Genomic DNA, 123,804 nt, shown 5'->3' with positions numbered 1-123,804 from the left:
CACACTCACCATCAATTTAGACCAGTGGTGTCAAAGTCATTTTCACTGAGGGTCACATCAGCATAATGGTTTCCCTCAAAGGTCCAGATGTAACTAACATGTAAACTCACCCTCAGAAAAAGACTTTGAAGCACAGGGTGATTTCTTCAGCCACAATGAAGCTATAGCTTTCACACACATGGTTTTTATGTTATGGCTTTAGCTAAGACAATCTGCTGCGATCACATTTTGTTGTTTTCCTTGAAAGCTAAATGCCGACATTGATTTTACTCTTTGACGACCGCCACCGCCTCATAACACAAAAGACATAATCGCCATGTATTGTGTTACCCAGAAATGTAGTTTATGGTCGACAAACGCCTTAAAGCCGCATTGACCTCGCGGGCCACATAAAATGATGTGGCGGGCCACATCTGGCCCCCGGGCCTTGAGTTTGACACGTGATTAAGGGTGAATTCCAATTCCTTGCTTAACCCTCAATCTCAAAAATATTGCTCCCTCTAGTGCAAGTGCTGTCCCGATTCTCAGAAAAATTTAAGGGCTGTATCGCCCTCAATATTGAGATTTTCCGAGACCACCCTTGGGAGCAAGGGCTACCCAGAATGCATTGCGTGTTTTCACATAACAAACCGGAGAACCCAAAGAAAACCCACGCACACAGAGGTAGAACATGAAAACTCGGATCTTCTTGCTGCAAAAGCAAGAACTACTACACCAGCCATGTGGCCTTTGGCTGATTTTTATATTAATAAATATAAACAAAAAAATGTAATCATAACTTTGGCTCAACAACACATAAGAAGAATGAAGATGAAGATGTATAAACTATTAACTATAATCTCACATCCCCAGGACGACCATTTCAGTAGTTGTGTTCTATTCCCACAGCAGTTTTCCCACAGTTCACCTGTGGCACAGATCTGTTAAAGGTTAAGAAGAAAATATGTGTAATTTGGCAAATTTTTTGTCACATTTTATGGAAACTTTTGGTTCATTTGTGTCAGATAACGATGATTATAATGTTATACCATAAGAATTTCCCACACCGTCCCATAACTGCTTCTCCTCATATGTAACGTGGCTCTTATCAACCTATTGAAGAGGTTATTTTTAGCCACCTCTTCTTCTTTGTGGGCTGCAGACATGCGCCCTGACCTCAAAGCCACCAAACATCTTCACCAGCAGCCTCATCCACTCCAGATTTATGAGAGCGGAGAAAACGCCTGCATGCTGCTTTGTGAAGATGTCATGAAATCACCGTCACTGACCAAACTGATAGACTCAACAACGCCTGTGGTGAACTCTCTCTTCTGAGACATCTGTATCCTCTCTGTTCTTTCCACATCACTGCTCTCTCAATTGCCACTGATCGTTTCTTCACTGGTTTTTTTTTCTCTCTGACATTTTGCTGTCAAGTTGCTGGGCCCTGATAACTTATTAATGGCTGAGTAACATATTGTATAAAACACCACGACTGGTCAACATTAACAGCACAGAAGAAGCTGCACTTATGATAAAATGTAGGTGAAGAAAACCTATATAAATAACGGTCTGTACAGCTGTCATGATATGTTATTATAGTGATTTCAGCATTTTGGACACAGTAGGGTCCTCACCAATGTGCTTTGGTGAAGAAGTTTGGCAACAGGGAAATATTTAAGTGAGTAAATAAGTTTGTTTTTACAAAATGTATTCAGTGTTTTACTTAGATGTAGTAGTATTAGCATAAGTTAACCCTTAGTGCTCACGCGGCACAGATCTGTGCTGCAGGTGTACCCAAGGTATTGCCATGCAAATATGCAAGATGCACAACTCCTTATATGGACATCCTGGGGGTGCGTGTTTATAGGTCACATATTCAGGCTTTTAAAAACTGCACGTTTTTTTCTGTCTTCTCGTGTTGTTGAGTCAAAGTTATGTTTATTTTTATATCGCATTTTTAGTTGTGATATAAAGTAGCAATAATTGTGCAGAAATCACAATATAGACGTGTTTTTCTTTTCTTTTTTGTTCATAAAAACGAGCCAAGTGAACTTTGGACTGTGACATATTTCCAAATTTCACAAATTCAATCCGATTTGAAATGTTTTTAATATTTTTTGCTCAGGTGTGTTTATGTAGTTGGTGAAAATGCAGATTCTTATGTCGTCGTTTTTTCAGTATTGGAAAAAAAACAAAAACAAAATCCTCTGTGGGATTAAACCTAACTAAAATTTCACTAACAACAATGATTTTTTCAAACACTAGCACCCAAAATTCATTATCATCCAGCTCCAAAAATGGGGAAACTGACTTATATTAAATCATATATGGAGCTCCGGTATCTGACTTTGTGCAATCCCATCATGCAACACTCGTAAGTAAAGTTTGGCACGAAGCCGCTCAACTCTGTTTGAATCCATCACCACCTGAAAACGCTCTTAAAGTGAACACAGAAGACTGAGGTTTGAGAATCCACAGCGAAAGATGACGTGTGTGTCGTACACAATCACTGCTCAAGTTTAGGATCCTGATTATTTTACATGCGTTTATTGCACTGTGCTCTGGAGAAGGACGAGGGGAATCAGGAAGTTGAAGATGTCAGGTTACTGCAGGCGTAGAATCATTTTCCGTTCCGCCTGTTTCCATATTCATGAACAGCACCGTGGGGGCATCACAAGGGTCACTTATATTCTGCCATCGATCGCTGAGTCACTGAGTATTTAAAATCGGCAGAAGCTTCTCCTGCTAACATGACGATGTAAACAAACCGAGTCGCGTGATGTCCGGAGCTCTATAGTATGTTATATACTGATATCTTTGGGTGTTTGAACGGCCAGAAACGATCTCACATTGAATGGAACAGATGCTTATTAATAATTAAAGGCGCCATATGAAAGAATGTGGCCAAAAACAGTTACTACATTCAAATTCAAAATACCGAGGTCTTTAAGGTTTTGTTTTCAGACTTAACTGGCAACCAGTGGTTGCTCAGCAGCTGAGACTCTACTGACTGCAATGATTGGTAGACGGCGGTAGGTGGCGCCACATGTCAAAACATGATTTCAAAACATAAACATGATTTGCAGTCTGCAAAAAAAATGTTTTTAATGCAAATATTTTGTCTGTACTGTTGTTGTTGGTGAGTTCAGTTTGTTATATGAACATTATTCCTGAGTCTCTGTGACATATTAGGAGGATTTTATCATTTATTACATAATGCACCTTTAAGCATCAAATTCAGTATTTTCACGCCCGTGTGAGTAATCTATCCGTTAAATGTAATCGCATCCATGCGATTAAAGAGTGTTGACACTGGATGAGCATGGGATTCCATGCACATTTTGTGCTCCATGATGGTGTATTCCAGTTTTCTTTGTTTGGCTGTCGCAGTCATGCTTTTTTTTATAGAAAATATTTGTGGCAATATGCCTTTGGTAGAACCAGCAGCTGATGACAAAGACAGCCAGGAAACATTGTGAGGTGAGAGGGAGGACATGCAGCAAACATCTCCAGCTGGAGTCAAAACAGGGATGATTTAGATACAAAGCACACGCCCCAAAATCATTGGCCAACCTCCATTGGTACATTCTATCCATAATTCATAAAGGCATCAGTGTGAGGAACTCATCGCTGTAGATGAATATCACTCAATTATGTGTCAGCTTTAATCCTGGGCTGACAAAGTTTTTTTTCTCCACTGACTGAAGTTGGAGAAAAAAACACGATGAAAGCTTTATTATAACGTGATCAACTCAGTTTAGTTTGTCAAAAACAGACAAACAAAAGAGGATCACTCACCAAAACACAGACTCAACACTCACCACTGCATCAACAGAGTCACCAAAAGGTAAACATCGTCATATTATATGTTATATACAAAAGATTATCATTGTGGCATAATGATGACCAAGTGGTTTAGTTTCAAACATTTTCACAATAACGTAGTCACAAATCAGTTGATTTCAGGAGTAAAGATACGTTTTATGAAGAAATAAATACAGTTAGAGATAAATATTACAGGCTAAACAGTTATGTATGTATGTAATACATTATATCAATATATGTTGATTTTATTGCCCTAGTTGAGAAGATGTTTTGTTTGCACTTGTTTGTGCTCAAAAACAGCACGTTTGTCATTGAATGTGTCTGAATATTGAATATAACGCAAAACATACACTTAACTGCGAATTGCAAATTTTAAGACATGATCCAGATAAACCTTTAACCCTTAGGTTCACCCAGGGTTATTTAACACAGGTATAAATACACAACTCCTTATATGGACATCCTGGGGATGTGTGTTTATAGGTCACATATTCAGGCTTTAAAAAAAAGAGTCAAAGTTATGATTCATTTTATATCGCAATGTTTAGTAGTGATACACTCTTAGAAATAAAAGTGCTAAGTAGAACCATATAGGTTCTACCTGGAACCCTTTTAAAACCCTTTATTCAGGAAAGGGGTTTTAAAGGGTTCTCTGGATCAAAATGGTTCTTAATGGAACAATTAGTGTTACCAAGAACCCTTGAGGAAAGGGTTTTTCAGAAGCAAATGGTTCCAGGTAGAACCTCAGCCCTTGTAGAAGGACCCTTTTGGAACCCTTATTTCTAAGAGTGTGTAGTGTAGCAATAACTGTGCAGAAGTCACAATATAGACATGTTTTACTTGGGGTTTGTTTATGTAGTTGGTGAAAATTGAAGATTGTTTACGTTGTGCTGAAAACAAGGAGATACGACTTGTTATTATTATTATTATTATTATTATTATTATTATCATAGCCTCTGTATATACTGTATGTTTAAACATAGTAAAGGAAAAAGCAGTAAAATTGCTCCGTGTTCTAAGTTTTAAACTGACAGAAATGTCAGGCAGCAGCCATTCACCTGTAGACAAGTGTTTCCTCTCAGTGAGTGAAGCAACACACACACACACACACACACACACACACACACACACACACACACACACACACACACACCGTGCCATGACCTGTCACTCAAAACCAGCTACAATATTTTACAAGTAGTCAAAACAACCTAGACGTGTAAGAACTAAGAGGAGCTTAAAAAAAAAATCCTCCAGTCGTCCGAGTCACAGCGTCTTCACTTGTCTTCACTTGTCCACGCCTCGTCGTCATTTCTTTACCCTTTTGGAAACTTTTGTTTCACCATGACAACTGAGTCTGAGCAAGAGTCACAAGAGGAACATAATTGTGTGCCCATAGTCTATTGTGATAGAGTCTATTTTTCATCCTCACACATGGTGAATATTCTTCTTCTTCTTCTCCAGAGAGTCTAGTGACTTAAACACTCTCAGTGTCTTTGTCTGAAATATCTGTTGTTAAACATCTTTCTCGTAAAAAATAAATATACTGGTATACACTGTGTGCTGTTATTACCTGCTCAATAAATATAGAATGTAATATAGTGATGGCAGGAAATGGCAGAGCCTTTATTACCCCATTAAAAATTAAGACGTCCATATCCTTTCCTTCTTGTCAACCAGATGTATCTGCTGCCCTGTTTTAAATTTTACATTTAGATCACAGATAAAGAAGAGGATTAGCTTTGAGTCCCAGAGTTTACACGTTAGTAATTATTATATTTAGCGAGTCACCTTTATTAATCTGCACAGAATACAACATTTCTGTGACATTTTATATCTGAAGCATAATATCACGAGTGAACTGTGTAACAAGATGCAAGTCGCCTGTTTTAATCTGTAAGTTATACTGTATTTATGAGACAATAGGATGAAGCAGAGGATTCATTTACGTCAAATTTAACGTGTGTTAACTGTCATGGCTGAGTTTTATTGATTTGAGTTACAGATATTATGTGTATAATATGTCGATCGTATTGCTTGGCTAAATCATATGCCTGATTATTTTAAAGGCGCCATATGTAAGAATGTGGCCAAAAACAGTTACTACATTCAAATTCAAAATACCGAGGTCTTTTAGATTTCGTTTTCTGACGTAACTGGCAACCCGTGGTTGCTCGGCAGATGAGACTCTACTGACTGCGATGATTGGTAGACGGCGGTAGGTGGCGCCACATGCCAAAACATGATTTCAAAACATAAACATGATTTGCAGTCTGCAAAATATTTTTTTTAATGCAAATATTTTGTCTGTACTGTTGTTGTTGGTGAGTTCAGTTTGTTATATGAACATTATTCCTGAGTCTCTGTGACATATTAGGAGGATTTTATCATTTATTACATAATGCACCTTTAACACTACACTCATTGCTTGTTTTAAAAATAATAACTTCTGATAAAAAAAAAGACAGTTATGTGAACAGTACATGTTCAGGCCATGAATGTTGTTATTTACTCCTGTATCAAGTGGTCGGCCATTATTGATCAGATGTGTGTTTTAATTAGTCCATCATTTAGTTGATGTATCCAGCAACGTAAACAAAAAAAATACTGTCTTTGCTGGATTTAAGATAAATGTCGGCCAGTTGTAAATCTGGTGATGCAGGGAATTCACGTGGGCTGATTGGAGCCGTGCAACACTTTGCTGCTCCTGTTGATTAAAATAGTTTTAAAGCGAACAGCACTGTTTGTGTTACAAGCTTAATTTCTAACTCTAATTTCTAGATTAACCCATGGGAATAATACACAACTCCTTATATGGACATCCTGAGGGGGTGTGTTTAGTCAAAAATATGATTGATTTTATGTCACATGTTTAGTCATGCTATAAAGCGTTTTTTCTTTTCTTTTTGTTCATAAAAATGAGCCAAATTTCCCTATTTCAAACATTTTGAATAGGTTGTACTGAAAAAAAAGGATATAAGACTCTCTTTATTGCACATTTATTCTTATAACCTCTGTATATACTGGATGTTTTGAAGTTCCAGAGGGGGGCGCTGCGCTTCTGAGAGCGGGTGTGCTCCTGATTATGTCACTTCCGGGTATTGGCCAATCACAAGACAGTTGGGATGGCTCTACGCTGGCTGGCCAATCACAACACACTCTGTCTTCTGGGGGTGAGATTTATGTCTGAAATATAGCGGCTGAGAACAGCGTCAGAAAAGAGAGATTTCTATCGGCTCGTTTACATCAACTAGGAGGTTTTTTTGAGCATAAAAACAAGTTAATGTATGTAAGTAGACCTCCATAACTAACATATATGTGCAACAGGACCACTCTATGGGAGCTTTAACATAGAAATGGAAAAAATCAGCCGAAATGCAGTGTTAATGTTAATGCTAAGTGTGAAGCCTAACATGTGCTTCTTTTCTGTCTCCTCAGATCTTGACGTTCTCCGCCCATTAAGGAATGAATTTCACGCGTAGTTCAGAGATCATTCTCATTTCAGCGTGCCTCTGTTAAGGACCCTCTGGTGGCTACTTGCCGATCCGCGGGACATGTACGGCAGTGCCAGAGCTGTAGGCCATATAGAGAGCAGCCCCGCACGGTCCCCGCGCCTGCCAAGGTCCCCCAGATTGGGCCACCGGAGGGCCAACAGCGGGGGCGGGGGTGGTGCGGGCGGCAAGACGCTCTCCATGGAGAACATCCAGTCTCTCAACGCTGCCTACGCCACGTCTGGGCCCATGTACCTGAGCGACCACGAGGCCGTGGGCTCTACTGCCACCTACCCCAGAGGCACTATGACTCTGGGCCGCGCCACCAGCAGGGCCATGTACGGAGGCCGCGTCACAGCCATGGGCAGCAGTCCCAACATTGCTTCGGTGGGACTGCCCCACGCTGACCTTCTGTCTTACAGTGACCTGGGTTCCCTCTCCATGCTGCACCACCACCACCACCAGGGCGTGCCCTCCGCCCTGCTGAGGCAGGCGGTGCGTGGCAGTGGCGGGGAGCTGCTGGAGATGCAGGCCCAGTTCAGGGATATGCAGAGGGAGAATGAGCTGCTGCGCAGGGAGCTTGACCTCAAGGACAGTAAGTTGGGCTCTTCCACCAACAGTATTAAGAGCTTCTGGAGTCCTGAGCTGAAGAAGGAGAGGATAATGAGGAAGGAGGAGGCAGCTCGCACATCCATCCTGAAAGAGCAGATGAGAGTCACTCATGAGGAGAACCAGGTGAGCTGATCCACTCACTGCAGCACATTTCACTTAATATCACTCTGATGTTGTTTTTCTTCAGCTACTGTCTGTCTCTGCTTTCACCATTTCCTTATCTGTAATAGACTTCTGACATTTTCAGTCCCAGACTTACTGCAGACAGTCATATGTTTCAGTGGTTGTGGAAGCCTTTCTGGAAAGAGTTAAACACACACACACACACACACACACACACACACACACACACACACACACACACACACACACACACACACACACACACTCACTCTCTCTCTCTTCGCCTGCTTGAGTACATAATCAATGTTGGTGACCACAGGAAATAACCTCATCTTTTCTCTTTTTACATAATGCAGAGGTAGAAACCCACTCTTAGTAGTAATTATTGTTTTTAAAGAATGCCAACATGTGAATTTATGACAAGAATGTGTCATTATAGTCTTTTTCAGATTGTAGATTGTAAAGTGAGAGTGAGATGTCACACCACTGACTCTTTTGTCGACTCTTTCTAACTTTGAACAGCGCCCTCTGTCCACTTCTGTCTTTGCTGCTTTTAAATAAATGTACATAGTTTGTAGATATGTGTCATCGTTGTAGAATATCCAGCCATCCATTTTCTACTGCTTTATCCTCCACATGAGGATCCAGGATCGCTGGAGTCATTCCCAGCTGACATAAGGTGATACATACGGGTCACACTCTGGACAGATGGCCCGGTCCATCACAGGACAGGGCCACATAGAGACAAACCTTCTACCCACATCTACATGTCTCATGGACTGTGGTCATCGTCATTGTCATCTTCTGTAGTAATCTGTAATCTGCGTCTTGCTTGATGGACTTAATCCAAGACGTCTCTTCAGTTCATTTCTACTGCTAACTCCAGATTGCTACAGAATGTCATAATCTAGACCAGGGCTATTCAACTAAAATGTCCAGGGGGGGGGGCCAGCTTTTCGGAAGGCTGTCCAGCCAGTGGGCCGGTCAACCCCTGTACTACTATTTTGTGTTGCATGGACAGTAAACGGATACAAATAGATACAAAATGTTTTCCATTATTTAGCACTTATTTATTGAAATATTTGCTAGTTTTGCACTAAAAAGGTAAGTAACAAAACCACCAACATTCAGGTACAAGACAATTTGCGTATAGTGCAAAAAGGTCACAGTTACAGTACCAACAACATTTGGGAAGAACAGTCACAATTGGCTCTTACAAAATTAGAGGTAACAATATAAACAACATTAAGGTGCAATGGCCACAAAAGGCTATTTTTTGCAGAAATATAAGTAACAGTACCAATAATATTCAGGTACAACTGCTACAGTTGGCTCGTAGTGCAAAATATTCTGGTACAAACATGGGCTGTGTACAATTACAGCTGTACTAGGGTTAGGGTTAGGGTTAGGGTTAGGGTTCCTAAATTGGCCTCAGGTATCAAAACTTTGAGAACCCCTGATCTAGAGTATAAGGTACAAAACAAATAATCAGCTAGCTGAGTTTCATCATTCTTCTGCAGGCAAAAGTGCACAGTACACTGAGGCAGATGGTACAATATTAGTTCTCCATATTTCCCGACTGGCTGCTTGAAACTCTCTGCGACAGGAACGATGTGGTTATGATGCAGCAAATCGCACAAGTAACTCAAAAGGCTGCTGGGTTTTTACCAGCTGGTTGTGACATTAGTGTCAGTCTGTCTGTCTTTCCGTCCGCCCAGCTGAGTGATGTTGTCAGACAAAGAACACAGCAGCCGCTATAGGCCGCCCATTACTCCGAGTGGCAAACACCGTTCAAGGTCACAGCAGGAGGACACGCCATTAGTGTGACAGTGTGACCCTGCTGTCTGAGCACACGTCTGCATGGATCTGTGTATGTGGACGTTCCCTTCTGAAACTAAACTATTTTTAGCTTTGTAATTGTAATAAAAAGCTGCAGTTTTCCATTCTGCGAAAGAGACGAAGGATGTTCAGTCGTGTGACTAACAATTGGATTATTTTACCTGTTGGTGGATCCCAAGAGAAGGAGTCAAAAGGTACAATGATTCTGTTACAATCCATGAAAATATTAAGGGAGTGGCACCGTGGAAAAGACATTAAGCGTTCAAGCTAAAACCAGCACTGCCAGTGACAGAGAGACCATTCATCAGCTCTTTGTGTTCACTGTGATCAAACACTCAGAGTCAATCTTTGTGTGCAGTGTATTTTTAGCCTGGCTTCATAGACCGTAGGAGCTGAATGTGTCCAGCACAACATGAAGCTGTACAGTGAGGGCTTTCATGCTTTTATCCTCTCGAGATGAAGAGAGAAGTCTTTATTTTTTTCTACCCTCGTTCATCACTGTTTTGGATCATGATACTTGAGTTCTTCGAATCGTTTGTGTGATGTGAGCCTTCAAATTCACATGATTCAAATGAAATCACAGAAAACACTGATAAAGAGAAATTCCAAACCCTTTTGGCTAAATTGGAAAATGCTACTTTTAGCTGTTTCTAATATATATAAGGCATTGGTTCTCAAAGTGCGGCCCGGGGGATAATGGCGGCCCACAGAAACATTTCTGGCCCCGCAATGAATTACAGTTGATAGTTTTAATCCAGGAGCGACTAAGCTTGTTAAATGTTTATTGGACATTACTGGATACAGACCAATAAGTGTAAACAAAAATACTGGGTATTTACCTGGTTTCTATATGGTGAATTTTAGTGTATTATTGTGTTATAAGCTGGTAATAAGCAGGTAGCTACAGCCCCCAATTACTAGCTATTTACCCAGTAAATATATGGTAACAGAAATGTGTTACTTGGTATTAACCTGTAATTAGAAGGTAAGAACAATGGCCAAAATACTGGGTAATTACACAGTAAATTATAAAGCATTATTATATTAACGCTTATATTACTTAACGCTAAACTGTAGAACTGCAATCTGGTCATTAAAGTTATTACAAATGGGATTTCTTTCTGTTTATTTTCCTTTGGCGACCCTCAGTCCAATGTTGGGTTCCTAAATTGTCCCTCAGGTATCAACACTTTGAGAACCCCTGAAATAAGGTATGTCAACTAATAAGGTCTTTTCCATCTTGATTTCTGCTTCTATGAGGCGTCCGGATCCTTTCATAAGTGAATATAATGGTACGGCCTGGTCACGCCCATCGAGCTGAAGTTGAGGAGCAAATTGCTTCATTAATAATGGAGTCATTTTCAGGCCAATCATTACGTCTCTCTTGCAGCCCCCTTTACAACTGCACCAGGTGCCTCAGGCCTCTATTTGCTCGAGCAAATGTCATACATTATTTATCCCGTAAGATCCGAGGATATATATACGGCGTCCTTTATTTTCAACCACATCTTTGGAAACGATTAAAAACCGTTCGAGCACCGAGACTCCACGCTGAAATCTCAGATATTACCTGCAGAACCTGTATGGAGACAGAAAGTCTAGTGTTTGGCCACAAACGTGTTCAAAATTCAGTTCAGTTGGTGTTTTTTTTTTTGTCACACTGAAGCTGGACGACGAGCTGCTGGAGGCAGAAGTGTGTGAGCAGCTAGAGCGCCCCCTGCTGAGTCATCACCGACGCTGCTCCGCCCGTTCAGTCATCCTCCGTCCACACAGACTCCAACATGGAGGCCAAAACATCACGTATCACACGCTAATTTCACAGATGTGGTTTTTATCTTTATCATTTACTGTGAGCTACATATTTTGCAACTTAAAGGGACACTGCGTAGTATTTATGGGTTTATATGACCCAAAATCCACTTTTTTTTATACATATTATTTGCTCCTGCAAGCAGTTTGTTGTTGTACATTTCAGCCCCTCCTCTAGATGTCACTAAAACTACTTACTTCACCTTTAAGTGCAAACATGTAAACGCAGTGGGACGTGTTGTGTCTCGCCAAAGTGTTGGGGTTAGGGCGTGCAGCATATGGAGGACATGGTGAATATGCATGTGTGCTCGTTTCTATGTTATAGGACATTGCTGATGATAGCTTCCTTCCTTTTTTGTTATCGCCAGCTAATAACACTAAGAAAGACATATTTGAACCCCCCCCACCGATCACAATGAAAAGCAGAACTACTCCTACTTCCTTTTTGCCCTTCATTGCCTTCATTCGTGTGGCAATTTTTTAAATTGTTCATCCCGACTAGGAAGGTGAGAAAATGAGGAGTTTCTCTCTCTCTCCTGATGGAATGCAGAGAATCAGTGAGTCATTTACAGAACACAAGGATGGAAAGATTAAATGGGAGTTAAGGATTGAAGAACAAAGCACAAAAGAGGATAATAAGGCTTGTTGGAGTCGCTGATGTCTTTTTCTCCAGAGCAGCATAGATGTAGAATACATTACAGCAGCAGAAATGTCCGTCTTTCTCGAATCGCTGGTAAGAGTTTAGTGAAACAACACAGAGTAATGTTTATGACTCCACTGACACCTTTTAATCTAAGATTAATGTGATTTTGAAATGAAAGATTGCGTTACTTGTTGCTCCCGTACAGGGAAAGACCTTATTCGACAATATTATCCTGGAAAAAATATTATAATTTTATAATAAAATATATATATATTTTATTTTTTTACTGTCCAGGGTGTACCCCGCCTATCGCCCAATGTCTGCTGAGATAGACACAGCACCCCCACGACCCTCTGCTGGAGGATAAAGCAGTAGATAATGTATGGATGAAGTCTTGTTTGAGCTGTGTGTGTGTTTGTGTGTCTGTGTGTGTCTTGGCTGATTCTTAGCTGATGACATTTACACCAACAACAAACACGTTAAACTTAATTGAACAACTCTTTACAGATCATCGCCCCCTGTTGTCAGCTTCAGGAAGCAGTGATTGAAATTATTACTTGGACCAAGTGGAGTTAACCATGAACACAGTTTTGAAAACAGTGCATTTAATCATGCTGCTGGTGAAGAGCGGGGGCTGGTCAGGGTCAAAGGAATGGGTTTGGGAACCAAAAGATTAGTATTTCTAGATTTGTGTAATGGCAGAAAGAAGCGTGTTCAGCTCTGGTTGTGTGTGTGTTTTAATGGGTATTGGGTTTTAAAAGGTAGAAGTCTAATTATCTATATATGTGTGGGTGTGAACATACTTGGACACTGTTATTAGTGATAATAACATGGTATTAATACAGAAGGGCTGAGACAAAATGAATCACCAAAACTGGATAATATTCAGTTAGTACAGTACTTAATGAGAGCAGCTCCTTAAAATCGTTCCCATACTCTGTGTGTGATAAATACTAACATATCAGTAAATTAGATTAGATTTAACGTTATTGTCATTGCACATGTAAGCAGCGACAGAATAAATGTGATATACACAGAAAGTGCAGGTGTATGATGACGCCTATTGCTCACTATAGGGTATGTATAAATATAAAGTATGTGCAGTGGTGCAGGTTGGGAGTATTGCTGTGGGAATAGACAGGATGTACAATAGTGTGGTGGGGATGATTTACTATATATATATTTATATATACAGAATGTGCATTGGTGCAAGTAGAATATAAGGAAAAGAAGACTATAAACTCTAAAAGTGCTAAGTAGAACCATATAAGGTTCTTTTGGCTTCTCCTCATAGGAGAACCCTTGTTATGATTCCCTTTAAAGAAAATCAAGATGTTTAAAGAGAATGACCCGGATGCAGACACAGGACAATGGCTTCACCGTGTGCGGCTAATGCCTGGCTAACGATGTCACGGTCTGCCGGGTCCATATTTGGTCAGTTCCTTCTGTTATGATTCCCTTTAAAGAACCCTACCAGAAGTAAATGGTTCCAGGTAGAACCTCAGCCCTTGTAGAAGGAACCTTTTGGAACCCTTATTTCTAAGAGTGTACAGCAGTGTAAGTAGTATAACATTAAATTGACCCTTTAGAGTTTTGTTTTATTCAATTAAAAACAAGGTCACTGTAATTTCAGGCTCTAAAATGGACTCTTCCATGTATAAATATGTGACCGTTTAATGACATCACCCTTTTGAGGTTTGGTGAGATACTGATTTATATTTTTTTGATGATTTTACGGAACAAATAACCAATGGATTGATCGAGGAAAATCATATTTGACATTGAAAGTAATCGTTACTTGCAGCTTACAGTGTTCACCATGTCATTACCTGACTCCTGTGCACGGTCGTGACTCAGGTTTCTGCATTCACGCCGTTCTCCAACTTCCTTTTAGCTGAGTGGAGAAGAATAAATGCCACGTTTGTTGGCAGTGCTGTGGGAGTAATTGTAGACTCTCAACCGTCCCGACATTCAACACAGAGATTAGGAATATAGTCAGCAGAAGGCTGCTCTCACTCAGTGGTTTAGATCTGTCCATCTGGCACATACCAGCGCCCACGCTTTCTAACACTCATGCACATGGACAGTATGTCGTATGCAGTGTATCAGGCCTCTGCCATATCCTGGTAGACGTTTTAGTATCAGTGTGTGGATTAACTTTCCGAGTTTCCATGACGGAGAGCATCGTGGTCCATTACGTTCAAACCATTGTCGAATGAGTTCACACAGTCCTGATCAAATCTTTAAGCTCCAAATAAAACCTCTCTCTGCGCTGCACACAGGAAGTGATTTTTTTAAAGGAAGATGTAAGCAACTGCAAGTGCAATTACCATGTATAAAAAAGGCTGTAGTCCTCTGGGCCCCGTCTAGGTGTAGCTTTGTAGCCTTTTGTTGCTCATTTTTGTCCTTTGGATAAAGTCTACCATGGACACTTTGATATAATAATAGGCATTGGGAGATATGTACTGAGAATATCTAGCAGGTTAGGGCTTTTGTGTCCGTTTTAGCTGTACTACGTTAGGTGGATTAAGGTTTTCTGGATTACGTTCTTACTGTTTGAACCTATTGATCATCATTCACAACCTGGAACGTCTGGAACCGTACCTGCGAGTCAAGCCCATTGGAACCTTACTACAGCTAAAGACTTTCAGTGGCTTTGAAATTAAGTGTTTGTTCGCCACTACACCAAGGGCCAATTCCAATTCCTATCTTAACCCTCAAGCTCAACCCTTAATCTTAACTGGCCTCAAAACCAAGTGTTGAGGGTTATTTTGTCACTTAGAAATGGGACACCCCTTAAATGCAGATACGTCTTCAGACTGTAGGGGGCAGAATAACACGGAAGCTGCGTCCAGTCTGTCAACTCCAAAAAAGAAGAAGAAGAAGAAGACATTTACGTCAGGATTATTTATTCTGATCCGTTTGTCAGTCAAGTTATTAGGTTGTCAGTTAGTTATAAGATGATACTCATACAAATATTCAGCTGACAGTTACCACACACCACGACTTATTGAAAAGTAAACCACACCGGCCGACTATTGACAAAAGATGGTCAAATAAAAATAAATGTTACGCAACAATGACGTCAGTAATCCATAATATGGGCCTAAACTAAGATCATTTTTATATCTCTATTAACAAAGAAAATACTTCATTTGTATCGTACTCATTTCGCTGCTTTTGGCGCCATCTTTGTTATGTGAAAACACGCAATGCATTCTGGGTAGCCCTTGCTCCCAAGGGTGGTCTCTGAAAATCTCAATATTGAGGGCGATGAAGCCCTTAAACTTGACCCTCAACTTAATTTTTCTGAGAATCAGGACAGAACTTGCACTAGAGGGAGAACATTTTTGAGATTGAGGGTTAAGATTGAGGGTTAAGCAAGGAATTGGAATTCACCCCAAGTTTGGAAATTGTTCCAATTTGGGGGAAAATAGAAGTATAAATGTGGCACATGAATGGACATCAGTGTGATTGATTGCAGGTTACACGTCTGAAATTGCGGCGATCAAATCACGATTCTAGAGGCTTCAAAATCACGATTAGAAGTACATAGTTCTGATTCTTATGGTTAACGTAACAACTGGATGCCACTTGGTGATCCGAGACGACTGCAAACAGGTTGGAGTGTGAGTACACAGAGTACACGAAGAAGTGCATGAAAAGTTTCGCAAGTTTATTCTTCTGCTCTTCCGTCCGCCCCTGCGTTGCCAGCGTATACTCACAAATGCTCCCTCAGTCAGTTGTCATAGTATTGCTTGACAGAGCTCTTTTCCAAATGAAGGACAGCATATAAATAATGCAGAATGAAGGGCAAACAGAGGCAAAAAATAACAACATCGACAATGACAAAAATCAACAAATCACTGCAGCTTTAAGTAGCTCTTGACGCGTTGGTCAGTGAAAGTGAAAATGTCTCAGCAACTGTTGGACGGACGCTGATGACAATTTGTCGTCCTCTGTCACAATTATAGCCTCCAGAAAATGAGTCACGATGATGACTTTTGCGAGGCTCACGTCAGGCGTCCTGATTTCTGTCTGGACTGTCTTCCTGTGCTCCAGAAGGCTTTGACAGGTTTGGCTGTAATGTTCTGTACCTGCAGAAGAGAAACCTTTCTTTTTTTCAGGAAATGACTCACAGGAACTAAGTTTGATTTGCAAGGGGATGACAGAACATGCCAGGAAAGGCCACACAGAGTCACCACTTTAACCCACGCTGCAATTATGCAAATTAAATCATGGAAGTGCCTCCTGCAGTTTAGTTCCAAGATGGCAGCGATTGATCAGGTCTGAGGGACAAAGCACTGATGAGAAAGGGAGGGAGCAGTGTTAAGGAATACGTCAGGTAAGTGTGCGAAATACCTATTAATAATCGGGCAATACTGTTTCACCAGCCCAGTATTGGCTATTTTCCCTGTCAGATGTGGGCTTGTGTCGGCCTTTTCCACAGCGCCATTTGGAAAACAATTCATTAAAACATTAAAAATACAAAATTACAAAAATACAAAATTACAAATAAAATTTTACATTTTAAAATTTAAATTTTTTCTGGTTATAAAGGATAAGAAAGCATGCAAAGTGTATAATGTATGTAGATCATATGTAAAACTGAAATTAAAAAGATCTTTAAGAAAAAAACATGTTTTGCAATGAGACTGTATAACATGTAACATGAAATCATGATTAATAGACACGATATTCATTGATTTCAAAACTTGAGTATAAATTTTTTTTTAATCTAGAGTTTCAAAGTCGAGATCTCGACTTTCCCAAAAAAATATGAAAAAAAAATGCATAATTTTTTGAAAACGTAACACGGGTTGCATTCAAGGTGTTTTTCGAGCGTAGGAATTTACATACACGCCGCACCATGTGGCGCATTAATCGTTTTTCTTCGATTATAATGTTTTTATGATCGTGAGAAGCCAAAATCAAAATCATGAATAAAATTAAATTAATCGTCCAGCCCTAGTTTAGACCCCCCTCAAATTTTGCCTTTGAGGCTTTCAGGGGGTCTCAAGTGTTAATCAGGGGTGTCTGACCCCCCCAGACCCCCCTGTATTTCGCACAGTGGGTAAGCGTGATGTAAAATAACTACTTTCCTTTGCTGTAACAGTTGCAGGTACTATGTGTAAAATGATCAGCTAAATATCCATCACCTCATCTTTCCCTTCCAAATGTGCTGCAGCCTTCAGTTACAGCATCACAACTCTAAAGGTGTAAGACAGAGGTGTTAAACGTACGCTGGATGAATTTGTTAACATTTCACACTACGATTAGAATCTAATCGTAGTGTGAAATGCTATATTTTTCACTTCCAGATACCTGTGACTACATGTTGGTGCGTTTTATAGATCCACTGTGATCTGTAGGTTGTAACGCACATGTGTAAAATGGTAAATTTAGGCATAATATTGTTAAAATTTGACTTATTTTTTCTCAAGAAATGTCATGTTTTGTGAAAAGATGCTTCATTAAATGTAAAACAAAGGCAACACAAATACAGACGTTCTTGGTGTTTATAGGATATGATGCTATTATTGTGCTGGTCCTGGTTACGCCACTGACTCATGTGACGAGGCAGAGCGACACAAACTGATGCCCTGCAGTCAGCTGAAAGTTCCCCCCCGACACAAACGCTGCCCTCTCATGGTCAGGAAAAAAAAAAAACATGCTCCTCATGACAGTTTAGACAGAGGGATGAAAATCTCATGTTTGTCATTTCAGGATTAAAACAACAATCCAAACATATTCACCTGAAACAATGATTTAAATGATAAACATAGTTATAGTTGGTTAATTACTGACTGATATTAGATTATTTCATTTACAACGTTATTGCGTTAAGTAAATATAGGTTATTGATCAGAATGACTGAAGTCTAGAGCTGTAACTAATAATGATTTCTCTAATCAAATCTGTTGATCATTTTCCTTCATTAATCGATTTGCATAATCGTGTCTGGTCCACGAACCAAGATGATTCATTTTTAAATGAAGAAATCAGAAAATGAAGGAGCCGAAAAAACAGAGAACTTGTTGTAATTATTAACAACGACACACGGTTACTTGTTACGGCCCTGCTGAAGTCATTTTAAAGTCAATTATCTTCAGCATCTCTCTCCAGAAAGGTTATCCTGTTCAACTGAGTTTTTACGGAGTATTTTCATGCCCAACATTTTGACTCGTCACAGCAGATGAAAACACAGTGGTTCATATGTGATTGTACTATAGTATTAAGGCTTAATACAAGTATTATCACATAAGCTTGCATGCTAGTGCTAGCATGCTAGTAAACTAGCGTGCAAACTCACCTGCACTCATAATTTACCCTTTTTTTTCTTAAAGTGAAACATACGGATGAAAATAAAACATTAAATTACTGATATAAATATATAGAAAATATCATTCACCTGCATTCATTATTAAAGGTGCATTATGTAATAAATGATAAAATCCTCCTAATATGTCACAGAGACTCAGGAATAATGTTCATATAACAAACGGAACTCACCAACAACAACAGTACAGACTAAATATTTGGGGTTAGGGTTAACCCTAACCCTTCTCTGTCGTCTAAACTCTGGCCGGTTGGTGCTGCTCATCCATCTCTGTCACCATACGCTGATGACGCACTGTCTTCACAATGCATTTGTGTTTTTGTTTTTGTTTCCTGTTCATTCTGCCAATGCTCTGCAGCTGCTGGACGCCCGGAGAACCAAGGTTTGTCCCTATGTTTGCATCACGGCCTGTGATCACAACATAGAGTCACCTCCACAGTGTGGCGTGTGGTTTATTTTTCCCCTCCAGAAACATGGCCGTTCCCTTTTGCATCTCTAACCTTCTCTCCTGTGAATCTGAAAAAACCTCCAAAGACAAAGTCTACCTGTTGTCCTGTGAACTCCCTCCTTTACATGTTTCCCCCAAATGAGAGAGGAAAACATTTTTCTTTCATTATTTTTTGACATAAAACATGTCTGGAATATACTATATGTAATCCCAGACTTCCTGTTAAATTTGATTTCAGTGAAAGAAACTTGTTCCTACGCCTTCAAGTCATGACTCGGCCATTTTCTGGACCTGGATTGATCCGTTTTTGCTCTGGCGAAATCTGCCGGAAGAAAATTCCAGTGGCCAAATTGAGTTTTAAGTTTTAAAATGAAGTCTTTGACAGAAACTGAAGCTCTCTTTGGTTCCTAATTGTGTTCCTGTAAACACAGACTAACACACGTCACAGACATGCAAACGTCTTTTGTCTATTGTACAGTGTGCGTACACTTAAAGTGATAGTTTGGAATTTTGAACATTAGACCTATTTTCCAACTCAGCCGGTGTGATGGAGACGTCTGGAGATGTTTTCAAGAAATTTCATTCAGTTCTTCTAGTTGCTGAGTTCGCTGATGCTATGGCTAGCGCAAGTCAATGGTAAAAGTTAGCATGGCATTAAAAACACTCATACTGACTCCACAGTGAACCTGAGGCAAATCAATTGTAGCAGCGGAATCAGTCCGCCGCTGCTGGAAGTATGGCACGTTGTGACGTCTCCATCACACCGGCTGAGTTGGAAAAAAGAGTCTGATGTCCAAAATTCTGAACTATCCCTTTAATCTTCCTTTTTGCTTAACTAAAATCATCAATATAATGGCTAATTTTTGTATATCTAATACAGTATTTGTATTCACTTTTGAAAAATACTGAATACAAGTCATTATTTTTCAAGTGTCAGACAGGAAGTGACCTCTTCTTCAGCTTTGAGGGCGATTCTTCTGCTTTGATTAGCGAGTTAACAACCTCCATTAATTCTGCTTCACAGTCAACTAATACATTGATGTATCTGACAGCTGTGATTCATTTAAACTCTTAGTAATAAGTGGTTATTGTGACTCAAAAACCCAAAGGACAAACATTTCCCTCCAGAATAAAGGTAATATTTCACCCACTGTAGCGTTTTCTTTCCACAGAACTGCAGAAACAGTGCGATTTACTACCCTCAAGTGTGGTGTCATGAACAAAAATGATCCTGTCTATGTGTGTGTGTGTGTGTGTGTGTGTATATGTTTGTCCACCAGCATCTCCAGATGACCATCCAGGCTCTCCAGGACGAGCTGCGCACACAGCGGGACCTGAACCACCTGCTGCAGCAGGAGAGCGGCAACCGCTCCGGTTCCGACCACTTCACCACCATCGAGCTGACCGAGGAGAACTTCCGCCGGCTGCAGGCCGAACACGACCGACAGGCCAAGGAGCTCTTCCTGCTGAGGAAGACGCTGGAGGAGATGGAGCTGCGGATCGAGACCCAGAAGCAAACGCTGGGCGCCCGAGACGAGTCCATCAAGAAGCTGCTGGAGATGCTGCAGAGCAAAGGTCTGCCGTCAGGACCCGGCCGAGCGTCTGAGGAGGAGGAGCAGGAGAGAAACAGGAGGATCGCTGAGGCCGAGGCTCAGCTGGGACACCTGGAGGTCATCCTGGACCAAAAGGAGAAAGAGAACATCCATCTTCGAGAGGTATTGCACGGCCTCGTGGATTAATATGCGCCGTTTAAGAGCTGAAACTGATCGTTTTACCTGTTGTCACCACTTGAGGGCAGTACACAGTCTCACATCATCTAAATAATCTGCTCTTATGATTAAACTGTAGCATTGTGATGAGACAAAAGGTCGTATTAGCAGCTGTGCGTGCACTTTTGTTGTGTTTCTAAGTCCAGAGGCGATTCTAGAGTCTGTAGGGGCCCTAAGCAAAACTTCCCAGGGGGCCCTTCCTTCCAACCAGTGTTCATCACCAGTGTTATTTGTAACCATGTTACAAATAATCTGACAGAGTTAAAAAAAAAATGTTTTTCAAAATGAATGAAATAACAGAAAAACCTTGTTACACTGTAAAGAACCCACATTATAAAACAATATAAATATATAGAACAATAAAATACTGTAAATAACAGAAAAAAACATATATAAACTGAGTAATAAAGATATGCATTACACTGTAAATAATCCTCTTCATTTTCCAACTTGCAGAACGATAACTTCACACAGGTTAAAGTGAGGTGGGGCCTCTTTAGGGAGGTTTACTACTGAGATGTCATTGCAAAATCGGCCATTGTTGTTTAAGGGGGACGGGGAGACGGCTGCTCACTGCACATTTCAGTAAAAACAGCCCTCAAGCTCCAAATGTCGGGGGGGCCCCCTATCGGCTCGGGGCCCCAAGCAGTTGCCTGCCTTGCTTGTTCACAAGCTGCACCTCTGTCTAAGTCAAGTGGGCCTTTCTTTCATCGGAGCTCACTATAATTCTGTTGTAATGTTATATAATATAAAGTTATTTCTTCTTTGTCAGGAGCTGCACAGAAGAAATCAGCTTCACCAAGATCCAAGCAAAACCAAGGCCCTGCAGACCATCATAGAAATGAAAGTAAGTATCTGACTCTTTAATAGTATCATCATGAATTCACCATTTTTTATCATATTATAACATGTAAAACTAGTTAATAATTCATAATGAATCTGCCGTGATATTTCTATATGTGGTGGATGGATTGTTTGTCTTTTATTCAAAATCTCTAAACTGAGGCCAGTGTTTGCTCTATTGTTTTCACTGTGATCCTCAGCAGCTGAGTCAATAGTACACACACACTCACATCTCTCTCTCTTACACACACACACACAAATGTGCAGACACTTTGCCAATATTATTGTTCTGTGGTTCAGCTGTCGTTAACGCTCGTATGTCGCTTCACGCTAACGGTGAGCGATAATAACACGTTTGATTTTCACAAGACAACATCACAGATGTCTACAAACGTCACACACATTTTGTACAGGTTCACCGTGAAGTGGACACCACGCGGTGGTGTGGTGGTTAGCACCGTTGCCTCACAACACACACACAGGTTTTTAATCTCTGTGTGGAGTTTGAGTGTTTTTACCCACTGTGAGCACATGGGCTTTCTACAGGTTATACTCCAGCTTTCCTGCTACACTGTAGAGATTAGATTAGAGGTTATATTAGAGGTTATATTAGAGGTTAGTTTAGGGAGACACTCAATACAAAAATCATGATTGTGAGTGTGAATGTCAACCCTGTGATGGACGAGGGAACTTAAGTTACCCTGAATTAGCTTCAGCTCCTCCTGAAAATTCTTATCTGGGATAATTATATATAAACATATATATACACACATAAATATATATATACATACATACATATATATATACATACATATATACATGCATACATATACATACATACATCCATATATATATTTATACATACATACATACATATATATATATATACATGCATATATACATACATACATATATATATATATTTATACATACATGCATACATATACATACATACATACATATAAATACATACACATACATACATATATATACACATACATACATACATACATATATACATAAATATACACATACATATATACATAAATATACACATACATATATATACATATATATACATACATATATACACACATTACGCATTAACGCACTTTCATCGCGCTACGGGTAGACGTGCAGTTTATGAACAGGCAAGGCGGAGGGCAACTGTTTGGGGTCCTGAGTCGATAGAGGGGGCTCCTGACACTCTGAGCCTAAATGCATCAGTGAGCAGCTGCATCACCGTCTCCATTAAACAACAATAACATCTCAGTAGTAAACCTCCCTAAAGAGGCCCCACGTCTGTTAACCTGTGTGAAGATGAAGGAAAATGAAGAGGAATTATCAATCAGGAAGTTAGAAGAGGAAGAAAAAAGAGAGGATGAAGAAAAAAGAAAGAAAGACACACAGTTGTAAGTGACGCTACTGGCGCAGATAATGATATAATCATAACATTAACAGTCACTGTCTAACTAACGGGGACACAGACAGCAGCTAACATTAGCGTCAGAATGCTAGCTAACGCTAACGCTAACTAGTAGAAGCAGTGCTTCAAAGTGCTGATGAGGAATTTACTGCTGTGAGTTTAGTAAGAAAACTATTTAACTTCTATACTTTATATTTTGTTTATAATGTGAGTTATTTACAGTGCAATGTATAGGTTTTTTTTTTAATTTATTTACAGCATTTTATTTTTTCTATTTATTTCTATTGTCTTATAATGTGGGTTCTTTACAATGTAATGTTTATTTTTTAATAAGTTTGTATAGGTTTTTACAAGTTATTTACAGTATTTTATTGTTCTTTACATTTATATTTTCACATACTTTATTTATCTCTCCGTTCCTACAACAATATAAAGAGAAAATTTTAATTTTTTGGGCATATTTACGAATGGTAATTAATCGTGATTAATCCACAGCTACCCTGTGATTAATCTGATTAAAAATTTTAATCTTTTGACAGCCCTAATATATACACATACATATACACACACACACGTCTGAATTACAGCCTAATAAAGTGGAAGACACAGTATCACAATATCACAGTATCCTCTTTGATGTAATCTGATCATGCTGGTCTGAAAGTAAGCTTTGTGCATTTGAATAATTAATTTAAAGATAAAGTAATGCGGGCTTGTGAATGAGTGTTTTTTTTTTTTCGTTCGAGGCTTTAAAACCCTTCATGGAAAATTTTAAGTGTATTTAAATATTGAGACAAACATCCTTATTCAACCCAGAGCGATATGGATCGCTTTGGATCGAAACCTCAGACCGCTGTTATGTCAGATATCACATTTCACGTCTCCTTCCTGTAAGTAGCCGTTACGCTGTATAGCATATTAATAATACGCCCGTATTCGTTTTAATAATCTTCAAAGTAAACTGTTTGGTATCAGCCATTGTTTTTGCAGCAGCAGCTGGATGTGGATGTGGAGGCAGGAGAAATCAGGAGAATGTAGCCGTGAAGCCGCTGTAGACCCAGCCTCACTGCAGAGGCCTGACATCACTTCCTCAAAATAAATCATGACATCATCGCCGAGCTGACACAGCCCCTCTCGCTCGGCTTTTGGCCTCCTCCAGCGTGGGTCATGTGACATCTGTGTTATTGGGACTCTTGTTGATTAGCATACAGAGCGATGGGAAGACCCCGCCTCCTCTTCCTCCTTCTTCCTCCTCCTCCTCCTCCTCCTAGGAAGACCCTGCATGTGTCCCCCCTCTCTCTCCTCTTTCCCCTTCTGCTGTGTTTTGACGCTGATGGAAGCAGGAATAACCCTCCCACTCTCTCCCACTCTCTCCCACTCTCTCCCACTCTCTCCCTCTCTCTCGCCTCTCCTCCTCACTCACCAGAGACAGTGCACAGCATATAGCGCCGTCTGCCGCTACCATGGAAACAGGTGTGGTTGTTTATGACAGCGAGAGGCCAGTGCGCAGGGAGACACACAGAGGCAGGGAAAGAGATCAAATAAAGAGCAAGATTTTACTGAACCAGGTCGTTGTGCCAGTGATTACATGAGGATGGAATAAACCCCCCCACACCCTCACCCTCACCCACCCTCTCTGTCTCTCTATTTGAAGGTACGCTGTCTCTTGTGTGTTGCAGTAATGTTACTTCACTGTTCGTCTTAGATGAGATGCGGCGCGTCGTGTACACGTACAGTTCCCATGCATTGGCTCTCTCGGGTTAGTCCATCACTCGGGGGGGGGGGGGGGGCTGCGACTGACCCTGATAATGACCACAAGTTCACAAGTTCAAAGCCACTCTGTGCAGAGAGAGAGAGGGAGAGACACAAAAAGAAAGAGCGAGAAAGACAGGAAGGTTCCTCTTTGCTCCACTGGAGAGGGAGATGGACCATGGCTAATCTTAAAGACGTTGTATTATTTATTTAAAAAAAAAAAAAGCTTGCACTTTGCAGTCGCAGTCCAGAGACCGGATTCCACACTGATCTGAGAGCAACTACAAGAGAAAGAGCCACCTCTTGTTACTTTTTTTTTTCTTTCTTTTTTTGCATCATCCGTTGCCTCGATCCGCTCGTCTCTCTCTGTGGCTCAGGACGTGGATGTGTTCGCTCAGTGTTTCCCAATGGTGATTAATCCTCTGAGCTGCTGCTGCTGCTGCTGCTGCACGGAGCTGGGTAGAAAGATTCTGATTTCACCGACAGATGCTGCAGTTTCAGCTTCTTCCAGTTTCTCTCTGTGTCACCGTACACACACACGCACACACACTCTCTCTCTCTCTCTTCTGTCTTTCAGTTGCCTCTTAATCTCGTCCGACTCTTTCCTGTAGTTCACGTTCAAGCATGCAAGTTGTGCACATGCCAGCCAGGGCTCTGAGGCGTGTCTCCTTGTGTGCAGGACACCAAAATTGCCTCTCTGGAGCGCAACATCCGAGACCTGGAGGATGAGATCCAGATGCTGAAAGCGAACGGCTTATTGAACTCGGAAGACAGAGAGGAGGAGATCAAGCAGATGGAGGTCTACAAGAACCACTCCAAGTTCATGAAAACTAAGGTAAAAAACATACAGGAAAGAAATGACTGTGTGCAGAGAGAATACCAAATGAAGCTGGCGTGTTACTTAAATGAGCTGCTTTTTTTTGCATTTAGTGTCATCAGCAGAGTGTCCTGCTGGCAACGGTCAGAGAGATGCTCCTCTTTGCTCCTCTTGAACAAAAGCTCAGTGTCGAGAATGCTAAAGTAGGCAAAGTCAGCGAGATTAGCCACAGTTTTCACCATCTAAATAAAGCGGATTCTCCTTCTTGGTGGTTTTTTAGAGAGGAAAGTGTATAAGGAAGCTGCTTATTTCAGTGTTTCAGTGACCTGCGAGTGTTTCCATCAGCATAATGGCTTCACGACAGCATCATAACTTAGTGTGTGGCATAACTTAAGAGCCAAACACACTGTGTGTGTGTGTGTGTGTGTGTGTGTTGAATACAGTATGTTTTCACACAGCCACAGTTTAGTTTGTTCTATTTTTAGACCTCCTTTCATCAATCATGAATAGGGACAATGTATAATACATGACGATTGCAGCGAAGTCACTCGCAAATGTATTTTTAATGTTGATTAAAACAGCGTAAAAGTTGTACTGGACTAGAAAGACTAGGTTTCTCCCTCTCATTGCTAACGGAATCCACATGTTTTTGCAGATCGATCAGCTGAAGCAGGAGCTGTCGAAGAAGGAGTCGGAGCTGCTGGCTCTGCAGACCAAACTGGAAACCCTCAACAACCAGAACTCGGACTGCAAACAGCACATCGAGGTGCTCAAAGAGTCGCTCACTGCCAAAGAGCAACGTGCTGCCATCCTGCAAACAGAGGTGATTAAACCATCTACACCACCGGCCAAATACTGAGTTTATCATATCTGCACATTATTTCCTTTGGGGACCGGATGAACTGAACGGTGACTCAAAAAGAAAGCAGTGATGCGTCATAAAAGTGTGCTAAAAATAATGATCGGATCATTTTAGTCACTGTAAAGGACTAAGGGCCAATTCCAATTCTTATTTTAACCCTCAAGCTCAACACTTAATCTTAACTGGCCTCAAAACCAAGTGTTGAGGGTTATATTGTCACTTAGAAATGGGACACCTCTTAAATGCAGATACGTCTTCAGACTGTAGGGGGCAGAATAACGCCAAAGTTGCGTCCAGTCTGTCAACTCCAAAAAAGAAGAAGAAGAAGAACACATTTATGTCAGGATTATTTATTCTGATCCGTTTGTCAGTCAAGTTATTAGGTTGTCAGTTAGTTATAAGATGATACTCATACAAATATTCAGCTGACAGTTACCACACACCACGACTTATTGAAAAGTAAACCACACCGGCCGACTATTGACAAAAGATGGTAAAATAAAAATAAATGTTACGCAACAATGACGTCAGTAATCCATAATATGGGCCTAAACTAAGATCATTTTTATATCTCTATTAACAAAGAAAATACTTCATTTGTATCGCACTCGTTTCGCTGCTTTCGGCGCCATCTTTGTTATGTGAAAACATGCAATGCATTCTGGGTAGCCCTTGCTCCCAAAGGTGGTCTCGGAAAATCTCAATATTGAGGGTGATACAGCCCTTAAACTTGCCCCTCAACTTAATTTTTCTGAGAATCGGGACAGAACTTGCACTAGAGGGAGAGCATTTTTGAGATTGAGGATTAAGATTGAGGGTTAAGATAGGAATTGGAATTCACCCAAACACTCCTTACTCACTTAATTGAAGATAAATAAATGCTTCTTTTATCTTAAGTTGCCTCCCTTTAAGGTGTTAAATGACCTGTGTCTCGTCTCAGGTGGATGCTCTACGTCTGCGGCTGGAGGAGAAAGAGTCCTTCCTGAACAAGAAGACCAAGCAGCTGCAGGACCTGACGGAGGAGAAGGGCACTCTCGCTGGAGAAATCAGGGACATGAAGGACATGCTGGAGGTCAAAGAAAGGAAGATCAATGTCCTGCAGAAGAAGGTGAGGGGGGTCAGAGGTGACGAGAGCCATCGTCGTTCATGTCATGTCGTCGATGGTCAGAGACGGACGTCCGTGTGCAGCAGGTGTTCTGCTGCTGTGGTTCTTACGTTAGAAATCACAGATTCCCCTGGTTTTCACTCTGTGTTTGTGAGTGAGGAAGTATCTGTTGTGTCCACAGAAAGAAAAGGCAGGAGATATTCTTGCCTCAATCACTCTAGTGTGTGTGTGTGTGTGTGTGTGTGTGTGTGTGTGTGTGTGTGTGTGTGTGTGTGTGTGTGTGTGTGTGTGTGTGTGTGTGTGCTATAAATACTCAGTGTTACTCTGAGCTCCTTTGTTTTTGTTTCTCTCTTGTTCTGTTACAACCTCTCCCTTATTTATCCACTTTGATTTAACTGTCTGTCACTTTCTGCCTTTTTTTTGGTTGTCATTCATATAATAGAGTAAATGATTTCAGTGCATGTATGACAGATTTTTTACTGCTGCTTTAAAGTCACTTTGTGTGGATTTAAAGTCGAGTTACAGAGGCCAGCGAGAGGCTTTAAGGCAGGGGTCTCAAACTGGCGGCCCCCGAGCCGCCAATCGATTACATGCGGCCCTCCACTTAAGTGGCCCTGCCCCACTTACTTTCAAGTTGTAATGAAAACTCACGACCTCACCGTCTTTTAAACACAGTGTGTAGCGAGGCGATAGAATATAATATATGTTTTCTAGCAATGTTTATTATAACAGTAATAATAAGACATTTAGTCATAATTATCCTATTATTAAATGTATCATATACAACATTCAATTACATATATAAATACACTTATTATGGCCCGAGCCACGAATGGCAGCGGCCGAAACAGCTCCTGGTACGAATTTTAATTACAGTTGTCCACACTATTATTTAAGTAATTTAAAATAAATATCTGTTTTTGATATTAATGCATTCATTTTGCATCACAAATAGTATTATTAAGTATACGTGTGATATCATGATGTTCTCTAGGCCGGCCCCCTCTTGACCACGATAGATGCACATTGGCCCCCAGGTCATTTGAGTTTGAGACCCCTGCTTTAAGGAGAGAGTTCACCCAAAAGTTTGAGATTGCTCCATTATTATGAAATAATTATGCTATTTGAAATAGAACAGAGACAAAAAAAATCACGTCTTCTGTGGTGTTTACATGTGATCAGGACACTTCGTGATGTTTCCAACACATGTTCTATTTTGGTTGAGTGACCAGTTAGAGCAGAGTACACTCTGTTCCAAAAGGGTACTTTTACACAGGCTGAGGTTCTATCTGGAACCATTTGCTTCTGGAAAACCCTTTCCCGAAAGAGGGTTTTTGAAGGGTTCCAGGTGGAACCCTATAAAAAGGTTCTACCTGTACCCAAAAAGGGTTCTCCTATGAGGACAAGCCACAGAACCTGATATGGTTCTACTTAGCAGAGTGAAGGCACTGTATGAAACAAACAGGGCTAGGTTTCGCTATCAATATCTGAACTTCAACACTGATTCCTTTAGAATGCTTTTATCAAACCAATTTTATTCATTCTGTTTCAACAACAATCAACAAACGTCCCGTCTTCCTCTTCTCCTTTGAAGATAGAGCTCCATCTCTGGACGTTATAACTTCCTGCACAGCCCAAGACGGCACACAAATCAGCGCTGTTATGGCTGGGTCATACTTCCTTACTGTAATCTGAGTCCCACTTTACATTTCTCTGTACGAGTCCATGTGTTGTGTTTACACTTTAATGAGGGTCTGGGTCAGTCTGGAGTTCTAATACAGTGAGGGAAGCTCAGCTTCCTCTAAAATGTCGTCAAATGATGTGCTGTGTTGTATTTACATCAATACTAAGCCTCCACATTAAAACCATTTGAAACTCAGCTTCCACTGTTCTCTAACGGACGACACTGAATAGGTTGTTTTCACCTCTGTGAGCTCGACAGTCATTGAACAAAATGTGTCACTTCCAGGGAAGCTGGGCTTCCATGATAGTGTATGGGGATGGGATGGTGCTAACACTAGGCTTCTGCATGATGATTGGAGGAACCAGTTTGAAATCAATAATTATTCAACCAACTTAAAGCTCACATAGAGTGGTCCTGTTGCACATATATGTTAGTTATGGAGGTCTACTTACATACATTAACTTGTTTTTAATGGTCAAAAACCTCCTAGTTGCTGTAAACGATCCGTTAGAAATCTCTCCTCACTGAAGCTCTCATCAGCCGCGCTGTTTCAGACTGAAATCTCACACCCAGAAGACAGAACTGTGTTGTGATTGGTCAGCCAACGAGCGCTTTCCCAACTGTCATGTGATTGGCCAATACCCAGAAGTGACGTAATTAGCACACCAGCTCTCAGAAGTGCAGCTCCCCCCTCTGGAGCGGTGGATGCACTGCTACTCATTATCAAAACATTGTTTTAACAACGTTTAAAAATAGCTTTGTTACGACCGCAGTCCCTTTTATGACCCAGAGTCAGAAGACACTGTCGCTCGTGAAACACCTCCACGGCGGACGTTATTCTTCTTCTGTGGTTCAATGTACGTAACCGGATGTGCCCGGACTAGTACCCGGAGCAGGAGGATCTTCTGTTCAGGAGAACCGCCGTTTACGTAACCAGAACGGGTTTTTTCAGGGATCTCGCTGAGCCCCGAGATTACAATAAAACACAGCGTTCTCAGCAATGGCTGAAATGTTTGTTTAGAACCTTCACGGCTTCATAAACAAGGTAATTGCGCAGATACACACAGAAAAAAACAGCGTTAATCGGTACTTCAGTTCTATGGGAGCTTTAAAATACTTTTTCTGGTTTTGTGGTTTTCATTTTTGATCAGTCTTTTCCCCCATTCTCTTTTCTCTCTCTCTCTCTCAGATTGAGAACCTGCAGGAGCAGCTGCGGGACAAAGACAAACAGCTGAGTAACCTGAAGGACAGAGTCAAGTCTCTGCAGACCGACTCCAGCAACACAGACACTGCCCTGGCCACCCTGGAGGAGGCGCTGTCAGAGAAGGTTCACTGAATCAAACGCATTTCAGGCATTTTTTTTTTTATGATCATAAACATATATTTGATTTGTTGTGTGTTGTTGTGTGTTAGGAGAGGATCATCGAGCGTTTAAAGGACCAAAGGGAGAGAGAAGACAGAGAGCGTCTGGAGGAAGTGGACTCTTACAAGAAGGAGAACAAAGACCTGAAGGAGAAAGTCAACAGTCTCCAGATAGAGTTGACAGAGAAAGAGGTCAGTGCATGTGGAGTCCAGGGTTTTTCTTCTGATGTTAGGACAGATAATGCTGTTTTTGCATGACTTTCACCTGCCGACACAGAGCCGATCGGCCTGGTTTTAACTGGCGCTGCCTGTTCTGCGCGTGCTCTTTATCCTTCTGCAGGCCAGCCTCATAGATCTGAAGGACCACGCTTCGTCGCTCGCGTCTTCCGCCCTCAAGAAGGAGTCGAAGCTCAAAACGCTGGAGATCGCCATTGAGCAGAAAAAAGAGGAGTGTAGTAAGTTGGAGACGCAGTTGCAGAAGGTAGGTTTGTGATTTAGGGCGCTTTCACACCACTAGTTGGATTATTTGATCCGCACCAGGCAATAGAATTGTTATTATGTAACATATGACTCCAGTGTGGTCCGCTTTCACACCAGCAAACCGATTGACGTTTCATCAATGTGTTTATATCTTCCGGTAGAAAAGCGCCAATTTTGACTCACTATGGAGCAACACGTTCGCACATTGCTACTTGCTCTGATCTTCGTTTATTACATTCTCTGTATTGGCCATTTTTGGCAAAATATCCAATTTGAGAATGAGTCGTGGCTGCGTCAACAATCTGCTGATGCGCTGGAGTCGGCCAAGACGTATAGCGCGTCATTTCAGACGGAGGAGACGCGCGATTTTCATGAATGTGGTCGTGCTAACTATGAGACGAAGATTGCTCCAAAGACCCTACGTTATTACCATGGCATTTACTGCAGAATATGGTTTGGACCCGAGTTGGTGTTCATACCAGAGGGACCGCACCAGAGTCTGACATTTGGTGCGGAATCAAGCGGACCGAGACCACCTCTTTTTAGCGGCCTCGGTCCGCTTGATTTGGTGCGGACCAACTGCTGTTGGTGTGAAAGCGCCCTTACACTCCAGAGTCACCACATCATCTTATGTCGAGTGAATTTCGATCTAAAAGTCTAGTTTTTAAGATATAAAACAAAACTCTTTATGTAGCAGCTCTTTCCAAAGCATTTGACCGTATCACACCAATCTACATGTGACGTGATGACTCCATCTGCTGAGAAGGGAATTATCTACTGAGTGAACCTGGTTCTTCATTTGAATTTCCTGTGCTTAAAGCTCCAGCGATGGCTGAGCTGTGCAGAGTGACGGCCGCAGAGATGTGTCTTGTTAATTGCGCTGAGCTGTAGATAAAAGTCCAGAGCGGCGTGAGTCCAGGGACCACTTACACTGAGACTAATGAAGCACTAAACGTAAATGAATGAGTTTTCTTTCACATTGGTTTGGCAGGTTTTGCTAAACTAAAACAAGCCAGCAGACAAATATTAATTCTTCATTAAACTAACTTCTAGGTTAAAATGTCTTCCTGCCTAATATTAAGATACTGACTACAATAATGCTTTTTTTCTCCCATAACCATGGACTCTATATTAAAGTTGACGTGGTCTTTCGGTTGCAAAACACTCACTTGCAACCAGGTCTGTTTTCCTCTCACTGGGAACATCATTTACAAACTGATATTTTGACCCATAGACTCCATTCCTTCCTTCCTTCTTTCTTTCTTTCTGTTTATTTTGTTCCTTTCCTGCAAGTGTATCGTACAATACAGTACAAATGTACACAAATCCATAATTACTTTTGAGACAACACTTTTCATGATTGAAACTTTCTTTTATTCAGGAAAGGGCTTTTAAAGGGTTCTTTGGATGAAAATGGTTCTTACTGGAACCAGTAGTGTAGAGTGTTTTTTCAGAAGCAAATGGTTCCAGGTAGAACCTCAGCCCTTGTAGAAGAACACTTTTGGAGTGTAGCTACAGCCCTTGATTCCATCAACAACTAAAATCAACCAATCAGAACAAACCATAAGGGTTCATTTTCAAGACCAAAACAACTTTTACAAAGTTAAACATCTGTAAAAGATCCTGTCAAATTTCCAATGCACATCATTTGTTTCTCTTGTACAACCCTTCAAATCGTAGTTTGCTTTGAGGTTTAAATTCCCATAGACTTCCATTCAAACGGAGCTATTTTTAGGAGTCGCCCCCTGGTGGTTAACTGCTAAGACCTGATGGGCTTCATTTTTTAAAACCAGGAAACTACGTCCACTTTCATATTCAGTCCATGTCTATAGCAGACTCCACTGTCTACAGGAAGCAGACAGTCAATGATAAACTCCCTCCTCCTCCTCCTCCTCCTCCTCCTCCTCCTCCTCCTCCTCCATAACCCGCAGATTCTCCAAGTGTCTGCCTTTCTGTTGGTTCACGTCTGTGTCGCACCCTCGACCTCTAACAACACGTGCTGTAGCTGATGTTACTCTATTATTCAAAAGCTGTATTTGTACCATGTCTGATCCTGTTGTTTTCTCCTGTGGCTCAAATTCCGTTCTAACATTTTACTCTCCCCCCCCACCCCTCCACCCCTCCCCGGGCCCCCCTCCTGCCCACCTTCCTTCCTCCTTCCCCTCAACCCGTCTGTTCGCAACGTAGCAAGCTGAGCAGCTATTCAGTCACATGAACAATCCTGTAAGTCCTTCTCCTGAGCTCCGTGAGGCACATACAAGCGAAACGCATGAGGACACACTGAAACACGTCTTTGAAACACACGTTTGCTAGTAGATGGTGATGGTGATGGTGATGGTGATGGTGATGGTGATGGTGATGGTGCCAGACCCCAGCACAGGTTCTGCTTTCACGCACCACCCACCCCCCCAAACCCAAACCCCCGCTCAGATGCATGTTGACCATTGCACTGTACTGGTATAATGAGCTTTATACTGCACTCAGAGTCACCGTGCAACGTTTTTTTTCATTCCGCAACTGTGACTGTTTGTGTTTGTGGTGAAACTGGTGTTAAGTTTACATTTCTTTGACTACTCAGAATTTTCAAGAATACGTAGTGTGTTTATTTATTTTTAACCCGTGGCCCCTGCAGCTGGAGGTCCAGTGCATTGTGAAGCAGCCATTTTTTTATGAACTCAAACTTAAAGACTAAAGACGGCACACATAAGCTTTGTAACACAAGTGCACAAATGCATTTTAGAGTTGAGGTTTCCTGAGGCAAACAAACAGATTATCAAGAATCGACCCCTTTTCAAAGGCTCCTCTGACTATGAATGGAAGGGAAGTGTAAAGGAGTAAATGGCCTGGAGTAAACTTGCAGGTTTTGTTTTGATTTCCTCAGAGTCATTGACCTTAAGATTGTTGAACTGCAAAAAAACTTACATTTACTTTTAAGAATCAGCTCCTTTTAAGTACTTTGTATTTACACTACCGTTCAAAAGTTTGGGCTCACTTAGAAATGTCCTCTTTTTTTGAAGGAAAATCACTTTTTTTTTATGAATATAACATTAAATGAATCATAAATACACTCTATACATTGTTAATGTGGTAAACGACTTTTCTAGCTGCAAACGTCTGGTTTTTAATAGAATATGTACATAGGTGTATAGAGGCACATTTACACTGTTCTAATGGTACATTGTGTTTGCTAATGGTGTTAGAAGACTATTGGATGATTAGAAAACCATTGAAAACCCTTGTGCAATGATGTTAGCAGCTGAAAACAGCATAGTTTGAAGGGCAAAATGATTATTTGGAATAAAAATAATTATTTCTAATCTTGTCAATGTCTTGACTATATTGTCTATTCATTTTGCAACTCTTTGGATGAATAAAAGTGTGACTTTTAATGGAAAACACAAAAAAAAATGGTATAGGCGAGCCTCAACTTTTGAACGGTAGTGTACTTTCCCACAGTTTTATGGTTAAACCCAACATTAAACCCTGAGCCCTGTTTCTCCCGTCTAATGATCGACTCTTGCAGAGACTGTGGCAGCTTTGTTGGGCTTGCATGACTTTGGTCGAACCGTGTTTTTCTGCATGTCGTCACTGTCAGTGTTGCCACGCTTCTTTTCTGTCTCAGTGTGGTTTGCGGTGGTTTTAGATGCGGTGTGTGTGCGCTGTGGTCGGAGGTCGCCGCCGCGGCCGGTGTTTCCTCTCTCCGGTGGATGGCTAACTGTGTTGAACTCCTTTGTGTTGACGTGCATTGGGCTGCATTTGTGTCTCTGGGGTGATGTACACCACTGTTGATGTCATTCATGGAGAGTCACAAAGTGTTGCAATAATGGCCAGATTAGTCCAAATTCTTCTTTTTTTGTTGTTGTTGTTGACCAAAACAGCGACGCTACGATTAGTTTGTGACAGACGAGTCTGAAAGCATTTTACTGCCTGCTAATTATAAAGTGCAGTCGTGTATAAACATACACAGTCATGTACTTTGTATACTCACCAAGTGTGTGTAGTGATTGGGGAGTCTCAAAGGGCTGCTAAATGGAGCTAAATAATAGCTCTGTTAAAGCTAATGAACCAGCACCAGTAATGATGCCTTTGTCTACAACATTTGACTCTGCTTTATTCATTCAGAGAGAGTGAGAAAGAGCGAAAGGGGAGTAGTTTATATAAGACACTGATGGACAACAATGTGCTGTCTGTATCTACGTCACGGCAGTTAAACACTGCACTGTATGGTTCTGTTGACATTGTAACGTGAGCTGAGCGCATCTCTGCATGTCTGCTTATCCTTCCTCGCCCGGGGTGCATGGATACAGAAAGCCCACGAGGTGGAGCAGCAGTCGGGCTCGAGAGGGAACCCCGAGTACGTGGACCGAGTCAAGCTGCTGGAGAAGGAGGTGAGCTACTACAAGGACGAGGTCAACAAGGCCCAGTCGGAGGTGGAGAGGCTCTTGGACATCCTGCGCGAGGTGGAGACGGAGAAGAACGACAAGGACAAGAAGATCGCCGAGTTGGAGAGGTAAGCTCACCGCTACCACGTCGCCACAACATTTCACTTATGTGATTGACATCTTAAACCTTGTTTATACACTCTTAGAAGTAAAAATGCAAAGTAGAACCATTGAAGGTTCTTCGGCTTGTCCTCATAGGAGAACCCTTTTTGGCTCCAGGTAGAACCTTTTTACACCTGGAACCCTTATAAAAAGGTTCTACCTAAGAACCACCAAGAACCTCACTGAAACCATTAGTGTTACCAAGAACCCTTGAAAAACCGTTTCTTCAAATGGTTCCATGTAGAACTTCAGCCCTTGTAGAAGGACTCTTTTGGAACCCTTATTTCTAAGACTTTACTCCCGTCTGGCACTCGGCAAAACCATTTTATCGGAGTCATGTTTGGGCTGTTTGGGAGAACAACATTTGTAACAGAGTTGGAGAATGATGTCTTTGAAATGACTCAGCACAAAATGTGTCGTTAATAGCTTCATATGTTTCTAAATTGGTCTAAAATGACTGTATCAGAATAGTATCGTTACCAGTAGATACTGGAGTTTTTGATATCGGTATCGGACACAAAAAAGTGGTTTCGGGACATCCTTACTCCGTACCACAAGGTGGCGCACAGGGGAGTTGTCTAGATAAACAGAACGTCAGTGAGTACTGTCTGTGGATGCATATAAGGGTTATCAAAATGACCAAACATCCACAGCTCATGCAGAAAGTCTTTTTAACACTCCAAACTACACTCTTAGAAATAAGAGTGCTAAGTAGAACCATATAAGGTTTTTTGGCTTGTCCTCATTTGGCCCTTTTGGAGGGTTCCACTCGGAACCCTTTAAACCCCTTTTTCAGGGGTTTTAAAGGGTTCTCTGGATCTGGTTCTGGTTCTTACTGGAACCATTAGTGTTACCAAGAACCGTTGAGAAACCCTTTCTTCAGGAAAGGGTTTTTCAGAAGCAAATCAGCCTTTGTAGAAGGACCCTTTTAGAAGAACTTGTGTGTGTAGTTGCTACATTGTGTTTTGAGATAATAAGCAGTACGTCCATTTTAGAGTCTCCACACTCATCAGATTGTGTCCTGTGTGTTTTTGTGTCCATGTAAGTTGTCGTTTGTGTGTGTTGTCACGTTGGTACGTACACTGCCTCGTACTCGCTCCACTCATCTGATTATACAAGTTGTGACTTTATGTTTAAAACCAAGCCCAAAATGCCCTCCAGTGACCCCATTTAATGGAAGAGATTTCAGTTAATAAAACTCATGGCCCCCTCAGCTCCTGGATCACCCCCCCCCCTCACCCCTCACCCCCCTCCCCACCCACCAAGTCTTCACAGTCCAAACTGCCTTTGGCTTCAGTTCAGCTCATGTCTTTCTGGAGAAGACTTTCCCCTGGGATGGATTTGGACTGCATTCCACTGATAAATTAGAGCTGTTAGCCAATGACAGTGCCCCCCCACCCCCTCCTCCCCCGCCAGAGTTATATTTTTCCAGAAAGTTTTTTTTTTTGTGTTTCATGGTCATGCTAAAGTGTTTGATTAATGACGTGTTCTTTTTGCCATCTTTACCCACCTTTTTCTCCCCTGTTTCACTTGAACCCCTTTTTCGTTGAACCCTCTGCTGCTGATCACTTTCACTGTTCTCCTCTTTTTGTTTTTCCACTTTCTGATTTTCCAATGTCTTCTCCATCACCCTTACAACCCCTCCTCTGTTGACACCAGCCCCCCTCCCTCTGCCCCACGCCCCACCCCTCGTCCCAGTGGCAGAGCGCCCCCTCCTGACCCGCTCCCTTCTGTCTCTGCTGCTCCCCAGCAGATAGGGGGCATGGTGTGGGATTTCCTGGGAAAGTGAGTGCTCTGCACTGGCACTTCAGCTCGCCTGTGGGGGTTAAAGTCTCCGTCTGTGACTGCGGCAACTGCATCTGGTTTCACCCGTGTGTCTGATGAGTCTGAAGGAATCACAGATCTTTGCATCTTTGAATTATTTTTCCTCCCTCTGTTGTGTTATTGCTTTACCCCATGATGCATACGATACAAAGATCCCTGGATTCATGTTTGCTGTGATCTCTTTAGCATGTGCTCAAATGTCATTTTTGTGATCGATGAAGGAATGTGTGGTTTGTCTGGATGAGCATGTGAGTCTTGTGTGAGAGAAAGAAAAAATGGAGTGGAGTTTGTTCTGCATGTGTTTTGATTCAAGCTGCATGTATTTATTTATTCACTGACGACAGAATTAGGTATTAAGTCAAACTTTAGTCAACAACAACAACACCACATATAGTGTGATTAACTGTACAGCTATGACTTTTTCGACGATTCATACACGTGTGTTGATGATCAGCTCCACGCAACTCTATGTCTGTGTTTGATGTTTATATCTCATGTCATCTGATAACATCACATCTGCACACAAACACAAAGTCAGTCATTTTATGTCAAGGCAGATGGAGGCAACAGCAAATGTTGCGCTAGTAAAGCGAGACGGCTGCAAACCTGTTTGAGTATGACTGAAAGAAGTGCCCACAAAAAAGTTTGAGAAGTGAATGCTTTGACTCAAAAACCAAGTCAATCAACAGTTGTGATGGGATAAATGCTTCTTGTCTATATGTGTACACAAAAATGCTTCCTCAGTCAGGTCTGGTAGTTTTGCTTGACGGAGCCCTTTTTCAGATGAAGGAAACATACAATTAATGTTACATCATTTCTATTCACAAAGACAAAGACCTGACTTCAGCCATCTTTGTCCATACATTTAAAAAATATATATTGGAGTATACATTTTTTATATTATTTAAAGGTGCATTATGTAATAAATCATAAAATCCTCCTAATATGTCACAGAGACTCAGGAATAATGTTCATATAACAAACTGAACTCACCAACAACAACAGTACAGACAAAATATTTGCATTAAAAAAAGATATTTTGCAGACTGCAAATCATGTTTATGTTTTGACATGTGGCGCCACCTACCGCCATCTACCAATCACTGCAGTCAGTAGAGTCTCAGCTGCTGAGCAACCATGGGTTGCCAGTTATGTCAGAAAACAAAACCTAAAAGACCTCGGTATTTAGTAACCGTTTTTGGACACATTCTTACATATGACACCTTTAAAACTGTAAATACTGCACTATATACTGTATTAATAACAGCTGTTTCCCTTTCCCTTGGTGTCATCTTGTTGATAACTTGTAAATCATTTTTTTAATCCAGCAGCCTAGCATTCGTTAGCCTGGAGTTGTCCACAATAGAGAGAGAGAAAAGAGCATCATTGGAACCGACTGTAAACTTGATAATAACCCAGGATTGCACTGGTGGCAGAAGGTTGATGGTTTGATGAATTTTGTTGGGGTTTATTTGTTGAGGTTATGTTGAGAGGTTCTGTGGGTGTAGGACAAAACAGGGGAGAAAACCTTCTTTGTAGACTTTGTAGTTCCCAATCCATCCTACAGAACAAATAACCAGATTCAAGTGTACGTTAACAATATCCATGAGCCTGAATTGACCAACAAAACAAATCCACAAAATAAATCTCCATGAGTTTGCTGTAGTGTATTTACTGCACATTTAAAATGTCTCGCACATTACTACACATACAAACACACACTCACCCCCTGCGTCTGTGTTTGTGGTGTTTGTGGTGTAAGTGTTTCTGGTAACTTCCTCCTCCTGCCATCACCATGCTTCTTCTCCCTTCTGTTTCCAGCCAAACATCTCTTTCCTCCCTAATCTGTAACTCTCCGTCATCCTGGCGCCTTCACATCAGCACAGTAACAGACCTTTCTGCTCCAACCTGATTAGTTTGCTGTACCCGTCTACATGTGCAGTAGTATGTCGGGTATGGACTGAACCTTCGTTCTTGGAGTGTTTCAGTCTCTTCTCTCTGAACAACCGTGCGTCCATCACTGATTTCACTCCTCCTCCTCCTCCTCCTCCTCCTCCTCCTCCGAACCACTCTCGTCTTACCCTCCTGTCCTCCTCACCTCTTCTCTTTACCCGGCTCATTCTTTATGCCTGACTGACTGCATGCCTTTCCCTCCCAGGCAGCAGATGCACATGGTCCCATGTTGTCAGAGAAGGTGCATCCTTGCATTAGCTGCTGTGTCGAGCTGCAGCTGCCACACACACACACACACACACACACACACACACACACACACACACACACACACACACACACACACACACACACACACACACACACACACACACACACACACACACACACACACACACACACACACACACACACACACACACACACACACACACACACACACACACACACACACACACACACACACACACACACACGTGCCTTTGGAATCAGCGAACACACTGATTTCCTCTGGGTCCGCTCTGTATTGTTTTTCTTGTGATTTGTTTCTTTATGTTCTGGTTCTAATGTCTCTTTCTTTATTTTTGTTTCTGTGTTCTTTGTCTCAATGTCCATCTTTCTTTCTCTTCTACCTTGTCCTCTTCCCATCTACAGTCTAGCTCCCAGGTAAGAATTGTTCCTTCCCTCCCGTTCTACCTGTGTTACCTCTGGTGCTTAAACTTCATTTTTACTGCTCATGTCTTGTTGCCCATCCAATCTAATGACTGATTTTTCAGATTGGGATTCTAAAAAGGTGATTTGAATCACAATTTTTTTTAATTCTTGTGGTTTTACAGACAAGGAGGAAAAGAGCAAGTTAAGAAGGGCGTAAACATGAAATTGGGACCACAAGGGGACAAGAAAGGCTTAGGACCGGACCTTCGTAAGGACGGCTCCATGGATGGTGGCCACCACTCAAAGGTGAAGACGTTACTCGTGTGAAATAATCTAGATTTCCATTAATCCCACATTTTAACCAAGGCAAATTGATGATATAAGGAGGATCTGAAATGCTGGAGGGATGTTTCTGTCATGTCATTCATAAACACCGGCGATATTTTCCTTTTACTGATGCACATTCTCCCTTAAAGGTGCATTATGTAATAAATGATAAAATCCTCCTAATATGTCACAGAGACTCAGGAATAATGTTCATATAACAAACTGAACTCACCAACAACAACAGTACAGACAAAATATTTGCATTAAATAAATATTTTGCAGACTGCAAATCATGTTTATGTTTTGAAATCATGTTTTGGCATGTGGCGCCACCTACCGCCGTCTACCAATCATTGCAGTCAGTAGAGTCTCAGATGCAGAGCAACCACGGGTTGCCAGTTTACGTCAGAAAAAGAAACCTAAAAGACCTCAGTATTTTGAATTTGAATGTAGCAACTGTTTTTGGCCACATTCTTACATATGACACCTTTAAAACACTAATTTAACATGCAATAAATCACATAAGCCAGATATTGGAAGTTCGCACTTTAGTGAAACGAGCATAAAGCATAAAAATGTGCATGCAATATTTCAAAGCACTTTTGAATTTTCTGTATTTCCATTTACTCTTACGCTCTTAAATGTCTTTTTTGTTTTGTTTCCCCCCCATATTTGTAAATCCGTCAGCTGGAGGATTTGATGAGCACACTCGAGAGGACGAGGCAGGAGCTGGACGCCACCAAGCAGCGTCTTTCCTCCACACAGCAGTCTCTGCAGGAGAGGGACACCCACCTCACCAACATGAGACAAGATCGCAGGAAACAGCTGGAGGAGATCCTGGAGATGAAGTTAGGGCCTATTCTAATTATTATCTTAACCCTCAAGCTCAACCCTTAATCTTAACTGGTCCTCAAAACCAAGTGTTGAGGGTTATTTTGTCACTTAGAAATGGGACACCCCTTAAATGCAGATACGTCTTCAGACTGTAGGGGGCAGAATAACGCCAAAGCTGCGTCCAGTCTGTCAACTCCAAAAAAGAAGAAGAAGAAGAAGAAGACATTTACGTCAGGATTATTTATTCTGATCCGTTTGTCAGTCAAGTTATTAGGTTGTCAGTTAGTTATAAGATGATACTCATACAAATATTCAGCTGACAGTTACCACACACCACGACTTATTGAAAAGTAAACCACACCGGCCGACTATTGACAAAAGATGGTCAAATAAAAATAAATGTTACGCAACAATGACGTCAGTAATCCATAATATGGGCCTAAACTAAGATCATTTTTATATCTCTATTAACAAAGAAAATACTTCATTTGTATCGTACTCGTTTCGCTGCTTTCGACGCCATCTTTGTTATGTCAAAACATGCAATGCATTCTGGGTAGCCCTTGCTCCCAAGGGTGGTCTCGGAAAATCTCAATATTGAGGGCGATACAGCCCTTAAACTTGGCCTCAACTTAATTTTTCTGAGAATCAGGACAGAACTTGCACTAGAGGGAGCATTTTTGAGATTGAGGATTAAGATTGAGGGTTAAGCAAGGAATTGGAATTCACCCTTAGTGTCAAAGTTGATTTCTCATCCCTTAGTTTGATGGAATATAAAAACCATGAGTCCATAATTTGTTTTTTCCCCGTCTTCAGACAACAGGCTCTGTTAGCAGCCATCAGTGAGAAAGATGCTACGATTGCACTGCTGGAACTATCTGCCTCTAATAAAAAGAAGACCCAGGAGGAAGTGCTGCCCCTGAAGAGGGAGCGGGACAAACTGATGCACCAGCTCAAACAACATGTGAGTACCACAGTACAATGTCAAACAAAAAAAAACTCTCTCTCTTTCTCTGCACTGTAGCTCGTTGCCAAGGCAACATTTAATCATGACTGAAAAAATATAGCTGCACAAGGCAGCAAGCCATGTTTTCAATTTCACCTATAGGGGGCAGTATGAACACTGAGTTGTGGTCGTTCACTCTGAGCCACACAGACACTGTTTCTAAGCTCTCAGTCCAAGGCTAAGTTGCAATGATTCACTTGTCAACAGACAAAAAAAGCTCACAAAAGCTTTTCTTGACATTTTAAGACAGGGGTTTTCAAAGTTTTGATACCTGAGGCCAATTTAGGAACCCAACATTAGACTGAGGGACGCCAAAGGAAAAAAAAACAGAAAGAAATTCCATTTGTAATAATTTTAATGACCAGATTGCAGTTCTACAGTTTACACTTATTGGTCTGTATCCAGTAATGTCCAATAAACATTTAACAAGCTTAGTAGCTCCTGGATTAAAACTATCAACTGTAATTCATTGCGGGGCCAGAAATGTTTCTGCAGGCCACCATTGGCTCGCGGGCCGCACTTTGAGAACCTATGTTTTAATACAATGGTGTGGCTAGTAGTCGCCCAAAATCATTTTTGAAAAACAGGTTTTCTAGTGCATTAGACAAAGCCTTTATGTGAACTTTAGCCTCGCTTTAATGGAGGCCACCATCGATTTGAAGCCAAAGATTACGACGCCAATAAACGAGATGCGTAAAACTAATGAAGGAGCTGGAGGAAATGGCAAAGAGAGAAAGAGAATTTCACAGTCGCCATCTTAGGTCGTTTTCACACCTCATCGTCCGCCAGACTCGGTTCACCTGGGTTTTTCAACATTTAGTTTGCTTTCACACTTTTGCAATTTAGTGAAACGAACCAAAACCTTTTTGAATAACGTATTCCTCGCCAGAGGCGGCGCTGCATCAAGAATTACTGAAGGAGAAGACGAGACAAACAATGAACAAGAAAACTCGCTCCTCTATTAGTTAACTTCTGTTTTTGTTTATGTGAACATACGATACACATATACGCTGCAACAATGGCCATTTCCCCCGGCTATCGATTTACGCGCGTACGTTTCCGTTGCGTTGTACCCACAATGCCCTGGGTTGTAGTCCACTTCCTGCGTTACTACCGTTCAAAAGTGAGGTGTCGTCTATACAATTTTTGTTGTGTTTTCCATTAAAAGTCACACTTTTAGCAACTAACACCATTAGCAAACACAATGTACCATTAGAACAGTGTAAATGTGCCTCTATACACCTATGTACATATTCCATTAAAAACCAGACGTTTGCAGCTAGAATAGTCGTTTACCACATTAACAATGTATAGAGTGTATTTATGATTCATTTAATGTTATATTCATTGGGAAAAAGTGCTTTTCCTTCAAAAATAAGGACATTTCTTAGTGAGCCCAAACTTTTGAACGGTAGTGTACGTTTTAGGCGGAACCAGACTTGGAACCAGGACTTTCCGAGCAAACAAACCAAGGTTCGATTAAGAAGGAGCTGGTGTGAATGCTTAGAGGAATAAATCAGACATACAATGATCTTTTAATGACAATAAATGTTGTTCTTCTCAGCCACAGATCCTCACACACTAACCAGATTACTCTCCCCGCAGACACAAAGCAGAATGAAGCTGATCGCCGACAACTATGAAGATGAACAATATCACCCACACGGTCCTCACCATCCCCAGCCTCAGCCCCCACACTCCCAGCAGCAGCAGCCTCAGCCCCAGTACCCCCACCCTCCCCACCCTCCCCACGCCCAACAGACTCCATATCCACACGCCCCGCACACGCCGCACGCGCCACACGCGACCCACGCGACACACGCGCCACACGCACCACATCCACAGCACATGCAGCATCCACCGGCCTCCCAACTGCACCCTCACGGCCAGCAGGCACAACCGCAGTATCCTCACCCTCCGCACCCCCAGCAACACCCGCAACAACCCGCCCAGCACCAACAGCACCAACAGCACCCGCGAGCCCCACAGCCCCAACACCCCCACCAACAGCACCCGCAACACCCAGCTCAACACCCACACGGACACGCCCCTCAGCAGCATCCTCACCCGCACGGTCCTCCCCAACAAGGGCCGCACCCGCAGCATCCGCACCCTCAGCACACACATCCTCAGCACCCGCAGCACCAACAGCATCCGCAGCACCCGCACCACGCCCAGCACCCGCGCCACCCGTCACCCCATCACCGCGGAGGGCCGACCCGAGGACCCCAACATGCTGGTCACCGTCCTGCTCCAGACCAGGTCAGAGTCACATGAACATGGATGATATTATCAATGATTTTACAACATGACAGGGAGGTGTTGCTCTTGGTAAACTGACCACAACAATGAGGCAAATCTGTTGACTTTGCTACGTTACAATGAGACATTCCTGGAATTGTTGTCTCTCAGAGCTCAGCTTTGTCCCTAAAAAACACGAGAGTGCAGACAAGGGCAATAGTATCCGGAAGAGCGGAAGTTGGCAAAGTGTTCTATTCTTGGCAGCACAGAGTTCTACACAAACTTCCAGCCTCAGAGGATTTACGTGTCCAGTGGATACATTTTATATATGACGGCATATATAAAGGTCGCTTTTCCAAATGCTAACTGCTGTTAGCTGCCGTTAGCCTCAGTGACGCTGGCGTAGTTTCCTGTGTCTCATTTGCATATTTAAAGAGACAGGCACTCAAAAGCGAGCGTTCTGAACAGGACTGTTTTGTTCAGAGTGATTGAACTGATGTGGTGCTTCATCCTTAAGGTGTTTTGACCAAAGTCACAGACATGTTCATTAGGACACCAGGGAACTATGTTCACTTGGACAAATAGGGTATAATATGTCTACTTCAATTCTTTTGCTGAGTGCTGGTCAAGTTCTCTCACATGCACAGATAGTTTGCAAGTTTGCCAACTTTATTGAGGACTAACTATCTGATGTATCAGGTCCCCTCACTAACCCTCTCAAAAACATCTCAACCAGAGGAGAAGAAAAGCAAAGGTCTGCAGTGGAGATGCATTAAAATATAGACGGCTGAACGCGAAGATGTAATTGAAGAAAGATGTCAGTCATGGTATCCGTCTCATACATGTTGTCGATATTGGATATTAGACTTATCAGGTTTTTACAGGCTGTTATCGTCGCTTGCTTTTGCTGATGCTGTTTGCAACAGGCACACTTTCAGTCTGCTAACACACAATGGACCACATTTACAGGATCAGTTATGTATGTGTATGAACACACACACGTATAGCTAAAAGGTAAAGGCTGCTGTTACACATATTGATAGAACACCAAATCTATTATGTGTTTTGTATGACGTTTTCTGTTGTTGTTGTTATTGTTTTATTGTCTTTTAACTCCCTGCCCAGGGACCACAGATGCAAATTAGCTATTTAGCTAACTCTGGTATAGACCCTGTTCTGTACATGGTCCCTGTCAACTAAACTAATATTTTACGTATATCCCCTGCAAAATAGTTGCTTATATCATCATTTCATCTTCCCAAGAAAAGGTAGAAAACATCAGATATTTGTTTATATATGTGTACAGTAAATGGAAATGAGCAGTTCATGCAGCATCACTGTGACCATCCTCCAGATACCTCAGGGTGTCATGGCAACACTGGAAATGTCTTACTTAGGTTTTTTTTTGCCAATTAATGCTTATTCCGATGCTCAAATGTGCTGTTTTTCCTCTCTCACTGTCTGATGTGCCACTGATTTATACCTACACTCTTGTCTTCATGCACATCGCTCCTGTTCACCCGTGTCACCGCCAACAAAAGGATGATGAAGAGGGCATATGGGCATAATCTAATCCTTGCTGTGACAACCAAAGCTCTAGTGTTTTTTTTTTAGGGGTGAGGTATATTTTCTACTTCATGATGATGCTCTGTCCTGTCGAGAATGTGTTTCACTTACAACTTCTCGTCATCTTGTAGATGATTCAGTCACTTCTGGAGGAGCACAGCCACGATGTTCAAACACAACCCAATCATTCATTATCTCCACTAAATGGGATCTTAGTTTATTTTTCTTTTGAGAAAGAGGAGGACGCAATCATGTGTGTGAGCCACGTGGGAGACTGACGGCTGGGTAGGTTTTCATTTCACAGTATTTTCAGAGTTTAAAAACCAAATTGGAGCTTTAACTGTGCTCTGCTTCTGCCTCTGCTTAAGGTGACCTGAGGCCTGGGAGCAAATATCATCTTCCTCCAAGCAAGATCTGGAACTGAATGAGGCTGATACTGAGATACTTAGGCGAACGGTCAGCATGAGATCACATCTCACAAAAGGTCAGCTCACCTGTCCGTCACCTGGACGAAAACGCCCTCCGGCAGAGATCTCATACAGTCCCAGTATTTTTCTTTCGTCATCCTTTAAAGACCTCGATTGTCTTGCACTCATCTGCCTGACTAACTCCTCTGGCTCTGGTTGGCTCCCCTTGGTTTTTCCCAATCCTCACTGCCCTGTGCAACCCACTCTGGTGACATTCACAAGCCTCGGTGTGCAGCCTCTTGGGTGTTTTTTGGCACTCCGTAACCTCTTTTCAGTGATTTTCTACACATCCCACACCGTCCATTGTCCAAATCACATCATATTCAGCACGTCTGATAATGACCCCTCACTTGGTTTTGCCCGCCCAAAACCACTAGACAGCACGTTTCATTTCCTGTTGGCAAAAGGACGAGCTCAGAGCTGACTGGACGGGGTTTCCTTGGCCGCATGAGCAGGACCCTTCGGTTCTTGGGCTTTTTTTTAAGCCTTAAGGTTGCGGTAGACATTGACATTTCTCTTCATGTTACCTCATCAGAAGTAAGAAAAAAAAAAGAATCAATCTATGCAGATGTCAACATAGAGTGAGTGCATTTTTATCTCCCACCCCCTCCATCCATACTCAAAGTGTAATTAATCATCCAATGAGCGTGCGGCCAAGAGTATATCGAGTCTTTGAGGCTATGCACCTCCTCCTCCTCCTCCTCCTCCTCCTCCTCCTCCTCCTCCTCCGTGTCGCAGATTTTTTTACTACTGGTGCTTTTGCTGGTGCTCAAACTAAACATGGTGTCAGAAAACCCTAAATCATGAGCGTCCTTTCACAGGAGAAGGACTCTGACCCTGCGACGGACAAAAACAACTGTAAAAGGTCTTTGTACATAATTTGACATGGGGGGGGGGGTTGTGGGGGTAAAAAAACATCGTAAAAAAACATCGTAAAAAAACATCGGAGACGCCGATGAAGTGGAGACGTCGCCCCCGTAGATGTCGACGTCCTCTTTCACCAGTGATCTGTGTGACCTTCAGAAACAATGATAATAATAATAATAATAATAATAATAATAGTGACTTGTTTACTCCCTTCTCAACAAAGTGGCCTGTGCCTCATGAAAACTGTACACATATACGATAGATATATGCATTATATTATACACATAGAGAAAAATCTATAGATTGTGTCTATACGTGGTGAGAAAAAAATTGTTGCAAATTGACAAATAACTGTTTTATTTCCTTATGGTTATTTTTCTAACTGGGTGGAGGTCGTCAGAGAGATTAGATTATTTAGTGTCGAGTGGTGTGATTTTTTTTTTTCTTCCCCCCTTTTAATTTGTACATTGTGAGAAAAAAAACCTCCCCAAATAACATTCCCTGTCTGAAAATAGGACAGCCCAAGAAAACGAGCTTTAGTGGTGAATTTGTGAAATAAATAGAAATGTTTATCCAAATATATTTAAGTCTTGAAAAGATGACATTTATTACATTCCTTTTTCTCAATGTGAACTTGAAAAACAAATTTTTTTTGCAGCTCACAGAAGTAGCAGATACTTGCACTTGTGAGTGAAGACTATCATCACGACTGACGTCCGATTCTTTTCCTGCGCGTGTTTGTCGTCGTCGTCGTCTCGTGAGCAGAAGTGGTGACATAATGATGTGAGTGACAGCTGGATCAATTAGAAAAAAAAAGACAAAAAAAAAAACGATATTGTGAAAATTTGAATTAGACTGTTACTCTCCCCCCACTTCCTCTCTCTCTGTCTTCTCATGGTGCCTGTGTGTGTCGCCCTTATATGGACAAAGTGTTGGCTGTTGTATATAAGTGTCTCTCCATCCATCCATCTCCCCATCTTCCACAAAAACAAAGGGGATCCATGCACGCCATCTTTTTTACAGCTCCCGTCACTGACCAAGAATCATGGGAAATGTGGCGTTTGTGTTCCAGAACGTTAGGAGATTATTTATCTGTTTATTTATTTATAAAAGAAAAAAAACAAAGAAGGGACGACAATGCAAACAAAGACAGAGGAGCGAAAAAATCCTCTTACTTCTTCTCACCATCGGGGGGCGGAGTATAAATCCTCCATTTTCAGGTCCATATCTACTGAATACTTGAAGTAGGGGGGGGTTCTCCTACCACCAAATAGCATAAGATATTCTATGATTTCCACGGTAGACGACTTGGGAACGTGCGTCAGTTGCGCTCGCGCATGCTGATTTTTACATAACGTGCCAACTGAAAGTGAGGATTTTAAAAGGATAATCTCTTGTTCTCTATGCAGAGTGATTTCTTTACTGTTGTGTCAAAACAAAAATATATACGGTCGAGGAGAAACGAGAACTTAGACTTAATCCCGGTGAGTCTACGTAGAGAGAGAGAGAGAGAGTTTGGCGTTTTTAAAGGCCTGTAGATTCACCAGTGATTTTCATCGTAAGGCCTTGAAGGAAAAGTATGGGAAGCCGAACATACATTTTCACGTTATTGTTGTGTACGGGTGTGTTTGTTTTCTTTTACGACGTGTCGCGAGAAACTTTGGATTAAACAAATCACTGTGACCAATGCCACAAACGTTTTCGTTTTCCACGGAACAAATATTGTTTACTTTTTTATTATTATAATTTTTGTTTTTAAGTTGAGCTTTATTATTTCTCGAATATGCCAGTTTGAGACTGTACTATTTGTATAAGTAAATGTTTGATCTGTACAGTAAAAAAAAAAAAGACCTAGGAACAAGTTAAATGTGAGTGTCCAGCATGCCGAATGACTACATGTGTGAACGTGAGCTAATCTCCCATGATGCATCGGGCCCCTCATACATTCAAAATTTGCATCTGCATCGTGCATCGTGACGGTGTGATGTCGTGTTTGAGAGTGACGTGCGTCTGTCTCACTTACTGTGTCTTTAGTGACAGCCTGTGCAGTTTCTGTGAGAGTGCAGCATGTTTTCCAGATCGCGGGTGTAAATGTAAACAGAGATACACACATGTATGGGTGTGCGTGGCCATGTGTGTGTGTGTGTGTGTGTGTGGGCTTTGTGTTCCGGGTTGCGACTGTGTTGTGAATGCACAAGAAAGAGAGAGAGAATCTACTTAAAAAGACGTTTATCAGAGGCAGTCCCTAGATGAAAAAAAAATTAAATATAAAAAAAAAAGTGAGACTGAGTCAAAGATTGGTTTGAAGCATGGATACTCTGTGATGTTTTCTGTTTTTTTAAAAACATAGGAGGCTGTCCTCAGTGCCAGTTTGCTATTGTATGTGCTGTATCAGAATATTACTATTGAGTGTTGGCCAGCTTGTTTATATCCAAATAAAGGTGACTTTCTTTCTGTCTCTCTTTGTCCAATCAAAGTGTAAGTTTGTCATTTTTGAATATAAACAACTGTCTTAATGTTACAGCTGAGTTCACGCAATGCTGATTAGCCCTTAGTGCTCGAGGTGCACCCATGGTAAGTTAATACACAACTCCTTATATGGACATCCTAGGTGTGTTTGTTTATAGGTCAAATATTCAGTCTTAAAAAAATGTGTCTTATGTGTTGTTGAGTCAAAGTCCTCCAAGTCCATGATTCATTTTATATCACATTTTAGCAGTGATATAAAGTAGCAATAACTGCAGAACTCTTTTTGTTCATAAAAGTGAACTTTGGACTGTGACATATTTCCAAATTTCACATATTCAATCCAATTTTAAATATTTTGAGTACGTTTTGCTCAGGTGTTTTTACATAGTTGTAAAATTGCCTAGGTTGTGCTAAGAAAAGGATATAAGTACATATATATAACTATATATATATATATATAGTTATATATAGTGTCACCACTGAGCAGGTGCGAGACAATGGATCATTTTGTCAATTTCAAAAATTCATTTAGAGTATACCTTAAGAGATGCGATAAAATTTTCATTGGATTCTTGTTCAGAGTGATGCTGACTATTATTAAAGCAATTATCAAGTCATTTTAGTGTATGGTTTTTGAATGAAGTCACCTCAAATTCCCTCCCACTTTCAAAGTGCATTCTGGCAATTGATCATTTCCTCAATTTCAAAAATTCATAATAATTATTCCTTAAGAGATGCGTTAAGGGCGTACACAACCAAAGTAAAGCGAGACAGTTTCAAACAAACAAACAAACATATCACACCAAATATGAAGAAGACGTCCATGACACAACTGTAAGATTCACCTCCTTCAACAGCTGCATTTGTGCACATGCCGTACAAAATAATGTTAGTGGAGAGTCCTTTTAATGTCCTTTAAAGAAACCGTTTAACAAACGGTCTGACCGGTCAGAAAACCAGTAGCCTGCCATGGCTGCCATCCCTCCCATGAAAACAGACGTGTAGACCAGGTCTCCGTTAGCAGCCAGTGTGGCCAGAGCGCAGAGAACGACCCCGAAGAACATCTGCTGCAGCACCTCCATCTCCTCGTCAGGGATGTCCTCAAACAGACCTTTGTCCTGGACGCCTGCTGGAGAAGAGAACTAGGTTTATAGTCAAGACCACAGCAAAGACCAAGACTTTTGTTTTTAAATGTAATTTCTTTAGATGTTTTGGAAATAAACTATTTGTGATTTAGGAGAACAAACAGCCTCTCACTTACGACATGTAAAGCAGGCGGGAAAAGCTGTAATTGATGGCAAAACGTATGTAACAGCTTGTATAATTGGTTGTAATTTCAAAATTAAAGCTTTAAACCCAATCACAACAGTGTTTTTGAGTCTTGATGAGTCAAATCCTAGTAAAAAAAATGTGTCCTACTCCGTCAAATCCGATCTGTATTGAATCAGAATTGAATAGTGTGACGGGTCGTGTGATAAAGACTCACTGAGAAGTCGCTTCTTCACACAAACGCCGTCCTTGCGATGTAACCCGTGAGCACAGTCGCAGCTGAACGAGCCGTCCGTGTTGACGCAGATCTCATCCAGACCGTGACAGGCCAGCACACGGTCACTGCATTCATCAATATCTTGGCAAAAGAATACATACACAACAACGTTTTTAGAGACGAGTAAATAACTGCTGCAGAGATAATACTCCTTTATTTAAATTACCCAAACACTTGGAGCCTGTCAGTCTGTATCCAGACGCACATCTTCTACAGCGTGCTGGTCCACTGCCCATACAGCTCACACAGGCTGAATCACAGTCTGAGGAAAGCAAATGATCATGTAATATGTTTATTATTATAAAATCATATACAGTAAGTAGTTCTTAACCACTGACCTCTGCACTCAAATGACCCCTCTGTGTTGAAGCAGTAGCTGTTGTGAGAACACTTCCCCAGCTCAGTTCCACACTCGTCAACATCTATGAAAACGGATCAAAAACATCATGTTTTTAATGATTCTTCTGTTATTTCCCAGACTGATGCACATGCTCTGTGTACATTACCTACACAGGTGTGAGTGTGGAGGATCCATCCTGATCTGCACTCCTCACACCGGTTGCTTTCTGGGCCTGAACATTGACTGCAGCTGCTGGGACAACAGTGAACCTGAGCGACCACCAGACAACACAGCCACGCAGCCTGCAGAACGCTCATGTGAGGCATCTGTACGCTCGTCTGGTCTAGGAAAATACTCTTTCACAATATAGTCTCTGGTATCATTTTAAAGTGGACCATGTCATCTTTCATCCAAGCTCAGATGTGAATCTTTTTGGACCAATATAGTTGTAACTGGAGCTCTTTAGACAACACATTTTTACACAATTTTTGCCTAAACGACATAGTTTTTTTAGCTCCGTCTCAGATAATGTATAATATACTCATACATATACATATATCATTGTTAATGCACTATAATTGCACAATAAAAGCAAAACATTAAAATGTATTTTCAATCACATAAATGCAACTAAATATATAAAGAACACGTTTGCATAAGTGTAGAATCTCTTGGTTATTGTAGACTTTGAATAACACTTTTATACATAAATACATAGATTTTTTTAATTACTCTACTTCTTACATACTGGACCTTTAAAAAATAAATCTCAGTTGTCTTCAGGAGGCTTTGTTTATGTTATTCTCCACCAGGGGGCCACGTATCCCTTTATTTTGAACGTACAGTGCGTAAATAATGTTTAGTTTGTCCAAAGGTGACATTATTATTTTGACAATTGAGTTTTCTGGTGTAATGGAGAAAAAAAAGGTGATTGTACACTAAAAAGTATGTATAATTATTTATTTTACACACTAGATCATTATTGTGAATTTTAAATACACAACCATGATGTTACTTATGTTTTGTGACCCAGTTTAACACTTTAATGCGTTTAATATTTAATTCAAATGTATTTTCTAACCAAACAGTACAATATATACTATTTACTATTCTTCATTCAAACTTCTAGAACATTAAGTCAAGATTAGAACTCAGTTTTCCATAATATAATTTCAGGGTTTGCTTATTTTTATCATTTAATTAATTCCAGGTGTTGAATTTAAATCATTATTAATCACAAACTGTTCTCACTGAGTGTTTTTACACCAGTTTGTTCCACTTGAACGTTGACTTTACTCTGTTTACACTTACACGGTGTCACATTCTGACAAAAATCGACTCTAGGAAACGAGAACAGTCAACATTTAAACCCGAGTTTAACTCGACTGTTAATAAATGACTCGTGGCTTTTATTTACCTGTTTTAACTGACCCGGGTTAGAACTGTAGAACTGTAGCGATGTTTCTTTAGCACTTTAACAAACACTTTAACAAACACTTTAACAAACACTGTTCCACGAACGTCCCGAGCGAGCGGAGCACGCGTCAGCCGCAGAGCACCGCCCGCTTCAGACTGCACGGCAGGAAGTAACGAGCGCTTCCTGGTGAGATGAAACTGACACACGAGTAGCCTCTTTGCTAGTAGGTCGCGTGCTACTAACACTGACCAATCACAGAGAAGCAACTTTATTTATAGATGGACTTATTTATAGACCAGAGTTTAAGAGACTTACACTTAAAATACTGTAACATGTTCTGTGTTGATAAATTAACAGGATGTGTGTTTGGTTGTATATTCACAACTAGAGCTGATACAATTACTCCATTACTAAAATCGTCAACTATTTTGTTAATTAATTAATCGGTTTGAAGGTTTTTTTTATGATTAAAACAAGTTTTTTTTGCTCCTTATAACAAATAATTCATTAAAAACTGAATCATTTTGGTTTGTGGACAAGAACGTCATCATGTCCAGGTTTGACAAACACTGACGGACATTTTTTCAGACGTTTTATGGACCAAACAGTTCTGTGATTAATCTGTCAGATTAATCGATTATGAAAATAATCCTAAACACAACATATTCAATGTAAATAAAATAGAACATTAATCAATACTAATAACTGCATCGTCCTCAACACTATATAGAGATGAATAGTTGTCAAATAATAACAGACCCATGATCCTTTGTCAGTTTATTGATTCTGTTTTTACAACAATGATTTTGCAGGTTTAGATTAAAGATGCCATATGTAAGAATGTGGCCAAAAACAGTTACTACATTCAAATTCAAAATACCAAGGTCTTTTAGGTTTCTTTTTCTGACGTAAACTGGCAACCTGTGGTTGCTCTGCAGCTGAGACTCTACTGACTGCAATGATTGGTAGACGGCGGTAGGTGGCGCCACATGCCAAAACAAGATTTCAAAACATAAACATGATTTGCAGTCTGCAAAATGTTATATGGACATTACTCCTGAGTCTGTGTGACATATTAGGAGGATTTTAAGGCCAGTTGCTTTAGATTTATTACATAATGCAGCTTTAACATCGTCAATGTACAACAATAAATTGTGCTTTCATTTCTGTGACATCACAACACAACCGTCACCACCTGTGTGTGTTAACTTCAAATAGAATACAATTGTCGTCGTCTCGTCTTGGTGTAAGTTTGACCTCTTCAATAAAACCCTTTACAGCTGTATATTATAATATTTTAATCTTTAACAACAGTGTAGAAAAGGCCTTTGACGTCACTGTCGGTTACTGCTGTCAAAACACGAAGCACCTTTGGTCCAAAGAGAGGAAAACAACAGCACATTCATACTGTATTTGACTCTGTCCTGCTCTGGTTTCCATCCGGAGTAGTTAGCTTATGTACAGATTTGCGCTAACTACGGTCTGAACGCTCCCAATCCGTACTGAATGCGTCCTTTATTCTCTCCTACACTCGTGCAGATACACACATACGTCACCGTCACCTACACGAGGTGAAGGTGAACGAGGCCTGTGACCTTGTATCACACAGGAAATCTGTTTTTCGGTTGCCGGCAACCGAGCTCTCTGAGCTTCATTCATGTTTTTCCAGGTAAGTGATTCAACGGCTTAGTCTCTGAGTTTTTAGTCTTCGCTCTCCATCCGTCGGAGCCGCACCATTTCCATCGCGTCCATGACTTCCCGCGCGATGAAGCCCGTTCTTTCAGACTGAGCTCGGTGAGGAGAGCTTGGGTCTGAGCGGGGAGTCGGAACAGAGTCAGTCCCTGGAGAAGCTCGGGCAGCTTCCCGTCGTCGTCGATCGGACTGGAAGCAAACTTCACCAGGAGGAAACGCTCTGCGGCTCGACCCTGCTGCTTGTGAGCGTGGATGAGGCACAGGGAGGCGGCGAAGACGTCCGAGTAAGGAGACGAGGCTCGACGAGGACCCTCGTCTTCCTTCTCGGGCGCGACCGAAGTCCATTCCTCGGCTCTCTGCAAGGCACCGTGGGTCAAAACGACCACGAATCGATGGCGATTCAGTTTCAGGAGCTGGGAATGAAGCCACGGCAGAGGCCCCAGAGAACTCTGCTCCGTCCTGCTCCACTGGTCCACGGACACGTCGAAGCCTCGGTGACGGAGCAGAGAGCCGAGGCGACAGACCGACTCTGTGACGCCGTTGTCCAGATCCGGGGGTGACAGCAGCACCACCTGATCTTTCCTGCCAACTTTAATCAGGGAAAAACAAGGGAAGGGTTTCAGAAATTTGGTTTGTTCTTTGTTGACATCCATTATAATTAGGGCCGTCAAAATTAACGCGTTAACGCAGGAAGATTAATTTGTGGAATCAACGCCTACATTTTTTTAACGCATTAACGCACTTTCTCACTTTCATTTTTGGCATATTTATGAATGGTAATTAATCGTGATTAATCCACAACTACCCTGTGATTAATCTGATTAAAAATGTTAATCTTTTGACAGCCCTAATTATAATGAAATAGAAAAAAAATGCATGAATAAAAACTCACTTTTTACAAGTCCCCCATGATGCCAGCTCCATACCCATTCTGTAAAAGTTTGAAAATGAACAATAAATACACATATTCCCAAAATTAAAAAGGAGAAATTAACCCTTAGAACACTGCTATTTTCCATTACTATGTTAAAACATACAGTTTATATAGACAGGCTATAAGAATGTGAAATAGAGTGTCTTATATCATTTTTTTCCCAGCACAACCGAAATCAGATTTAATTTGGAAAATTTGGAAAATGCGTCACAGTTCAAAATTCACTTTTACTCATTTTTATTAACAAAAAGGAAAACGTATCTATTTTGTGATTTCTCCACAATGACTTTATATCGATACTAAAAATGTGATTAAAAAAGGATAAAAGGAATCATAACTTTGACTCAACAAAAACACACTTTTATAGCCTGAATATGTGACCTATAAACACACACCCCCAGGATGTCCATATAAGGAGTTGTGTATTATTCCCACGGCAAATTACCATGGGTGCACTAAGCGTAAAATAAATGCCTTACTCTCTTAGAAATAAGGGTTCCAAAAGGGTTCTTCTACAAGGGCTAAGGTTCTACCTGGAACCATTTTGCTTGCTTTTTTTAAGAGTTCTTGACAACATTAATAGTTCCAGTAAGAACCATTTTGATCCAGAGAACCCTTTAAAACCCCTTTCTTGGATAAAGGGTTTTAAAAGGGTTCTTGGTGGAACCTTTATAAAAAGGTTCTACCTGGAGCCAAAAAAGGGTTCTCCTATGAGAACCTTATATAGTTCGACTCAGCACATTTCTTTCTCAGAGTGTAATCCCAGAGCAGAGAAATTAAACATGGATTAAAACTCACTCTTGACAAAGTCACGCTTGATATAAAACACGAGCAGCGTCAAGAAAACGGCCAACAAGGCACCGACGGCCAGCAGAGTCCAGCGCCTCCTGTCGGCTGCAACAAGAACACATTTGATTTGTTCCCAGTCTCATATACGTCATTTGGTTTTCTCACATGAGTTTGTGTCAAACTTACTCTGATTAAAACAGAACGGACCAAACTCATGTCTCATTCCCTCTATTTTCACCTGGACAAATCAAAGTCAACATAAGACTCAGACGTTTCATGTTGTTTGACTTAAGGTTCGTTAATTATGGGAAAAACACAGTGTTATTTTTGAGGTGCTGATGAATGAGAAACATGATTAAACACAAGTTTCACATTCTCTTGCTCTCATTTGTACACATTTTACTGAAAGTGACGACACTGAGCTTCAGACACATTGAAGAGCAGGAACACAGTGACACTGACTCTCATTTATAACCTTGGTCACTCATGTGCAGCTGATCACAGTAATGAGCCTCCACCTGTTTGGAGGCAGCAATCAATGAAGAGGGAGTTCACAGTTTAACATACAGGGAAACTGGCTTTCTAAAAGTATTTCTAATAGCTGTACAGGCATAAATATAAAACTTTAAAAAGCAAAAACAGTGACACACAACATAGGATTGAATAAATAGGAAAAGGCTGTAGAGTCAATTGGTTAAAAACCTTGTTTTAACTGTAAAATAAACTGACAAATTCAAATAAAACACTAGACTAGAGTAAAAAGATAAGTTTTATGTCTTCTTTTGTACTTTCTTTTTAAAGTATCTAGGGAGCTGCTTCCTGTTAGTAAAAAAAGGAGTCTGTGGTTAACGTGTGGACAACAAACTGAACTCTTTCACTTTTTTTATTTTATCTGTTGGTTAAATGGGCTTTTTTGTGAGTTCAGTCTGGAGAAAAAAAGTATAATGAGTCAACCTGATCACGTTATTTCCAGTGAATTTGATATGACTCAAACTCTGTCATTCCCTCTGTGATCAGACTGTTATTAAACGCTCAGTGTCAAAGGTATATTTTCTTGTCTTTCTGTGACCGTCACTCAGCTGCTTCACTCATAGTGTCGTAATGACGATGTTGTTCATTTACTGATGTATTTTGATTTTTTGGCCGGGAAACTGTTAAACTGAATTGCCCATAGTAAAATATAATGCATTATTATTATTATTATTATTATTATTATAGTGAGATAAATCAAGTTTTTCTGAAACTGAAACAGAGTAGAAACGTCCTTCAGACTCCAAAATGTTCCTCAAAGAAAATGTTTATTCAAATTAAAACACAGCAGTTTTCTACTATACTTACTGATATCCATCCATCCATCTTCCCCAAAGTCCCAACTTTTAAAACCGCTAATTGTTAGCAGCTTTGCTAATTCTTCACAAAACCTATATCTTTTCTTATCTTTGGTCGAGCCTTGTGTCACAATGAGATCATCTGAGCAATAATTATGAACCACGGTCTTCATCTACAATTAGTTTGGAAGGTTTTTAATGATGAGGTGAAATCACGATAGCAAAGGTGCCACAGGCGGCTAATTCAAATCAGCAGATTAGACTTCACACAGGTAAAGTCTCAGTCACACCAGAATGAATGCATTCAGATTTTGGATATAATATTTCCTACTTTCAGTCCCTCATTTAGCACTAACTTTCAACTTTGTTATCAACATTCATTCACTTTTCATTCACAGTTGAATTCATTGTTTTAACTTCTCATTCTTAGCAGCAAACCCACTGCAATTTCTTCAAAAAACTGCCTTCTCAAGTGATTATTATTGTTGTTATTGATGGTTATCAGACAGAATAAATACATATACACAGATGTGTGTATAGGTAGTTAAACTAACCCTAACTCTAAACCCTAAAAACAAAGGCAAAAAACACATTGCTAAGACTGGATTCAGAATCAACCCTTAAAAATGTTTCTTTAGATTAAAATGGATTATTATCATTTTCAGGTAATGGGTTTTTAAAAAGGGGCAGAAATCTGAGATTAACTGACCCTCAAACTGCTGCTGTGGTTGTTTTGTTGTAACTTTATTACACTTGCTGTTAAACGTCCTCATACAGGCAAAGAAATACCTATAAAATGGACTAAACCTAATAAAATCTCATTACTTTCCCTGGTGTTAAGTCACATGTTGGTAAAATAAGCAGAGCATTAAAAACACAGGACAATTTGATGCAAAAACAACTTTTGTTGATTTTACCATCTGATTTCCTCTCTCTGGTGTTTAAGTATCTCTCCTTCTCCTCTTTTGATAAATAGTTGTACAGTTTAAAGATATTTATGACATGTGTTCTGATGTCTTTAAATATAATAGATGACTCTGTTTCTCTGTATGTTAAACTGTGAACTTCCTCTTCATTGATTGCTTCCTCCAAACAGGTGGAGTCTCATTACTGTGATCAGCTGCACATGAGTGACCCACGTTATAAATGAGAGTCAGTGTCACAGTGTTCCTGCTCTTCAATGTGTCTGAAGGGAAAAATGTCATCATGTTATGCAGCAAAAATAAATCAATAAATAGTGTTAGCTGAGAATACTTTACCATGACACATGGTGAGAACTGAAGGTCAATGTCTTCAAAAGCTCCTCTTCTCTCCTGGACACGGAGTGAATCCTCTTTAAATCACACATTCTTATGTCGGTGTGAACAGAAGTGTTGATGCAGTAACTCTTACTTACCCAGAGTCCTTTGCTGTTCTGTCTCCACGCACCATCTGCCAGCTTTTGTCTAAAGTCCTTCATCTCTCTGCAGCTGCTCTCCCTGAGACATGGCCACACTTCACCCTGCAGCCTGCAGGGGGCAGACAGGTTCCACAGCAGCATTGGGCCATAGTTGTGTGTTGGGTGCACAGACACTGACATGTTCCGCCACACGGTCTTACGAGAGAAATCTGGACACACACACACACACACACACACAGGAAACAGAACACATAGCAAATGCTAAAGTGCAACTGCTCTTTTTCCACAGTGAACTTGACCAAAGAGAGAGAACTTTAGTGTTTTCTCACCCATGTTAGTGAAAGGACACCATTGAGAACGCACATACTTCTCATCGTACCAGGCCTTTAAAATAAAAGCCAGAAACAGAGAGTCAGAGTCATGTGAAGACATGGTGATGTTTATATGTTAGTAAATGTAAGAAAGATTTACCATGAGACACAAGCATTGGGTCACAGAGGAGAGAGGGATGATTGTGCTGTTCCACCACTGTAACATAACATGGAGAGGAAACACATAAGAGACTTTTGACTTTTTGTTTTTAAAATGAGTTGGTTTTAATTCGTTTTTTAGAGCAAGTTTTTTGGAAATGCTTAGACTAATGTTTAGTTTTTATTGTTTTATGGAGTATCTGCAGAAAGGTCATAATACGTATTGTATGTCATTAAAAACCCAGCAAAAAAGCAGAGGACACATGAACAACCTGAGTCAAACTCAAAGTTAGTGTGTCAGGTAGAAGTCAAATAGCCAAGAGACTAAAGACACACATGAACATGGCAACATAAATAATAATAATAATACATAACCATCAGGAGACACGTTCTACTAACACTATAACAAATGTCAGCGGAGAAAAACATTATGACCAAGTTTAGTTTGAGTCGGTTTTAATTAGTTAAAAACTAAGTGTTTTTTTTAATGTAAATGCTTAGTTTTAGTTTAGTTTTTTGTTATATCACAATTATTTTCCAGGTGCAAGATTCAAAAAAGTCATAAGTGTCATAAATACCCAGCAAAAGATGCTGTTTTTAAAAATAACAAAAGCTATGTTTAACTTGCACAGCCTTGTGTCCAACATTTGTAAATTAAAAACAAACTGAAAACATTTTATCATGAATGAAAATAAAAAACTTGGACAGACTCGGCACAAACACACTAAATTAAATTTTAGTTACTTTTTTTAAGTTTTTGTTAACTGTGATCTTTGTTTGGACATTTGCATGAATTACAGTACGACTCTCACAGAAGCCTCAACAATAGGAAGGAGGCAGAAAACTAGTATCTAGTTCTGTATATAAGTGGAAGTGGAAAAGCTGTTTGAAGTCTCCAGATTTGTCATTTGATAATGTACTGACAAACTAACTCCATTCCAAAGTCTAAGGGTGAATTCCAATTCTTTGCTTAACCCTCAATCTCAAAAATGTTCTCCCTCTAGTAGAAGTTCTGTCCTGATTCTCAGAAAAATTAAGTTGAGGGTCAAGTTTAAGGGCTATATCGCCCTCAATATTGAGATTTTCCGACACCACCCTTTGGAGCAACGGCTACCCAGAATTCATTGCGTGTTTTTTCCACATAAGAAAGATGGCGTCGAAAGCAGCGAAATGAGTGCGCTACAAATGAAGTATTTTCTTTGTTAATAGAGATATAAAAATGATGAAAACCATTGTATTATCTTAGTTTAGACCCATATTATGGATTATGCAGCTTTCGCGTTATTCTGCCCCCTACAGTCTGAAGACGTATCTGCATTTAAGGGGTGTCCCATTTCTAAGTGACAAAATAACCCTCAACACTTGGTTTTGAGGGTCAGTTAAGATTAAGGGTTGAGCTTGAGGGTTAAGACAGGAATTGGAATTGGCCCTAAGTCTATAGTCTATAGATCTAGATCTCGATCCACGTTCACTTTCCTTGCAGGAATATTTACTTAAAGGTTTAAGGCCAATTACTTTAAGTGATCACAAATAACACTGTAACAAGTAATCCTGCATTAATCATTGAACCTCGTAACTAAATGAACTCAATACTGGCTCTGACAGATGGCGTTTGTTTACATTTTGATTGTTATTACAGTACTGCGCCCTCATGAGGCAGGTTGTGATTTCTGTATATGGGCTATAGAAACTAGTCAATATTGATTGAGTAACATCTGTCTCACAAAGACTCTAAACCTGTGTCAAGAGCAAGCCTGACTCTGGTTTATGTTATAGGAGACAATATTATGCAAAATCAACTTTATAATCATCATGTTAATACTTATATTTGGGACTCTGGTTGTCCTATGAGTCGGCAAAGTGTGAAAAAAGATGACTGTCATGTTTTTGTGCCTCAGTCTAAGTACAGGAGATAAAACATGTGATGTTGACTTACACACACAATCTGACATCAGACGGATAAATTCCTGAAATTGTTGTCTCGTGGAGCTCCGCCTTGCCCCTAAAAGTGCGGAAGTCTGCAAAGTGTTGTATTCTTGTCTGCACAGTGCAGCACAGAGTTCTACACAAACTTCCAGCCTCAGAGGATTTATGTGTCCAGTGGATACATTTTATATATGACGGCAATAGTGATGGCTTTTCCAAATGCTAACTGCTGTTAGCTGCCGTTAGCCTCAGTGACGCTGACGTAGTTTCCTGTGTCTCATTTGCATATTTAAAGAGACAGGCACTCATAAGTGAGAGTTCTGAACAGGGCTGTTTTGTTCAGAGTGATTGAACTGATGTGGTGCTTCATCCTTAAGGTGTTTTGACCAAAGTCACAGACATGTTCATTAAGACACCAGGGAACTATGTTCACTTGGAGAAATAGCGTATAATATGTCTCCTTTAAAACAGACCTGTTGGGAACCTTTTTTGCCACCAAAGTGTAGACAAAGATGTCGCTGACCTGACACATTCCGTTGGCCTCGTACTTGATGCACAGAGATGGGAGGTCGTCACGTCTGCCGTCAAACTGCAGCTCCACAGAATCCATTTCTTTCGGAATTACAATCCTGAGTTCAGGCACTGAAAATAAGAAAGGGTAAAAGAATGGTTTAATACCAAAAGGGAAAAAGGAATAATCATAATAAGAAATGTTTCATGCGTTGTTGTTGTTGTTGTTGTTGTTGTTGTTGTTGTTTTGTTTTTTCCCCTACCACGACATTCTTCGGCACATTTATTCAGCTTCTGTGAACAAACTGAGGGGAAACGTGGTGACGTTAAACACTTTTGTCATTTGTGAGCTCAACAATGATTACCGTTACTACCGACGTTACCTTTCTTCAGAGAGGGAACATGAATTTCTTGAGTCAGATGGAGTAATTTATGAGGATAAACTAAAACTGTGCTGCCGAAGGAAACCCCAGACGGCTGAGTAATCACCATGGATATCTAATAAAAGACAGATGTACTTTAGAGAGCATTTATACAACATGGTGGTTTGAAGTAAGAACTGTGGTTGTGGACAGACCGGTTCAGTACCTGTGCTCGGTTTAGCTGTGTAATAGCTGTGTGATTGACTGTAAACTTCACTTTCTTGCATGTTGGCACGGTCGATGGTGTTTGGTAACACAGTGTCACTGATGCTGCAGCAGAGGAAATGCAACGTTAAATTGATTTGAAACCATTGTTCAATGTCATTTATACACAATTTCCATGTTTAGTGATGATTTCCCAACATTCCACAGCTCAGTGTCACATCTTTGATTCTTTGTTTCAACATGTTATTATTACACTTCCATGAGTAATTATTCATATTTTTCATATTATTTAAATTGTATGCACAAGATAAAAAAAAAAGGTGGAAAATCAGCATGTAAAGACCAAGAACATATGAGAACACTGATCATATTGTCTTCTCGTTTTGAGTTAACAGATCAGTGACAAACGGAAAAAGTAGGTTAAAAAAATGATATTGCTTAATAGTTTCTGGAACTAATAAACTCCAGGAAATTATTTTGAAAATGGGTCCCAAAAATGAATAACTTTTCCCCCTGAATTAACATTAAATGATTCCACATCCCCATAAGGTAAGATAGTCATGTTCCTAAAAAAGTGAATGTTAGGGTTTTTTTGGGGCCAAATTATAACCCCAATCCAAAAAGGATTTGGATGAACGAGTATTTAAATTGTCTGCAAAGCACTTGGAACATTTCTCCCCAAAAATGATAAAAGTGCAAGATCAAATCCAAAAGTGAGGAGTGAGGGAGGGAGACGGATTCACTGGGTGATTTTGACAAAGACAAAGAAATTGTTGATTTCCATGCATTATTTACAGCCAAACACCCAATAATCCACAGATAAAATCAATAAATAAATGTGTCTTACCTTTAGATTTTCTCGGTCCCTCGTGGTCAAACTCCTCATCAACTTCAGAGCTGCCTTCAAACTCTGTGTTGGTGTCATGGACGTGAAGCTGGGCGTCGATCACCAGACACAAAATGCACCCGTCGCTCTTTGAGCAGAGTTTGGAATCTGCCGTCAGGTTTTGAACGTCCACGCTGTCGTCGTTCTCTGCCAAGAGGAACATCTCGTCCTTCATGGTGCATTTAGAGAGACCCTTTAATGGAGGAAGATGTTGTTACAAGTGATCTCCATTCAGTTCAACATGTGTGGTCTACTGCTCTCCATAGACCACACTACAACAGGTTACTCAATATACTGTCATTTTTCACATTATATACACATGGAATATCCCATGTTCAAACTGTTTATACTTTAAATAACCAAGCCCATACTGTATATATTTGCATAAACTGTCTACACTCTTAGAAATAAGGGTTCCAAAAGGGTTCTTCTACAAGGGCTGAGGTTCTACCTGGAACCATTTGCTTATGAAAAACAATTTCCCAAAGAAAGGGTTCTTGGTAACACTAATGGTTCCAATAAGAACCATTTTGATCCAGAGAACCCTTTAAAACCACTTTCCTGAATAAAGGGTTTTAAAAGGGTTCTTGGTGGAACCTTTATAAAAAGGTTCTACCTGGAGCCAAAAAGGGTTCTCCTCGACAACCTGAAGAACCTTACATGGTTCTACTTAGCACTTTTATTTCTAAGAGTGTACTGCTCTCAGTAGACCACATTACAACAGGTTACTCATCCTATGTGCAATATACTGTCATTACACGTGGAATATACACATAGAATATCCTACCGTTTATACTGCAAATATCAAGCCCATACTGTATATATTTGGATAAACTGTCTATAATGTACATTCTTTATTTAGTTGTTTTACTTTTTACAGTCTTATTGTTAAATGTTTATTATTTATTATCTTTATCTTTGCTCGCTGTGACAATGTAGTCGTGTAATCGTAACATTATGTGCAAACAACATCAGTGTAATGTGAGAGATGGTTGTAACGCTTTGGAGAATAAAACATTTGGTCCATGTACGAAGAGAAAATGAAGAGCGTAATCCTGTCATCTTCACTGCATCTGTGTGTGTGTGTGTGTGTGTGTGTGTGTGTGTGTGTGTGTGTGTGTGTGTGTGTGTGTGTGTACCTGTGAGCAAATGACCGTATCACCGTCGTATCGTGAACGCTCCAAACCACAGGCCGACATGTGTAGAATCAGTAAAACCCGCCAAACAAAACGTCCAGGCAGAAACATTTTTGCCTCAGGTTACGGGAAAAAATAAAAGATTTAAACTCCAAGAGCAACGTGTTAAACAAGTCCAAGTCCAACAAAAATAAGTCCTTTTGTGTAGTTTTAGTTTGAAGATTTGTTTGTTGACATCCTCTTGGAGACGACGTGTTACAACACAGCAACTGGATGTTACGTCGATGTTACACCTCGTTTTAAGCCTAAGGGAGAGAAACGTGGATTTATTCATTTATTTTTAGCTTCCAACACTTGTCTCTATGTACAGTTAATAATAACATTGTGTGTGAAATCTCATAGTTTGATACTCACCATGTTCAGCGTCGCAGCCTCTGTAAGCGACTGTGAGGAGTGTGTTTCTACATCTGCTCAATGAATCATGTGAAAATTGCACCACACAATGCGTCAGTGTTTCAGTTTGTGATGAGTTATTCAGTCTGAGCACAGTCGCCCTAATCATTAAACTTCCTCATCGCTGTGTAACCGGCCCAACCTTGACAGGGATTAAAGTCCACGATCTATTAATGAGGCAAAACAAAGTTGCAACTTGACACTTCAGTGTTCAGTGTTTTGTTGGCAGCAGTGTGTGTGTGTGTGTGTGTGTGTGTGTGTGTGTGTGTGTGTGTGTTATGTCTTTGTTTTGCTATGTGGCTCGGTCAGATTCCTGTGTCGCTGTGTTGTTCCGAGAAAGCCGTGCCTCGACAAACCAGTTTATCACCTCCAAACGAAACACAAATCACAAAAAACATCGTCGACCTTTGACCCGCACTAAAAAAACGAATAGAAGAAGAAGAAGCAGTTCAGAGAAGGACGATGGAACGCAAACGTTAGCTAAGATCGCAGCAGCAGCTCGACTGGTTTGACGACACAATGAACCTGATACAAAAGTGCTGTTTTGCTGTGACTCACGAGACTGAATCAACAGAACCACGTCTTGTACACTCTGTAAACTGTCTTTTGTTTGGTTTGTATGTAGTGTATATATAAATGTGATCTATTGTGTTTTGCTATACTTTTATATGCAAAAGTATATAACCATTAGAGTATATATACATATGTATATATATACATATAAGTATATTACTATAAATATATTCATCTGTAATGTTCTATTTTGACAGAAGAAACTTGAATTCAGTACAGAGATCATTGCAGTCAGTAGAGTCTCAGCTGCAGAGCAACCACGAGTTGCCAGTTAGGTCAGAAAACCAAACCTAAAAGACCTCGGTATTTTGAATTTGAATGTAGAAACTGTTTTTAGCCACATTCTTACATATGGCACCTTTAACACATTGCTAGGTTCTTAAAGTTAGCTCGGTCCAGTGTGTACATTTGGCAACATTCAATCGTCAAAATGAGAACTACGGTGGCCTTTGCATATCAGAAAGGATGTCGTCCTTCTTCTTCTTTTGTTTTTAAGAACACCTTAGAACACAGATTGCGGCTGCTATTTTTTCCATAACTATGTTTAAACGTACAGTATATACAGAGGCTATAAGAATGTGCAACATGGAGTGTTGCAGGGCATTGTGGGTAAACACTACCAAAACATAAGCGCGTGCAGAACGATAGCCTGAAGAAATGTCTGAGTCCATTGTTGCAGCAAATTATGTGTCGTAAGTTCATGTAAAACAAAATAAACAACCCAAGACAAAATGACACTAAATGAGCAAAAATAAAACCTCAACCTCAGCTCAACACTATTTAGAGAACTAAATATATCTATATGTTAAAGTATTTGTTTTCTCCACACACGACTACATTGCTCAGTTAGCTTATGCCTTAGGTCGGCACTGGTTTTATAAAGGCTATAACGAGCAAACATACCGTAATTCTTAATCACTCTATCAGAACATACACACCCAGAAAATGCAGGTTATCTAACACTTGAACAATAACACGACTGTGACTCTCTGGAATGTTACTGGTCCCAATCTGTGCATGTTGTACTTTTTCCATGTCAACAAATGAAGTGCTGTGGAAAGGGTGTGTCACACCGAGTTGATTCAAGACATGCTTGAACATTACGTGCACATGTTTTATGAGTTATAAACTCATGGACAGTTTGCCAATACACACTACCGTTCAAAGGTTTGTGGTCACTCATACAATTGTTTTGTGTTTTCCAAAAAGTCACACTTTTATTTATCACATAAAGACATGCAACGATTCAGTCTCACACCTACAGTCAAGTCAGTGTCCAATTTGCCTAATCTGCAAATCTGCATGTTTTGGGGCTGTGGGAGTAAACTCTATGCAGAAAAGTCCTTGTTCTGACCGGGTCGTGAACCCAGATCTTCTTGCTGCAAAGGCAAGAGTGATATGTTGCATTACTGCCTTTCTGATTAGGCACCTCGTACCTCTCACACCTCCCTCATTCGTTTCTTGCTACACCAATGCTGCCTCACACAGTCACCACAGCCTCCACCATTCTAGATGAGGCTCAAAAGCATTAATAATTTATTAAGTGCCCGGGACAATAACCATAAGCTTGGTACAAGTATTCATCCGCACAAAAAAAAACCACTGCGAAAAAGGCTCTAAGGCTGTTGAGGCCTTATTAGCACAAGCTAATGCTAACGAGCGATATTATAACCGCCTCATAATCACTTTTTGCGTTTAAGAATACACCTTGAGATAGAGTAAGCACACTCAACAGTATCCCATCACGAAACGCCAAGACCCCAAAAACCTCACAACTTCATAAAACAAAACTTTTATCGACTTTCTACTCCATATCGCTCCGTGTTTGAGATAGCATGCATGCTAACTGGAATCTACCATTCAAAGTTTTGGGGTCACCTATACATTTTTTTGTGTTTTCCATTGACAAGAGTAGAAATAATGATGTTTATTCAAAATAATAATTTTGCCCTTTAATCTTTGCTTCCGTCAAAGAACCAGCAAAACTGTTTTCAGCTGTTATTTGCGCGCTCTCACTTGTTCTTTGCACCGTGTTTTTTTTTTTTTTTGCGGGGGGGCCTTAGGAAGCCGTCTGCTGATTGGCTACTGAGTTTGAGTGACAGCTCAATGGACAGGGAGTCGTCATGGGCTCAGAGTCGCAGATTTACGAGATTAAAAGTGGCAAATATACGAGAAAATAAAGTCGCAGATTTATGATTAAAGACCGTCTCTCTCTCTCTCTCCAAGCCAAAACAAATACATGAAATAAATACTAATAATTACCCGGAAACTAATATGTGAAGAAATCAACAGTGTTGTTTTTTGTTGTTGAAGTTATTCTTAACAATTTAAATGAATGATACCAGTGGACAAAACCCTTCAAACTGCATATTATTGAATGACACAATCGTTTTATGGACTTATTTATTGAAGTCAGTAACAGGCGGAATTCACCACATCACCATAGTGAACTTTAACATGTTTTCAACTCTTTTTTTCCTCCATTAAAGCTGCATAACAATGAAATCATCCATCGGTCTCTGCAGAGCGATCGCAGCAGCCACGAGCCAGCAGTCCAGTGTTGGAGAAGAGGGGATGCTATAGTCAACGGCACTGGATCTACACACACACACAAAATCCACAAATGGTCACATACATTTGTATATTAGCATATATTAATATTATTATCATTATTATTATTATTATCATAGCGTATCAATAAAGCCAATAATACACATCAGATTTACCTGGTAGCGTCAAACTCTTGGTTATTAATCGCCACTTTTGTTTGGGGATTGCCTGGAGTTGGCGGCACGTCGTGAACTGTTGCGTTCAGACCTGGACGCACAGAGGACAAACGGGCAAATGAGAGGCTGCTACTTAGAGCTGTTTAAAGATAAACAAATACATTACAGTTCAATTTAAAACCACAGTCAAATGAGTTCACATCATCGTGCTGATGAAGACCAATCGGCTTCACACGGCTACGATCGTTTGTAATCCTCGCGTAGCCTCGTGTCGCTGCACACAGGGAGAGATTTGACGGACAGATGCAACAGCGACATTGTGCTAGTAAGTCAGTATGTAAATGTTATTTATACAGCACCTTTCACAGATATTGAATCACAGAGTGCTCCACAGAGCGATGCAAGTAAAAAGCATTGAATACTGATAGTTTAAACATAAATAAAGGTTTTTAACTGCATTTTTTTACCTCGTGTCTTAATTAAAATGGGTTTTTGGGAAAACAGGTAACATCTGACCTGAGCTGTAGCAGGTTAGAGAAATATGGAGGAGTTTGACCAAACAATGCTCTAATAGTTAGGGTCAAGGGCCCAATTCCAATTCTTATCTTAACCCTCAAACTCAACACTTAATCTTAACTGGCCTCAAAACCAAGTGTTGAGGGTTATTTTGTCACTTAGAAATGGGACACCCCTTAAATGCAGATACGTCTTCAGACTGTAGGGGGCAGAATAACGCAAAAGCTGCGTCCAGTCTGTCAACTCCAAAAAAGAAGAAGAAGAAGAAGAAGACATTTACGTCAGGATTATTTATTCTGATCCGTTTGTCAGTCAAGTTATTAGGTTGTCAGTTAGTTATAAGATGATACTCATACAAATATTCAGCTGACAGTTACCACACACCACGACTTATTGAAAAGTAAACCACACCGGCCGACTATTGACAAAAGATGGTCAAATAAAAATAAATGTTAGGCAACAATGACGTCAGTAATCCATAATATGGGCCTAAACTAAGATCATTTTTATATCTCTATTAACAAAGAAAATACTTCATTTGTATCGCACTCATTTCACTGCTTTCGACGCCATCTTTGTTATGTGAAAACACGCAATGCATTCTGGGTAGCCCTTGCTCCCAAGGGTGGTCTTGAAAAATCTCAATATTGAGGGCGATACAGCCCTTAAACTTGACCCTCAACTTAATTTTTCTGAGAATCAGGACAGAACTTGCACTAGAGGGAGAACATTTTTGAGATTGAGGATTAAGATTGAGGGTTAAGCAAGGAATTGGAATTCACCCAAGATTTTAAAATGGCTAAGCGGTTAATTTGCACAGTCAAAAATTGTAAATTGAATTTGTTTACAAAGACCAAACGATTAAAAAAGTTTTTAAAAAATCACCAAACGTTACTTACTGCAGCTTTAAAGACATTGCAAAATAGCTGCATCTGAAACTAAAATCCCTGACCTTAACACATAAAAACACATGTGCAGATATAAACATATAAACATACGAACACGACTTTTTCACTCACCTAAAATTCCGTCAGCGTTGTCAGTTGGCTGCTGTCTTATCGCCGGCCACAGGAATTTGCTGCCATGTTTCTCATGAAGTAAGATGACGAGGCGAACGTCTCCGGCTGCAACGTCCACTTCCTTGTTCCGCTTGATTACTGTCAAGCTAATAAAAAAAAACAAAAAAAACATGCAACGGTCATTTCAATGAAACTTGTCCATGAAGCACAATCCACCTTCAGCAAAACATCATCAAGATAAAGATTGTATTCATCTATTTTGTCTCCATTACCAGGAAATAATCCTCGTAAATGAGTGTTATCTCAAATATGCTGTTTTTATGGGGACACAGACTAGAACAGCAGCTAACATTAGCTTCAGAGTGCTAGCTGACGCTAACGCTAACTAGTAGAAGCAGTGCTTTGTTTACTAAGTTTATTTATACTAAGTTTATAGTTTATTTACAGTTTTTTAAGTTATTTAAAGTATTTTATTGTTCTTCACATTTATATTTTCACATACTTTTTTTTCTCCATGTTATTTCATTCATTTGGACTTCATACATTTTACATTGGTGTCAGATTATTTACATCATAATGGTGATGAACCCTGGTCAGAAGGGGCCCCCCGGGAACTTTTGCTTTGAGCCCGAACAGACTCTAGAATCGCCTCTGGGTATGGGTTGTATACACAAGAATCTGCTGTACCACATTTCAAACGGGGTCGTACCTATGTTCCCTGTTTTTTCCAAAAAAAGGTCCACTTTGTATCTGACAGGGGAACATAGGACCCTTTTTTTGAAAAAGGTTAGGGTTAGGGTTAGGGTTCCCCGGTCACATACAAAGTGGGGAACATAGGACCTGGGGAACAAAAGATACGTTCCCATTTCAAACATCTTCTAGTAACTTGAAGTTTCCTTTAATCACTGAATTTGTGTCACGACGAACTGTAACAGGATCTTGACTGATCGGTGCTTACCTGTCTTACCTGTTTCCCTGTTTTCAAGTCATTCGGCATATTTCCCAAGATTTTTATTTTTTTACTTTTTAAAGAGTTGCTCTGATGTGATGTAAGTCCACACACCTGTTCACTACTGTATCTTCACCCTGACCTTTTACAAACGTAAGGTTTTACCTCCCTGCTGTGATGGGGTCGTCCCCAGTGTGGTGTGACGTCTGATTTCCGTCTCGCACGATGATTTCACTGGTGTTAATCTCCACGTGTTGGTCACCGCTGATGTGGACGACGATCTTTGTGAAGCCTCCAGAAGAGTTCAGCTCACCATTGACGGACAGCTCTGGTTAAAAAAAAAAAGATAACGAATTCAACTCAGGATTTATTGACACAGAGATTCTGAGGCGAATAAAACATATGTTATCTGCTTTCTATGAAGATGGACGACAAAAGGCAAGAATGAAGTATTACTGTAGAGCAGAGGTGTCAAACTGACGACCCGTGGGCAGATTACATGCAGCCCACCATTTAATATCATTATTAAAGGTGCATTATGTAATAAATGATAAAATCCTCCTAATATGTCACAGAGACTCAGGAATAATGTTCATATAACAAACTGAACTCACCAACAACAACAGTACAGACTAAATATTTGCATTCAAAAAAAAAAAAAATTGCAGACTGCAAATCATGTTTATGTTTTGAAATCATGGTTGTCATGTGGCGCCACCTACCACCGTCTACCAATCATAGCAGTCAGTAGAGTCTCATCTGCCGAGCAACCACGGGTTGCCAGTTACGTCAGAAATCGAAACCTCAAAGACCTCGGTATTTTGAATTTGAATGTAGTAACTGTTTTTGGCCACATTCTTACATATGGCACCTTTAAAGCTCCCATAGAACAGTATTTCCAATTAACGCCATTTTGGTATATATTGGTGTGTATCTGCGCCATTAACTCATTTATGAAGCCCTAAAGTTTGGAAACAAACTTCATCCACTGCTGAGAACGTTGGGTTTTATTGTATTCTCGGGCTCTGGAAGTGTTCTGAAAAAGCCTGGAATCGTGACGTAAGGATCCCGTCTCTTGAACAGCAGATCCTCCTGCTCCGGGCTCTAGTCCGGGAACATTCGGTTGTGTACATTGAACCACAGAAGAAGAATAACGTCCTTTGTGGAGGTGTTTTTATTTAACATTGTTAAAACAATGTTTTAATAATGAGTAGCAGTGCATCCACCGTTCCAGAGGGGGGAGCTGCGCAATTACGTCACTTCCAGGTATTGGCCAATCACAAGACAGTTGAGAAAGCTCTCGTTGGCTGACCAATCACAACACAGTCTGTCTTCTGGGTGTGAGATTTCAGTCTGAAACAGCGCGGCTGACGAGAGCTTCAGTGAGGAGAGATTTCTATCGGCTCGTTTACAGCAACTAGGAGGTTTTTGACCATAAAAACAAGTTAATGTATGTAAGTAGACCTCCATAACTCACATATATGTGCAACAGGACCACTCTATGGGAGCTTTAAATAAAAACAAACCATAACCCATTACCTCCTCGTCATGTTCTGCCATCAAGGTGATAGTGTGTTCAACATTAAAGGACATATAAGCTTGTTTGGTGTTTTAGTTGCGGTTGTCCACGTTATTATTATTTACTTAATTTTTGATGTTAATAGACTAATTTCCCATCGTGAATGTGTTCATTCCTCTGACGCATCATTCCATATCACACAAGCACATGAGTTCTGTGACTGACCCGCAGGTCATTTGAGTTTGATGCCACTGCTGTAGAGAAAATGACATTCACATAAACAGGAACTTTACTGACCCCTGCTGGAATAGTGAAGCAGTTTGAGGCGAGCGTCTCCGGTGACGTCAAAGCAGAGAGGAAGAGACTGAAGGTTTTTTAGCAAAAACCTGTGGGAAGAAGGAACTGGAGACAACAGAGTCACTCAGTGGGATAGAAATACATGTTTTAAAAAATATGTTTCATTTTCTCATTATCAGTTTAACTCATGGTAAATGCACAACTCCTTATATGGACACCCTGGGGGAGTGTGTGTTTATACTCTATTAGAAATAAGGGTTCCAAGAGTGTTCTTCTACAAGGGCTGAGGTTCTACCTGGAACCATTTGTTTTTCAAGGGTTCTTGGTAACACTCATGGTTCCAGTAAGAACCATTTTGATCCAGAGAACCCTTTAAAACCCCTTTCCTGAATAAAGGGTTTTAAAAGGGTTCTTGGTAACACTAGGGTTCCAGGGAGATCCAGAACCTTTATAAAAGGTTCTACCTGGAGCCAAAAAGGGTTCTCCAATGAGGACAAGCCGAAGAACCTTATATGGTTCCATTTAGCACTTTTATTTCTAAGAGTGTAGGTCACAGATTCAGGCTTTTAATTTTTTTTTTTCGTCTTATGTGTCGAGTCAACGTTACATCGCATTTTTAGTCGTGCTATCAAGTAGCAACAATTGTGCAGAAATGGTCTTTTTGGTCATAAAAACGAGCCGAATGAACACTGAACTGTGACGCATTTCCAAATTTCACAAGTTCAATACGATTTTTTGACATCAATATTTTGTGATATTTCCCAAATTCCATTTTGATCCAAGCTTTACAATGACTTGCATTCATGAAGTACTGTACCAGCAGTTGTATGTGGCACAGTTGATGTAATGCTGGGCATCATCATCCCATAATCCATGTCATTTTCTATAATATGATCTACATCATCTGTGAACACATTAATACAAAGGTAGTTATATACACATGATATTAATCACACAAAGAGCAAAAACAATTATTTATAGACCGTATTTATATTATTGTTTGTCTTCAATCTTTGTTCAGTGATATTTTCCATGTGAACTATACAGTGACTTGAACGTGTGTCGTATACTCTACCGTATGCAACCCTTGGAGGAGGAGGATGAAGATCTGTGAAAACATTTAAACAACGATGGTTATATATGCACACATGGTGTGTATTGTAAGGAAAAAAAATACTGCAAAATACAAAAAAGCATTATTTTTTTAGTGATTCTTAGATTTTTTACAAGGGCAGAAAAATGAGATGGTAGAATAGGGTTGAAATATGAAAACAATTTGCTATTTGATTTCATCAAGTATAGAATTGGACAGATTCCATGTGAACGATACTATGACTTGAACTCATGTAGTACTTTACCCATACTCGGCCGTTTGCGGGAAAGATCATATAAGACTATATCATAAGAAGTGTCTGTGAAAACATTTAGACAAAGGTAAAGATGTTATATACACACACACACGTATGTTAAAGAGAAAATGCTGCAAAAGGTAAATGTGTATTTAATGTAGAATTTTTAGTGATTCTTAGATTTTTTTTTTCTAGTGTGTGTGTGTGTGTGTGATCGTGTGTGTGTGTGTGTGTGTGTGTACACAGGAACGAGTCTGACAGATACAAGGAAAATAAGAAATACTCTACATTGTTGATGGAGTAATTCATGAACCCTTAAATGACCACATTTCACATTTCATGGTGCAAAAGCACCACAGTCTCATTACAGTGAATGTGTTTAATGTAGTAACTCTGTATTCATGTGATGCTTTTACACTATCTGACACAAATAGTGTGCAGTTGTTCAGTTACAGTGACAACAGAAACAAGCTCAAGGCCACTGATTTGATGTGTTTTTCATAGGGTTAGAGGTTAAGTTGCTCACCAGGAGAAACACTCTGTAGTCCTGGTAGTCCTGGTTCTCCTGGTAGTCCTGGTTGTCCTGGTTGTCCTAATAGTACTGGTTGACTTCGTGCTTGTGACTTTCTTCTTGGTTGTGGGTTACTTGTTTTCGCAAAAGTGTTTCTTGTTGGATGATGATGATGATGCTTTTGTAGCAATTTCCCTTGTCTTGCAATGAAAGCATCAACATGTATTGGTGGTGGTGCTTTACCCTCTTTGGGTTTATGGAGCACGTCTGTTCTCTCCCCTGGAGGCTTAGTGACCACCATGGATGTAAGTGGTGTCACAAAACCGTACTTCAACGATAGCTCCAAGGCTTCTTTCTCTGCTTTCTCCTTCTCTGGTCCAGACAACTGCAGCCTGTTATGAGTTATATGCAAATATAATATAATATACATATGTATATGTGTGTATATGTGTGTGTGTCTATATATATATATATATATATATATATATATATATATATATATATATATATATGTATGTGTGTGTATATACACGTATATATGTGTATATACATGTATAGAAGTGTATATATGCATGTGTATGTATGTGTATATATGTATATATGTATATGTGTGTATGTGTATATATATATGTATAAACATATGCATACATACATACCTACTGTACATACAATCATGGTGCATATTCAACTGATGAATTCGCTAAAGTACTTCACTATTAACCGGCTAGGAATCTGAATAGGAAGCTCCAGTTTAAGAAGTTTATATCTGGCTAAAGAGCGACAGGGCTTATAATCAACATATTGCCTGAAAAATGTATCATGCAGAAATAGGAGTGTTGCAGTCTTTCTCTAAATGGATAATGAGATGGTTCAAGGTCATCACACTCACTGTTTCTCCAGAAGCTGTTTGACAGTGAGGTAGGCCCAAACTCTCTGGATACGGACATCGGACACTGTTCCAGTGGACTCCAACGTGGTGTTCGTGTCAGAAAACGTCAATCGTTTAGTTCCCTACCACAGCGCACATTACAATTCAAATATGCACATATTTCAGCAGGTTAAAGCAAATAAATATACAGCGTGGACTGATGCTCACCGAAATGGCCACGACTTGTGGGACAAAGGCGTCAACGTTGTTGTCGGTGATCAGACCGGCCACCACGATCTCAGAGCCTTTATAGTACTGGCTGAAGTTTGTCTGGGTCAAATTGGTGCCACCCATATAGATCATCGTCACGTCTGTCAACAGAGGAGTGGCCACCTCTTCGTAGAAACCCTGTTACAACACGCCATGTGAGCACGACATCAACGTTTGTCGCCAATCGCGCTCAAGGTTTATCACATGGTGAAGAATGAAGGAACCGAGTGAGAATACCTTCAGCTGCAAATCGGCGTCGGAGTCCTCGTAAATCCGCCGTGCCGCGCCGTTGTTCTGCAGCGACATCTTCTCCAGAAACTCGAAATTTACATCAAAACCAAAGCCAAGACAGTAGAGGGGGAATTTGTCCGCAATGGCACGTCTGACATTTGACTGTATTTCTTCAATGTTAGTCACACCTGCACAGGCAAGATAAGAAGCAATGATAAGAATTTTAAATTTCTCGAAATTGCATCAGTGGGCTTTAGCAGGCTGAGGAAAAATGGCTATTGTCAATCTATCTATAAAGCAAGTTGCGTCTGTCTGTCTGTGACAGGCATATCTCGCTGACCGTCAGATTGCCCTAAGACTTTTTAGATATTGGTTGAGCATGGCCCGATGGTGTGCTTCCTTGATTTTCAATTTCTTTGGAGGAATTTTAATTTTCGCTGATTTATCATGCTGCACTTTGGCTGATTTATCACGCTGCACCAGCCAAGCAGCGGCTCATCAGCAGCAGCTGTGCTGTCTGGAGCAGGGAGGTGGGAGTGAAGAGGCTGTCCTCACTCTGGGTGAGACATTTTCGCACGGTTCACCGCAGAACATGGTGTTACACTGAAACAACGAAGTCGGTGTCCATTCACCAATACGCGAGCACATATTTATTTTGCATTAGCATGCTACTACTTTGCGGCTAACTTGGCGAACCTGTTTCCAAAGGTAAGCAAGCGAGCCTACGATTAGCATTAGCGTAGGGCTAACGTAATACAAACACTGTGCAACCTCATGAGGCACAACTCAAATGTTTTCATTTTCGATTAGCATTAGCGTAGCTTGCCGTTGTGACTGCCAGCCACGCCAGTGAGGTTGCACAGTGTTTGTATTATCTTAGCATTTACGTTCTTTATCATGCATTACCATAACTGGGACATCTTCTTCACCTCCCACTATAAGAATACATACTCTCTACGGGCACTAGTGTGATAGATGCAAGTGTTATTATCACCTGATGTTGGGTCTCCATCAGTGAGCAGTATAAGGATAGATGCTGCACCTTCCCTGGAATTGGCATTCAGCATGCGCGCTCCTTCCAACACTGCTTTGTTGATGTCTGTGGCTAAAATGAGATAAAAGAAAACTAGTTATGTCTCTGTTATCAAATACCAATGTCCCAAAATGCATATATTCACTGAAAAAAAACTCACATCCTCTGGAGTTAATATTGTCGACAAACTTTTTGGCATTGTGCAGGTTCGTCTGCGTGGCCTGGACAAGTTCACGTTTCCAGTGAAAAAGCATGCTATCAAAAGTGACGAGACCAAAGAAATCATCTTCTGGCAGGTCAGACAATATGTGACGTAGAGCTATTCTTGTCTGGGGAAGCAAAAGCAAAAGGGTTATTTATACATTTGAAGCTTTAAAATGATACCATGTTATGATGTTGGCTTACTATGACTCATTTTAGGTCCAGTGTGTAACATTGAGAAATAATAGGTAAATACATATGTTTGTGTTAGTGTATAGTAACTTTAAAACTAGAGGCAGGAGAAGAGTTTGTTTGAGATTTTTGATTATTTTCATGGTCCTCAGCTGAGTGTGCCACTCCATCCACGCAATACACACTCATTATAAAGCCTGAAAACGTCCAAAAAAAAGTATAAAACTTAAACTGTGATTGTTTAAAAACCGTAATATGCATCAAACCTTAGATTTAGGTGTAAAAAGTCTCAAGTCTTGTGACCCGTTTAAAGTCAAAGTGTGACGACACCGTGAGGCTCCAAAATGGTCTGGGTTTAAATCGTTTTTTCTGACTGTTTCCCATTCATGTGTATGTGGAAATTCTTTGCAGTTTTTTGTGATTTTTGTCTCCATGGTTACTCAAAGCGCTTAGAAAAGTCTTGAGTCTAAAAAGTATTTTTTTTTCCCTCAAAACTGTGATGAGTTACACGACGGAATTTGGTGGAAGAGGAAAAATAATACGGAGAAATTCCGAACAATAGCAATAGATGCTTGCTGTGCAAAGCAAATGAATGGAGATGATTAGCATTGCACAGCAGGCACTCACCATAGTTCCATGACGCACTTGGATAAGATAGGGCTGAGCAGAGTTGTTGTAATCTGCAGTCGCACACGTTTACCCTCTGGAACTTTTCAATAAAGTTGAACACGACCAATCGAGTGGTTATCGTAACAACGTACCTGCTGTATTTTTCTGCCATGCATGGAGCCACTTTGGTCGATAACAAAGACGACGTTCTTTGGTATGCGAGAAAGTTGAGACGGAGCAAAGTGATGAACAAAGTAACCGTCTGACGTCTGGTGTTGGGTAAGAAGAAGAAAAGTTGGTGAGAAAAGGCAGGTGAAATATGCATTTACAGCTAAATAAATCCAGGCTGTACCTTAATGTCTCCCAGTTCAATGGCTCTATTGACGTCGTAAACGACAATCAGATCTCCCCTCATACCCTGCTCTCCACAGCGTTCACATGTTTTCTGTTGGTCCTCTGTGGGGTAGAAATACACCCACGCCTGCAAACAGGAGCATTCAATGAAGTTACATGGTTACACTATTAAAAACACGTTCTCTGGACTAGTGTGTGTGTATATATATAAGTAATTATGCATGATATGGCAAAAATAATGAGGCACAAAGTGCTGACAGTATAATACTGTGTCTGTATGCACTACCGTTCAAAAGTTTGGGGTCACCTATACAATTTTTGGGGCTTTTCCGTTAAAAGTCACACTTTTATTCATCAAAAGAATTGCAAATTATAGAAAATATAGTCAAGACATTGACAAGATTAGAAATAATGAAAAACTGTTTAGCAAAACTGTGTGCTAACATCATTGCACAAGGGTTTTCAAGGGTTTTCTAATCATCAATAGTCTTCTAACACCATTAGCAAACACAATGTACCATTAGAACAGTGTAAATGTGCCTCTATACACCTATGTACATATTACATTAAAAAACAGACGTTTGCAGCTAGAATAGTCGTTTTTCTGATTCATTTAATGTTATATTCAATGAAAAAAAAGTGATTTTCCTTCAAAAATAAGGACATCTACACAGAGTAGATGTGTTTTGTTTTCCAGTATATGGCAAAATAAACAAGTTGATGAAATATCATGTTGGAAAATTATTTGTAAAAGGATTAAAATATCTATATTGCATCAGCCCCAAAGAATCCATATTCACTGGGCTGTAATATACACATAATAAGCCGTTAGGATAACAACCACTGTAGAGAAGCATCACTGTACCTCTTTGCCTGCATGCTGCTTGGTGATGGCATTAGTCATTTTGCCTAGTTTTCCTGTAATGTTGACAAAATTGATGCCAGATTCCTCATGAATGTACACGTCCACCTGCGGCAGTGAGAATAAAAATGACCCGTGAAAAACATTCTCACCCTTGTGACGATTCCCTAAATGACCACTGAGACGATAACAACGGGAGACACACACACACACACACACACACACACACACACACACCTTGAAGTCTTTGACAGGTTGCATGGGGCGAGCGTGGATCTGCAGCTCGTATTTGCCAAGTGTGCGTTTCAGCAGCTCCTCGTACGTGAGTTCAAAGGTCACCTTTTTGTGAGCGGCCACGTTCACGGACGTCTTGAACTCCTCCATAGTTCTACCAACAGAACTGCAACAGGGACAACGTGTCATCGGAACTCTCTTCGTCATCGTTTATTGCAACAAATAAAGTTTGGGCTCACTTAAAAATGTCCTTATTTTTTAAGGAAAATCACCTTTTTTCAATGAATATAACATTAAATGAATCATAAATACACTCTATACATTGTTAATGTGGTAAACGACTATTCTAGCTGCAAACGTCTGTTTTTTAATGGAATATGTACATAGGTGTATAGAGGCACATTTACACTGTTCTAATGGTACATTGTGTTTGATAATGGTGTTAGAAGACTATTGATGATTAGAAAACCCTTGAAAACCCTTGTGCAATGAACGGTAGTGTACAGTTAGACTTGATGCTTATGACTCTGCTCTTAATGCTACATTAATGGTTGCCAACTGTCATAAAACACCTAAAACAAACACAAAGACATCTGGGACATTTGAATTAGTGCTTTGTGAGCCTTCATCTTATGCTGCGTTCAAGAGCTCATCCAAACCAGTTGGACGTGAGACTTATCCTCCCTCAAATTAGAAAAAGTGCACTTGAATACCTGTCGAGGTCGGACCTCCTACTCGTGAAGTCGGGGCTGATCGACCTAACTCCACGTCACCAAAATGTAGTCGGAGAATAATGGCGGCTCCCATGGAGTCACATGAATAGGCTATAAACTGTACTTTTCTGCGTGTAGAGTTGTTTTAGACATCACAACTTGTTTTTCATGTTATGGCGTGAAATTATGTCGTCTTTGTTATCTGTTAGCATGTAGATATGTAGGGCTACGGTAAAAGTATACTCATGACGTTACATATCGATATGTATCGCTTTTACATATATACTGCTCACTTGTGTATGTAAGTAGACTGAATTGCTGACAGTCAAAATGCCTCTTCAAACATGAAGCGAAAGCACCGCGATTGTCCATGTTTTCTAACATTCGACTTCAATTGCTGGAACGCTTTAAAGTAGGAGCTAGTACAATTCAGGTAGGATAAGTCCAACATCCCATGTGTTTGGATGGACTCTGGAACATCAGCATTAGGTCATGACCCCAGTGTTTGTATGAATTGCGAGTAAAAGAGTCATCTTTTAGGGCTAAACCAATCCACTCCATCGTGTACCTGACAATCCCAGCACTTTCTCCGCGGGACACAGCTCCAGTGTACTGCTGCTGAGCTTTCTCCTTAGCGTTCACTGTGCCGTTGTACTCCTGCCCGTCTATAAACCTGAGGAGGACACATACTAACATTAATGTCATTTATTGTTGTAGTTGAGTTCATGTGTACAGTAACTCTTTAACCCTGTCAATAGTCACAGGTCATTTTATTTCAATCCTCACATACATCCTGAATTTACTGATGAAGGCATTCTTGGGAATCTGGACATGGAATTCGATTTCCTTGGGCGCGTCCATGCGGTTGGCCACGCGGCTGGTGATGACCGTGGTGGCATAACGGCTGGTCACGGTGGAGTTGATGTGAAAGCTGTAGATGTCCCAGTCGCTCTGAACAAAACAAATATGGCAGGAACATTTCACAACTTCAAATAAATAAATAAATATATAAATAAATAGATAAAAACAAGAGGCTTCATTGATCGCTGGCTGGTAACAAACTGACCAAAGATCAGATGGTGAAAAACAAAGAATTAGTGGGAGGCGACAGTGAAATCTCATTGGTTTAACTGCTGAAACACCCAACTTTTCTCTTTTTTTTGGAATCATTTCACAAAGCAAAGTACACAATATTGAGTTGTGTGTGTGTGTGTGTGTGTGTGTGTGTGTGTGTGTGTGTGTGTGTGTGTGTGTGTGTGTGTGTGTGTGTGTGTGTGTGTGTGTGTGTGTGTGTGTGTGTGTGTGTGTGTGTGTGTGTGTGTGTGTGTGTGTGTGTGTGTGTGTGTGTGTGTGTGTGTGTGTGTGTGTGTGTGTGTGTGTGTGTGTGTGTGTGTGTGTGTGTGTGTGTGTGTGTGTGTGTGTGTGTGTGTGTGTGTGTGTGTGTGTGTGTGTGTGTGTGTGTGTGTGTGTTAGCAGATTCTGCAGAGTTAAGAGAGTGAATTCTTGGTTTTAGAGTTAGAATAATGGCCTTTATTTGAGATGGTTGTAAGTTTAGAGTCAGGGGCATGAAAATGTTTTATTCATACAAGTCTCTCTTTCCTTCTGTGTGTATAATACGCTTGTTTTTGTCAAATTTGGGACATAAACATTGAGCTTTTCATGAAAAATACTGATTTTGTCTCTTCCTGCCTCCACATTTTACTGCCTATGTTAAAAATAAAGGTAAAATGCCCAATAAAAGAGGGGAAAAAACTACAGGAAACATGTTTAAATGGTTAAGTTTTGGTTTGTCTGTTTAAATGCATGTGATTCAAAGAAAATATATTTTATGGTTCATTAGGACCTTGGATTTAAAAAAAAAAAGCAAACATAGAATATATTAAAATTAGCAGTTTTTGTGTTTTATAATTTGCTTGTTTATTTTATGTACTATGTAAATTGGATAAAGAGGCAGAGTTAATAAGATTATTCTTCTTTCTGCTCCTTTTCATTCAAGACTTGGACAATTGAGTGTTTCTATTTAATTGCTTTTTGTTTTTTTATTTGTGAATGCAAAAAACTAAACTATTATAATAGCTTTGGGGCAAAATAATATTTTTTAATAAGTTCTCCTTTTTTGCCTTAAACACCTAAACAAAATTTTTTTTGTTTGTTTCCCAATCATCCATGGTTCATTTATTTTTCTTATCCGTGGGCCAAACACACTGAAGTGTTCTAGAATTGCTGCACAAACCTGTGTTTTTGCATAAGCATACGTTGAATTTGTGTCAGTATTTAAAGCTCTATCACTAAAGACGCAGTGCATTGAGACATAACAGTGTTCACAGATCCATGTCCGCACAACACAAGTAACGCGGGTTCACAAACACAAATACAAAGGAACGATGTGAAAAAACACTGGAGGTAAAGAGCAAACAGGTCTTTCACCTGCACTTTCTCATGTTTACCAGTGTCAGGGTTCAGTGTGTTGCAACACGTACAGAAATACAACAAAAATATACACTACCCTTCAAAAGTTTGGGCTCACCTGTGTTTTACATTAAAAGTCACACTTTTATTCATCAAAGAGTTGCAAAATGAATAGAAAATATTGACATTGACAAGATTAGAAATAATGATTTGTATTCAAAATAATAATTTTGCCCTTTGGTCAAAGAACCAGCAAAACTGTTTTCAGCTGTGCTAACATCATTGCACAAGGGTTTTCAAGGGTTTTCTAATCATCAATAGCCTTGTAACGCAATTAACACAATGTACCATTAGAACAGTGTAAATGTGCCTCTATACACCTATGTACATATTACATTAAAAAACAGACGTTTGCAGCTAGAATAGTCGTTTACCACGTCAGGTGGTGCAACCAATATTTGTCAAGTGGTGCAACCAATTTAAACAAACAAATGATACGTCAAAGTGACCAAATGTTTATAAATGTAATGTGTGTAGTTATTATACTGAATATATGAATTTGTGTATAAGTGTGATTATTTTCCTGTTTTTAAATGTAAAATTGGATGTTAAGGATGCTTAAAACCTGACATACAGAGAGAAAAATCTTAAATTATTGTAAAAAAAAACAACAAAAAAAAAAAAACACAATGATAAAAATAATGTTTATCTAGTGTAGACACCTTAGGGTATAGTTGCCAAATAATTAATTTTAAAATAAATAGTAGGAATGTATATATGTTTTTATAAATAGTTGGTTGTGCCACCTGACATTTTTTTTGTTGTGAAGTTTAAAATACTGTTAAAAAATGAGTTAAAACAGTTGATATATGAGAAATGTTCAAACACATTCAACACACTCTAAAATATGCATTACATCTATTTTGAAAACACTTTTTAAAAATACCTTTTCAGAAGCTTTATTTGTCATTGACCCAAACATTAGTGATAATCTTCTGCACTTTCATGTACATAGAGGTAACATCAGTGTCTCTGTCTTAGTAACCTTACCTTGATTGTCAGAGCACTAACCACAGACAGCATCAGCCCACAGAGGGTGATGTGAACCACAGCTCTCTCCATGACGCCTCCTGTCTCAGTGCAATCCAGACGAGTCAAAATGTCAAATACACAAAAGACATGAACATTATCATTTTTTTAAAGGGCAAACTCTTCCTCCTGTTCCTCCCACACACACAAACGGACTCAGAATCACTCACACACACACACACACACACACACACAGCTCGGACTTTAACACACTTTCACACTCGATTACAGGACAGAGACTGAGTTGTGTCGAGCAAAAATTGATTTATTATTAGTCTACAAGCATGTACAGCTTTTTTTTCTTCTTTTTTTAAGAATATTGATCTGACGAGGTCAGCAGAGGTGATAGAACAGGCAAAAGCAAACATACAAAGATCTTTCATGGTGAGTGTTCAATAGATTTGAGGATTACTGTGTAAAGCACAACGTAAATAGCTGCATGGGGAAAAAAACAACTGTCATCTTGAATTAAGATTGTGCCGTTGAGACAAAAAAATAAAAACTGTCATATTGTGCAATTTTGTAGGGTCACTATACTATTGCTTATTCTACACAAGAGGCACAACTTTTTGTACGATGTAAAAGATGTGAAATACGCTTCTTGTCCTGAGGCGTGAGATAAAACCTCCATTTTTCACTTTTTCACTGAAAAAAGTGAGTTACAATTGTGAGTTGGGGGGAAAGACACAATAATACGTCAAGTTTAGCCTACACTCTTAGAAATAAAAGTGCTAAGTAGAACCATATAAGGTTCTTCGGCTTGACCTCAGAGGAGAATTCATTTCGGTTCCAGGTAGAACCTTCTTTATGGAACCATTAGTGTTACCAAGAACCCTTGAAAAACCCTTTCTTTGGGAAAGCAAATGGTAGAATCCAGGTAGAACCTCAGCCCTTGTAGAAGAACCCTTTTGGAACCGTTATTTCTAAGAGAGTACCAACTGTAATCATCAAATCACTGATGTATTCAACAAAGGGTTAATCTTAGGGAATTAAAGAGGTCGTGCAAGAGAAACAAAGATTGAGAGAAAGTGTCTGGGTTTTTTTTTTGGAGACGATTAACGAAACAGTGATTGTCTAATATTTGTTCATAATAATAATGTCACCTAATTATTACAAAAACTCTTTGTGGTACAAATGTCCTGTTGTTGCTTCTAAATACCGTTCAAAAGTTTGGGGTCACTTTCCTTTTTTGAACAGTAGCGTCATTCACATTCCTCACGACTGCCCGTGTCGTCCTCGTCGTATCATTTGCACAAAGTAATCTCTTAAAAACCCACAAAGGCAACAATATATAAAGCTACAGACATTAGTAGAGAGAGAGAGAGCGAGAGAGAGAAAGGGAGGATTTTCAGCTTGTTGTGTGTGTGTGTGTGTGTGTGTGTGTGTGTGTGTGTGTGGTTTCAAAGCCAGTTCCTCTGAACAACACAATCAGAATATCAGTGTGTTCATGCAGTTGCCAAAGTAATCCTACAAAAGAAACCCTTTCAGGTTAGATATTAAATAACCTAACTAGTTTATTCTTACAATCTATTATTATGAGCTGCGACGTGACTGGATTATGTGATGTAGGTTTTTCGTCCACATTCATGATTCAAATCACATCGTTTCCCTTGGAAGGTGAAAGCGTAATAACTGGTTAGATTCACCGTCTGCTTCTACGCTTCTCTTCAGAAACTGCAATTCAAGGCACTCTCACAGGTGGTTTTTTTCTCTTCGCACCTGAAGATAAAGTTCAAGTTCACTCAAATCTCTCAAGGACATTTCAAGCGCTTGTGCTGGAAGCATTTTTCATCGATGTGGAAAATGAAACCCAGTCCTTGGACTTTTGAGAACAGAGAATAAAAGCAAAAAAACAAACAAAAAAAACAACAACAAAAAAAGTCCTAGTGACCAGAAAATGTCAAGTCTTCACAGTGACGGCATGATGTTGCTTTAAGACACAGACTGTAGCTGCAGCACCGACCTACATACACATGACTTCATGTTAATTGTACAAAGACAGGAGCTATGTACACAATGAGACTTCCTATATACACACAACTGCTATATGTGTAGGAATGATATGAGTTAACACAACTTCATATGAACAAAGCATGGATGAACAGTGCATTTATGTACATTTACCAAGTGAAAATCTACACTTTTGAAGCCTAACTATACATCTTTTAAATGTACTTCTACCATCACACTGCACATCGGGGTTATGCACTGTATGGACGTGAGGTATGTCGACGCAAATGAAACACAAACAACTCAAGAATAGACGTGAGTATGTACATATGGTTACAGACATGCTGGTTAAATATATACTGTATATGCACATAAGACTTACTAGAAGTATAATGAGTTTGTTTTTGGTACTAGAGTTGGAAGACACAATGCTACTCAGATTAAAGAGTCCTGGCTCTGGATTGAGGAGGCTGATATGTGGGAGAGGGTGAAGGGCTGAGGGCGTCCTGGGCTGAGGGAACAGCAGGAAAGGCAAAAACTCCTGAGGGGAGAGGGACGGTGGACAAGGCCCTTAACGGGGCGGGAGAGTGGAGTTGATAGCTGGGGAGGGGTCCGGTGGACGGGCTCATCATTCCTGACCTGGGACTGTCGGACCATGACATGGGCAGAGTGTAGGCCTCTGGACCAGGGACCGTCCATGATGATGAGACCTTCAGGTTTAATGGAAAAAAGGATAGATGTTCATTTTAGATGAGATGAGCATTTTGTATGTAACCCATAATTACTTTTTTACCTCACACATACAAAATTTTGTCTCTCCCATTCACTATTTTTGCCTCTCACATACACCATTTTGCCTCTCACATTAACTATTTTTGCCTCTCACATACACCCTTTTGCCTCTCACATTCACTATTTTTGCCTCTCACATACACCATTTTGCCTCTCACATTAACTATTTTTGCCTCTCACATACACAATTTTGCCTCTCACATTAACTATTTTTGCCTCACATACACCATTTTGCTTCTCACATTCACTATTTTTGCCTCTCACATACACAATTTTACCTCTCATACAATTTTTTAACCTCTCACATACACTCTGTCTTTGCACATACACAGTTTTACCTCTCACATACTCTCTTTGTGTATGTGCAAAGTAAAAGTGTTAATGTTTAAATGTGCAGTTTATACAGAGGCTATAAGAATGTGTAATAAAGAGTGTCTTATATCCTTTATTTCAGCACAATGAATAATCTCTCTGACAAAAAACACCTTAGATGTACATTTAAAAATGTACAACCTAGTCTAAAATAGTTTGAGAAGGAAAGATGTGAACTAAATGTCTCTGTGACTACTCTGTGTTCACAGATTAAAAACATGTAAAATGTAACTAACATGTAATATGTAACAAAGTTATTTCTTGGATCCCTTATAAGGAAAAAATACATTTACACAAACTAAAGCACAAACACTGGGTTAAAACTTGGAAATGATCAATAGTTTTTTTTTTTGGTTATAGACCAAGGTCCAGAGAGGACGGCATCAGGGTTCATGTTGGGACAGTGTGTGTACGTGTGTGTGTACGTGTGTGTGTGTGTGTGTGTGTGTGTGAGTTCCAGGTTTTACTCCCATGTTTACATAAACACATTCTGTGGACTTACGGGAATATAAATCTCAAAGGCCACATAATACACTCTTGGAAATAAAAATGTTAAGTAGAACCACATAAGGTTCTTTGGCTTGTCCTCAAAGGAGAACCCTTTTTGGCTCCAGGTAGAACCTTTTTATAAAGGTTCCACCTGGAACCCTTTTGGAAGGTTCCACCAAGAACCCTTTTAAAACCCTTTATTCAGGAATGGTTCTTACTGGAACCATTAGTGTTACCAAGAACCCTTGAAAAACCCTTTCTTCGGGAACGGGTTTTTCAGAAGCAAATGGTTTCAGGTAGAACCTCAGCACCTGTAGAAGGACCCTTTGGAACCCTTATTTCTACGAGTGTATTTAAACTACAATTGTTCCTAATTTTGGACAAATCCATTGATTGAAGAGTCGCCTCTGAATCCAAACACAGCGTGATTCCCAGTTCACTTTGAACACAAACAGATCACTAGAGAGAAACTTACATCTGAGAGACTGATCAGAGGTCTGTGATTGACCTGATCCCACGGCCGCTGCCCACTGATGCTCAGAGAGTTGGTTTGCGGCGTGTGGGTGACGATGAGAACGTCTTGGGCCCAGTCGTCCATGAGCCGCTGCAGGTCTTCAGGCAGATCTCGGTCCTTGGCGCTCGCAGACGCTGCTCCGGTGTACGTCTTGTTGTTGCTGTTGTTTGCTTGAGCTTGAGCCAGGCCCATCACTGACTGCTGAGGAGGAGGTGGAGGTGTGGACCCAGTGGACGACTGCTGTGGGTGATTGAAAGTGGCTGATCCTGCTGCAGACCCTGACAGGACACACACAAGCACACACACATATCATAGTTTATTATTATTATTGAGCTGATTGGACTATTATGACCACGACGTTGAAGTAAATGATCATGTACATACGACTGCCACGTTCTTTGCCAATACACAGTCGCTTCAGTGTTGACCCTAAAGGACAAAAAAAAAAAAAAAAAAAACTTATATCGTACGCAAATTAACAATTAGCAGAGGATTTATGACCAATTACAGAATGCAGTGCAAAACAACAAGGCTGAATACTGCTGCAAAACAAAGGGACAGACTAAAACAAAATTAGCAAACAAATAAACAAAGCAGTACGACGGAGTGTTACAGCCATACTGAGAAAACACATTTTTCACACACTTCGAGAAAAAAGTTGTAAATTTACAACTTCAATCTCCTAAATTTAGGAGAATAAAGTCGTAATATTCTAACCTGTTCCTATTCCAGCGAGCATGGTGTCTCTGATGCTGGCAGTAAACCTGCAGACGCCTTTATTATTCACGAGAATTAGAAGTTGGAAATTTACGACTATTCTCGTAAAAGTATGACTTTATTTTTTGAATTTACGACTTTATTCATGTAAATTTACTACTTTATTTTTGTAAATTAAGACTATATTCTCAAAAATTAAGACTTTATTCATGTAAATGTATGACTATATTCTTATAAAAGTACATTATTTTTTTTAAATTAATGACTTTATTCTTGTAAAAGTACAACTTTATTTTTTTCAATTTAAGACTATTCTTGTAAATTTACAACTTTATTCTTGTAAATTAAGACTTTATTTTTGTAACTTAACGACCTTATTCTTTTAAATTTACAACTATATTTGTGTAAGTTATGACTTTATTCTTGTAAATTTACAACTTTATTTGTGTAAATTTTCAACTTTATTGTTGTAAATCAAGACTTTATTTTTGTAACTTTACGACTTTATTTTTTTAAATTTACAACTTTATTCTTGTAAATTTTCAACTATGTTCTCGTAAATTTACATGAATAAAGTATTAATTCATAACTTTATTCTTGTAAATTAAGACTTTATTCATGTCAATATACGACTTTAATCTCGTAAATATACGACTTTATTCCCAAAGTCTGTGAAAACATTTTGTTCTCTAATGTGACTCTGATACTCCGTCGTAAAGCAGTCAGTCTCCTGATAGTGAAACTCGTGCAGGTGGATCCGAATGATCCAAAGCGTTGGATTGTCCGATAAATCCACTGCTTAACGCATAGTAATGAAGGGTGGATTAGTCACAAACATGTGGATGTTGCAAGGCGGATAATTAGCATAAGCTTTGATCAAATGTAAAAAATAATGCCCTTCACTGTGATGAGGAACCTTGATTTTTCCAATGAATGGGCCGTGATGAGTAAATATTCATATTAAAAAATGTATTCGTGAAATGTGAAAAATATTCCAAACTAACGTTAATCTTGGTAACTTCTTTCTGTGCACAAATACAAGATAAATTCTAGTAAAAGTCCAGCAGAGTTCTGGACTCGTTTGGCAGCGACAGAAAGAAGAGAATCAATGAGCTAAAGGAAGAGAAACGGAAAAGGAAACACGGGGAACAAACACATGAAGCTATGCGGGAAGAGAAGAGATACAAACAGATAGACAAAGACACAGGCCCACTGAGAAATCTAGTGCGTGGCTTGCTACTGGATTTAATGGTCACTCTCTCAGGTGGTTGAGGATAATTAGACCAGCCTGCAGGGGGAGTATAATCAAAGAGGGAGAGAGAGAGAGAGAGACAGCAGGGTCAGAAGAGCACAGACTGAAATACCCGACATTTACGATCAATAACTGTGGAAAGACTGTGTCACTGCATCGTTACCTTGTACAGGTGGAGCTTGGTTGGTGCAGGTGGCGCCTCCCTGTGGTCCAGTGTAAATATTATCTGAAGACAAAGAGCCCTTGAGGGAACAGGGCTGCTGAGTCTGCACCGGCTCTAAAGTCGATTTGGGAATGTGGCTCGTGCACGATTGAGCGGGAAGAAGCCCTTTGGCCGGAGAGCCATTTAAACTGAGTGTAGGCTCAACTGTACCTGCAGCAGCAGCACCTGAACACACACAAACACAAGCATCAGATATGGAAATATTCAACCTAATGAATGAGATCAGGATTCTGGACAAAAAAAAACCGTCACTCACTGGATCTGCTGGAGTCGCTGGCTTTGGCTGTGACATTTCGGAACTGTTGAACCAGAGGGCTGAGGAGTTTGCCCGGCTTCAGCTTGTGCCGGCTGGACCTCTTTCTGCGGCCGTTATTATGCGGAGGAACGTGAGCGACGCCCAGGCCAGGGGGAGGGGCTTTGCCAAGCCGGTGATACAGCAGTTCCACTTCTCCACGCTGATTGGCCTGAAGCTCAGAGATTTCCCTCAGATGTCTGAAGGGAGGCAGAGACGTTATGGTCACTTATATCATGCTGTAATACGTCAGTTCACGTACTCACCACTGCATTTTAAGACCTGGCGTCCACATGCGTGGGTTAATCTATACTATAAAACTTAAAGGTGCATTATGTAATAAATCATAAAATCCTCCTAATATGTCACAGAGACTCAGGAATAATGTTCATATAACAAACTGAACTCACCAACAACAACAGTACAGATTTTGTTTTGAAATCATGTTTTGGCATGTGGCGCCACCTACTGCCGTTTACCAATCATTGCAGTCAGTAGAGTTGCCAGTTACGTCAGAAAGCGAAACCTAAAAGACCTCGGTATTTTGAATTTGAATGTAGTAACCGTTTGTGGCCACATTCTTACATATGGCACCTTTAGTTCATCATAAAATGGGCCCGATGTCCATGTACGTGGACACTTAGACTGCCATCTAGTGGTGTCAGAAGAGTATAACACTCTTTTATAGTGTAGACAACTCAAAATGTGATGTCCTCACATGTGGACGCCAGGTCTATGTAAACTTCTAGCCTCTTATCGTACTACAGCACCAGTTCTACCACTCAACTCATAATTGGGTAAAACATAATTTCACTACCGACACAGCCTTCTTTAAATGCATTCAAAGGCATTTTATGGACCGTCATGAAAGAAACATGTTGTTGTTTTACACCAGTGGTGTCAAACTATACGTCCCCCAGTCGTTTACATGCAGCCCTCCACTTAATATCATATGTTTAAATTAGTGCTGGGCACGTTATCGCGCTAACGGCGTCAAAGTTTTGAGGGGTTCAGATTAAGGATCATGTTGGTATGGCCTGTATGTCTATCTTTTTTTTTACTCTCTTTTAATGAACTTTTATATTCTGTTGTGACATTTATATGTGAAATTGTCCCCGTTTCTGTAACTATTTGTACTATCTCTGCTGTTACCTTGACCAGGCCTCGCTGGAAGAAGAGATCTTGTATCTCAATGGGACCTTCCTGGCTAAATAAAGCTAATAAACTAAAAAAAGAATATAATGTTATGACATAAAACAACCATGTGTCCCTGTGATGAACTGGCGATCTGACTCCGCCTTTCACCGTATGTCAGCTGAGATTGGCACAGCGCCCCCCTGTGACCCTCACGCGGAGGATAAAGCGGTAGAAGTTCACAGTAGATAAATGAGAGTGATAGTAAACTGCTTACTTTTCCCTCAGTCTCTGAAGTTCCCTCTTCATGTCCGTGTCCTCCATCTCCGAGTCGTTGTCGCTGCTGCCGTAGGCCGAGCCGTGCACGCCGCCGTGCCTGCTCGGCGAGTCGGAGCTCTGCACGCTGCTGCTCCGCCCCGAGCGACGGAGGAAGGCCACGGCCCGCTTCATGAGGTCGCTTCCCCTGCGCTCGGAGCGAGGCCGGTGAGACGGCGTGGCGGCGGCCAGCTTCGCGGGGCTGCTCTCCGCCCCCGAGTCCGACGAGAGGAATCGGGCGTGGACGGTGACGTCCACGGGGACGGAGGTGGAGGTCACGGCGCGAGGCAGCGAGCCGCGCTTGGCCACGGAGGGAGGCGTGTCCAGGTAGAAGTCCGGCGGGGCAGAGTAGCGGCTGCAGCGCGTTCGTTGCGTGATGTCGTCCTCGGTGCTCACCACAGAGAAACGGCCGATTGTCGTAGAGGTCACCATGGCCTCAGCCTGAACGTGCTCTTGACTGTATGTTGCAGGGTGCAGTGGTGAGGCCGCGGTGCCCCAACTCCTCTGATTTACACCTCGTCTGCTGGTCACTTCAGGAGGAACAGAGATGATCTGCCAGAAGCAAACAAAAGGCTTCTAAGATAGCGAGAATAGGAAATTAAAGGAATCTTATTATACTCACTGTCAAAGTGCATCAGGGCAAATGGATCATTTCCTGAATTTCAAAAATTCATAAAAATGATTCCTTAAGAGGTTTGCAAATATTTTTCGATGGATCCTTGTTCAGGGCGATGCCGACTATTATGATGGTAAATTTCAAGTCATTCCGAGATACTATTTGTTTTTTACTATAACACTCATACTTCACACTACAATAAAGCTGGTTCTGTTTTCCCTTTCAAATCCCTTTCATACCTTGAATCGACCTCTTGTACCAGAGCAGGACACGGAATGAGGGACTTGTCTTCTGGACATGGACGCTGCAAAAAACCAAACACTGATGAGTTAATGCAGCTGACGGTGCCCTACATTGATAAGCGTAGTCTGTACGTACCACACACGGCCGAGTCGCTCTGTGTGCTCAAACTGTCCATTCGCTCAGGGATTTGAGGCTAAAAGAAGATGAGGTATTAATATTCTGCCTCTTAATGAAGACCAAACAAAGTAGTTACACACTGCAGCTTTAACTAGCTTACCAGCTGTTCTCCTGTCCTGTATCGTCCTTCCCCGATAGGCCCTGGCGTACTGTTTCCTGACCCCCCCGTGGCGCTGTCTGGACCAGGCGGAGACTGGATGTACTCGGTGCATGAGCCCGGCGTCTCTGCCGAGCTGCCCGACGGATACATGGGAGCGTATTCTTGGTAGAGCAGGTTCCTCAGCTTCTCATCCAGCGTCTTTATGGTGCTGTCCACAAAGCCCCCGCGTCCAAGCCGCCCTTCGCCGTCCGACTCCCCCGGCCCTGCGCCGTGCTGCGAGGGCGCAGGGCTCTGGGGCAGCGAGGACACTTTGGTTCCTCCCATGCTGGAGAAGGGCTGGTGGAGCACCACAGGCTGCGGTGGGAGATCCCCTCGTGCTGCAGAGGCGTAGGCAACGGACAGCGGCTCTTTGGCCGAGTCCGGCTCCTGGAGTGGAAGTGGGGTGAGAGGAGACCCGGCCCGTGAGCCGCTCACGTCCAGAGAGAGTTGCATGACCAGCGGGCAACAGGGAACCTCCTCAGCTATGGACACGGGGCTTATCATGTCAGCTATCGGCTGAGCAGAACGGACCGGGGAGTTGGCGCCAAGTGGCGATCCCTGCGACTCGTTCAGCGGGAGACATCTGAGTGGGGATGAAGGGGGCAGCGTTGGAGCTCGGCCTGGCTGGGCCTGATGCACACTGGGCTGCACAGAGCTGCCAGCCGCCTCCACTGAAGATACAGATTGAAGGGTTGGAGGAGCAGAAACAGGAGGTGACAGCATGGCCAAAAGTAATGGGTCTGTGTTGGACATAATTGGAGGGCTGCAGAATCCATAGACCTCATACGAGAAGCCTCCACTCCCACCAGACATTGTAGAGGACGAGCCCTCTTCTGCAGAGGGGGGGGGGGAAAAGATAATATTACAAGATGCAGAGCTGTAGTTCCCTCAGCTGCCACAGTGTGCTGCTATATTTCCATGACGGTGTTGGACACAAAAGTCACCTCTGGATGCAGACGGCCTTGCAGTGCCGCTGTCAGCGGCCTGGGTTGTGGTTGAACTCCCGGGTGACTGCGCAGTCGTGGCGTCAGACGGCGTCTCCTGGCTGGACGTAGGTGTTTCCTCCACAGGGCAGATGATGAACCATCTTTTCCCCGTGTGAAGAACTACAAGCAAATGTTTTTGGGCCATTACCAATCTCGCGTTCTCACACGTACAGCAAATATGACATCATTCACATAGAGATTTACCGTTCTGCTGATAGACCGGCTGCTGTGTCCCGAGCTGCTGACTCTGCAGAGTGTCAGAGAGATAGAACCAAGTTACTGTTTACTCTGTGTTTGTGCCGACAGTATTTTCATGTCACTGAATACGTCTCACTCCACATCTCATTATGTATAGGTTTGTGTAATGGATCGCGACAGACTGATGTTTATGTTGTTGATGTTTATGTCTGCCTTCCTCTTACCTCGCCCACCAGGCCCTCAGACAGACTGCCTTGTTGAGGACTGCAACTCAAGGTGGAGGCCTTTTCACCCTCTATGTCCTCATGCAGCATGTCCTCGGCTTTATCCACAATGTCCTTGAGCTGGTCAATGAAGATTTCCTTCTCTAACAGTAGAATGAACCCATTCTCCACCTACAGACGTACAGAAGCAAAGATGTTAAATCAGAAATACGCAACAGTTCAAAAGTTTGGGGTCACTTAGAAATGTCCTTATTTTTCAAGGAAAAGCTCTTTTTTCAATGAACTAGTGCAGCTGCCGTAGGAAGTATGTATTCCTATAGTGGGAGCTGAAGAAGATTTTTCAGTTATGTTATGTAGGCTAAAATAATACAAACACTGTGCAACCTCATTAGGCACAATGCAAATTTGCCTAATGTTTATTTGAAGAAAGTCAGCTCACTGTCAAAGTGCATCAGGGCAAATGCATCATTTCCTGAATTTCAAAAATTAATTAAAATTATTCCTTAAGAGGTTTGCAAATATTTTTGATGGATCCTTGTTCAGGGCGATGCCGACTATTATGATGGTAAATTTCAAGTCATTCCGAAATACTTTAATTTTTTTTGCTGATGAGCCGCTGCGTGCTAAATCAGACAGCATGCTTAATCAGTGAAAATTAAAATTCCTTCAAAAAATCAGTGCGATATGCCTGTCACAGACAGACACACAGACGCAACTTGCTTTATAGATAGATATAACATTAAATGAATCATTAATACACTCTATACATTGTTAATGTGGTAAACGACTATTCTAGCTGCAAACGTCTGCTTTTTAATAGAATATGTACATAGGTGTATAGAGGCACATTTACACTGTTCTAATGGTACATTGTGTTTGATAATGGTGTTAGAAGACTATTGATGATTAGAAAACCCTTGAAAACCCTTGTGCAATGATGTTAGCACAGCTGAAAACAGTTTTGCTGGTTATTTGATGAAAGGGGCCAAATGAATATTTGGAATAAAAATCATTATTTCTAATCTTGTCAATGTCTTGACTATATTTTCTATTAATTTTGCAACTCTTTTGATGAATAAAAGTGTGACTTTTAATTGGAAACACAAACAAATCGTATAGGTGACCCCAAACTTTTGAACGGTAGTATATAACCAAAGGAGAATGCATGAACTGTAAAAGGACAAACTAACCATGTAAGTGGCGATCTCCTCTGGAGCGTCTCCATCCAGATCAAACTTAAATGTCACCATTTTGTGATTGTGAGTCTCCAGCTGACATTCGACCATTTTATCGCCAGTGTTGCAAACCTTTGGCGGTAGAGAGATGAAGCTTCACAATAAGGAACATAGATTAAAAAATGATAACTTCATTTGAAAAAAAAGACTCACATTGAGCATGCTCAGTTTGGGTTTGCTGGTCTTCTCTTGCCGTGAGCGTGTACGGGCAGACTTGCGGTGGTGTTTCCTGGGTTTTCCGTCGCCCTTCCCTCCGCCGACCAAGCTCTCGCAGCCGTCGCTTGTTTCCTTACCAGACGTCACGTCAGAGTTGACGCTACGGAAAAGGATAAACTTCTTAACACTTAAAGGAGACATATTATACCCTATTTCTCCAAGTTGAACCTAGTTCCCTGGTGTCCTCATGAACATGAACTTTGGTCAAAATACCTTAAGGATGAAGCACCACTAACAGCAGTTAGCATTTAGAAAAGCCGTCATTATTGCCGTCATTTATAAAATATATCCACTGGACACATAAATCCTCTGAGGCTGGAAGTTTGTGTAGAACTCTATGCTGCACTGAGCAGACAAGAATAGAACACTTCGCAGATTTCCACTCTTCCGGATACAATTTTTAGGGACAAATCTGAGCTCCGCGAGACAACAATTCCAGGAATGTGTTTTTTAGGGATAGAGCGGAGTCCCTTCAACAATTCCAGGAATGTATCAGTCTGACGTCAGATTGCGTGCAGAAGTCAACATTACGTGTTTTATCTCCTGTTAAAAACACGAGTGAGTCATCTTTTTTCACACTTTACCTACTCATTGAGGCCTCCAGAATCCCAAATATAAGCAATAACATGATTAAGAAGTTGATTTTGCATAATATGTCCCCTTTAAGTGGTAAAGAGGTCAGAATCTTTGATGACACATACCTGTCATACGCATAGTTGGGTAAAGACACTGATGTTTCTTGAAGTACTTCCTGAAGACAGACAAACAGATGAGTGCAAGACGAGAAAATACGAACACTAATGTCAAAATTGATGCATGTGATTAGTAAAAGCTTTTCTTTGTCTCTCGCAGAGAGGCTGCTTTCAGCCAAGAAGTAAAAATAGTTTGAATGAAATGAGAAAAAACGACTATACACTGATTTATCCGACACTCAGAATGTGTAGACTTTGGCTTCATCCCTACCTCGGCACTAATGTCTTGTTGAAAAGTGCTGGACGCGAACGTCAGCTCTGTGTTTTGCTGAGTTATGGCCAGGCCGACACCCTCAGGCGATGAGATTGCTGTTTGGGTTGCTGCAGGCTGCAGAGCTGGAGCTCGGACCGAAGCCACGACAGGAGACGGAGCAGAGGCTGCAGATTTCACTGAGACTGGCAAGGTGACAGGGACCGGGGCGAAGACCAAACCTGGTGCTGAGTGCTGGGGTTTGCTGATCACAGACGACGAGTCTGAGCTTGTACAAGGGACTTTTGGTGGCTCAAAAGTGGCACCAGATGCAATGACTGGTGCCTTCATTGGGGCCGAGGCTGGTGATGTTACTGGAATCTGAACTGATGCAGTTGTAGATGTAGATACGGGGTCTGTCGGTTGGATTTGTGCTGGGACAAGAGGTGGCGTTTGGGCCAGTACTCGGGATTCAACTTGTACCGTAGCTGGGACTGAGACTGAGGCTGGAGCTTGAACTGGAAGAGGAGCTGCAGGAGCTGCAGTGAATTCTAGGTTAGCTGCAGTGTTTCCAGCATCTCCCCAGAGAGGACTTTGAACAGCGTGCAAGACGGGCTGAACTGGAGTCAGCAGCTGAACATCTCCCAAATTCCCCTGTGGAACGGTCGTCTGAACCTGGAGAACAAAAAAAGCACATTGAGGGGAACGGTTCATCCGTCGATAAAAGCCCCCCACACACACATGTTCTGCATGCATTACACACACTTATGACAGATTACCACCGCAGTATTATTTAGATTTCCCATCACCATTGAGAACTGAGTCAAATATTCACCTGCTCTGCCAGTTCCTGCTCAGGGTGAGGGGCGGGGAATGGGGTGGTTCGTACCTGGGAGAAAGGTAAGTGATGTGGGGGATGGAAGCTGCAAATGTTTGGCTGAGATGTAGCGAGGCCGCCGTGCTGCTGGGGCACTGGTTGAGGTGTGCGCATGGTTAGAATTGGGAATGCCACTATGGGCATGTGTTTAGGCGTGGACAGCGGAGACTGAGGGCTGCCGAGAGGAGGTGTGGAACGAGGCAAGGTGGCGTGAGGGTTCAGAGGGAGGGAGGGATGTGGAGGTGGAGGTGGAGGAGGTGAGTAGTAGGTGCTAGTTATAAAACGGCCACTGCCACTGTAGGCAGATGGCAAAGGGGCTGAGAAGAAGGGAGGGGGGTTGTAGCCCCCTGTTTGGACAACAGGGTATGAGGGAAACTGGGAAAGAAAGAGGGGAAAATGGATAAACAATGAACAAAGACAAATGGTCGGTAGAAATAACACTCACACAGACCCTTTATGAATTACTCCACCCTGTAACGTAAACTTTGTAAGTTGTTATTTATTGTACTTATTTTAAAGGAGACATATTATACCTTATTTGTCCAAGTGAACCTAGTTCCCTGGTGTCCTAATGAACATGTCTGTGACATGCTTTGGTCAAAATACCTTAAGGATGAAGCACCACATCAGTTCAATCACTCTGTCAAAACAGCCCTGTTCAGAACGCTCGCTTTTGAGTGCCTGTCTCTTTAAATATGCAAATGAGACACAGGAAACTACGCCAGCGTCACTGAGGCTAACGGCAGCTAACAGCAGTTAGCATTTGGAAAAGCCATTATTATTATTATAAGTCATTATTGCCGTCATATATAAAATGTCATGTAAATGACACGTAAATCCTCTGAGGCGGGAAGTTTGTGTAGAACTCTGTGCTGCACTGAGCAGACAAGAATAGAACATGTTTTATCTCCTGTACTTAGACTGAGGCACAAAAACATGACCAAGTCATCTTTTTTCACACTTTGCCGACTCATAGAGCCTCCAGAGTCCCAAATATAAGTATTAACATGATAAAAAAAAGTTGATTTTGCATAATATGTCCCCTTTAAATCTCGATTCTACTACACAACACACCTGTGTGTTGACCTGAAGGGGCAGCAGAGGGGGAGGAGCACTGGAGTGTGGGAAACTGGCAGATATGTCAGGATGGCTGAGATGAGATGTAGACGTGTCAGCAGATAAGCGCTAAGGAGGGAAATTAAACATGGGTTGTTGTTTTTCTTTTGCATTTTGAATGGAGAGTATGACATTTGTGAGGAAACAAACTCATTCGCTGTTAACATGACAAGATAATCTGAACTGAAAGCTCAGTCCTGGAGGACAAAAAAGACAAATCTATAAATGAATTAATAAATGAATAAATAAAACAATGTTTTTAATGATTAATTTCCACATTATTTATTTCTGTATTGTTTGTATTATGCTAATGAGGTGGGAGGGTCTGGGGCTCAGGTTTCTTACGATATCAACATCTGTTTTTTTTGAGATAATACGCCAAGAACACTGTATCTGTACGAGTACAGGTTTAAAAGCCTTTGAAGATCCTCACAGCTCTGAGTTTCTACTGTAATATAATGTCTAAGGACTTTGAGCAACTGTACAAAGAGAATTTCTTCAGCACATTTAATAGTTTACAAGAAAATCATTTTTACTGTACAGTTTCAGAGAAGTTTCAAGTTAAAAGTCCCATATTTGCACTTTTTAATGGAAAACATTTATTTAAATGAACAAATAAATAGTTCTTTTATTTATTTCTGGATTTATTTATTTTCTTATTTATTTATTAATAACTTCAGAATTTTTTTTTTGTCCTCCATACATGCACTGTCGCCTATATAAGATTCATAAACAGTGATGCTCTACCTGGGGCAGGACAGCAGCTGGCTGAAGATGGCGCTACAGAGAAGAAAGACAAATGGGAATGAAACACACACACACACACACACACACGTGTGCATAAAGACATCAGGCAAACAATGCAACATTTAAAAGAAGGTGTATCTACAAATGGCTCGTGTCACTCCTGTATTTCTTGTTTGTTTGCATCTTAACTTTAACAGAAACAACACTTGGTATCGACTTAGATATAATAAAGAAAAACGCACTAATTCCACGGTTCTTTTAGTGTGATGTTTGAATTCGTTGACGCCCAACAGCCATCAGGGATCAAGATTCATAAATAAATAAGGATTTGAATGATTTCATCAGGCCGCTTCTGCGTGACTTAAACAACTTTGCACCTAACTCCATAGTTCTTTTGTGTCTTATCACAGCTTATCAAAGCTCTGATGTTTGTCGTACCTGCTCCTGGATCAGTTGCAGAGTAACCTGCGTCTGTAGAGCGACGGCTGCGGCTGCGGCTGCGGCTGTGAAGCTCTGTGTTGTCTGTCTACTCTGGAGCACAGAAGGAGCTGGTGTCGGATCAGAAACCGTCTGTCAGGAACACATTTATCAGATTCAATTGATTGGAACCTGATTATTTTTTGACATAACATGATATGACTCGCTATGCAACCGAAGCTCATAAGCACATGGTTGGTCATACGCAACTGGAGGGATTAGAGGGATGACTGCAGGAGAGGAGGAGTAATAATAACCATTAATCTACCTTCATGTAACCACTGTGTTCACTGCCAAACACTCTACTGCCCAAGTGTTTGCACGCAGCCACTGTCCTGCTATGATCTGACCTCACCAGACCAGATCAGATATTAATCTCATTGTGGATTAAGCAGGAGCAGAAAATACTTTTGTATGTCGCTATTATTGTGCAAAGTCCAAAGGAGCAAAGCAGCAGCAGCAGGCGTTTGTTTTAATGATATTCAGAGGAGATGCTGCTACAGCAGGAGTCTAATTCAAGTCTCCTCTCTGACTTACCAGTCTGCCTTTGCTGTTATGCGGCAACAATAGCGGGTTCATGACAAGTGGAACCTCCAGGCTTTGACTTTTGTCCGTTTGTTCACACACGGATGAGGCAGTTCCCCTAACTTCCCCTTGGCCGTGCACCGGGTGGCGCACTCTCTCCAGGACGGTGGGAGTGCTCGTCCTTCGGCTGACAATGTGATGGAGACAGTGGTCGAGAAGAGTCAGATCCGCGGCCTCGTTCAAACTGCGCGAGGGTGGATTCGATGGCGAGGGCGATGAATGGAAAGGAAGTAGCGTGACTGGGAGGGAGGAGGATGACGCGTGAGGAGATGTGGACTTGGTGAATGCTGAGAAAGAGCGTTTGTGTCTGTGACCCAGAGATGTTCCTCCCTCCGTCCTGTCCCTCAGGATCAGAGACATACATGCTTTGCAGTGGTGGTGGTGGTGGAGCTGTTGGCTGACACTCTGACGCAGCTCTGAAGGAGGTTGTAAATTCAGGGGAAGGTGAGGTGAATTAAAATGACTTGCTGAGTCATGATGAGAGTGACGATGGGGAGACAGGAGGGGAGATAACGCTGGTGGATACTGAGCAGAGTTAGAACAGAGGTCGTCTGTGTCGTGCACTGAGCAGCTTCCTGTGCCGTCCAACGAAGGACGCGACAAACGGCCCGGACTCATTATCGTCCCGGTGTGAGGACGCGAGCTACATGGCCACGTGTCGACCAAGGAGGTGCTTCCACGCCTGAAACACGCTGCGCTCTGACCGACGAGCAGGTCGTTACGGCTTACAAACGGTTCGCTGTTGCGATGCTGATCGGGGTATCGCAGCAAAAAAAAAAAAAAAATGTAATAAATCAAAATGTTATTTTACGGGGGGGGGGGGGGGACAAAAGGACAGTTTGAGAAATAAGGAAAAGCGTCCACTCACTGTTTGAGACTGATAAGCCTCCTGGTGCTGTTGTGCTGCAGTGTGTTGATAAGCCCCAAGGTGCAGTTGACCCGTGGGTTGCTGGTAGAGCCCCTGGTGCAGCTGAGGGTCGGACTGTGCAGGAGGACTGCAAATGATCTGAACGGTGGAAATGGGCTCCGGAAGAGATTGGTAGGTCCCATTCTGCTGATTGTTAAGAACATCTAAAGGCATGGTAGAACTCCCTCCACTGTCCACTGTAAGCACACATTCAACAGAGCTGTAACACTCACTCTGGAGAAGGACAGAGACGGAGGATCAGGCATCGCGTTAAAATTCACACGGTGATTGATGAAGTCATTAATAGTGTAGGTGTTACTCACACACTGCAGCCACCTTTCCTGTTATTCTCTCACATTCAGAAATAGAACCAATTTAGTTTTTAAATTCATAATCAGTGTCAATACACCAAGGTTTTTACATCATGTTATACACTACCATTCAAAAGTTTGGGGTCACTTTGAAATGTCCTTATTTTTGAAGGAAAATCACTTTTTTTCAATGAATATAACAGTATCGTTTTTCTTCGATTTTTTTATGATCGCGAGAAGCCAAAATTGTGGTCACTCTATGCATTACGGTGAAACGCAGTAACAACGGACATTACTATGGGGTATATGGAGCGGGGGTTGTGACGACGCTGCATGACAATAGGTGATAAGTGGTGACAGTTAGATCAACACTCCCCTGGAAGCAGTGATGTGTGTTTACCTGAGTCTCATTCACATGTAAATGATCAGGCACAAAACCGAGCGTTCTGAAAAAGGCTGTTTTGGCAGATTATTGAACTGTTATTGTGCTTCATCCTTATGATATTTTGACTAAAGCATGACACAGACATGTTCATTAGGGCACCAGGACCTAGTTTAACTTGGGTTGATAGGGTATAATATGGGACCTTTAATGGAATATGTACATAGGTGTATAGAGGCCAATTTGCAGTGTTATAATGGTACATTGTGTTTGCTAATGGCATTAAAGGTTATTGGATGATTAGAAAACCCTTGAAACCCTTGAAAACCCTTGTGCAATGATGTTCTTTGACGAAAGGCCAAAATCATTATTTCTAATCTTGTCAATGTCTTGACTATATTTTCTATTCATTTTGCAACTCTTTTGATGAATAAAAGTGTGACTTTTAATGGAAAACACAACAAAAATAGGTAGGTGTGTTTCTGCTCACATGTTGTTGATGTGGTGACAGGCACGCTGCAGCTCAGAGTTTGCTGCTCCATCTCTTGCTCTTCGTAATCGGTGGCAGCGAGCGTGGCTTCCTGCGGCGCACCAGCGCTGGGCACCTGCAGAAGGTTCGGCTGCGTCTCACCGTTTCCCGACGAGAAAGTGCGCTCTCGTCTCCATTTGATGAGAGCCACGCGGTCTCGTATGGACTTGGCCACTATCTTGACGTCGCAGTCCAGGAAAAAACCCAACTCCACCTACGGGACGCAGTAAAATGTAAAGACCGAGCGTAAAGGGCATTACCTGTCCACAGAAGAACTCACCCTTCGATCAATACAGCACATGTCTCAGGCCTATCATTACAGACAGTTACATTACACTGCATCAACAGATTCTGAGATTGTATTCTCAAGTTGGTCCAAAATTTGAAAAAAAAACGACATATACTATGTTGTCGAAATTTTTTTGAAAAAACCTTTTCACAAAAACGCCATATAATACGATGACGTTCAAAATTTGACAAAAAAACGACATACTATACTAAAAAAATTTGGTATAAAATGTTTTTGGTTTTTTTCACATACATACACATGAACTATAGTATTCTACAATACTATATGTAATAATACCACAACAACGTCCCACGCACTCCTAATTTGTCATAAGAACTAAAAACAGCCAGTGTTGGCTTTAAAACCTGGACTTTGTAACGTTCAAATATTTAAATCACTGCCAAATTAAAGAGTAATAAGCTTAAATATGTCACACAAAGCTTATAGTGTTGTTTTTTTAAACTTTCGTGATACGGAAGCAGCACACGAGTCCGCGAGTAAAGCCCATATAGTATTAGCACTAAGACTGAAAACACAAAGTAGCAGCAACAGAAAAGTTTCAGAAGGGGACGCTACAGCTACAAGTCAACCTGTACGTTCAAAGGGACATCATGATCAAAATGATCATCCGATATTGAAAATGTCAGTTTTCCAAAGACTGGGGAGGTGCAAGGGAGTATGGCAAATTGTGGTTATTAGTCACAAGGAGTCATAGAGGTTCCGCAACAGAGCTTAAAATCAGATTAACATGCACCCTATACACATTCATCTGTTCTTAACATAACTAAAAATGCCATTTACCATTTCTTGGGCGACAACCTCCGGCACCTCTTTCACCAAGTCGAAGGTAAACTCGATGGCACCGGAATCCTTGTATTTTCCTTTCAGCTTCTTAGGATCCTCGACCCACAGCTTGAGCGCGATGGACGATTTGTTCCCGTCGTCCTCTTCGTTGAGCTCCACTCTCACGCCGGTGTCCTCTGCAAAGAAGGCATGGTTCAGGAGGTCCTTGATGGAGTACCTGCACAAAATACACAAACACTAAAGATCACAGTGACGGCAAAAGCAGAAAACAAAACAAACAAAAAAAAAGTCACACAAGCACCAGAGAAACACATCGACTGTGTCAAAGTCAAATAGTGGCGTTTGTGTCATCGGGCAGAACGAGAAACAAAACAACACAGTGTTACAATCAGGACAATACAATCCAACAAGCCGTGACACAAACTCCTGGTTTACTCACCTTTCCTCCCATCTGTGACAGATACACTCCCCGATTATTTCCTTGATTTCAGGGTCACTGACTTTGCTGAAGCTCGCGGGTTTCACCCCCTGTAAAAAAAAAAAAAAACGTTATTATTCTCAAAAATCTATTCCATGGGGATTGAGGAGACTTTGTGTCCTCTTCCATCCATACATGTAGTCTTAGAAAATAAGGTTTAAGAGGAAATGTTTACAACGCCAAAACCTGAATGACAGTCACGTAAGAGTCAGACAACACTGAACGTGAACTCACGCTGGTGACTTTGCGGTAGATCTGTGCAGCGTTCTGACACTCAGAGTAAGGATATTCTGAAGTGGCCATCTCCAACATACACATGCCAAAGGCGTAGACGTCCACAGCCTCATCGTAGTGCTCCTCGTACATCTCTGGGGCCATGAACTCTGGTGTGCCTGGACAAAGAATTCAAGAGACAAAAATCAATTATGCACATGCTATTTCGTGAGAAATAATAATATATAGCTTTTGAGAGACCAAGTGCCATTTTTTTTACCATATTTTTTGTTATTGATGTTACGAATAAACCTTCAGCTTTTTGTGAATTAAAAAAAATGGTTGTCAGTGGACATTAGATAATAAGTCCACTAGATAAAGTGTTTATCGCAATATATGATTTTGCAAAAACTCATAATACGGAGTATTTTACAACATCGTGACTTAAATATTGAGATAATATCGTACTGTGACCTAAATATTACGATAATATCGTGTATAGACTTCAATATCACAATAACATTGTATCATGACTTAAATATCATAATATCGTATCATGACGTAAATATCGTGATAATATCGTATCATGACATAAATATTGTAATAATATCGTATTGTGACAGTAATATCGTGATAATATCGTATTGTGACTTAAATATCATAATATCGTATCATGACAAATATCGTGATAATACTGTATCTTGACTTTAGTATTTTGCGATAATATCGTGACTTTAATATCGTGACTTAAATATTGTGATAATATCGTATTGTGGTGTCTCTGGTGATTCACACCTCTACTTAAAAGCAGTGTGTAATGACAAATTGTGATCCAAGTCATTTTCAAATTTCTCAAATGGCAGATAAAACAGTATACAAATGACAAATCTTTGACCAAACTAATACAGACTAAAAGCTAATATTAAGCTGTGCTGTGTCTGTAATAATGCAATAATATAATAATGTATAAGGGCTGGATTACCTAAAACTAATAACACTAATATAACTTCAGGCTGTCCCAGGAACTGAAAAGCAGTGATAGAGATCAACATGTGAAAAATGAATACACATACAGTATCGTTATGTCCATCAGCCATGAGCCATTGTCCATCTACTCACCTCTCTATAATGCAGCATACATGTTAATCTCAGATGTTCACAAAGTGAAGCTGTTTCTCTCTGAACTATCACATACACATACTTACAATAGAAATGTGCTGAGGCACAAAAACCTTTTATAAATTTAGAAAATGAGAGTAGAATTAAGAGCAGGAGGTTCTAATTCTGGAACCAACATCACGTCGTACACCGATGCATCGTCTGCAAAATAACAAGTTGATTTGGACACGACCTGAATACGATGTGCTTCAATCGTTATCGTCCGACTGTGTCACTCTTCAGTTTGACAAACTTAATTAGTGAGCTTTGCATTTTAACGACTTCTTTGTTTTGGTAACGTCGCCTCTCGTCAGCGTTGTTTTTTTGTTTTTTTGCTGCCGCAGACACCAACTGTTCACTACTATTCCAGCACTAATCTGTGCGTGTGCTGGCAGAGACAGATAGTGAGTCGGTGAGATTTAACTGTACAGTGTGTAACGAGTAGTGACACTTAACGGTGAGGCTGCATTATTGTAAAAGGGAGACGCTGCTCTTTCTCTAGTTAGCAAAAGCAGAATGGACGTTGCCTGTATCGTGATAATATCGTATCATGACTTAAATATTGTAATAATATCATATTGTGACTTAAATATCGCGATAATATTGTATTGTGGCTGAAAAACCGTGACAATATCATATACTGACTTCAATATCTTGACTTAAATATCGTGATAATATTGTATTGTGACTTAAATATCGTGATAATATGGTATCATGACAGTAATATCTTGATAATATCGTATTGTGACTAAAATATCACAATAATATTGTATCATGACTTAAATATCATAATATCGTATAATGACGTAAATATCGTGATAACATTGTATTGTGACTTAAATATCGTGATAATATCGTATCTTGACTTAAATATCGTGATAATATCGTATTGTGACTTAAATATCGTGATAATATGGTATCATGACAGTAATATCTTGATAATATCGTATTGTGACTAGCGTCACTAGTTAGCAAAAACAGAATGGACGTTGCCTGTCTTTATTTGCATCATCAGCTTCCACTTCACACATAGTCAAAGTGGTCTGGTCCAAACGAAATAGCTTATTTTGCTCTGTATTAGCTGTCTATGTAAATTAGCAGCAACACACTTTGCGTTATCAACTTAAAGTTGTCGATGACGTGTTTACAGCTTGCTTTCACTGTTGTAAATTAGAATATTCTCCTCGTCAAAAAGTAATAAAATAGTCAAGCGCAAACTTCGCTGACGACTAACCGATAACACTTTTAGCGAAAGACGCCCTCTTCAGCGTCGCCAAGCCCAGGTCTCCTATTTTGACAGAGCCCGTTGGGCCAGTGATGAAGATGTTGTCGCACTTGAGGTCTCGGTGGATGATGGGAGGAGTCCTCGTGTGGAGGAAGTGGAGGCCTTTGAGAATCTGTCTGCACCAGCTCCTAAGAACCTTGGGTTTCATCACCTTGAAGCGTTTCAGATACCTGTGGTGAAACAGAGATATTCCAGTAGATAATCAGCTACAGGACATTTTCTATCGCATAACTAACCTCTTCATATTGTCTCGTGTGTTGCATACACTGTGAGTCATTCTGTGTGGTTAATTATTTACGTTTGCGTGAGAAAAACCATGAAACACATCCTGTTGTTTCAGTCTCTGCTCGCTCTTACATTACAGTTACTGCACTGGTGTCGTTCATCTGCCATGAAACGTGATACACACGATGTAGACCATGTAATGGTCATTACTGTAAGGTTGTTTTAAAGTGACTAAGAGAAGCAGTGGTAAGAGACTCACATTTGATTTACAGTCATGCATACGGCTGCAAACAAGAGGTACAACAAGGAACTAACCCTAACCCTAATCCTAACCCCAACCCTTATCCTAACTCTAACCCAAACCAAGATTTCTCAACCACATCAATGCTAATGTGTTGGTCCCTCCTTGTCTATTTCAATATTGACTCTTACGTTTTTAGTGTCCCTGAGGTCATTAGCTCCGTCACCAGCACGATACACTTCCTTCCCTTCACCGGTGATTCCCAGAAGTCATAAAATCGAACAATGTTGGGATGCTGAAGAGCCTTCAACATCTCCGCCTCCTCTTTGAACCGCTGTCTCTCGACTTTGGACAGTTTCCGCTCCTGCAGGAACGTGGACAAAGAAAAAAAATATTTCAATATAAAACGACAAATGCTGAGTTTTATTGTCCATTTTGTCCGGGGGTTGAGAGGAGGACGGGAGGAGGGGTTGTCTTTTTCAGTGTTTTTGTTAAATAAAAAAAATGGTAACTAAAGACACGTAATTCCTTTTCAGTCGGCGTCATTTAAATAACCCAGTGTTGCTGCCTCAAGAGAGGGGGACTGGTCTGTGTGAGATGTTTAGAGTGAATACAACCTTGCTATTTTGAATGGGCGATCATGGGGGTCTGAGCCACTTACTCTTGTATCACCACTGTGTATAAAACACTGCACTCGAACGCATCACGCTTAAAATCCTCAGTATAATTCCAGAGGATTCATGACTAAAGCTTAATTTAATCTGGTCTTCATGCAAAAACACCTGTCATGACAGATAAACATGAAATCCAATCCTTTTTGGTAAATCATATGGTAATTAAAAAAACAACCTAGAATTCATAAAATCCAAAGCTTAACAGGAAGGAAACCTGGATTATAGTGTCCAGTTATTTGAAGTTTAAATCTCACACCTCTGGGTGTCGATGCTTGAGTGAATCTGTGTAAACTGGATCAATATTTTGGCCCCTGTCGTCACTGAACTGTTGTATAAATAGTCAAAAACAGCTGACATCTACATTTTTGTTTCTCTCCAGTCAGCATGACAGATACTATCCAATGGTTTATTTCAGGGTAAATGACCTCTAGATGTTTCCTCTCCTGCTGTCGTCCATTGACTCGTTCTACTTGGAGGAAAAAAAACGAGAGTGTATTTAATATTTCAAATGTGTTACACGCACAATAATCTATCGCTCGTGGTGTTGGATCATCAGATTTAGTCCACAGCTCACGCACACGGTGACCGACGCAGTGTTTATGTTAAGTGTGATGAATTAATATGCACACGTATTTAAAAACAACTCAAAACATGAGGAGGATAAAGATGCTTCTGCAGAGATGAGATCCAAACAGGGTGTGGCACAGAATTACAGATACTTCATTTACACGCAATAATAAATAATAAAAAATGGGTAAGAAATACTTTAGCAGCATGATATTGATATTGGAGTGTCAAGTGGTGAGGACACTGTGACGTGTCCAATACTATACGTCTTAAACACTATCCTTAGCTGAACCTTCCCTGTGTATATATGTGTGTGTGTGTGTGTGTAAATATATATATATATATATATATATATTCAGTATACACACATATATCCCCTCTGTGTCTTGGTGCAAAGATCTGTATCAGCAAGATTCACTCTGCAGACACATTACCCTGGGGTAATAATATCACGGGTGTAAATCCGTGTTCAGGATCCATGTAGAGCTGCAACTAACCATTATTTTCATAATCGATTAATCTGTCGATTATTTTCACGATTGGTCCAAAAAACGTCGATCAGTGTTCGTCAAACCTGGAGCTGACGATGTTCTCAAACGTCTTTTTTTCATCCACAAACAAAATGATTCAGTTTTTAATGATTTCTTTGTTTATGTGGAGCAAAGAAACGAAGAAAATGTTCACATTTAAGAAGCTAAAACGGATCAGAAATCTGGTTTTAATCGTGAAAAAAGCTTCAAACTGATTAATCCATCATCAAAATAGTTGACGATTAATTTAGTCATCGATTAATTGTTTCAGCTCTAGATTCATTACTAACTCATCAAAGAATGAGACAAATATCTGAGTACGAGTGAGACACTGATCTCAAAGCAGCTGTGAACTGTGTTTGGGTATTTTTTACCAAATCATGCTGCATGATATCCTTTAGTTGTTAACTCTCTCAGCAGATGTTTGATCATCATTTAGAGAATGTGTCAAACTCAAGGCCCGTGGGCCAGATGTGGTCCGCAACGTCGTTTTATGTGGCTCTGCGAGTGATTAATTGGTCTTAAAAATCTGTGTTAAAATAGGTCTATGCTGCTTTAAAGGTCACATAGAGTGGTCCTGTTGCACATATATGTTAGTATGTGGAGTTAGACACCCTGATATAGCTGCTGGCATCCAGGTTTCTGCTGTCTCATTCTTAGGTTTACACACAGCAAACAGCAGCAGTTTTGAATTACAGCTGTTTTGTTTTTTCGTGAGGCAGCCGCACAGACACCAGAGCTACAAATGGCAGGGCCTCACCTCAGGGATAGAAAGGTTGAATCATCATTCCCTGAGGTCCCTGAAGAACCTGCTCTGAAGACACACAGAATGGGCCAATTCCAATTCCTATCTTAACCCTCAATCTCATCCCATAATCTTAACTGACCCTCAAAACCAAGTGTTGAGGGTTATTTTGTCACTCAGAAATGGGACACCCCTTAAATGCAGATACGTCTTCAGACTGTAGGGGGCAGAATAATGCGTTTATTTACGTCAGGATTATTTATTCTGATCCGTTTGTCAGTCAAGTTATTAGGTTGTCAGTTAGTTATAAGATGATACTCATACAAATATTCAGCTGACAGTTACCACACACCACGACTTATTGAAAAGTAAACCATAGCAAACCATTGCTTGTCCGCACCGGCCGACTATTGACAAAAGATGGCACCACATTCGACGCTGAAGTTGGCACCACATTCGTCCCTGGTTCTAGAGAACCGGGGACAAATCGAGCGAATCGAGCTAATTTTAATTATCGTGCGATTAATTGATTTATTGAATATCGCGACAGGACTATTGTCAACCATGTACAAAGTACCACCAATGGTTGGTCACTTTCTTGCCAGCAGACAAGAATTACAAATATATAAATATATGGACGGTGTCTCTAGAACGCCTTTATTACATGATCCTTTGCAACATGCATTTGCTCCATCTAACCACATTACCCTGTGCACAATTACCCAGGAGTCATCTTCAATCCAGTAAATCAAGCTGCAGAGCTGTGCTGCACGAGCGTTACTCTGACTGTGATAGTGTAATGGCAATTAAATGGTGGTAAAACCGTGATTCAGCCTGAATCAGCTTGATTCATAGTCAACATTTAATACTAATAGTAATTCTGTAATAATATACTCTGTATCAGGGGTGTCAGGGCCACATTAGCATAATGGTTACCCTCAAAGGGGCAGATGTAACTGTCATACAGAATAAATGTAACCAAATATAATGTAATATAAAGGTAACTACTCTGTAACATGTTGCTAAATAACTTTCTGTATTTATTAATTATTCAATTCACTCGTCGCATGATCTATTTACAACGATACGCTGCAATCTAGTGGCGGTGCCGTCACTTTGTGGGTAACACAATCACCATGCATTGTGGGAAATGTAGTTTATGGTCGACACATGCCTTAAAGGTGAAGTAAGTAGTTTATAGTGCCATCTAGAGGAGAGGCTGAAATTTACAACAAAGAACTGCTCCTCTGCTCACCCCCTCCCTTCCCTGAGCGCTACGGTGTCCTCAGAGGGTCAAATGTCGTCCTCGTCGTCTTTCTCCATGTCAGCAGATGAGGTTTGTGAGGTGAGGGAGAGGGCGGAGCTACCGCGGCCGTAGTAGACGAAGCGGAGAGAGAGGAGGCGGGACTTCTGCTACAAGTAAAGAGACGCTTGATTTGTTCTCTCGCGTTTGTCCTTACAGGCTCCTGTAGAAACATGGCGTCTCTCTGCTAACAGTGACTATGCAACCACGGCCCGCGACCATGTTATTTTACATGACTTTTTGAAACACTACGAAAATGAAACAAAAACTATTATACAGCGACTAGACAATGCAGGAGCACATAATATGTATAAAAAAGTGGATTTTGGGTTATATAAACCCATAAATACTACACAGTGTCCCTTTAAAGCAGCATTTTAAGACATATTTTTACACAGATTTTTAAGACCAATAAATCACTCGCAGGGCCACATAAAACGGCGTGTCGGGCCACATCTGGCCCCCGGGCCTAGAGTTTGACACGTGCTCTATATACTCGTGGTGCAACATTTTAGTGTCTTTAAATGGAGCCTAATTTGCTCTGGACGACTTTACTACTTTAGACATTGCGAGCACTGGAAGAGTAACCACCATGGACGTGTCTGACCTCGGGCTAATCTGTGTATCACATGAATAGTATCTAGATTATCACACACTCAGATTAGTGACACAGAAAGCTGTCACTGCTGTGATGACAGAGTCGTTGTGTTGAAATGAATTACATCACCTTTAGGAGCAGAACACAGAGTTTATATAACGTAATGTAATGTATGAACAACGTCTTCATCTTCTGAGCGTAAACAACTGTGAACTGTGAGTGACAAAGTACACGGCGAGAGTGCAGAATTACTCTGTTGATGAATATAAGTACACAAAATCCATGACGGTGCACTTAATCATTTCTGTCTTTTATATATGAGAATAAATCTGGTTGACGCATACGTTGGTCAAGTTGGAGATGAATTCAAATGTTCTTGTGTTTGAACACATTTCGTCCTCCACAGAGTCCTGAACTCTAACTGCTCCCTGCACCAGCTTTAGTGCTGCTGCTGCCTCTGGGCTGAAAACACTCACGACACCTTTTTGTGCAGGTGTAATTTACTGTAAACCAGGTTGTGTTGGGGGAGGGTTCTTTTTTACTGAAGATCAATCTGTGGTAGGACACTAAAATGAGTCAGATCCATTAAATATCATGCACAACATGTGTTCTTTTGGTCATTTGGTCACAGTGTCCTCTTTCAAATGTGTGTGCAAACTTTTTATGAAACACTGACTGAACCAGAACGGTCCCTAAACCTCACCTGGAGTTCACACCACGCCACCTCCACCCAGGTGTCTGTGTCCAGACCTTTGTAGACCGTCTTGAAGGAACCTCGGCCCAGCTCAATGTCAAACTTGAGGAAGCGGCCTCCAGGTGAGGTGGACACGGCCTTCATCCCTGGCTCCTCTTCGTTCTCGTCACTTCCGGCTTTACCTGTGACATCCGCCACCTCAGCCTTGCGCTCGCTCCCGCTTCCCTCTTCTACCTTCTCCTCGTCCGCGCTCACGCTCTCCGTGGCGCTCTCCTTGAGTCGCGCCTCCTGGCTCTCCGTGCTGGAGGTCTCCTGCAGACCCAGGCGGGTCCCGTTCAGAACCCGGGTCCGACTTCGATCGACGATGGTGCGGAGGTTAATGCTGAGCACCGGGGTCTTGCTGCTGACGCACTCCGGCGCGTCCAGAGGATGCTCCTCGGAGTCCGACACCCACAAACTGCGCCGGATGAACCTCTGGCGGATGAGACCCCGGTAATCTGAGGACGGGTACGCGCTCGGGTCACTGGCTCCGCGCAGGGCCGCGCTTTGTATGTTGACATTGTGATTGGTTCCGTTCTCACAAACAGGCCCGCACGCATTTGCGTTTATGTCCGAGTCTAAATTCGGTGCTGAGGAAAATGTGGACACCAGAGGCGGGTCCTTGTTTGAATCATCCGCCGAATCCATCCCCGGTAAATTGTTAAACACTCACCGGTGACATAGCTCTTCTCCCCGTGCGGTGACAGACTTTGTCGCTCACCTGCAACTCTTACATGCGGTGACGCAGTTCAGCAGCGGCGCAGGGAGGATGGCCTCGCGCCTTGGAGATTGTTCAGCACTTAAAACATCCTGTGCAGATCCGGGTGGATGATGCGCCTCCGCCGCCTCCGCCGCCGCTGAGCCTCCTCTCTCTCGCCGGTTCACCTTCTTCTGCTGCAGTGAGCGAATCAAACTGAGCCTGATGTCATTGGTGTCATTGTCATTTCTCCGCCATGAAGTCACGCAAACACTCCCTCTCACTCCAAAAACATGTGATTCCTCCTCGGCGGACACACCAGGATGTTAAGGTTGTGCCACGCATTAATACAAAGAGACACAGTGGGACGGACCGAGTGCGCAACTGTCACCCCCCCCCCCCCCTCGTGACCCCCCCCCCTCGTGACGCTCAGGGACTCAGACTGTGGATGATGCAAATAAAGCAGGTGTTTCAGGTGTTTCACCCTGAATCTGCTCCGGAAAGTGTGACATCAGCATCTTCTGCTTTGTTCCCTGAAATATTCGCACACTGTTTTTTTTTTTTTTAGTTTTCCTCCAGAGTGAGAGCTGAGTACAGATCAGATCAGATCAGGGTGGACACGCAGCTCTTATCAGATTACTCTCACTGCGCCACCAATGAGAAGAGGATCAGAGTGAGCGCATCTCGAGCAACGTCTTCATAAATGTTCTCTCCGGGAGGTTTAGAGAAGGACCGCGGACACACGCCCCTAACAACAACACGTAGGCCTGTCCAATAACCCGGCACGCTTATATACACCCTCAGCCTCCTCTGTACCGTGCTGTATGTGTGTGTGTGTGTGTGTGTGTGTGTGTGTGTGTGTGTGAGTGTGGACCACACCGCTTTCCGTCCTCACTGTGACGCGCTACGTCTTTAATGGGAGGATGATTTTTAAAGACACCGTGAGAAAATGTGAGCTCTGTAAACAGTTGAGAAAGCTTATTATTATTAATAATAATAATAATAATAATAATAATAATAAAGATTTCTCATGGTGAAGACATTTGTCTTGATTTGATGTATTTTAATCAAAAAGTTCTTCTAGAATTAGGGCTGGTTGATATATAGATATAACAAATATATCAATATATTTTTACATGGGATATCAAAATAAAACCTGTTGTTATACAATTTACATTTTATTATTTAAACAGCTGAGGATTTATTCATGAACCAGGTGAAGAAACCTGTGTTTTTTTCCAACTGTTGATTATTTAAAGGTGCCATATGTAAGAATGTGGCAAAAACAGTTACTACATTCAAATTCAAAATACCGAGGTCTTTTAGGTTTCGTTTTCTGACATAACTGGCAACCCGTGGTTGCTCGGCAGCTGAGACTCTACTGACTGCAATGATTGGTAGACGGCGGTAGGTGGCGCCACATGACAAAACATGATTTCAAAACATAAACATGATTTGCAGTCTGCAAAATATTTATTTTAATGCAAATATTTTGTCTGTACTGTTGTTGTTGGTGAGTTCAGTTTGTTATATGAACATTATTCCTGAGTCTCTGTGACATATTAGGAGGATTTTATCATTTATTACATAATGCACCTTTAAATAAAACTACTTGTGACATGTCACATTTCACGGCTCTCGCTATGCGGAAAAAATATCGGGATACATGTCGTATATTCATATTCAGCCTAAATGTATCAGGATATGACTTTTGGTCCATATCGTCCAGCACTAGCTAGAATTAGTAAAGAATACAACTATAATAAAGATGTCAAAATACATTGAATATTGATCCACATGTGGGATCTGTATTTAGGTGAAAATCAACAATACTGTGCATGAAGAAAATAAAATACTATCAGCAAAAGTCCTGTGTGCAAAGTGAACTAACTGAAGCTGCAGTGTGTAACTTTAGGTGTTTTGTAGATTTTATGATTTTGCCTCTGTTTGATCCTCATGAGCAGAAGTGATGTAACAGTGTTGTCTTTTATTTTTGTCAGAGACACAAAAGAGTCAGTGACTCAGCAAATATACATTCGTTGATATTTAATCATGATAATGATGCTGCATTGATTTACAGTGATTTTATGGATGTAGAATTGTCCAAAAAATCTCTTTCGATATCTGAGAGTTATTCATCTGTTTAGGAACACTGAGAACCTGACATTACAAACGTGTCATGTGCTTGATGAATTTTGTCTGTGGTCCTGAGGTTCTACCGTAATGACAAGTATATGGGTGCAAAGCTCTATTTCTCTGTTTTCTGGTAGGGCAAAAAGCAGAGTTACTCCCTGGACAGATCGTCAGTCCATAGTTTTTTAATTTTCGAGATATCACAAACAGTCTAGGACATAGGTTCTCAAAGTGCGGCCCGGGGGCCAATGGTGGCCCACAGAAACATTTCTGGCGGCCCGCAATGAATTACAGTTGATAGTTTTAATCCAGGAGTGACTAAGCTTGTTAAATGTTTATTGGACATTACTGGATACAGACCAATAAGTGTAAACAAAAATACTGGGTATTTACCTGGTTTCTATATGGTGAATTTTAGTGTATTATTGTGTTATAAGCTGGTAATAAGCAGGTAGCTACAGCCCCCAATTACTAGCTATTTACCCAGTAAATATATGGTAACAGAAATGTGTTACTTGGTATTAACCTGTAATTAGAAGGTAAGTACAATGGCCAAAATACTGGGTAATTACACAGTAAATTATAAAGCATTATTATATTAACGCTTATATTACTTAACACTAAACTGTAGAACTGCAATCTGGTCATTAAAGTTATTACAAATGGGATTTTTTTTCCTTTGGTGACCCTCAGTCCAATGTTGGGTTCCTAAATTGGCCTCAGGTATCAAAACTTTGAGAACCCCTGGTCTAGGAGTTACAGTAATGAGGAGTAGTGATGTCACATCCCTGCAGTATTGGTAACAGAAGACTTCAACATTCAAATTTATAGAAAATAAAAACACTACCGCATTAGTCATCATGATCGACTCCCACCTAATCTGACGCTAACATAGTTTCTATGTCGTGTCCTTCATCTGAAAACTGTCTCCTTCAGGCAAACACCATCAGACCAGACTGAGGGAGTGTTTGTGTGTATACAACAGCAGAGCAGGGGTGGGCGGGGACAAGAAGTGTTGACTCTGTCAAACTGTCGGACAGCGGATTTTTTTTTCTTCACAGTTTAATTCACTTCTGAAACGTTTCGTAGACACTTCTTTGTGTTTTCGGGCATACTGTAACCTGTTAGCAGCTTTAGCACATGTTGCTGCCTTGACATAAAACAAAGCACTTCCTGTGTGCAGCACAGGAATTAATGTCGCTGGGTGACATGAGATTGAAACACTGCTAAACTGAGAAACCATACAATTTTCTTTGTTAATAGAGATATAAAAATGATCTTAGTTTAGGCCCATATTATGGATTACTGACGTCATTGTTGCGTAACATTTATTTTTATTTGACCATCTTTTGTCAATAGTCGGCCGGTGTGGTTTACTTTTCAATAAGTCGTGGTGTGTGGTAACTGTCAGCTGAATATTTGTATGAGTATCATCTTATAACTAACTGACAACCTAATAACTTGACTGACAAACGGATCAGAATAAATAATCCTGACGTAAATGTCTTCTTCTTCTTCTTCTTTTTTGTAGTTGACAGACTGGACGCAGCTTCCGTGTTATTCTGCCCCCTACAGTCTGAAGACGTATCTGCATTTAAGGGGTGTCCCATTTCTAAGTGACAAAATAACCCTCAACACTTGGTTTTGAGGCCAGTTAAGATTAAGGGTTGAGCTTGAGGGTTAAGATAGGAATTGGAATTGGCCCTTAGTAAAAGCACCAAAAACCAGATGACCCAGTGAACACAATGGCACCAGTGACATCAGACCATGTACTTGTTAGTGATAGTGACAAATGGATTTGTTGACTAACTAAAACTAACCAAGCAAGTCATTGATTAACTCTGGTGTTTGTTTAAACTTTGTTTTTAAGAGCATCTACACTTTCTTCCATTCAGTAAAGCAGACTATGAAGTTCTGTTGCTAGTCCACAAATACTAAGACTAAATAGTTCAGGTCCAGAATACATTAATTATATATTAAAAGACATAAACCTGCAGGTCAACTGACTCAGGTTTATAGTCAAGACCAAGAGTTCACACCAAATATAGTGGAGCAGTATTTAGTTGTTATGTTGCACACACGTGGAACTGAAATGTGAATATTTTTAAATCCATAACTATTTTAAAGCATTCACTTCATTATTATGTATGTTGTTTTTTCATAACTTATGATTGGGTTTTGTTCAAATTCAAATAATGTTTCCAAATGTTATTTTGTTTTTATATAGAGCACATTGAGATCTTAATCTTTGTTTCCTCACAGATAAACCAGAGGAAACATTTTTTTAATTGAATAGAATCTGCTCTGAGAGGAGAAAACCTTCCTATGTCACCAGGGAAATGGTGAAAACAATAGAAAGCAGTTAGTGGGTCAGAGGTTAGGAGGGTCAGTTTAAACTGAGACACAGTGAATGTGACAATAAACTGATGTCTGGACAACTGAGCCTCCTATTCACTAACTCTCTGTGTGTGTGTGTGTGTGGTCCCACATGTGTTAAAAGGGCAATGCTGCGTTTGGATCGAGCTTCTGTTGCTGAAAAGAAGTTTGCACTAGTGAAGTCACTGCAGCTTTTTAGAAGATCAAATGTCTACATTTGGAGCTTTTTCAAATGGCACAAATGGCAAATTAAATCTTGAAATCTTGAAATTATGCTTCAAATTAGCTTCAATTTAATTTTTGTTTGTGTAAAAAAAAAATATATATATATATATATATGTATGTATATATATTTTACTTACGTGAAGTTTAATCCTTTAATTTTAATTGAGTAGAATATGTCAGTATCATTTCCACCTCTGCCTGAATTCCCTTGCCTGTAACGGTGCAGTACCGCCATAACACGCACGATGGCAGCAGAGAGCCACGGCGACTGTAGTCTGTCAATCATCGTTTACGACTGTAGCCGCAGTGAAGGGATTTAAAATGTTATTATGGCAAGAAGGAGGTTTTTTTGTGGGGTTAATTGTTCTAAGTGAACACATTAGTCGTGTCATGTCAGTAGAGACTCATGCGGTCAGAACCGCTCCAGTGTTCGGTCTGTGTGTGTGAGGACCGTCGCCTCCATGTTGTTTGGGCGGTGGTTGTGGAGCCGTAACCTCGTCTCCTGTCGTCACAGCCGCTCAAACACTAACTCAGTCTCTGCAGCTTCAGACGGAGACAACGTTCACTTTCCCCCTTTTACATGACAACCAACAACAAAATGGCCACGGAGAACTTGGAGATGAACAGTGATGCTGACCGTAACGGCGAGGCGGAGGTAAGGCGGCGACGGTGCCCGTTATTTAACGTGTTTTTATGTTGTTCAGTCATGGTTAATAATAAGCTGCACTAATGCTCCAGTCTAAGCCGGTTAGAGGGACTTCACACGGTGTGTTTCCTCCAACATGAGGTGTTTCACATGGAGGGAAAATAAGCCTTGTTTCACATCATCCACTCACACACACACACACACACACACACACACACACACACACACACACACACACACACACACACATTCTTGTATTTGCTGCATACTGAGGACTGCGTTGCTGACAAAGTGAGGACCAGCATTTTCCACTTTATAAATTAACACAATTACAAATATCTACTTCATGAATGACATCTATAAAGAACTACCATAAAATGTCTGCAGGTGGAGCCCCAGAACAAAAGGGGCTGGAAAACTTTTTTCGATGTCTTTTTTTTTTTTTTGGTCCAAAATTTGACAACAATTTCATACTATACTATGTCGTCCAAAATGTGTTTTTTTTTTTGTTGTTTTTTTTTTACAAATTGAGTATAGCATGTTATATCAACCTAAGGAAGTGATTTCAATGAAAATAAAGTGAGGACCGGACAAAATGTCCTCACTTCGTAAAAATGACCTCACTTTGTTGTTTAAATACCCTCACTGGTCCTCAGTATGCCGCAAGTACAAGATCACACACACACACACACACACAAACACACACACACACACAGTCTTAATATGATGGTATGTAAACTATAATGTGACTGGTTCAGCTTTAAAATACCTCTAATTTCACAGTTAGTTGTTGTGAGGACACTTTTCGTCTGTACCCCTGACTCTGTCTGTCTGTTGTTACATTCTAAAGCTCGTGTTACACATGATGATAGTATTTCTTCACTGACTGAGGATCATTGTGTGGGTGCACTGAGCAATCACCACCCTCCTCCTCCTCCTCCTCCTCCAGCCCTGGGTCAGGTCAGCTGTGACTCATATAGTTCCCATGGTTTAGAACAAAGTGGGTTAAAATGTAACGTTAAATATTCAAGAATGTCTGTATTTACAATTAAAAACACTTACTTTTTCTCTTAGCTTAAGTGTGTGCACATGGAGCCAATAAAAGCCTTATTGTCCAATTTTAATTTGACACTTTTAATAAAGGTCATAAAAAAACATGTAATAAAATAGGTTATATAAAAATCCTCTTTAAGTAATAGCAAGTGTAATGTCTGTTTTAATACAATTTAACATCAGAAAGTCAAGGCTGCACTCATGGAGCTAATAACAGCCTTATTGTACAATTTTAATAATAAAATAATATAAATTAAATACAAATCTGTTTAAAGTAATAGCAATTTTAACAAAGTGTAATGTCTGTTTTAATACAATTAAAAATCAGAAAAGTTAAGGCTATGCTTACAGAGCTAATAAAAGCCTTATTGTTCAACTATAAAAACTAATAAATAAATGCTGTAATAACACTTTTAATCAAGATTTTCGTAAAAAATATGTAATAAAATTGATTAAATAAACATCTTCTTAAAGTAATAGCAATTTCAACAAAATATAATGTATGTTTTAGTGTAATTAAAAATCAGAAAAGACCTCTGTAAAACTTAAAGACACAGTCTGTAACTTCATATTCTCTCTACATCTATAAATAATAACTAAATGACATCATGGGATCTTGTTTTAAAATAGCATTTTAGTGACTTGATCAGTTGACTAACAAATGTATTATAATAACAAAATAAGTGAATAAATAACCAGTAAAGTGTGTACTGTGGTCTGAAAGTGTGAGGAACTAGGATGTAATGAAGTAGGAAGTACCACATGTGTTTATGTTTGTTTAGTTTTTTGTTGTTGTTGTTGTTGTTTTAATACTGAGTACCACCTGAGGGAAATATTAAGCTCTCAAGTTTAAAATACGTTAAAATACAGTGGTGTAAATAAACTTTTCACAAGATAATTTGCTCTCTAATCATCTTCCTCTTCCTCACTGTTATAGTGAAACTTGATTTGTTTTGTTATTGTTTCATAACATTTGATGTTGGATGAGACAGAGTCACTACAATAAAACTGAAAATATGTAGTGATTTATAAATAATAATAAAATAAAAACACTGGTTATAAGCAGAATACTTAATACAGTGATATAAGTTATTTATTGGGGGTAAAGGTCAGTATCAGTACTGGTTTACCCAGATAAAAGTAAAAATAGTAGGTTAGGCTTAGCCTCATTCAAGTAATAAACTCAAGTTAAATGCATCTTTTTTCTTTTTTTTTTAATATTACATGTAATTTAACAGGATAGACACAAAAAAGAAACTACTAGTACTTTTATGAGCTTATGAAAACTGAGAAGTGATAATAATACTTTTAAAAGAACTATTGTGTATGTGAGTGATTTGGGTTAAACCTGCTGTCGACCACAGGTGTGTGATGTTTTCCACTTGTGGCAGATGTTCAGAGCAGAACGATGATGTAGATCGACCTGGATACAAGTGACGCTGCACCGTGATGAGACTGAACTTAACTCATAATAAATAGAAACAGGGAGTTTCTGTTCTGATTAATGATAAAACACATACTTCTATTATTGTTCAAAAAAGGGAAGGATGTTGGTTCTTGACATGACCTCTTCCTGAAAAGATTAAAGAAGAAGGTCATAGTGGAATACAAACCTCTCTCTTTAACTTTCCTCACAAGGATATAATCCTTATTTTATTTGATATAATAAACATTGAGTGTGTGTCTTCACACGTATGATGTATGTTGTACATGTGAGCTTTGTTAAACTGCTCATACGGTAAATGTTGGTCCTCACTGCTCTTGGGCTGGAGGCCATTTAAACCTTTGTCTCAACCGTGACCTTGGCTCGAAAGAAAGACTGCGGCAAAGTATTTCTGACCTCTGAATTAAAGGAGTCACTAAACCCTCTTATTCAAACAGAGCGCCCCCTTTTGAATTTAGTCACTGGACACGTTCACTTCTATTAATATCTGAAAACAGTGAGTGTCATTTTTGGGACTTAGTTTTGTTTTCACAATGAGAATTCTGATCTTATCATGAAGTAAGTTTTTATTTCATTAAGTTATTCTACAAACTGAGCTGGTTCAACCCAACATGTGTATATATGTATATATGTATATATATATATATGTATATATATATATGTCAAACATTGTTGGACTTTTTGCTCTGTTGACAAAATTCCCAGTGTATGTTGACACACTGATGTAAATGCACAGAAAAAGAAATCCCAACATGTAAACACTGCATTTCACATGTTGTAAAACAGGGACAACATACTTATTACATCACAGCAGAAGGAATCACAGGTTACCTCACGATACGATACAGCGATTCTGTGATGATGGATGCATTGGGAGTAGTGCTGGGCACGTTAACGTATGAAGCGTTTCCATGACAACTGACCGCCAAAAGACACGCGTGACGTCATGTTTGCCTGCGTTAGCTTCTTTAGCGCCGTTAGCGTGCCTACAGTGGAACTGGAGCGGTTTGTTTTATGAAACGAAAAGAGCAGCGCTACGAATAACCAGCGTACCTGTGTACTGTGTATGTGTGCCTCTGTTTTTAAACAGAGCATTGGTTCTCAAAGTGCGGCCCGCGGGCCAATGGCGGCCCACAGAAGCATTTCTGGCGGCACGCAATGAATTACAGTTGATAGTTTTAATCCAGGAGCTACTAAGCTTGTTAAATGTTTATTGGACATTACTGGATACAGACCAATAAGTGTAAACTGTACAACTGTCATTAAAATGATTACAAATGGGATTTATTTCTGTTTTTTTTCCTTTGGCGTCCCTCAGTCCAATGTTGGGTTCCTAAATTGGCCCTCAGGTATCAAAACTTTGAGAACCCCTGCTTTAGAGACTCATTTTAATGATCGGGCGCTAAGGGCGCTAACGCCCATCACTAAATGGACGACAATCACATATCGATACATCACGATATCTGTCTAACTGAAGAAAACAAAATGTAAAATGTAGTATGAAATAGTAGTGTATCAATTATAGTAGCACTCGCAGAAGGACGGCAATATATCACAGAATCGATATATTTTTGACCAAACGCTCGGCATCATTTTCATTCATTTTTGTCCACATTAAAGTAACCTGGGCCACACGGTTGAAAAAGGTTTACTGATGCTGTAAATCTAGTGGGAAGGCGGCTCATTTTCCCATAGATTTCCATTCAAATGGCATTATTTTTGCCCCCTGGTGGTCACTTAATACACTCTGACTTCCTGGTGTGCTTTAATAGGCAAAGTACGGCTATTTTCTTTATATAGAGCTTCTGCAAACATCAGATTTTTTGTGCCATAAGAGAATATTATTACACCTAAAAGCCTCCACTGAGTTTGTTGAAAATCAATGATTATTGACAATCAGATGTTCTGTTACCACACTTTTGAGTCATGCTGTGTCAGACACTGATGTCAGGGTTTGTGCTTGTGTTCAGGTAGCTCTGCGAGGATGGAGGAAGAAGAGGAAGCAAAAGGAACCGTTGAACATGAACAATTATGCCAATAAGAAGAGTGCAGCAGAAAGCATGCTGGATGTGGCTCTACTGATGGCTAACGCCTCACAGTTAAAGGCCGTTCTGCAGCAAGGGTCCGACTTCACCTTCTACGTTCCCCTCATTACGCTCATCACCATCTCTCTCGTCCTACAAATAGTAGTTGGTGTTATGCTCATCTTCATAGGTAAGTGTGAGAGCCCTTTCCTAAAACTATCATTTATTCACACATGAGATGTATAGATAGTCCGGCTAATACTGACTCACCCCAAACCACCACAAGCATTTTTCTAAGTACCCTAATCTTAGCTGGGTTGAAAACGCCCAACAGGAAGAGATTTCTGCCAAGTCTCCTCTCAGCTGCTACTCATTTAAAGTTGCTCTCCTCTGGATTTCAGTGGATTTCTAGATCTTAATCTAATCTGAGTCACTTATGTTGACCTATAGAGTGAATAGTTAAATGCACTCAGGGTTGTTCTCCCTCTTTGCTCCTCAGAACTAC

General features: G+C 40.7%; 6 protein-coding genes across 12 annotated transcripts in view; 2 read left to right on the top strand and 4 right to left on the bottom strand.

The window, feature by feature from the left end:
• Positions 1-7,361: 7,361 nt before the first annotated feature.
• Positions 7,362-46,658, top strand: erc2 (ELKS/RAB6-interacting/CAST family member 2; the record flags this gene model as incomplete). Its single annotated transcript, XM_083892572.1, has 17 exons — positions 7,362-8,033; positions 20,393-20,827; positions 21,654-21,728; positions 25,582-25,737; positions 26,375-26,542; positions 27,522-27,689; positions 30,560-30,697; positions 30,784-30,924; positions 31,073-31,213; positions 35,520-35,722; positions 37,416-37,541; positions 40,370-40,493; positions 41,202-41,362; positions 42,165-42,312; positions 43,960-44,616; positions 46,293-46,446; positions 46,530-46,658. 16 exons carry the CDS (start codon positions 7,362-7,364, stop codon positions 46,437-46,439), a joined length of 3,660 nt encoding a protein of 1,219 aa, XP_083748698.1. The 3' UTR covers positions 46,440-46,446; positions 46,530-46,658.
• A 3,051-nt stretch (positions 46,659-49,709) lies between these two features.
• Positions 49,710-53,404, bottom strand: creld1a (cysteine-rich with EGF-like domains 1a). Of its 7 annotated transcripts, none has more exons than XM_083893014.1 (6): positions 53,268-53,404; positions 52,021-52,152; positions 51,849-51,932; positions 51,677-51,772; positions 51,451-51,591; positions 49,710-51,093 (listed from the first exon to the last, which is right to left on the bottom strand). In XM_083893014.1, exons 2-6 carry the CDS (start codon positions 52,043-52,045, stop codon positions 50,870-50,872), a joined length of 570 nt encoding a protein of 189 aa, XP_083749140.1. In that variant the 5' UTR covers positions 52,046-52,152; positions 53,268-53,404; the 3' UTR covers positions 49,710-50,869. The 7 variants fall into 7 exon arrangements, with proteins under 7 accessions (XP_083749140.1, XP_083749139.1, XP_083749136.1 ...); XM_083893013.1 differs by having other exon boundaries at positions 52,021-52,099; positions 53,268-53,402; XM_083893010.1 differs by having other exon boundaries at positions 52,017-52,204; positions 53,251-53,345.
• Positions 53,405-54,612: 1,208 nt separating this feature from the next.
• On the bottom strand, positions 54,613-65,035 carry il17rc (interleukin 17 receptor C; the record flags this gene model as incomplete). The annotated part of the gene is made up of 13 exons (XM_083892571.1): positions 54,613-55,548; positions 55,852-55,890; positions 56,692-56,787; positions 56,869-56,920; positions 59,270-59,323; positions 59,407-59,618; positions 59,739-59,793; positions 59,881-59,937; positions 62,329-62,447; positions 62,699-62,813; positions 62,904-63,007; positions 63,750-63,981; positions 64,928-65,035. The coding sequence occupies 13 exons, from the start codon at positions 65,033-65,035 to the stop codon at positions 54,923-54,925; spliced, it is 1,869 nt and encodes a 622-aa protein (XP_083748697.1). The 3' UTR covers positions 54,613-54,922.
• Positions 65,036-68,433: 3,398 nt separating this feature from the next.
• On the bottom strand, positions 68,434-83,934 carry itih3b.2 (inter-alpha-trypsin inhibitor heavy chain 3b, tandem duplicate 2; the record flags this gene model as incomplete). The annotated part of the gene is made up of 18 exons (XM_083892570.1): positions 68,434-68,548; positions 68,677-68,767; positions 70,212-70,357; positions 71,326-71,488; positions 72,977-73,081; positions 75,080-75,228; positions 75,726-75,847; positions 75,933-76,112; positions 76,212-76,393; positions 77,200-77,310; positions 77,399-77,567; positions 78,393-78,509; positions 78,593-78,721; positions 79,460-79,564; positions 79,694-79,856; positions 80,972-81,076; positions 81,194-81,354; positions 83,863-83,934. The coding sequence occupies 18 exons, from the start codon at positions 83,932-83,934 to the stop codon at positions 68,434-68,436; spliced, it is 2,385 nt and encodes a 794-aa protein (XP_083748696.1).
• A 2,357-nt stretch (positions 83,935-86,291) lies between these two features.
• Positions 86,292-113,349, bottom strand: wnk2 (WNK lysine deficient protein kinase 2; the record flags this gene model as incomplete). The annotated part of the gene is made up of 28 exons (XM_083892569.1): positions 86,292-86,561; positions 87,980-88,296; positions 88,403-88,447; positions 89,925-90,023; positions 90,151-90,375; positions 90,467-90,702; positions 91,914-92,503; positions 92,807-92,871; positions 92,946-93,003; positions 93,088-93,959; positions 94,071-94,232; positions 94,317-94,359; positions 94,535-94,705; positions 95,725-95,841; positions 95,923-96,085; positions 96,687-96,736; positions 96,949-97,602; positions 97,763-98,179; positions 99,668-99,700; positions 100,106-100,237; positions 101,598-101,833; positions 102,820-103,072; positions 103,949-104,168; positions 104,391-104,479; positions 104,664-104,821; positions 107,035-107,255; positions 107,743-107,915; positions 112,672-113,349. 28 exons carry the CDS (start codon positions 113,347-113,349, stop codon positions 86,292-86,294), a joined length of 6,747 nt encoding a protein of 2,248 aa, XP_083748695.1.
• A 5,329-nt stretch (positions 113,350-118,678) lies between these two features.
• Positions 118,679-123,804, top strand: part of ninj1 (ninjurin 1) — an 8,719-nt gene continuing 3,593 nt past the window's right edge. Inside the window, exons 1-2 of the mRNA XM_083892899.1 lie at positions 118,679-118,787; positions 123,246-123,489. Coding sequence (XP_083749025.1) covers positions 118,713-118,787; positions 123,246-123,489 — 319 coding nt within the window. The 5' untranslated portion in view covers positions 118,679-118,712. The remainder of the gene's footprint in view (positions 118,788-123,245; positions 123,490-123,804) is intronic.

The sequence above is a fragment of the Microchirus variegatus genome (genome assembly GCF_963457635.1).
Source record: "Microchirus variegatus genome assembly, chromosome: 7".
Taxonomy (NCBI): Eukaryota; Metazoa; Chordata; class Actinopteri; order Pleuronectiformes; family Soleidae; genus Microchirus; species Microchirus variegatus.
Note: the sequence above shows the minus strand (reverse complement) of the source record. Positions and strands in the feature narration are given on the sequence as shown.

Coding starts and splice junctions, on each gene's coding strand:
- creld1a (XM_083893010.1), bottom strand. CDS start 52,176: ATGCCTCACATGAGCGTTCTGCAGGCTGCGTGGCTGTGTTGTCTGGTG. Junction 51,773..51,848: donor GGGGTCATTTGAGTGCAGAG/GTCAGTGGTTAA, acceptor TGCTTTCCTCAG/ACTGTGATTCAGCCTGTGTG. Junction 51,094..51,450: donor TGTGAAGAAGCGACTTCTCA/GTGAGTCTTTAT, acceptor TCTCTTCTCCAG/CAGGCGTCCAGGACAAAGGT.